A 132267-nucleotide genomic window follows, 5' to 3' on the forward strand; every position below is an offset into this window, starting at 1 on the left:
AGTCTGCATTCTGGGTTTTGTAACATGCACATGTGTTGATCAGGGGCTTTCTATCTAATGGGCCATTTTATTGTTTGGTAATACTATTTAATTTGTACCTTGAACCTTCTGTCTTGTTTGTTTTTATCACTAATATAATTGTGATTATGAGATTTTACTACTGTCCATAGTTATGCTACTTAAAGAAAATTCCTTCTTTCTCAGTATTTTGTAACTTTACATATGAAATAATTTCTGTAGAAAACATATGCTTTAAACTCTGTCCTTTTATTTTCTTTCTTTTTGTAAAGTAATGTAGTCTCTTCACATCAATGCTTCAGGAATATTATCCATTGACATGTCAAAAAAATTACTGAAAGAAATGCATTTGTTATTGTTTAGTACCTTAATTGTGGGCATGTTTTATGCAGAATTCGAATCTCTGTATACTAAAATTTAAATTATCTTATGAACTATAATATGGAGCTTTTAAATATGTATATATCGGCTCTTTCAACTGCTGTTGAGCATGCTGTATTCAATTAGTTTATTTATTCATTATATTATCATTTGTTTCCCTTTTAATGTTTCATGGATTTTGAGTTTTTATTCACTGTCTTATAAATAAACAGCTAATAAATGTATCTGCTATGTAGGGTGTCTCTTCATACTTTTGATTGTTGCTATTTCCAAGAATATTTTAAATTTTTGTCCAATTTCTGCTGTAAAATTCTGTCAAAACACTACTCCTGTATCAAGTGTTGCCCCATGTGTTACTCTGCAAGTTTCCCTGTTTCAGATCAAACATGAAGGTCTATGATTCCTTGTATGATAGGAGAGACTTGGACCCATGCTCATGTTTTTATATGTGGATAAATACTTTTCCCAATCCCACTGTTTGAAGAGGCTGTCTAGGATGCACCACATGTTCGTGGTATTTTGGTAACAGTGTCATGGTCATTGCTATTGGACTGATTCTAGATCTGTTCCTCTATTGAGTTGGGCTGGTCTGGAATCACACTGGAATGGCTCTAGCACTTCAATATTTTCCTGGGGTTGTTCTGTACCCAGGGAATTTGTGTGTCAATGTAAATTCTAGGTTGCTTTTTTCAGGTTTTGTGAAGTATGCTGTAGGGAAATAAATGTCATAGAATTTCCTTTGACAATAGAAATCACTTTCAGAAATACTATTACATTTCACAATATAATGTCCCTCTCATCTGTGCAAAACATCTTTTCATTATCTAGTTCACATCTCCCTCAGCTTCTTAAGCAATTTTTCATTTTACAGAACTTCTTCACTTCTTTCAATCAAGTTTTCAATGTAGAGACTTTTCATCTGCTTAGTAATTCACTCAAGAAGTTAATGTTTTGTTTTTATCTATCTAAAATCTATCAATGAATAGATATCTGTTTTAATTATATTTACTATTCAGAGTTTTTATTTATATTTACATATTTTATGTATATTAGTGTTTCCTTGCATGAATAACTATATATCATTGGTATCCTATAACTGCAGTTGTAAAAAAAAATGATATCCCTAGTATAGGTTCTGGGAATAGAAACTTGGTCTCTTAAAAACAAAAGAAATTGGGGGTGGGCAGTACAGGGATGGTGTCCAAAGACACGCCACACTTCACATCCCTTCTCCCAATTTTTCTCACCCTCCTTACATCCTTTTTGCTAAAAATAAAAAAGCATTGTAGCTGTTAAAAAAAAAGAAATTCATAACCATTGAGCCATCTTGCTATCCCCCTAGCAAGTTTAATTATAAATATTATAAAGCAATTCTAGTCATTTATTTTTTTAATGTAGATGGTACTAAATCTTGTCATTATAAAGAAATATGTTGTTGTTGTTGCTGCTGCTGCTGCTTCTGCTTGTTTGTTTTATAAGATAGAATTTTTTCTATGTATCTGTGGTTTCCTTGGAAGTCACTCTGTACACCATACTGGCCTCAAATTCAGAAATCCACCTGTCTCTGCCAAGAGTCCTGGGAATAAGGGACTGCACAACCATTACCTGGCTCATTTAATATTGTTCAGAGCTTTTTTTCTTTTACTATTGTTGTATGTTTGTGTGCACTCCTAATCATAAAAATACAACCTTCTCAGACTATGTTTTCAGGAAATGAACATTTGATTTTGAATAACCATGTGTTGTACTACTTTAGGGAGAAAACTTTCTCCAGTTCTCAGGATTCCTTAGTGTTTGACAAGGGTTGAAGCCGGTGAGCTTTCTTTCTCCCAGGTTAGCTACTCTTTGGGGTACTGGGGACGTTCCAGAAGCTGACCAACTCCCTCTCTAACCACCAATAGTGCCTCCAAATTATAAGCCTGTTCCTATCAACAGAAAGAACAAGTGGATTGATTTGAATGGCTGGACAAAAACACTTAGGTTCTATGCAGTTGACAATGATGGAACACTTGGGAAAATCTCTAAACCCGAGCCCTGAGTGGTAAAAATTATTACTGTAACTTGGCCCATGTGCATGTGGTTTTTGTACTTATAAACCCTGCTTCAGCCCCTACTTGGGACTGCCAGAAAAAACAAGACTCCTCAGTTCTTGTCTGGAGATATTGATTAATCAACAACTCTGCATATGTGATGTTAGTAATAAAATGTTTTGCAGTTTCAAAGGCCCACTTGTGTGTGTATTCTCTCCCCCTTCCTCTTGGAGCACAAGGGACCCGGTTTAAAATTTGGGGCCCCACCCAAATAGACAAGCTGGATGAAGCAAAGAAGTGCAGGCCGACAGGAGCCAGATGTAGATCTCTCCTGAGAGACACAGACAGAATACAGCAAATACAGAGGCGAATGCCAGCAGCAAACCACTGAACTGAGAATAGGACCCCCGTTGAAGGAATCAGAGAACGAACTGGAAGAGCTTGAAGGGGCTCGAGACCCCATATGAACAACAATGCCAAGCAACCAGAGCTTCCAGGGACTAAGCCCCTACCCAAAGACTATACATGGACTGACCCTGGACTCTGACCTCATAGGTAGCAATGAATATCCTAGTAAGAGCACCAGTGGAAGGGGAAGCCCTTGGTCCTGCTAAAACTGAACCCCCAGTGAATGTGATTGTTGGGGGGAGGGCGGCAATGGGGGGAGGATGGGGAGGGGAACACCCATAAAGAAGGGGAGGGAGAGAGATTAGGGGAATGTTTGCCCAGAAACCGGGAAAGGGAATAACATTCGAAATGTAAATAAGAAATACTCAAGTTAATAAAAAAAAATAAAAGAAAAATTTGGGGCCCCATGTAGCTGTGTCATTGATGAATGGAATCCAGACTGTCCCAGAGGCAAGTAAGGTTTTGGCACCAAAGGGTTAGGGCTCAATAAAGAGGCTGGAGTAGGCAACACTCCTTGAGTCTGGAGAAGAGGAGAGTCACCTCTCTTGTGCCAGGAGGTTCCTGACATGGAACCAGATGTCCTAAATTAAGTGGGATAGGAGTCTTGACTGTAGGACTGTGTCTTTTCATTGGCTGACCTCTCATCTTGTCCATCTGTGCACCTTGTTGTCTTCTGGTCCCCTGCAGCCTCTTCTCTTTCTCTGCATTCTCTTAATTGCCAGTCTTTCCCTGCTTGTTTCCTTTCCCTTCGAAGTGGGGGGTTCACAGTCCAACTGCCTGCCACAGACCCCACGCCTGCCCTTTAACAGCATTTCAAAAATTCCAAAGCCCACATATCCCAATACAGGTTCCACATGAATCCAGGGAAACTCCACTTTCTGCTTCTGGAATGGCCCACTGTCTGTATTCGATGGCCGCCAGAGGGCACTCTTAACATGTCACTTGGACCAAACCTGGATACCCAAACCACATCCCCCTACATCCTGGCCTGGGGAAGCCTCCTTGAGAAACATCTCCCCCGCCCCCCCCCCCACTCTATTGGTTGTCCTCCCCATACAGGTCTGTCCTTTTCTGACCGTTTCTATTTGTAGTTTCATTTCATTTGATTGCAATTCTGTTCGGAAAAATGAGCAAACTTCATCTGCCAGTCGTTTTCCCCATGATCCATTCAAGGATTTTTTTTTCCCTTGAATTCCTAAAATGGCTGAATCAGGACAACAAAAACTGATAAACTGGCACTGTGCTTGTAGCTTTGCTCCTGTCGCTTTGAACCTAACACTACTGGTATAACTGATCAAGCTGATAGCAAAGCCAGGAGAGCCAGGTCTGTATAAACTGCTCTTAACAGGACATGAGAAGTTCCTCAGCTCTCAGGTAGGTAAATCAATGACTAGTCCCACTTAAAAAAAAAAAAAAAACATTGGGCCAGTGAGAATTGGATTCAGCAGATAGCAAGGTGCTCCTACATTGAACTTACACCTGAAGAAGTAAAGAATGTTTTGTCTGTCTAAATATACAAATGCCGTGGCCACTACATGTTAGTTGTTAGTTGACTGTCTTAAATGTATTACTTTACTGGGTTACTTTTTGTGTCCTGGGTATAGATTATTGGCTTGTAAGTTACGGTGTATGGTTTAAAAAAAATCTTTAATAAAAAGTAAACTTAATACTTGTAACTCAGGCTTGGAACCACTCTGGGCAGCAACACATGGAAACCAATCAAGGAAGAAGATCTCCAAAAAGACTTTTAAATTGGGATTAAAATTTATATGTAATTATTGTCTTAAAATCCAGGTTGATAAAAGACAGGACTTAAAACAGCGCTTGTTCAGTGAAATATTAAACCTGCACCTTCAAGTATTCGTAGAGACACTAAAGTGTTCACACTCTTAAAGACTTGGTTTTGCATTCTAAAAATTATCGTTGTTGCACTCTGTCATTGTTCTTTTGGAAAGTACTTTATTTTTATATTACAAAAATACACAATGAGAGATTTTAAACTTGCTTAAAATAAGTTTTGAAGTTTTACAAAAAATTAAAAATTAGATGTCAAAAATAGCTTTAAGTTTACAAGGCTACTAGACATTTTAAAGTGTGTCACATATTTTATTATAAAGTCTTTACTAACAATAATCTTGTTGAATAGATAAATAAAAGACCAAAAATAAGGGCCACAACTAAACACCAGAGAGTGAAGAATTGCTATCTCATGCTGCAATAAGACAATGACTTTAGGCAGTCTGACAAAGAACTTGCAACGGTTTCTCAACCTGTGACTCAAAACCCTATTTACAAGGGCAGCCTAGGGTTGCCTGCAAATTGGAGTGATTAGAGTCAACACAACACACACACACACACACACACACACACACACACACACAAACTATATTGAAGGGTCACAACATTTTTAAAAACTTGAGAATCATTGGCTTGAAAATATCTGTACAGGCTAACAGAAAATGGTTTAGATATATATGTCTAACTTTCTTGTTTGCACTGGCATTGTTAGGCTATAACTACTTTTTTGGTAAAATGAGTCAAACAGAAAACCGTTATGGTCTATAATGATATACCATGGAAGGATCAAAAAAATTCCCAATCTCAATGTTTAGAAGTCTTAACTTGATATTGAAAGAGCTTCAGTTCAGAAATTGTCAATTATATTGTAAACTTTTAACGATGATTAAGAAATGAAAGTTACGGCTGCCACCGCGGAGAGCTCGTGGGCAGCACCCCACGAGCGAACCTGAGCCTCGGGACCACAGGTAAGACCAACTTTTCTGCTGCAAGCGACCTGCCTGGTGAACTCCAGACACAGGCCCACAGGAACAGCTGAAGACCTGTACAGAGGAAAAACTACACGCCCGAAAGCAGAACACTCTGTCCCCATATCTGGCTGAAAGAAAACAGGAAAACAGGTCTACACCACTCCTAACACACAGGCTTATAGGACAGTCTAGCCACTGTCAGAAATAGCAGAACAAAGTAACACTAGAGATAATCTGATGGCAAGAGGCAAGCACAGGAAACCAAGCAACAGAAACAAAGACTACATGGCATCATCGGAGCCCAATTCTCCCACCAAACCAAACACTGAATATCCAAACACACCAGAAAAGCAAGACCTAGATTTGAAATCATATTTGATCATGATGCTGGAGGACTTCAAGAAAGACGTGAAGAACTCCCTTAGAGAAACACAGGAAAACATTAATAAACAAGTAGAAGCCTACAGAGAGGAATCGAAAAAAACCTTAAAGATTTCCAGGAAAACATAAATAAACAAGTAGAAGCCCATAGAGAGGAGTCACAAAAATCCCTGAAAGAATTCCAGGAAAACACAATCAAACAGTTGAAGGAATTAAAAATGGAAATAGAAGCAATCAAGAAAGAACACATGGAAACAACCCTGGATATAGAAAACCAAAAGAAAAGACAAGGAGCTGTAGATACGAGCTTCACCAACAGAATACAAGAGATGGAAGAGAGAATCTCAGGAGCAGAAGATTCCATAGAAATCATTGACTCAACTGTCAAAGATAATGTAAAGCAGAAAAAGCTACTGGTCCAAAACATACAGGAAATCCAGGACTCAATGAGAAGATCAAACCTAAGGATAATAGGTATAGAAGAGAATGAAGACTCCGAGCTCAAAGGACCAGTAAATATCTTGAACAAAATCATAGAAGAAAACTTCCCTAACCTAAAAAAAGAGATACCCATAGGCATACAAGAAGCCTACAGAACTCCAAATAGATTGGACCAGAAAAGAAACTCCTTCCGTCACATAATAGTCAAAACACCAAACGCACAAAATAAAGAAAGAATATTAAAAGCAGTAAGGGAAAAAGGTCAGGTAACATATAAAGGCAGACCTATCAGAATCACACCAGACTTTTCGCCAGAAACTATAAAAGCCAGACGATCATGGACAGTTGTCATACAGACCCTAAGAGAACACAAATGCCAGCCCAGGTTACTGTATCCTGCAAAACTCTCAATTAACATAGATGGAGAAACCAAGATATTCCATGACAAAACCAAATTTACACAATATCTTTCTACAAATCCAGCACTACAAAGGATAATAAATGGTAAAGCCCAACATAAGGAGGCAAGCTATACCCTAGAAGAAGCAAGAAACCAATCGTCTTGGCAACAAAACAAAGAGAAGAAAAGCACACAAACATAACCTCATATCCAAATATGAATATAACAGGAAGCAAGAATCACTATTCCTTAATATCTCTCAACATCAATGGCCTCAACTCCCCAATAAAAAGACATAGATTAACAAACTGGATGCGCAACGAGGACCCCTGCATTCTGCTGCCTACAAGAAACACACCTCAGAGACAAAGACAGACACTACCTCAGAGTGAAAGGCTGGAAAACAACTTTCCAAGCAAATGGTCAGAAGAAGCAAGCTGGAGTAGTCATTCTAATATCAAATAAAATCAATTTTCAACTAAAAGTCATCAAAAAAGATAAGGAAGGACACTTCATATTCATCAAAGGAAAAATCCACCAAGAAGAACTCTCAATCCTAAATATCTATGCCCCAAATACAAGGGCACCTACATACGTAAAAGAAACCTTACTAAAGCTCAAAACACACACTGCACCTCACACAATAATAGTAGGAGATTTCAACACCCCACTCTCATCAATAGACAGATCATGAAAACAGAAATTAAACAGAGATGTACACAGACGAAGAGAAGTCATGAGCCAAATGGACTTAACAGATGTTTATAGAACATTCTATCCTAAAGCAAAAGGATATACCTTTTTCTCAGCTCCTCATGGTACTTTCTCCAACATTGACCATATAATTGGTCAAAAAACGGGCCTCAACAGGTACAGAAAGATAGAAAAAATCCCATGCGTGCTATGGACCACCACAGCCTAAAACTGGTCTTCAATAACAATAAGGGAAGAATGCCCACATATACGTGGAAAATGAACAATGCTCTACTCAATGATAACCTGGTCAAGGAAGAAATAAAGAAAGAAATTAAAGACTTTTTAGAATTTGATGAAAATGAAGGTACAATATACCCAAACTTATGGGACACAATGAAAGCTGTGCTAGGAGGAAGACTCATAGCGCTGAGTGCCTGCAGAAAGAAACAGGAAAGGGCATATGTCAGCAGCTTGACAGCACACCTAAAAGCTCTAGAGCAAAAAGAAGCAAATACACCCAGGAGGAGTAGAAGGCAGGAAATAATCAAACTCAGAGCTGAAATCAACCAAGTAGAAACAAAAAGGACCATAGAAAGAATCAACAGAACCAAAAGTTGGTTCTTTGAGAAAATCAACAATATAGATAAGCCCTTAGCCAGACTAACGAGAGGACACAGAGAGTGTGTCCAAATTAACAAAATCAGAAATGAAAAGGGAGACATAACTACAGATTCAGAGGAAATTCAAAAAATCATCAGATCTTACTATAAAAGCCTATATTCAACTAAACTTGAAAATCTACAGGAAATGGACAATTTCCTAGACAGATACCAGGTACCAAAGTTAAATCAGGAACAGATAAACCAGTTAAACAACCCCATAACTCCTAAGGAAATAGAAGCAGTCATTAAAGGTCTCCCAACCAAAAAGAGCCCAGGTCCAGATGGGTTTAGTGCAGAATTCGATCAGACCTTCATAGAAGACCTCATACCAATATTATCCAAACTATTCCACAACATTGAAACAGATGGATCACTCCCGAATTCCTTCTATGAAGCCACAATTACTCTTATACCTAAACTACACAAAGACCCAAAAAAGAAAGAGAACTTCAGACCAATTGCCCTTATGAATATCGACGCAAAAATACTCAATAAAATTCTGGCAAACCGAATCCAAAAGCACATCAAAACAATCATCCACCATAATCAAGTAGGCTTCATCCCAGGCATGCAGGGATGGTTTAATATATAGAAAACCATCATCGTGATCCATTATATAAACAAACTGAAAGAACAAAACCACATGATCATTTCATTAGATGCTGAGAAAGCATTTGACAAAATTCAACACCCCTTTATGATAAAAGTCCTGGAAAGAATAGGAATTCAAGGCCCATACCTAAACATAGTAAAAGCCATATACAGCAAACCAGTTGCTAACATTAAACTAAATGGAGAGAAACTTAAAGCAATCCCACTAAAATCAGGGACTAGACAAGGCTGCCCACTCTCTCCCTACTTATTCAATATAGTTCTTGAAGTTCTAGCCAGAGCAATCAGACAACAAAAGGAGGTCAAGGGGATACAGATCGGAAAAGAAGAAGTCAAAATATCACTATTTGCAGATGATATGATAGTTTATTTAAGTGATCCCAAAAGTTCCACCAGAGAACTACTAAAGCTGATAAACAACTTCAGCAAAGTGGCTGGGTATAAAATTAACTCAAATAAATCAGTAGCCTTCCTCTACACAAAAGAGAAACAAGCCGAGAAAGAAATTAGGGAAACGACACCCTTCATAATAGACCCAAATAATATAAAGTACCTCGGTATGACTTTAACCAAGCAAGTAAAAGATCTGTACAATAAGAACTTCAAGACACTGAAGAAAGAAATTGAAGAAGACCTCAGAAGATGGAAAGATCTCCCATGCTCATAGATTGGCAGGATTAATATAGTAAAATTGGCCATTTTATCAAAAGCGATCTACAGATTCAATGCAATCCCCATCAACATACCAATCCAATTCTTCAAAGAGTTAGACAGAACAATTTGCAAATTCATCTGGAATAACAAAAAACCCAGGATAGCTAAAGCTATCCTCAACAATAAAAGGACTTCAGGGGGAATCACTATCCCTGAACTCAAGCAGTATTACAGAGCAATAGTGATAAAAACTGCATGGTATTGGTACAGAGACAGACAGATAGACCAATGGAATAGAATTGAAGACCCAGAAATGAACCCACACACCTATGGTCACTTGATTTTTGACAAAGGAGCCAAAACCATCCAATGGAAAAAAGATAGCATTTTCAGCAAATGGTGCTGGTTCAACTGGAGGGCAACATGTAGAAGAATGCAGATCGATCCATGCTTATCACCCTGTACAAAGCTTAAGTCCAAGTGGATCAAGGACCTCCACATCAAACCAGACACACTCAAACTAATAGAAGAAAAACTAGGGAAGCATCTGGAACACATGGGCACTGGAAAAAATTTCCTGAACAAAACACCAATGGCTTGTGCTCTAAGATCAAGAGTCAACAAATGGGATCTCATAAAACTGCAAAGCTTCTGTAAGGCAAAGGACACTGTGGTTAGGACAAAACGGCAACCAACAGATTGGGAAAAGATCTTTACCAATCCTACAACAGGTAGAGGCCTTATATCCAAAATATACAAAGAACTCAAGAAGTTAGACCGCAGGGAGACAAATAACCCTATTAAAAAATGGGGTTCAGAGCTAAACAAAGTATTCACAGCTGAGGAATGCCAAATGGCTGAGAAACACCTAAAGAAATGTTCAACATCTTTAGTCATAAGGGAAATGCAAATCAAAACAACCCTGAGATTTCACCTCACACCAGTGAGAATGGCTAAGATCAAAAACTCAGGTGACAGCAGATGCTGGCGAGGATGCGGAGAAAGAGGAACACTCCTCCATTGTTGGTGGGATTGCAGACTGGTACAACCATTCTGGAAATCAGTCTGGAGGTTCCTCAGAAATTGGGACATTGGACTGCCTGAGGATCCAGCTATACCTCTCTTGGGCATATACCCAAAAGATGCCCCAACATATAAAAAAGACACGTGCTCCACTATCTTCATCGCAGCCTTATTTATAATAGCCAGAAGCTGGAAAGAACCCAGATGCCCTTCAACAGAGGAATGGATACAGAAAATGTGGTACATCTACACAATGGAATATTACTCAGCTATCAAAAACAACGGCTTTATGAAATTCGTAGGCAAATGGTTGGAACTGGAAAATATCATCCTGAGTGAGCTAACCCAATCACAGAAAGACATAAATGGTATGCACTCACTGATAAGTGGCTATTAGCCCAAATGCTTGAATTACCCTAGATGCCTAGAACAAATGAAACTCAAGATGGATGATCAAAATGTGAATGCTTCACTCCTTCTTTAAAAGGGGAACAAGAACACCCTTGGCAGGGAAGAGAGAGGCAAAGATTAAAACAGAGACTGAAGGAACACCCATTCAGAGCCTGCCCCTCATGTGGCCCATACATATACAGCCACCCAATTAGACAAGATGGATGAAGCAAAGAAGTGCAGACCGACAGGAGCCGGATGTAGATCGCTCCTGAGAGACACAGCCAGAATACAGCAAATACAGAGGCGAATGCCAGCAGCAAACCACTGAACTGAGAATAGGACCCCCGTTGAAGGAATCAGAGAAAGAACTGGAAGAGCTTGAAGGGGCTCGAGACCCCATAGGTACAACAATGCCAAGCAACCAGAGCTTCCAGGGACTAAGCCAATACCTAAAGACTATACATGGACTGACCCTGGACTCTGACCTCATAGGTAGCAATGAATATCCTAGTAAGAGCACCAGTGGAAGGGGAAGCCCTGGGTCCTGCTAAGACTGAACCCCTAGTGAACTAGAGTGTTGGGGGGAGGGCGGCAATGGGGGGAGGGTTGGGAGGGGAACACCCATAAGGAAGGGGAGGGGGGAGGGGTATGTTTGCCCGGAAACCGGGAAAGGGAATAACACTCGAAATGTATGTAAGAAATACTCAAGTTAATAAAAAAAAAAGATATTTAAACTTACTATGGCAGAAAGAGACTCTCAAATCCTGATAATGACCCCCAAGGTTTCCAAGAAAACAATGAACACAGCAACAAAGGACTCCTGGATTGTAGTAACACTAATCACTGGACAAGTCTATCCCAAGGCCTTGTTCACTGGTAGGGCCTAGACTGAACTGTGGACAAGCAGGCCACTGGAGAGTTGATTGCCCTACTTTGCCCAAAGAAGATGAGGTCACTCCCTCCCATGCTTCTCCTCCATAGGAATGTAGACCTCTGCTCCCATCAACATGAAGATCTCAGAGCCTGGGCTGACGGCCTAGGTAATGGACTATGGACTACACTCTGTCATTTTATTGACATATAGGTCAGTTAGATTATAATTTGTCCTTCTCGGATCTCTGATCACATGGATGGTGCTCTTACATAGGGTTTCCATTGCTGCAACGAGACATTTAATAGGTGGTTGTATGCTCCAATTATACATCCATCCAATAATGAACTAACAATTTAGCAAAATAAGAAGTTTTTTGGGTTTTTTTATTTATTAATCATTCTATTTGTTTACATTTCAAATGTTACCTCCCTTTCTGGTTCCCCCTCCATGAACACCCTACCCCATCCACATCCCCTTTGCCTCTAAGCAAGTGTACCCAACCCACTCACTCCTGCCCCAACCCTCTAGCATCCCCCTTCTGCATCAAGCTTCCATAGGACCAAGCAGCTCCCCTCTCACTGACGCCAGAGGAGGCAGTCCTCTGCTACATATATGTGGCGAGCAATAGACCTGCCCATGTATACTCCTTGGTTAGTGGTTTAGTCCTTGGGAGATCTGAGGGGTCCAGTTAATTGATATTGCTGTTCTTCCTAAGGGGATGCAATCCCCTACAGGTCCTCTGGTCCTTCCTCTAACTCTTCCATTAGGGTCCCTGGGCTCAGTACAATGGTTGTCTGTGAGTATCATCTGTCTTAGTCAAGTGCTGGCAGAGCCTCCCAGAGGACAGCTATATCAGGCTTCTGTCTGCAAGCACATCTTGGCATCAGCGATAGTGTGAGGGTGTGTTGTCTGTGGACAGAATGGATGACACAGTGGGGTGGTCTCTGGATGGCCTTTGCTTCAGCCTCTGCTCCATTTTAGAGTGGTGGCCACATCCCTCCACAGGAGACCATATCTATCTACTGGAGGTTGTCTTTTCAGGTTCTAGCCCAATGCTGTTGGATATTTGGGCCAATGTCATCCCCACTGGGTCCTGAGATCCTTTCTCATCCCTGATGTCTGGGACTCTCTAATGGTTCCTCAAGTTCCCCCAACACCCACTGCTATGTATTTCTATTTATTCTCCTGGCCCTCTGGACTTCTCTCCTGTCTCTTCCCAAACCTGGTCCTGCCCCTCTCCTTTTTTCTTCACCTCTTCTCTCCCACCCAGGTCCTTCCCTCCCGATTTTCATTTTGTTGCCCCTTCTAAGTGGGTTTGAAGCATCCACATTTTGGCCTCCCTTCTTCTTAAGCTCCATATCGTCTGTGAGTTGTACCATGGGCATTTTGAGCTTTGGGACTAATACATCCTCCTACCAGTGATTATATACCATATATGTCCTTTTGAGTCTGGGTTACCTCATTCAGGATGATATTTTCTAGTTCCATTCATTTGCCTAAAAACTTCATGAAGTTGTCATTTTAATATCTGAGTAATATTCCATTATGTAAATGTACCACATTTTCTTTATCCATTTTGCCATTGAGGGACATCTGGGTTGTTTCCAGCTTTTGGCAATTATAAATAGGACTGCTATGAACATAGTGAAGCACGTATCCTTATTATATATTAGAACAGCTTTGAGGTATAAGCCTAGAAGTGTATAGCTAGGTCTTCAGGTAGAACTATTTCCAATTTTCTGAGGAACCACCAGATTGATTTCCAAAGAGGTTTTACCAGATTGCAGTCCCACCAGCAAAACAGGAATGTTCCTCTTTCTCCACATCCTCATCAGTATTTGCAGTTGCCTTGGTTTTTTATCTTAGCCATTCTTCTGTGGGTCGTTTGATTTATATTTCCTTGATGACTAAGGTCGTTGAACATTTCTTTAGGTGCTTCTCAGCCATTCAAGATTCCTCAGATAAAAATTCTTTGTTTAGCTCTGTACCCCATTTTTGCTGGGGAATTTTGTAGTAACTGCCTCTATTTCCTCAAATTTGCCTGATTTCATTTAACTTTTGTAGGTGCTATCTGTCTAGAAAAATATCTATTTCATCTAGACTTTTTAGTTTTGTTGAGGATAGGCTTTTGTAATAGGTTCTGAAGATTTTTTTTAATTTCCTCAGTTTCTGTTATTATGTTTTCCTTTTCATTTCTGATTTTGTTAATCTGGATACTGTCTCTGCTCCCTTTAGTTAGTTTGGCTAAGAGTTTGTCTATCTTGTTGATTTTCTCAAAGAACCAGCTATTAGTTTTGTTGCTTCTTTGTATTGTCGTTTTTGTTTCTATTTGGTTGATTTGAACCCTGAGTTTCACTGTTTCCTGCCATCTACTCCTCTTGGGTGTATTTGCTTCCTTTTGTTCTAGAGCTTTCAGATGTGCTATTAAGTTGCTAATGTAGGATCTCTCCAATCTCTTTATGACTGTACTCAGTGCTATGAATTTTTCTCTTAGCACTGCTTTCATTATGTCCCATAAGTTTAGGTATGTTGTGTCTTCATTTTCATTGAATTCTAGAAAGTCTTTAATTTCTTTCTTTATTTCTTCCCTTACCAAGTTATCACTGAGTAGAAAGCTATTTAGTTTCCATGAATATGTGAATTGTCTGTTGTTTTTGTTGTTATTGAAGACCAGCCTAGTCCCTAGGAGCACTGGGTGGTCTGGCCAGCTGATGTTGTTCTTTCTATAGGGTTACAATCCCCCTCAGCCACTCCAGTCCTTCTGCCAGTTCCCCCACCACAGTCCTTGAGCTCAGTCTTATGGTTGACTCCAAGCATCCACATCTGCATTGATCAGTTGCTGGCTGAACCTCCCAAGGATCAGCCACACCAGGTTCCTGTCAGCAAGTGCCTCTTGGCAACAGCAATAGTGTTGGGTTTGGTGTCTAGAGGCAGGGTGGATCTGGAGGTGGGGAGTGTACAGGGAAGGATCTATGGCTCCAAACACATAGGTACCAGAGGATGGCCTTGTCTGACATCAATGCAAGGGGAGGCAATTGGTCCTGTGGAGGTTCAATGTCCCAGCATAGGAGGATGCTGGAAGGCTGGAGTAAAAGAGAGTGGATGGTTGGGGGAGCACCCTCATATAGGCAAAGGGGAGGGAGTAGAGGGAGGGTGTGGGATGGGGGACTTGTGGAGTGATACCGGGGAAGTGGGATATTATTTAAGATGTAAAGGAATGAAATGGTTAAAGGAGGAGAAGGAGGGAGAGGAGGAGGAGAAGGAGGAGGAGGGGGAGGAGGAGGAGGAGTCTTAGTCCATGGTGATCTGATAGAGAATCACCCCAACGTTTCACTAAATGAACATACTTTACCATGGCTGTTCTCAATAGCAAGTACTATGTATCTGATAAATTATTTTTTTAAAAAATGGTTAAAAGCCCATTAAAGATCTAAAACTATAAAAACCTTAAATCCTAAGGATGTCAAATATGATTTAAGATATATAGAGGTGAGGAATGTTTCATATTTCTTTCCCTTTATGTGCTTTTATTTCCTTGTGATTTTGGAGGTTATAGATTTGATGGAGCACTGAATGCTTATTACTCAGCGAAAAGCTCAGGGTTTTAAGTTGTCTTTGGTTGTCTTCCAAATATAACTAAAAGATGCTTTTCATCAGGCTAAAACATCCCTGTCCAATCTATATACCTTCTTCTCTGAACAAAGCAAAAACATTTTTTCTCTGACTCCTTAACATAAAGCCATAGTTTTTGCTCCTGAGTCCTTGTATGCTGGCAACTCCACTTACCTGGTTTGAATACCAAAATTTTTGTTGTTTCATGAGCCAACTGATTATAATTTCTCCTCTTCTTTGTGGCACACAATAGACATTTCATGCCACTTTACTGTGAGATTGGTTTGCTGTCTTGAGCATGGATGATTACTTCTCAGTTCTCCTGTATTTAACTTATTCTTCACATGAAATGTATTATTTCTCATGTTCTCATTCATAATTTCTCAGATTTTTCCTATGTGTATTTTGCCCTAAGTTATTATGTACTGTGCTGGTTCAGTGAAGTGAGTTGTGTTAATAGGTGACTATCCACATATGCACTTATGTCTCCATCAATTTTGAAGGGAGTCGTTTTCTTGGTGTAGCTCTATTGCTGATGGTGCTTTTCTGTCCAAGCTTTGAATGTCATTCCATGCTCTCCTAGCCTTGGTATCATTAACCAAACACCTGGGTAGAATTATGTTGCTTTCAGGGGCCTTTTTATGTGTTAGATGTTGTATTAACAACATTCACTATATTTTGCTTTCACTTTTTGACACCTTTATATGAAAGGTCAGGAAGTCAGCTATTCATCCTTACTGAAAGACAAACTCAAAGAAGACAAACAGCAGAAAATTCCTGATTCTCCAGGAAATATGTCCCAGGTCAGTAGTCATGTCCACTATTTTTCTGGAAATGTTATCTTTTAAGACAATAAAAGCATTTAATTTTCTACTTCTGAAAATTTTTTTCACTTGATTATATAAAAGAAAAAGTTCAAACAACAAAAAAATTCACATACTAAAATTAACCAGCCTAGAGACTATAAAACTCAGTGCACTTTCTGCAGTTACAACAGTAATTGAGAACAGAAGCTCTAAAGCCTCAGATGTGTTTTCACTGTTGAATGTATCTTTATGAATTGATCCAAAACTGTCTTAGAGTTTTACTGCTGTGAACCGACACCATGACCAAGGCAACTCATAAAAAACAACATTTAATTGGAGCTGCTTTCAGAAGTTTAGTACATTATCATCAAGGTAGGAGCATGCCAGCATCAGGGCAGGCATAGTGAAAGTAGACTGAGATTTCTACATCTTCATCTGAAGGCTGCTAGGAGAATACTGGCTCCCAGACAGCTAGGATGAGGGTCTTAAAGCCCATACCCACAGTGACACACCTATTCCAACAGGGCCACACCTTCTAATAGTGCCACTCCCTGGGGCAAGCATATACAACCAACACCCCCCATAAAAACTTATTACAGATTAGAACTAAAAAATAAATTAACAATTATGAAAATATCCTTTTTATAAATGGTGTTCAGTACCTGCATTCAAAACTAATTCAACCCCTGATTTTTAACCTTTTTTACTCTCTTTTCTCCATTTTCTACTGTGTCCACATGTACTTTATTTAATTTACATATATTATTGGCTAGATTCTGCATATGAGTAGGAAGTATGGTTTCTTCTTTCTGACAATCTATGATCTCACTATTACACATTCTAAATTCATCCATTTTTCAGCAATTTTATGACATTTTTCTCCTCAGCTGAATAGTATTACATTATATATGTACACACTTTTCATTATACACTTATGTGTTAATAGACAATTATGTTGGTTCCCATACTTTGCACTGGCAAATAAAGAAGCAAAATACATGGGGTAAGAATATGTCTAAAGTATGGTGTAGTATTCCCTGAAAATATGGCCAGGAGTGAAGGAGCTGGGTCACATGTTAGTTCTACCTTCAATTTTGTAATAATTTCCAAACTGATTTCTAAAATGGCTGTAATCATTTGCAACACACAGACACACAAACATATACACACACAAACTAAGAATAAGACTTCTTCTTTTATCTCCACATCCTCTCTAACATTTGTGGTCAGACCAGATGATGACAGCCCTTCTCCCTGGGCTGAGGCACTATTTCAAAGCAGTTTGAATTTTCATCTCTGATCATGACTACTTTGTGCTATACAAAGAGGCCATTTATCTTTCTGTGCTTCAAAAGTGTTTGTTCGGGTTCTTTATCCACTTGCTAATGGGCAGGTTTAACTCCTTGGTATTTAATGTCTGCAATTCTTGGTAAATTGTAGATATTGGCCCCTATTCCGAGTGTTACTATTACAAATTTTCACCCATTGTGTGGGTGCCTATGTGCCCTGCTGATTATTGTCTTTGATGGACAGAAACTTTATATTAATGTCATTCCATCTGTTCATATGCAGGGTTGTTTCATATGCTGTTGGTGTTCTTTCTACTCAGTAAGTTCTTACTCATTCATATCCTGAAGGGTGTTCACTACATTGTTTAAATTTTTATGTATTTGATTGTTAATAAAGTTTTTGATCTATATTAGTATTATGTACAAGTACAGAATTTAAAACCACATTTGCTCATGATTAATTTTCCTTCTGAGTCATGTGAATTGTGATCCTGAGTGATTGACCTAAATGAAGCATCCCTATAAGATAAATAACTGTGTCCAGACATTTAATGTATGTCCTGTTTCATGGACATGTTTGTGAGACTGTTGAGTTATCCTGTTTTCACAGGGTTAGAACATTTATTATGGAGTGAAACTATGTTAGAAATCAACTTTTTGAGTAATTCTCTTTGCTCATCTAGATTCCCATTTTCCTTAAGTCTCCTTGTATCAAGAAAAGCACTGTCCCTGGAATCACATGGCAAAACTGTACCTCTTTCTGTTTCAGGGTCAGTTGACATTCTGGGATGTGGCTGTGGACTTCTCTCAGAAGGAGTGGGAATGTATGGACTCTGTGCAGAGGGCTTTGTACATTGATGTGATGATGGATAATTGCAGAAACCTGGTCTCTGTGGGTAAGAACATTTGGTTATAGAATTGTTAACCTGTTCCTTGTATATGCTGACTGAATGTGTTGTAAACTGTTAAGCAGTTTTGGAAACAACAGGAGACTAAGGAAAGTTTGGTAGTATAAAAGGTCTTTTTCATGGTATTTAGCTTTTCTCCTTTCTATTTTTCATTTACAGGTGTCATGCACCCTTCATTTAGGTTCCAAGATGCACTCAGGAACTCAGTAGCTCATAATAATGCCACACATATCATTTTATTTCAGTTTTTCTTTTACTGAAATGAGTTCTTTTCTCATAGAATGTATCCTGACTATATTTCCCCTCTCTCTACTCTTCTCAGTTCCTATTTAATGATTCTAGTCTCAAGAGAGCCAGAGCCTTGTATACCTGTCTTAATACTTGCTTTCTATCCATTCCTTCTAAAGGCCTAATGTGGTTTGGTTTCTTCTTTTGTTTCATTTGTTTTTTGGGAAAAAAATGTTACACCTTATCATCCTTTGAGGTAACCTTTCATCTTCCGTCTTCTGAAGAGTAATCTTTATTTTCACTACTAAGTAGAAATGCTGTGAACATGATATTAGATTCGACCCTTCATCATCTTTATATGAGAAAAATATTTGAACGTACAGACATGTATTCTTTTTTTTTTGAGTTACTATCTTATTCATGACTTTTATTCATCTTTAGAGAAGTTTCCATAGTATGGTAAGTACACATTAAAATATAATATGTTCTCTCTCTCAATTTCATTTTTTTTATTAACTTGAGTATTTCTTATATACATTTCAAGTGTTATTCCCTTTCCCAGTTTCCGGGCAAACATCCCCCTCCCCCCTCCCCTTCCTTATGGGTGTCCCCCTCCCAACCCTCCCCCCATTGCCGCCCTCCCCCCATAGTCTAGTTCACTGGGGGTTCAGTCTTAGCAGGACCCAGGGCTTCCCCTTCCACTGGTGCTCTTACTAGGATATTCATTGCTACCTATGGGGTCAGAGTCCAGGGTCAGTCCATGTATAGTATTTAGGTAGTGGCTTAGTCCCTGGAAGCTCTGGTTGCTTGACATTGTTGTACTTTTGGGGTCTCGAGCCCCTTCAAGCTCTTCCAGTTCTTTCTCTGATTCCTTCAACGGGGGACCTATTCTCAGTTCAGTGGTTTGCTGCTGGCATTCGCCTCTGTATTTGCTGTATTCTGGCTGTGTACAGACATGTATTCTATATATAATCAGTTAGTGAGCTCCATCCCAAACCTAGTTACTAATTCCTCAATTATATGCTTCGTTTTCCTTGAAGGATGAACAATAGTTTTGTGAGAATCCACTTGATCATAGAAAAAGAAAACGGTAGGCTGGTGCCAGTATTATTCTGAATATTTGCTGTTTGACTTATCTTAAGAGAGGTCATAGGGTGACAGTCATTTATCAAATGGGACAAGCCCAATAATCTGAATCGTATTCATTTTCAGAGAACTATTGTACACATGATGCTGTCCATAAACATGTAAAGACTGAAAAAGAATCTTGTCAATGTAATGTTGCTGTTGAAATGCTTCATGAGCCCTCTAACAGTGCATGTTACAAAACAAGTAAAACCACAGAAAACTCTAATAACTACAGATGCTATAGTGACAAGGATGTCTCTACTAACTCATCTAAACCAGATGAATATATAAACATGCATACTAGAGAACCTTGCAAATCTGAAGACTGTGAGAAGTCTTTAAATTTGTTGTCCAACATTACTCAAGAACAGAGACTCTACACATCAAAGAAAGAACACAGACAAGAAGAATATGGTGACATTTTTGGTTCAACGTGTAGTCTTTTGAAACAAACAATCAACATTGTAGAGAAACCAAGACAGTGTGTGGAATGTGAGAAATGCTTCAGTCTGCCTCACACCTTGCTGTACACCAGAAAATTCATACTGGAAAGAAAAACTACAAATGCAATATTTGTGACAAGTCCTTTACCCAGTGCATACATCTTAAAATACATCAAAGGCGTCATACTGGGGAGAAACCTTACAAATGTAAGGATTGCGACAAATCCTTTACTGTGAAGTCAACTCTCACAAAACATCAGCGAATTCATACTGGACAGAAACCCTATAAGTGTAATATTTGTGACAAATCCTTTACCCAGTGCTCAAGTCTTAAAACACATCAAAGACTTCATACTGGTGAGAAACCTTACAAATGCTAAGAATGTGGAAAGACATTTCCCCAGCTATCAGCCCTTAAAAGTTATCAGAAAATGCATACTGACAAAATACATTCTGGAGAAAAACTTTACAAATGCAATGAATGTGACAGAACATGTAGACACTATCCATCATTTAGAAGGCATCAAAAAATTCATTCTCTAGAGAAGTTACACAAATGCAAAGAATGTGGTAAGTCCTTTCTTGAATTATCACTTCTTAAAACACATTCCAGAATCCATACTGGTGAGAAGCCTTACAAATGTGAAGTATGTAACAAATTCTTTACAACAAACTCAACTCTTAGAACACATCAAAAAATTCATACTGGAGAGAAACTGTATAGAATGTGGCAAAGCCTTTACTCAGGATTCACATCATAGAAGACACCACAGAGTTCATACTGGAGAGAAACCTTATGAATGCAAGGAATGTAATAAATCTTTTTCTAAGTGCTCAACTCTTAAAGAACATCAGAAAATTCATTCTGGAGAGAAAAGTTACAAATGCAAAGACTGTGACAAATCCTTTACCCAGTATTCAAATTAGAGAAAACATCAGAGAGTTCATACTGAAGTAAGACATCACTTCTGTAAGGAATGTGGCAAATCCTTTACTAGGAGCTCATATCTTAGAATACATCAGAAAATTCATACTGGAGAGAAACCTTACAAATGCAAAGACTGTGGCAAATCCTTTATTCAGCTTTCAAATCTTAGAACACATTACAGAGTTGATAGTAAAGAGAGATCTTGCATATATAAGGAATGTGGTGAATCTTTTACTAAGTACACAATTCTTCAAGCACATCAAAAAATTCATAATGGAGAGAAAAATACTGTAATAAATAATGTATCATAGCATTTTTCTGGTATTGTCTGCTTACCAATCACATTATACATAATGTAAAACTAAAGATAAGGAATTTGTGAAAGCCTTAAAAGATGGTTTAAATGTTTGAAGAGTATTATAGAGTTTGTATTAAGATAAATTTCTTTGAATGTAACTATGGGAAAAGCTTGATTTATTGTTTTAGTGTGTATTGGTACTTTGACTGTGTGTGAGTGTGTGTGTGTGTGTGTGTGTGTGTGTGTGTGTGTGTGTGTGCGCGCGCACACACACTATATGTATGCCTACACCGTGTGGAAGCCAGAAGAGGGTATCAGATTCTCCGAAGCTGTAGTTATAGAGAGTTGTGAGTGGCTGTGTGATGGGAATTGAACCACTGTTCACTGGAAGAGCAGCCAGTGCTCTTAACCACTAACCCATTTCTCCAGCCCCTGGCCAAAGCTCTAATAAAAACATCTTGTTCAATATTCTAAGATTCATAATGATGCCAGACATTATGGTACTCACCTTTAATCCCAGCACTCAGGACATGGAGACAGAAAGATTTCTATGAGTTCAAGGCCAGCCTGATCTACAAACTGAGTTCCTCAACAGGCAGGACTATGTAAACCCAGTCTCAAAAAAATCATAATAAGGACAAAATATATTGTCGAGGAATCTTTTGTGCAATGTGTGGAAACTTCATCTATCAATAAAAGACTATTGGTATATGGCAGGAAATAGGGAAGTGGACGTTCTGGTATAGAGAACAGATTTCTGGGATTGAGTGTAAGGCAAAGGAAAACTTTACTCTAAATGCTGATTGAGATGTTTGAATGCACCTGAGGAAAGGTACTAACCATATGGTACCACATAGAAGAAATGGGTTATTAAGTTATAAAGTTGCAGAACAAATCCATGTTTATGGCCTAGGTAAATAATTCATAATATATAATATTCATAAATAATTCAATCTCATAGGTGGTATTTCTATGAACATTGATGTGGGTGGAAATCTCATGGTTACAGATGGCATCCACTGTCAGGAATAAAATCCCAACTTAGAAAGAATCAGGCTTAGAGCCTGAAACATTCTGGGTACAAGGCATGAACAAGCATTCCCTAGAAAGAGCACATTCCTAGGTAGTAGATACAAGGATCTCAAGCCAAATGCATTTCACAGGCGCATCTCCTTTAAAATGAATGGTCACCTTGCAGTAAAGCTAGCAGAGTTTAGTAAACAGAGACTGCTCCTTACCCTCTCATGGACCAGAGCCTAAAGACACAACAGCTTTAACTTTTTCCATGCACAGCAGGGTTCAAGAACAAACTCAAAAGGCCCACTAGAGAGACCTAGATGGCTGAATTGGGGTCCAACTGGGAAAAGCCTATGACTACACAGAGAAAGGAACCAACAAGAGGTGGGATGCAGTTAAGAACCAACAGTCTCCACAACCTGCTAGCTGAGCTAAAGAGGGAAGCCAGCTACATATCCTGTTTGTAAAATGGAGAAAACTGCAATGACACAATGGGTCTGGATCCCGTATGATTTTGTTTCACTTATCAGCATACAAGTGATTGTTCTTCAGTAATGATTACAATTTCATATATCCTTTTAAAAAGAAGTTTAAAACAGACTTAGATAAGAAGAGGACTGAAATATGGAATGCTAGATTGGAGACCATAAGACAGATGTTAAACAGTTGTTTAAGTCAGAGTAAAGAACCTTAAAAGAACTGAAACTGGAACAGACAAGAGTAACATAGGTTATGGTTACAGATGAGAAAAATTCACAAAGGCTTGAGAAATCACAATGGCAACCCATAGAGATACAGTGTATTAAGAGCACAGAATGTGTTTGGTGTTACTCTACAGCAATCTCATACAATAGATTATGTGTTTCATTTTATAGAATATGGAGGATTAAGATATGTTCAGTTGTATACTATTGATAAATCTTCAGAATCTCAATGGGTTTCTGACTTGAGGTCTGAAAAGGCTGATTCTGAGACTGGACATGTATTAGAGATGGTAGGTAGCTATGTGTAACCTTTCTTGAACACACAAAACAATAATATGGATGCTAGGATTCAAATTTTACTTACTCATATGTCAGTTGATGGATATCTATGGTGATTCCATTTCCTCAGTGCTGTGAATAAAGCATCAGTGAACATGGTGGGCAAGTGCTCAGTGAAAAAATGGGAAGATTTTGAAGTTAATAGCATGCCCAGGAGCACTTACTGTATATCAGCTTTCTCTGAGAAATCTCAGATGAATCATCTCAAAACACAGGATATTAAAAAGAGTGATAAGGGATGAAATGAGGCAGTGGTTCTCAGCCTTCCTCATGATGAGGCATGTTAATAAATTTCCTGTAGTTCTGGCAATGCCTAAACATAAAATTGTATTGTGGTTACTCCATAAATGTAGTTTCACTGGTGTTATGAATCATAATATAATATTTGATATGCAGAGTATCAGATATACTACCCCAAAAAGATCATGACACGGGATTGAGTGCCACTGCTATAATGGAGGTGACACATTCAGTCCTGCAGAGAATCTCCCAAAGTTCATAAATAGGCAACTTAATAGTTTCAGGAAGTCCCTGAAACTGGCAAAGTTTACTAGTGCCCTCCTCCATCAAGCATATATAATTGATAAGGCCTACTGACACTATCAGACAAGATTAGCTGTACAGACGATATCAGACCAACTGTGAAGCAAACACTACTTGAGCTGCCTTGAGCAGACACAAGATAAGTCAAGTCAAGACAAGACAAGCTACATGGAGGAGGTATTAAGTCGATTGAAAGACACATCTCTAACCTCAGGTGAGCTACCTGCAAGTTGTGGAGTTTAGCCATCACCCTCAAATAGTTATTCAGCAATTACTCAATCTTTGCACTTCTATCAATAAGCCCTCAATCACTCTATTAAACTAAAACAATAAAACTCACTGGTCCACTGAGCTTTAGAAATGATTCAGTGGTTGAAAGCACTGTCTGTTGTTTCAAATACTCACTTTGAAATCCCAGCAGCCTTGCAGGGGTATTCAATCTGTAACCTCAACTCCAAGACATACATTTCTCTCTTCTGGTCACTGCACACACCCAGATACATATGGTGCAAAGACATACATGCACAGAAAACATCCAGATAAAAGAAAAATAGAAATCTCTTTGGATCACCAAGTTAGAACAAAGTTGCTTCACAACTTTGGTTTCCTTTGGTTCCTTATCAGTGACAAGTGGATATTTGTTACCTTTTCCACAAGAATAGCATAACACACAGTGCTGAAATTGGGTCACATAGTAGTTTTCATTTTTTCATATATTCCTGATTTTAGAACATCTATGGTGATTTCAAAATTTGGTTCTCTAGTTCCTACTTCCTCAGCAGTGTATGACCTCCTTTCCCCTCAGTAAGGTCAACGTGTTATCATTTCTACTCGTGATGGTGACCATTCTAACTATGGTAAGATGGAAGTTTACTAAAGTGCTGGTTTTCTTTTCCCAAAAATCTATAGAACCCTTTGTTTTGTTTTAGTTTGGATTTGTTGGCAGTGCTTGTTTATTTCCTTTACTTTTGTTTTGCTTTGGTGGGTTTTCTGTTTTGTTTTACTATATAATTTTAGGGTTATAATATAATTACATTTCTCTATTTCTGTTCCTCCTGTCAAATTCTCTCATCTACCTATACCTGCTCACTTTCAATTCCTGGCCATCTATCTCATTATATGTTATTACATATATGTATGTATATGCATATAATATATATTTTCCTATGTATAACTTACTCAGCCCATATCATGTTATTTATATTTTGTCATTATGGCTGGTCACTTGTTATTGGATAAACAATAAGGATACTCGTTGCTTGAAGAGATTCCTGCTCCCAGTATTCCTATGTTGTCTGTAGTTCCATGTGTAGGGTTGGGCCATTGTGGGTGTCTCCCCATCCACTTGGGTATGTCCATTGTTGTTCTTGCTAAGTTCTCATTTTGATATTCATGTCGGTTAGATTGTATGATTATATATTCTGGCATTACTAGGAAAAACAGTCTCACAACAAACACCCTGATATTTCTATCCCCTCTTCAAAAATGTTCCTGGAGCCTTAGGTGCAGGAGTATTTTGTAGATTTATCCACTAAGCATGACCTCCATGACACTGCATTTTGATGACTTGTGAATTGTTGTAGTGATCTCTGTCTATGGTAAACAGAAGTTTCATGATAAGGAGTGAGGACTATGCTTATTTGTGGACACAAGAAAACCATGTTTAGATTCAGTGAGGCATTATGCCGGTTTAATAATGTGGTTGTAGGTTTTACTCCAAGATTCATGACTTCACCAGCAGTGAGTAGGTAATGATGTTTCCAGGACAAACCTTATGTTTTCTTGTTCTTAAGAGTGTCTTAAGACTAATTAGAAAGCTGTTGGTTGCCACCAAGGTGTGGTTGCCACTAATGCACCCTTAAGAGTTACCCTGCCATGGTGCCATGGAGATCTTTGATGTGATTCATAGGCATCATACCTGTGTAAAACTGTGGGTGGCTCCCTTAGTTGGAAACATGCATTGTGCTTCTGGCATCATAAAAGGAAGAATTTGCTTTAATTTGAAACAGACTCTCTCTGTATATTGCCACCTGTCTGATCTCACTATGTAGACCAGGCTGACTTTGACCTTGACCTTGAGTTTCCCTTGCTTCTGTCTCCTGTGTGCTGTTTCTGAAAGTTTCCATGGCCTTGCTCAGCTATACATAACTTTTTCTTTTCATGTTTTGGAAAGTACCCAAGGTTACTGTACAACCTAATTGGTAGACATGAGTTATGAAGTGGATCTTATTTCTACTATTCCACTCATTTGACTCCAATTGTCATATATCCATTTCCATGTGCATAGAACATATCCAATTTAAACAACACTAATTAAATAATATAAAAAGAACTACAAGTGGCAATGAGACTGAAACAGTAATAAAAATCCACTGCCACCACCACCACAAAACACCAAGGCTACTTGAAATACTTCTTGACACAAAACAGCCTTCTGACTTCTTGATTGTATTACCTTATATCAAACCAGATAATGATACAACCAAAAAGAAATGACAGACTGTTGTACTCATTTAAAGTTTGTACTTTTTAGCTATTTCACATGTGTACACACACAAACAGAATACATGCATGTTCTCTCTCTCTCTCTCTATCTCTGTGTGTGTGTGGGGGGGTCCACTTTCACCTCCTATTTCTTTGCTATTTTGGTCCATAATAGCAACAATTCTCTGTAGTGTTCATATCTATTCTTATTGCTTGGGACCCACTGAGATTAACCAGAGTCATTTGTGAGACTGTGGGTTTGGAGTTATGTGATGTGCTCGGCACAGGATAACAATTAAAGGGAGCAAGTCTAATCCTAGAATCTATCCAAGGCTATGAATATATTTTTTATTCACCTAAAGTGATTGGTCTCTCCGAGGCTTACTACTTCCATCTACTAACCTAGACCTAGACCTGGATGCCTCTAGCCTCCATACAGTCCAATCTAGGCCTAGAATATTTTCAGCTTCTGAGTCTTGCTGCTGAATAATCTCACCCATTCTCGTTTTTTTCTGATCTCTTGCTGGCTGGTTCTACTCAGCTGTTCTGACTCAAGCCCTTCTCCAAGGCGACTGATTCAATCTAGCTTCTCTCTCTTGGCCTCTACTGATGGCCTCTGCCTGACTTTATCCTAATTTGGGGAATATGTTCTGATCATCTGGCTCCTTCTCATTCTCTGTCTTGTTCTGTCTTCACCTGCATGTAGCTTATTCTCTCTTCAACCTGTCTCTGTAAAACTCTCCCAGTAAAACCTGCCTCCTTCCTCTCTCTCACTGCCCCTTACATATCTTCTCTTTCCTCCCTCTTCTCATGAGAGTTAGACATATCCTACTCTGTCAGATCTTTCTCTGATCACTCAGTTTGTCTACCCATCAATTAGACATCACTTTCAGACATGGGTGCTTCCTTCTACAAACTAACTTTACCTTCATTGTTTGGGATTAAAGGGGTGTACTAAGGTTGTGTCTGTATCCTGGCCAGAGGGATTAAAGCTGTGTGTTAAGAGCTGAGCTACAGTATAGCACAATCCCAGATTCACAGTGTGATCAAATATCCTGCAATACTTGGCCAACATCTGAGGGGTAAAGTGTGGCCTTTCCCATTCTTAGACTGACTGACGTCTTGTGTGAAGCTAGTGCTTGTAAGTACAGTTTCTATTGCTTATTGATTACAGTAGTTTGTGGAGTCAAGAGCATGTCTTAGCCCTTCCTCCTTTTCTCTTCTTATATCCTAACCACCTCTTCTTCCTCAGTATTCCCGAAGCTAAAATAGGATAGTATAACTCACATTTTTAGGACTAATACAATATACCTACTTATTTTCTGCATCTGGAACAACAAAAAAATTCTGTTTTACCTCACAGCATGTTTAGCTTGAGTCACAGAAGACAACCCTGGTATTGAGTTAGTAAATAGACAAGGCCACCATCTAGTGGTGAAAACAGTATGGCGCAGGATGAATTCAGCTCTGAACTGGTAGCAAAGGGCAGCGCACTCAATTCCCCCTATTGATTTTCAAAATCTAAGATATCGAAATTTCTCTCCCTGAGGCAAAATTGCAGTATTTGGTTTGGGCTACTCAATTTTTTTTTTGTATTGAGGATGAGATTCTGGCGTCTGAATTTAGTCTATTACTGTTTGGGGTAAATGCAGCCCACAAGCTGGTAATCAAATCGAGTGTTATGCTGCTGCGTATGTTTTATCGGAATGGTTCAGAGCTCACTATGGGGAGCAGCTTCCTACTAAATTCGCGTCTGATCTATGCTGGCCGCAAGCTTGTGGAGAGTCTGCAGACAGCGCGGAGGGTAGCCTAATTTCTAGAGCTGTGTAAAAGGAACCAAAAGCTCCAGTGGGAGGGACTGACTTCCGCGTGGTGGGGCCACTCACCCGGAAACAAAACGTCTATTAGGTAGTTGTTGCGGAAGTCTGTAGAGTGGGCGTGGTTAAAGGTCTGACGAGCGAACAAACTGGTACTCCGAGTGAGAATAGGCAAATTGGACTGAAAGTCTGAAGTACTGATGGCCTATTCCCGGAAGGAGCTGTAAGTCTGCACCGTGTGAAATCCTGTGGTGCAAACCTGGATATAGAAGACAGAAGTTAGGGTCTAGCGGGACCTGAAAACTAACCTCATCAGATTCTGCGCGAGGCATCCTGAGAGAGTCAGCAGACAGCCGCTTAGCGGGAGAATCGCATTTGCTGGCCCTGGAACCTCCCAGGTCAGAGGAGCTGGGGGACTGGAAAACAAGGGTCATGATTGAAGGCGATACTTGTCGGACCCGTAGAATGACAGAGAAAAACTGAGTCGAGTCTACATAAGCTGGAAAGAGTGAGTCAGATGGCCACCTAAAGGCTGGCGGGTTACCTTGTCCTGATTCTCTCTTGATCCCCGAAAACTCTCCTCAGACACAGTTTCCTGGCTGCCGGCCTGTGAGACTCAGCAGCACAGCATAGGGAACTTGAGCCTGGGGGCCCTGGATCCTACAAAGCTGCTTCGCCAGGGGAAAGGACCAGGGTGCAATCAGTTTTCTCTGCTGTTTATGAAGAAGCAGACATTGAAACTCTGCTGTGGATGTCTTACTGATGAATTTTAGATGACTTAAACTAGACTAGTCCCAATTATATTTTTTTTTCATCAATCTTGTGGGTGCCAAAATGTTCTTCTTAAAATGCTAGGAAGATTGTGACCTCTAAGGGGATAGGAACTCCACAAGAAGACCAACAAAATCATCTAACTTGGAAGCTTGGTGCTCTCAGAGACTGAACCACCAACCAAAGAACTTAGACTGTCTGGATCTAAGTCTCCCTGGTCATATGTGCACATATGAAGCTTTGTCTTAATCTGGGTCCCGACCAACTGGAGCAGGGCCTATGTCAAAAGCTGTTGCCTACATGTGGAATATGTTCAGTGCTGGGGGACCGGGGGATACCCAGAGGGGCCCCACTCACTCAGAGTAGAAAGGGGGGAATGGGAAAAGGATTGTGGGAGTGGGTGGGTGACCCAGAGGAGGGCAGTTAGTAATGTGTAAAGTGAGTAAGGAAAAAAACTATTATATTTGTTAAGGTGAAAAGGACAAAACTGTTGAAATTTACATTTTTTTCACATTAACTCCCCTGTAATACCCGGGGACTTACTTGGTAATTGAGCATCCCAGGAGAGCTTTTAGATAGTAGTCATGAAAGGAGTGGCTGCAAATGTAAGGGAGTCCAAAAGTGTGCACTAGCACAACTGTCCACACTCTTTTATTTTGTGGTCATTTGACAGTGTGAACTTGTTCCAGAAGAAGGGGCAATGCCTGGACCCTGCTCAGAAGGTTTTGTACAGAGACTGCATGTCACAGAATTAAAGCGGTCAGATTTCAGTGAGTGAGGATACTTTGTTTGCTATCTCCCTCTGTCCACCTCAGGGTCCTGGGAAAACAACTGTTATCTATGTTCCTGTGTAACTGCGTCTTGTATCTCACAGAATGAAGTGAAATCCTCGGAGGAATGACAAAAATTTTCATAAAATATTCAAACGTCTTGTGAATCTCTTTGAGAGGTATAAGGCTTCTAGTATGTTTGATCCATGATAAATTCAGAACCTCACTACTGTATAGTGCTGTCATCCCAATCATTCAGTTTGGTTTGTCCCCGTCAGTTTTTTACTAACCTGTGATTGGGTATGGGCTTCCAGTTAAGGCTAAATGAAAATGAATTCAAAGTATCTTCAGTATTGGAGGATCACTTTTGAATCCTCTCTATCTCCTGAGCACTACTGTGTTAGCCATCCAGATGCTTTCTGATGAATCTCATGCACATGTGCAGGGCTCACTGATCACCCAGACCTGCTCACCTGTGGAGCAAAACAGAAACCTGGAAGGTGGAGAGGGAGGAGACAGTAGCTAAGGATCCAGGTATGTTGGAGGATTGGTGAAGGGATGGCAAGGGGATCAAGTGAATGTGAAAGTGGGACATGAAATCAGTTTTGCCACATTCTGTTTCACTAGAAATAATTCTGGAGACATCCACTGAGAAAAATCTCCTTAGGATTGTCCTAAGTTAGAGATGAGAAGATTTTCTACAGCAGAATTGATATAAGGCGGCAATAAAATTTTCTTTTATTCATGGGAGTGATGCTGTCCTTATTCTATGCACATCACTGATCATGTCTGCATTCCAGTATTAAACCAGCATTAAGTGGTTTTTACTTCAGTGACTTTAATGTACTAATACTCCAAGGTATACTTATTGTTTTCAGAATTTGGAGCTTTTGATATTGTAGCACATTCTCTACCTTTTAGTGTTAATTTCTCCATTCCTGAAAATAATACCAACACACTTTTGATAAGATCAGGAACTGTATTTGCAGTCAGGTAAAGTCTGTCCATCCTGTCTTCCCAGGGACACCTCCTATTGCCTGTTGTCATGACAATCCCAAGTGGTTTCCATTGCTGTGACTGTAATATACTGTGAGATCACCGCTAGGTGTGATCCTCTTGGTATTTTCCAGCTCTGTGCTGTTCCTTGATACTTTCAGGATGTCTTTCTGTAAAATATCCAAATAAGATTTTATTGCTGTCCATAGGGCATTTAAAGGAAATTCCTTTCACAGTATCTTGTATCTTTAGATATGAAATCAATTTCTGGAAAAAATATATTTTAAAATAATCTTTTTCTCTTTTTTTAGAACTGTATTCTATTTATATCATTTGCTTTGGCAGTATTATTTACATTTCAAAAAATACTAAAGGAAGTGAATTTGTTAGGGTCTTAAGTGTGGACACTTTCTAGGCAGAATTGGAATCTCTGTATAGTAGCCTCTGCCCTAAAGCTTATTGATATGTGCATATTGGCCATTTCTACTTCTGTTGAGCATAGTGTGTTCATTCAGTTGCTTATTTATTGATTATATTATAATTTGGTTCCTTTGTAAGTTTTTCATAGAGTGTGTTTTTATCCATTATACTATAAATATATAGCTAAGAGCTATATTTACTGTATAGCGTGTCACTTCATACTGTTAATTATTGCTATTTCCGTGCATTTTTGAATTATACACAGTACTGTTTGTCAGTTGCCTCTCGTATCAAGCGTTGCCCACTTTGTGTTACACTACAGGATTCACTATTTCAGATCACACATGACAGTCTATGATTCTTTGTATGGTACGAGAGACCAGAACCCAGGTCCGTGTTTTTATATGCAGCATGTTTGTGCTATTTTGGTGACATTGTCATGGTCATTGCTTTGGGCAGATTCTAGATCTGCTTCTCTGTTGCACCAAGCTGATCAGGAATCACAACAAGATACCTTGATGAGTGTAACATTTTCCTGTGGTTTCTGTGTACCAAGAGATTATGTGCATCAAGATGAATTCTAAATTTCTCTTTACTATTTCTGTGAAATACATAGTGGGGATCTAAATTTCATGGAGTTTCAACTGACAAGACCAAGTTTTCATTATAGAGACCTTTCATCTGCCTGCTAAATTCGTTCAAGGAGTTTATGTTTTGTTATCTATCTAGTCATTCTTTCTAATTTTCCTATCTTTCTCTTTCCTAATTTTGTTTTACTCTTCGGTTTTTATTGATATCTACATATTTTATGTGTACAAGACTTTCTCATACATGAATAACTAGAATTTGCATCCTAAAATTGTAGTTGTGGAGAATTGGGATCCACAGTGTGGGTTCCAGGAAAGGAACCTGGGTCCCTGCAAAAACAATAGGAACTCACAGCCCTTGAGCCTTCTCTCACTGCCTATTAAGTAGCAATAGTACAAAATGGCATAAAAACCATTCTGATAATTTTTATGTAGACAATGTTAAATCTTCACTTAACACAGGTATTCATAATTTCTTAATAATCTTTTCTCTTATTATTACTGTATGTTTGTGTGAATTCCTAAAGATAAAAGTACAAACTACTCATTCTTTACATTTTTAGGGATGAACGCTTGGTTTTAGATAACTATTTGGTGTACTAATAATCTCTGGGGGAAGACTATTTCTCCAGCTCTCAGATTCCTTAGTGTTTGATTAGAGTTGAGACCTGGTGAGCTTTTTCCTGTCCTCATTCTCATGTCTCTTGGTGTTATCCTTGTTCACATACTATGTAGTCAGCCATGTTTGTAAGATTTCATGCCTGGAGCTTTTTTGACATTTCTAAGAGACAGTCTGACAGCAAACCTCCTGTTCCTTCGGCTCTTACAATATCCCTGCCCCTTTTTCTCACTGTACCTTAGATGCAGGAATTGTGTTGCTTATGTGTCAATTCAGAGTGAGTATCACAGCTCTTCAATTTTGACTGATTGTGGTTCTGTGTAATGATTTCTATGTGTTATAGAAAAATATTCCTTGATGAGGAGTAAGGGCTACATTTATCTGTGGAAATAGGGAGAAATATTTACAGTACAGTTAGGATTATGCTGACTTAGTAAAGTAGTAGCTGTAAGTTTTCCTCCAAGATCTTTGACTTTACTAACTCTAGGGTTCTCCAGTACCAGGTATTATTTCCCTCTTGTTGAAATAAGTTCAGTTAGAAGCTATCAGTTGCCACCAAGGTATGTGTACCGCTCTTACGCCTTTAGGGTTATCCTACAGGGATGAGCATTGTTGTGGTTCGGAGGTGTCATAACTGGGTAGGACTGTTGGTTGGCTCCCTCCTGTAGAAACTTGCATATTGCCTTCTGGTAAAATGAAAGCTAGTGCCCAGAGGGGATGCTGTAATGTCACATCCTTCTTAAGGCCTGGGTTTTGTGTCCAAAGTGCACAGCTTCTTCAATAATAGGGACTCACCATCTAGTTACAGAAGGCAACCATGGGCAACTGCAATAGCCTGTGATGTTTTGGGAGTCTTCTTTCCTGGGTTACTATATTTACTTCAGGTTGTGAACCCACATCTGAAGATTCAGAGTAGGAACTTCCTAGGAGAGAGAACATGCAATGTCTGTCTTTCTAGGTCTGGGTTACTCTACTCACTATGATCTGTTCTAGGTCCATTCATTACCTGCAAGTTTCATGACTTCAATTTTCTTTATAGCTGAATAATATTTTATACTACATATATGCATTTTTACCTGTCAGTTGATGGACATTGATGTTGTTTCCATTTTGTACCTATTATGAATATAGTAGCAATGGACATGAGTGAGCACATATCTGTGGAGTAAGATGTTGAGCCCTTTGAGCATATGCCGAAGAGTGGAACTTCTGGAGCATGTGCTGGATTTATTTAACTGGAGATCATGTTTATTCAATTGAGGATTCTCCATTTTGATTCCCAGAATGGCTACACTTTCTGTTAACATGGTTTTTATTCCATTTGTTTTTTTTTTTTTAATGTCTCTGGTTGGATTGTTGATAGTATCTTTTCTTTCCTGGGAACAGGTAGAGGAACTGTTCTTAAGTACTGCCATTTTTACTTCAGATTCAATTTTACATATAGAGCGAAACAAAATTCAAGATCCCAGGACCTGGGAAGCTGGAGACCTACTGGAAGCAGACTAACTCCCTCTCTAAGAAGGAATGGTTCCCCAAATTTTCATGGCTGTTCCTAACAACAGAAAGAAGGTAAATTTGATTAGGAAAAAAACACATTCTATGTCAGCTGACAGTGATGGAACAATTGGGAAAGTCTCTAATCCAGAGTCCTAATTGATAAAAATTATACCTGTAACTTGGCCCACGTGCATGTGGTTTTTATCTTTGTAAACCCTGCTTCAGCCCCTGCTTAGGACTGCCAGAAGAAACAAGGCTCCAAAGTCATTGTCTGGTGGTCTTGACAGATCAGTAATTCCACTTATGTGGTGTGAATAATAAAAGATTTTGTTTCACCAGCCAACTGATATATATTCCTCTCTTTACTAAGAGACATGGAAGACAGTGTAACATTTGGGGCCCCACCTAGCTGCCTCACCTAGGAATGGGATCCAGACCATCCCATTAGCTGAGTCAGGGAATCCTCCAGAGGCCAATAAGGTTTTGGCACCAAAGGGTTAGAGCTCAATAAAGAGGCTGAAGTAGGTACCACTCCTTGAGTCTGGAGAAGAGGAGAGTCACCTCTCTTGTTCCAGGAGGTTACTGGCATGGAACCAGGTGTCCTAAATTAAGTGGGATAGGAGTCTTGACTGTAGGACTGTGTATTTTCATTGGCTGACCTCTCATCTTGTCCATCTGTGCACCTTGTTGTCTTCTGGTCCCCTGCAGCCTCTTCTCTTTCTCTGCATTCTCTTAATTGCCAGTCTTTCCCTGCTTGTTTCCTTTCCCTTCGAAGTGGGGGGTTCACAGTCCAACTGCCTGCCACAGACCCCACGCCTGCCCTTTAACAGCATTTCAAAAATTCCAAAGCCCATTCATATCCCAATACAGGTTCCACATGAATCCAGGGAAACTCCACACTTTCTGCTTCTGAAATGGCCCACCTTCTGTATTCGATGGCCGCCAGAGGGCACTCTTAACATGTCACTTGGACCAAACCTGGATACCCAAACCACATCCCCCTACCTCCTGGCCTGGGGAAGCCTCCTTGAGAAACATTCCCCCCACCCCACCCCACCCACCCCCGCTCTATTGGTTTTCCTCCCTATGCAGGTCTGTCCTTGTCTGCCCTTTTGTGTCTGTAGTTTCATTTAATTTGATTGTAATTCTATGTTTCATATTCAGGGAAACGAGCAAACTTCACCTGCCAGCCCTGTTCACCTGCTAGCCATTTTCCCCAAGCCTTAGTCTTAACCCATTTCAAGGATTTTTTTTTTTTTAAAGAGACACAAGAACTGATAAACTGGCACTGCTCTTGTAGCTTTGCTGCTGTAGCTTTGAGCCTAGCACTGCTAGTATAGCTGATCAAGTTACTGAATATGGCTACAAATCTGTAATAAAAAATCAACTTAAACTCATAACTCAGGCTTGGAATCACTCTGGGCAGTAACACATGGATTGAGCCAATCGAGGAAGATCTCTAAAGATACTTTTAAATTGAGATTTAAAAATTGTATGTAATTCTTGTCTTAAAAGCCAGGTTGACAAAAGATAAGACTTAAAACAGTGCTTGTTTAGTGAGATATTAAACCTGCACCTTCATGCATTCATAGAGACACTGAATCGTTCACACTGTTAAAAACTTAGTTTCGCTTTCAAAAAATTATTCTGTTCTGTGTCATTACACTTTTTAAAAGCACTTTATTTTTATATTACAAAAACACACAGTGAGAGGTTTTAAACTTGCTTAAAGAAAGTTTTGGAGTTTAAAGGAAATTAAAAAACTAGAGGGCTTAAAAAAGAGCTTTTTAAACAGGTTAAGTGTATAAGGCTGCAGCACATTTTAGAGTTTGTCAGATATTTTATTATAAAGTCTTTATTAACAATGATCTTGTTGAATAGATAAATAAAAGACCAAAAATAAGGGCCACAACTAAACACCAGAGAGTGAAGAATTGCTATCTCATGCTGCAATAAGACAATGCCCTTAGGCAGTCTGACAAAGAACGTGCAACGGTTTCTCAACCTATGACTCAAAACCCTATTTACAAGGGCAGCCTAGGGTTGCCTGCAAATTGGAGTGATTAGAGTCACCACACACACACACACACACACACACACACACACACACACACACATACACACAACTATTGAAGGGTTACAACATTTTAAAAACTTGAGAATCATTGGCTTGAAAATATCTATTCAGGCAAACAGAAACTGGTTTAAATATATATGTCTAAGCTTCTTGTTTAGAAGCTGGCATTGTTAGGCTGTAGATATTTTTTGGTAAACTGAGTCATTAGAAAACTGTTATGATCTATAATGATATACTATGAAAGGATCAAAAAAGTTCCCAATCTCAATGTTTAAAAGACTTAACTTGATATTAAAAGAGCTTCAATTCAGAAATTGTCAATTATATTGTAAAATGGCACTGTCATATTTACTGACTGTACTGCATGTCAATTCTTAGCTTGTTAATGCAGACTCCAAATTGCTTTTGTCAGGAGTGGGTGGGGTGAGATAAAAGACACATCTGTAATAATAGTATGGTATTCTTTTGCCATGCTGAGGATTATTTTTGTATTTTTAGTACCTATTCCTGGAATGGTTACTGGAATGCAAAGATAAGTCTCTAAAACGGCCTGAATGTTTTGTATAACGCTAATGTTACAGCAAAAATTTTAGTAGAAATCAACCAAGAAATAAGTGAACTGAAACCACAGTTTTAGATATAGATAACTTGTTGCTCAAATCTAATCTTAGTTGTCAACCATTTCCTGGCATGTGTTACTTTAATGTGTCAGATCTTTCTCATCTATTTATGTGAAATTAAAGATTTGTAAATACAGAAAGATAAGATCTCTCAAGTGACCCTTGAATGGCCACCATGGCTACTATCATTTCCACCTTTCTTGGCCCTCAGTTAGCTGTCCTTATAATGTCTTATACTTGCCTGTATTAATTAGACTAGCCATAGAGAAATGCATTCAACCAGGGCATCTATTATACCCACTATTTTTTTCTTCAAAAACTTAGGAATGGGAGATGTAGAGGACCAAAAAGGTTCACAGATAAGCACTAGAGAAACCAGTAAGATTAGGAACACAACTTAACCTCTTCAATGGAATGAGGTGTATTACTGCTCTTCCTGGAATGCCTGAAATTATGTAGGTTTACAACCTGGTGATCCTTTGCTGTCTGCTGAGACAGGCTCTGCCCACATTTACCAGAATACAGGTTTTGTTTTGTTTTGTTTTGTTTTGTTTTTAACTTATCCCAGACCATTTCCCCTAAACCTTGAGCATTGCTTTTAGACCATAATCCCATTCTTATGAATGATGTGACTAGTGCTTTACAAAAGCCTAAGTGATTACTATTTTAGGGCCATTCCAATCCATGGGCATTATATTTACCTTAGTCAATCATCCTAGACCCTAAATGTTGGGCACTATCAATGGTTTGATAATATCCATTCTTGTGAAAGAATCTCATAAATGCATTTGAAAATGCTGTGTACTTCGGAGTGAGCTAATCATTAGCTGAATTCTTTTTTCCAAAATTGTGCTCTGTTGAAGTAGGGGTAAAGTAAAATGTCCTGGGCCAGACTTAGATGTCTTGGTCTAGCACTGATTACAATAAAATCCGGCTGAGCTGAGTTTCATTCTTACCTCCCCCGATCATGTTATCTCTTCCTACTGTAATTCCTGCATGCAGGAGAAAACCACAGCTTTTCACACAAGAACATACTTTACAATGACTGTTCTCAATAATAACTACTATGTATCTGGTAAATGATTTTTTAAAAAATGGTTGAAAGTCCATGAAAGGTCTCAAATATAAAACTTAACTAAATTCTAAGGATGTCAAATGTTGAGGATATATAGAGATGAGGATTGTTCCATACTTCTTTCCCCTTCTGTGCTGCTATTGCCCACAGATTTTGAAAATTATAGTAAATTATAGTAAAGCTCAGAATTTTGAGGGGTGTTTTTGGTTATCTCCTAAATAAAACTCAAAGATACTTTTCATCAGTCTAAGACATCCCTGTCCAATCTACATGCCTTCTTTGCTGAACAAAATTTTTAAAAAGTTAGAGCTAGAGCAATGGCTGAGTGGTTAAGAGCACTTCCAGAGGTCCTGAGTTCAATTCCCAGCAACCACATGGTGGCTCTCAGCCATCTGTAATGGGATCTGATGCTCCTTTCAGGTATGTGTGAAGACAGCTATAGTGTACTCACAAACATAACATAATTAATATCTTTAAAAAGTTAATAACTTTTTCACATGAAACCATAGTTTTTGCCTCTGAGTTTTTGTATGGTGGCCCTGATTGATCAGGGACTCCACCCACTTGCTATGAATAATAATAAATTTTCTGTTTTGCAAGCCCACTTACTATATTCTCTACTCTTTATTATAACACACAACAGACATGCTGCAACACTTTACAGTGAGAGTGGTTTGCTGTCTTGTTCATGGATGATTACTTCTCACTTCTCCTGTATTTTACTTATTCTTCACATGCAATGCATTATCTGTCATATTTTCAGGGATAATTTCTCTGATTTTCCTATGTATATTTTTGCTCTAAGTTATTATGTACTGTGCTGCTTCAGTGAAGTGAGTTATGGTAACTGGTAACTATCTGCATATGCCCTTATGTCTCCATCAATTTTAAAGGGAGTGGTTTTCTTGGTGTAGCCATATTATTGATGGTACTTTTCTGTCCAAGCTTTGAATGCCATTCCATGCCCGCCTAGCTTTGGTGTCATTAACCAGACACCTGGTAGAGTTCTGTTTCTTTCAGGGGCCTTCTTAGGTGATCTGACATTGTACATTAACACCATTCATCATGGTTTGCTTTTCCTTTTTGACTCCTGTATATGAAAGGGCAGCAAGCCAGCTATTTATCCTTATTGAAAGATAAAGAAGAGAAACAACGGGAAATGCCTGATTCTCCAGGAAATATGTCCCAGGTCAGTAGTCATATCCATTATTTTTCTGGAAAGGTTATGATTTAAGACAATGAGAGCCTTCAATTTTATGTTTCTGAAAATTTTTTTAACTTGTTTACATAAAAAAAATCTTCAGACAAACACAAAAATTCACATACTGAAATTAACCACCCCAGAGACTATACAACGTAATACACTTTTCTGCAATTGCAAGAGTCATTGGGAACAGATATTCTGGAGCCTCAGATGTGATTTTATGTTTTCACTATCAAATATATCTTTATGAACTGATCCACCATCAAAATGCAAAACAAGACAAAACAAAACTGTGAAAGATTTAGAACTAGAAGCAACTACCTATATATGCTTTTCATAAATGGTTACACTGAGATAATCAACCCCTGATATTCAACCTTCTTACTCTTTCCTCCATATTCTGCTGTGCCCACATACTTTATTCCATGTACGTATATTATTGGCTAGATTCTGCATATGAGAGGAAAAAACAAGCTATCTTCTTTCTGACAGTCTCACTTAATAATCCTCTCTAAGTCCTTCCATTTTTCTGCAAATTTTTATTACAGTTTTCTCTTCAGCTGAATAGTATTATGTTTTATATGCATACAATTTACTTTATACATTCATCTGTTAATAGATGTTTAGATTGATCCCAGTACTTTGGTGAATAAAACAGTAGTAAATATGGGGTATGAATATCTCCAGAGTGGGGTATGGAGTCTTAAGGGTATATGTCCAGTAATGAAAGAGCTATGTCATATGTTAGTTCTATCTTTAGTTTTAAAACAATTTCCAAATTTATTTCTATAATGGATGTGTTAATTTGCAGTACACACAGACAGACACACACAGAGTGAATAAGGCTTTGTTCTGTCTATATCCTCTCTAACATTTGGTGTCAGACTGGATGATGACAGCCCTGGGATAAGGCACTATTTCAAAGTAGTTTGAATTGACCATTTTTGTAATATGTATTGACCATTTATCTTTCTGTGTTTCAAAAGTGTCTGTTCAGGTCCTTTAACTATTTGCTAATTGGCAGTTTTATTTCCTTGATATTTAATGTCTGTAATTCTTGGTAAATTGTAACTATAAGCCCCAATCCAGAATGCCTCTGGTACAGATTCTCTCCCATTCTGTGGGTGTCTGTGTGCCCTGCTGATTGTTTCCTTTGATGGGCAGAAATTTTTTTCATGTCATCCCATCTGTTGATGCTAGGGGTTGGTTCATATGCTGTTGGTGTTCTTTCTATTCTGTAAGTTCTTGCTCATCCATAACCTGAAGGTTATTCACTACATTCTCTAAGTTAATATGTTTCTGATTTTTTAATAAAGTTTTGGTCTACATTAGCATTAACTGCAAGTACAGCATTTAAAACCACATTTCCTCATCACAAATTTCCCTTCTGAGACATGAACACTGTGATCCTATGGGACATAAAGGAAGAATGGATAACTGTGTCCAGACCTTAAATTTATGTCCTGTTTTATAGACTTACTTGTGAGACTATTGTATCATTCTGTTTTCACAGTTAGAATATTTATTAATGAATATAACTATGTTAGCAATCACCTTTTTGAATTATTGTCTTTACACATCTATATTCCTAATTTCCTTAAGTCTCCTTGTATCAAGAAAAGCACTGTCCCTGGGATCACATGGCAAAACTGTACCTCTTTCTGTTTCAGGGTCAGTTGACATTCTGGGATGTGGCTGTGGACTTCTCCCAGGAGGAGTGGGAATGCCTGGACTCTGCCCAGAGGGCTTTGTACATGGATGTGATGTTGGAGAATTATACCAACCTCATCTCTGTGGGTGAGATTATTTTGGTTATATAATTGCCAACTCTTTCTTTTATATGTGCTGAATTAAGTTATTGTAAACTCTGTGAAGCAATCTTGGGAACAAGAGGAGACTAAGGAAAAGGAGACTAAGTAGTCGAAAAGGACTTTTTCATAGTTTTTGGCTTTTTTTTCTTTCCACTTTTCATTTACAGGTGTCATGCACCCTTCACTTAGGTTCCAAGATGCACTCACAAACTCAATAGCTTATAATATTTCCACACTTATCACTTTATTTCATTTTTTCCTTATATTGAAATGAGTTCTTTTCACATACAATGTATCCTGCCTATAGTTTACCCTCTCTCTACTCTTCCCAGTTCCTACTTGAACAATTCCAGTCTTAAGAAATTTAGAGCCTTGTGTACCTGACAACATACTTGCTTTCCACCCATTCCTTCTAAAGACCTAATGTGGTTTCTCTTTTTGTATTTTTTCATTGATTTGTTTTTCTAAAAAATAAAACACTTTTTCATGCTTTTAAGTAAAATTTTTTAAGTAAAATTTAATATTAGAAGGAATTATGTCTTGTAAACAGTGCTCTTATTTCATTAACAAAATGCTGTGAACATGTAATTCGATTAAACTTTTCATCACCCTTATCTGAGAAAATGTTTAACGTGTGTTCTAAATAATCAGTTAGTAAACTCCATCCAAAAGCTAATTACTATTTCCCCATTTATATGCTTCATTTTCCTTAAAGGCTGTCACTGGTTTGGGGTGAGAGAAAAGGGTAGCCTACTGTGAATTTTATTCTGAATAATTGTTTATTGAGTTATCTTAAGAGAGATAAATCATAGGCAGATAGTTACTTATCAAATGTTTAATCATGGAACAAGCCCAATTAATCTGACTTGTACCCATTTTCAGAGAACTGCATAAATGATAGTCTCCAGGAAAACCTAAAGGCTAAAAAAGAGTCTTGTCAGTGTAATGAGCTTGGCAAAGTGCTTCATGAACCCTCCCACTGTGCATGTTATAAAACAAGTAAAACCACAGAAAACTCTAATAACTACAGATACAGTAATGACAGAGATGCCTCTGTTGATTCATCAAACCCAGATAGACTTAAAAGCATGCACAATGGAGGAGTGTCTTGCAAATCTGAAGACTGTAAGAAATCTTTAAATATGTGGCCCATCATTACTCAAGAACAGAGACTCTACACATCAAAGAAAGAGCACAGACAAGAAGAATATGGTGACATTTTTGGTTCAACGTGTAGTCTTTTAAAACAAGCAGTCTACATTGTAGAGAAACCAAAACAATGTGTGGAATGTGGGAAACACTTCAGTGCTGCCTCAAGCCTCACTGTACACAAGAGAATTCACACTGGAAAGAAAAACTACAAATGCAATATTTGTGACAAGTCCTTTACCCAGTGCATACATCTTAAAATACATCAAAGGCGTCATACTGGGGAGAAACCTTACAAATGTAAGGATTGCGACAAATCCTTTACTGTGAAGTCAACTCTCACAAAACATCAGCGAATTCATACTGGACAGAAACCCTATAAGTGCAATATTTGTGACAAATCCTTTACCCAGTGCTCAAGTCTTAAAACACATCAAAGACTTCATACTGGTGAGAAACCTTACAAATGCAAAGAATGTGGAAAGACATTTCCCCAGCTATCAGCCTTTAAAAGTCATCAGAAAATGCATACTGACAAAAGACATTCTGGAGAAAAGCTTTACAAATGCCATTAATGTGACAACCTGTAGACACTGTCCATCATTTAGAAGGCATCAGAAAATTCATTCTTTAGAAAAGTTAAACAAATGCAAAGAATGTGGTAAGTCCTTTTCTTGAATTATCACATCTTAAAACACATTCCAGAATCCATACTGCTGAGAAGCCTTACAAATGTGAAGTATGTAACCAATACTTTACAAGAGACTCGACTCTTTGGACATATCAAAAAATTCATACTGGAGAGAAACCTTACAGATGTATAGAATGTGACAAAGCCTTTACCCAGGATTCACATCTTAGAAGACATCATAGAGTTCAAACTGGAGAGAAATCTTTTGTATGCAAGGAATATAATAAATCATTTTCTAAGTGCTCACCTCTTAGAAAACATCAGACAATTCATTCTGGAGAAAAAAGTTACAAATGCAAAGACTATGACAAATCCTTTACCCAGTATTCAAATTTGAGAAAACATCGGAGAGTTCAAACTGAAGTAAGGCATCACTTCTGTAAGGAATGTGGCAAATTCTTTACTAGGAGCTCATATCTTAGAATATATCAGAAAATTCATACTGGAGAGAAACCTTACAAATGCAAAGACTGTGGCAAATTTTTATCCAGCTTTCAAATCTTAGAACACATTGCAGAGTTCATACTAAAGAGAGATCTTGCATATGTAAGGAATGTGGTTAACCTTTTACTAATTACTCAACTCATTGAGTCCAACAGAAAATTACTACTGGAGAGAATAATACTGTTTTAAATAATATGACATAACATTTATTTTGTATTCTTTGCTTACAAATCACAATAGTATACATAATGTAAACCTAAGGAATTTGTGAAAGCGTTTCAAAAAGTTTTAAATGTTAGAAGAATATAATAGAGTTTATATTAAATAAAATTCTGCAAATGTAACTGTATGAAAAAGTTGTATTTTTTTTATTGACTGTGTATATGTCCATACACTATATGCATACCTACTGCCTGTTGAAGCCAGAAGAGCATGTCAAATTCCCTGAAGCTGACATCATACACATTTGTGAGCTGCTATGTATGTGTTGGGAATTTATAGGAGGAACAACAGTGGCTATGCTGGTAATCCTCCAAGGTGGGGTGAGCAATGTCAGGGCAATGGCACCCTGGCTCCCACTAGGCAGTCAAAATCTGAAAAGAGTGAAAATGTAGGAGGAATTTCAGTGGCCACCTCTATGTAAATGCTAGGGACCACACAGCCACAAAGGCATCTCCTGAAGGAGGACCTAATTGAAGACTGCCTGAGAGACCAAGGATTGCTGATGCAGGAACTACTGTTTAAAAGAGATGCTTTCTTGGGACCAATGGGCTGCAGATAGAGAGTATTAAAGAAGCTTGCCGCAGAGTTCCAAAGAGCTTGCTGCAGTGTTTCTTACCTGCTCCAGGAGCCTAGTCATTGACTCTAAGCTACCACACTTCCAACTCCCAAGGGCAGGTAGGGTTGGACGGTAAGTAGTCCAGGGCACAGGCAGCAGGAATTGAACCACTGCTCTCAGGAAGAGCAGCCAGTGCTCTTAACCACTAATTCATTTCTCTAGCCCCTGGCAAAAGCTAGAATAAAAAACATCTTGTTCAAAATCCAAAAGTTAATAAAGATGCTATGCATGGAGGTAATCACCTTTAATCCCAGTACTCGGACAGAAAGACAGAAAGATTTCTGTGAGTTCAAGACCACCTGATCTGCAAACTGAGTTCCTCAACAGGCAAGACTACATAAACCTTGTCTCAAAAAAAGTCATAATAAGGACAAAATATATTGTACAGGGAAACTTTTGTGCAATGTGTAGAAACTTCATCTATCAGTTAAAAGGCTGTTGGTCTATGAGATTAGATAGCAAATAGGGAGGTTGAAGTTCTGGTACAGAGAACAGATTTCTGGGATAAAGTAGGCAAAAGAAAAATTTGCCCCAAAAATCGATGAAGAAGATAGCATGAACCTGAGGAGACGTAATTAACCACATGGCAGCATATAAAATAGGATAAATGGGTTACTAAGTTATGATTTAGTTGTGGAACAAACCCAAGTTTTTGGCCTAGGCAATTATTCATAAATATTCAATCTCAGACTCAGTATTTCAGTGAACATTGGCATAGGTGGAAAGCTCATGGTTATAGATAGTATCCACTGTCAGGCATAGAATCCTAACTTAGAAAGAACCAGGCTTAGAGCCCAAAACTTACCAGCATGAACAAGCATTCCCTGGAAACAACATGTTCCTAGATAGATGTAGGTATCTGAAGCCAAATACATTTCACAGACACTTCTCCTTTAAGAGAGATGGTCACTTTGCATTAATGCCAACTGAGTTTATCAGAGGCTACTCCCCACTCACTCATGGACCAGAGCCTGAGGGCACAGTAGCTTCAACCTTTTTTCAAGCACAGCAAGATTTGAGAGCAAGGTCAAAAAGCCTGCTAGAATATCTAGATGGTCTAATTTGAGTCCTTGTGGGAAAAGCCTATGGCCCAGAAAAAGGAACCAAACTTTGGTGAGGAGAGCCAGGAGCTAGCAGCCTGTACAACCTGCTAGCTGAGCAGAAGTGATGCCAGCCATATTTTCTGTGTTTAAAATGGTGTAAAAATGCAATAACACAATACATCTGGATCCCATATGATTTTATTTCACTTATCAGCATAAAATTGTTCTTCAGTAATGATTATAACTTTATGTATCCTTTTAAAGAGAGATGTAAAACAGACTTAGATTAGGAGAGTACTGAAAGTTGGAACTCTAAATTGGAAACCATAGGACAGATTTTAGATGGTTCTTTAAGTCAGGGTAAAGAACCTTCAAAAGTACTCAAAGTGGAACATACACGAGCAACAAAAGAGATGGTTTCAGATGAGAAAGATCCACAAAGGCTTGAGAAATTAAATCAATGGAAACCATAGAGATTCAACATATTGAGTTAAGAGTACAGATTGTTTGATGCTGTCTTAAAGCAATGTCATACAATAGATAATGTTCCATTTTATAGACTGTGGGGGATTAAGATATGTACAAGTGTTGATATCTCACACTAGTAATACATCTTCAGAATTCTAATGGGCTTCTGCCTTGAGTTCTGAAAAGGCTGAGTCTGAGATTTTACATTTTTTAGAGTTGATTGCTATCATGGAAATGCCTTTACATATTGAAAGTGTTGAATCTCAGACATTACAGTTATACTCATTGCAATGCAACATTTTTTTTTCCAAAACATTATGGCATAAAACCTGTTACAGTGTTAGCTTAAAATCCAATAGGTCAAGCAATTATGGAGCGATCTAACAGGACTTTAAAGGAAATGATGATAGAACAGAAGGAGTATAAGATCTCCTAGCATTAGATAGAACAGAGTTGTATTGACTTTGAGGGTTTTGGTTTTTTAAATATCAATGAGACAGATAACACAGCTGCTGAAATATGCTGGAATTTGGAAGGGAATGATAAATTTCATCAGTCTACATATGTGATAGCTTCAGAATGAAGGTCAGGAAATACATTGAATAGGAAAAGAATGCTGTTGATTGCCCTTCGTTCAGTGGGAGAAAAAAAAATGTTGTTGATTCCATCTAAATAGATTAAAATTGGATTTAACACGAGGAAAGACCCTACCCCTGAACATCATTGCTATAGATAGTAAAATAAAGAAAAAGAACAGGCTTTCAGATGGCTTACATAGAAATTTATATTACATTTTGGTTATACAATCTAAACTAACATAAAAACAGATGCTTTGCCTACTCAGAGAAGAGAGAATCATCTTTAACTTAGTTTTGCACATTGCACATGTATTAATGTAGAAGTGTATATTACTTGTGAAAGTTTATATGTTTGCAGAATAAAAGAACCAGACTCCAAAGAGGACAAGACAAGTAACCCAGGTGGTCCAAATTCAGACTGCCTTAATAGCTGTTTCATCAAAACCTGCTTCCAGGACAGCATCAGAGAAAGCTGATGACCCCAACTGATTGAACATCCCAGCCTGTTGCACTCAGGACTTCAGAAAAGCCCTGAATTTTATCAGCATGCAGAGACTAGACAACAAATGATAAGTTAGATTTCTTAAGACTGACCAATATCCCAATTTTTAGGAGACCCACAAAAAGAAAATAATACCACAAATAAGCAAGAATCACTTTTAAGAGAGCAACACCCCATTTCCAAAAAGCAGACTGGCTATTTTTTTGTCAATCAATAGATGACAGTTGTTGGTTGTCATTTGAGGAGGGTGGTGACAAGTTTATATCATCTTTTATCAAGGAAGAAACATAATGACAGAGGTTGGATTCAAGGATTTCTTTTTCTCTTTTTCTTTCCTCTACTCTTTCATCTCTAATGTTAAATGGACTGGAGGAGTACAGATAACAAAAGGGAGGGGTATAGGAATAATAGGAATAAAGGGTAGATTATTGAATCTAATCTTAAACTATAGAGCTGATGCTAGCCAAAATTCTAACATTGGTATATACCTTTGTATATTGATACAAAATTAAGGTTATATATGGTTACATTGTTATAGATTTTGTATATTGGTACAAAATTAAGGTTATATTTGCTTACAACATACTACATGTCAACTCCTTTCAAGGTATTGTACCTAAGTAATTCTTAAAAATGCAATGTTAAGGGGCTGGGGATTTAGCTCAGTGGTAGAGCGCTTACCTAGGAAGCGCAAGGCCCTGGGTTCGGTCCCCAGCTCCAAAAAAAAGAACCAAAAAAAAAAAAAAATGCAATGTTAAGTTCTAGTCCTTTGAAAGCCACTATTACAAACTGTTTAGAATAATGAAGAAATGTAAGTTAATAATTAATCAAATTTATGCTCATATTAGATACTAGTTTGATTAATTAAAAAATGTTTTCAAGGTTGCTCAAATAGTAAATAGCTAGAAGCAAGCAATGTTTGCCTATTTAGATATATTCTAGATAGGTAGATGGTCTTCAAGAATCTTAGAGATCAACAGAATATAGAATTTAAAGATGTTTTATTATTAAAAGGCCTTTTTAAAACTATCAGACAGGTATGCTCATCACAATACCCCAAGCTTTTTCAAGGAAGATGATGAGCATCAACGAACCTCCATAAGTAGTTTCCTTCATATATAGCAAGGTAGCCACTGGGCAAGGAACTTCCCTTGCTTCAATTGCTGACAGTGTGCTGACAGTTTGTCCAAACAGGACAAACAAGACACAGAGAAGTCAATTGCTGAGCTTTGCCAAGTCAGGGTAAACAGTCCTTCACATTTCTTCCTTCACAAAAAAGCCTGTCAGATATTGTGGGCCAGAAGGCTGAAGATAGATGCTCCAACTTTATATAAGAATCTTGGGGGACTGTCCAGGCAACCAATGTTCTCTGTCATTTCTATAGTTTTGGAAGCTGCTGGCTCTGCACTTCCTCCTACATACTAAGGTAATATTTATTTTGTCTCAAGTCTCTGATTCATTCAAAGACTAGATAGTTATAGTCTCACATATAAGTTTAAGTTGTTTAGGATTTAGGAAAATCTTTTTAAGTCTAAGAAGATGATTTAGCTTAGTAATACAAGTTATAATAGAGATATATTTAGGTATAAAACTCTATATTCACCAAGATAGGATATATAGTATAAACTTTCCAAGGTTGCCAAATGCATATATACTGGACATTTTGAATGTAATCTTGTAATTTTCATAATCATTATTATATACAGTTTATTATTACAAAAGAAAGGGCCTTTTACTGAACTAAAAGGAGGAAATATAAAGGGAATCTTTTGTGTAATTGTGGAAACTTCACCTATTGATAAGAGGTTATGGGGCTATGAGCCTAGGCAGACAATAGGAAGGTGAAAGTCCCAGTATGCAGAGAGGATTTCTGGGATAGGGTCAAAGGCACAGGAGAGGTTCTCCCTGGAACTCTGTGGAGAGGTAGCAAGCAATGTGGAAATCATAGAATAATAAAACAAATGGGTAATTGACTTATGAGCCAGTTGCAGGATAAGCCCAAGCTTGTGGCCTAAGCATTTATTTATATATTATTCAGTCTCAAAGTCTTTATAATGAGAACTTGCTTGTGTATGGAAAGCCACAGTCAAAATGTTCAAAATGTAGTACCAAAAAAAAAAAAAAAAAAACTTTAGTTTTGCCTTTTAGTTGTGCTATCCATAACCAAATTCATGGTTCTGAGAAACCACATAAAGATACACCATATATAATTCTCATGTCTTGGTGGTAAATGGAAATTTCAACCCTCAAATGTATTCAATGAGAAATATCCGTTACCTAAAGCTGTTATTGTACACATGAAAGAAAATTCATCACAGAAGAAAACAAGTACACAAAAATGTTCCTATACGTTATCATCCTTTATTCACCTTCAAAATCTTCATACCATTAATTAATTTAATTAATTAATTAAACATAAATCCCCAAAGTTGCACATGCCATTAGTATCCGTTAGTTCAAGGTCAGCCTGGTCTACAGAGCAAATACCAAGAAAACCAGTACATACTCTCACAGACAAACAAAAGAAAATGAAGAAAAAATCCCTGAAGGCATGTAGGAATTCATTTTTAATTTCTGCAGACAGATGGGTAGGTATTTACTCCAAACTCTGAAATAATACGTATACCCTTAACTGCTGGTAGACCTTCATTGAGAGAAAGGAGATTCCTGTGACCCTCCCCTGGTCATGACAGACTGTTGTTTGTCCCAATCTGATTCAGTTTCTTGTTCTCAGTATTTTTGAATACCTCTCTCAATTCCAGATTACCCACTACAAACTGAAAGAGGAGACCCTTTCACCAAGGTTGAGAATAGTACAAATATTTAGATGTCAGTTTTAGAAAAATGATCACTAACAAAATATCAATATTTTCTATGTTGAACCTGTAATTCCCTGGGCAGAGATATTTTTGTGATGTTTATAAACATCATCAAGCATGAATTCCTTTCTATGGAGCTGGTGTCAGCCCTATCAAGAGACTGGTGTGTTATGCACATAACCTCAAGTCATGCCTGTATTGCTCCAGTGCATGCATCTTGCCTAGTAGGTTGGTATTGTGGGATGCAGGGTACAGAGGTAAGTAAGAAAATTGAAATTTTTTCTTTGCTAGGAACCCACGCAGGACCTTGTCATGCTATGAAAGCTACCCATCAGGGAGAGTTTCCTGATATGTACTAAGACTGTTCTCTATCTTGCAACCAAAGGTTTTGGTGACTTCAGCAGCACCATATACTCTTGGTAGCCAAGAAGAGCATTGGCAATGACTAGCTTTCTTCCAGATTCCTCTGAGGCCTCCAATAATTCCTAGGCAGCCAATTGATACCTGGTAAAGAATTTCATTTAATAGCCCATGTGTCTGGGAGCAGCATTATTTACCCATGTGAAACACTTCTGTTCAAAGTGTTCAAAATTATAGTCCCTATTAACTTGTAAGAGAGTGGGATTTCAAGTGTCTTCTTCACATAGCCTTATATGTGGTAAACCCAACCATTTTTCTTCTTTTCTTCCTGCACCATCTACAGTTAAACATTTAGCACACAGTATCAATGCCCCATCCTTTTAAATCTCATGTGTGCTACTCTTTCCCAGATGATATTTTTTTTAACTTGGATTGCAAAATAATAGGTTTCCATGTAGCTTCTTCATGGACATCTTGTATGAGTTGACGTTTCAGCAACCCCCTCTCTTTTCCACAACTGTACTGTATATTTGAACCATTATGTTCCCAGTATTCTTACTCCCTACTTTCATATCACCTATATTCTATCCACCCTATCTTCTTCCAACTGCTTCTAATGGTACATTTCTGGTTTCCTGCCTTCTACATGTAATCTACATGTTCTTACTTGAACATATAAAACTGTAATTTGGATGCTAGGATAGGAAACCTATTTACTCATGTATCAGCTAATAGGCATCTACAGTGATTCCATTTCCTCAATGCTGTCAATAAAGGAGCAATGAACATAATGGGTATGTGCTCAGTGACAAGTTGGGAAGACTTTGAAGTTAATAGCGTGCCCAGGTATCCGCTTCCTCTGAGACACCTTGTAGAAATCTCCTTAAAACATAGGATATTAAAAAGAATAGCAAAGGAAGGGATGACATAATGCAGTGATTCTCAATATTCCTCATGATGAGACACCTGAATAAATTTCCTGTACTTCTAGTAACCACAAAACATAGAATTATTTCATTGTTGCTTCATAAAAGCAGTTTAGCTGGTATTATGAATCATAATGTAAATATCTGATATGCAAGGTATCTGATCTGCTACCCTAAAGGAATCATGATAAAAGGGTTGTGTGCCACTACTATAATGGAGAAGATACAATAAATCCTGCAGAGAATCTCCCCAAACTCAGATATAGACAATTTAATAGCTTCAGAAAGTCCCAGAAACTGGCAAGCTTCACTAGTGTAAGAACTTCAGCAGTAAGGGCTGCTGACACTATTAGACAAGATTACCTGCACAGAAGATGTTCAGATCAGTCATGAAGCACACTCCAGTCAAGGTACCTGGACTACACAAGACAAAACAAGCTTTCTAGAGGAGATTGTGAGTGGCTTGAAAGAAATACTTTGAACCTCAAATGAGCTGCCTGTATACTGTGTAGTGCAGGTTCATTAGGCACAGGGTCATATAACTCATTGAATTTTTGTGCCTCTATCACTGAGTCCTCAATCACTGTTGTAAATCGCTGCATTAAAATTCACTAGTCTGAGTCAGCTGATGGGTAGAGCCTCTCAAAGGACAGCATTCCCCTGTTGACAAGCATAACAGAGTGTCATTAATAGTGTTAGGGATTGGTGCTTACCCATGGGATGGGTCTCCAGTTGGGCAGGATATTGGTTGGCCATTCCCTCATTTCTACTCCATTTCCATCCCTGTATTTCTTGTAAAGAGGATAAATTTGGGTCAAACTTGAGTTATGAGTTTTTTGTAGTGTCTCTATAGTAAACAGAAGTTTCATGATAAGGAGTCAGGACTATGCTTATTTGTGGACACAAGAAACAGTGTTTAGATTTCAGTGAGGCATTGTGCAGGTTTAATAATGTGGTTGTAGATTCTCCAAGATACATGACTTCACGTGCATTGCGTAGGGAGTGACTTTCCAGGACCAACCATGAATTTTTCTGTCCTTAAGGGTGTCTTAAGATCAATTAGAGAGCTGTTGGTTACCACTGAAGTGTGGTTGCCACTAATGCGCCCATAATTACAGAGTTACCCTGACATGGTGCCATGGGGATCTTTGATGTGTTTCATAGGCATTATTCTGTGTAAAACTGTTGGGTGACTCCCTTGGTTGGAAGCTTGCATTGTGCCTCTGGTATCATAAAAGGAAGAATTTGCTTAAATTTATATTGCCACCTGTCTGATCTCACTATGTAGAACAGGTTGACCTTGACCTTGACCTTGAGTTTCCCCTGCTTCTGTCTCCTGAGTGCTGTTTCTGAAAGCTTACATGGCCTTGCTCAGCTACACATAACTTTTTCTTATTATGTTTTGGCAATTACCCAAGATAACTGTACAACCTAATTGATAGACATGAGTTATGAACTGGATCTTATTTCTACTATTCCACTCATTTGGGACTCCAATTGTTATATATTCATTTCCATGTGCATAGAACATATCCAATTTAAACAACACTACTTACATAATGTAAATAGAGTAGCAATGAGACTGAAAGAGTAATAAAAATCTACCGCCACCACCACATCATAAGGCAATCCCAGGAACAGAAGTCTAGCAAACCTTCAAAGAAGTTCTAACACCAAGGCTACAAAAAACAGGAAGAATTCTTGACTGTGTTACCTTATATTAAACCAGATAATGATAAAACCAAAAAGAAATTACAGACTGTCGTGTTCATGTAAAATTTGTACTCAATAGCTATTTCACATATGTACACACACACAAACACAGAGTACATGCCTGTTCTGTGTATGTATGTTTATGTGTGAAATATTGCCCACTTTCACCTCCTATTTCTTTGCTATTTTGGTCCATAATAGCAACAATTCTCTGTAGTGTTCATATCTATTCTTATTGCTTGGGACCCACTGAGATTAACCAGAGTCATTTGTGAGACTGTGGGTTTGGAGTTATGTGATGTGCTCGGCACAGGATAACAATTAAAGGGAGCAAGTCTAATCCTAGAATCTATCCAAGGCTATGAATATATTTTTTATTCACCTAAAGTGATTGGTCTCTCCGAGGCTTACTACTTCCATCTACTAACCTAGACCTAGACCTGGATGCATCTAGCCTCCATACAGTCCAATCTAGGCCTAGAATATTTTCAGCTTCTGAGTCTTGCTGCTGAATAATCTCACCCATTCTCTGTTTTTTCTGATCTCTTGCTGGCTGGTTCTACTCAGCTGTTCTGACTCAAGCCCTTCTCCAAGGCGACTGATTCAATCTAGCTTCTCTCTCTTGGCCTCTACTGATTGCCTCTGCCTGGCTTCATACTAATTTGGGGAATATGTTCTGATCTTCTGGCTCCTTCTCATTCTCTGCCTTTTTCTGTCTTCACCTGCATGTAGCTTATTCTCTCTTCAACCTGTCTCTGTAAAACTCTCCCAGTAAAAACTGACTCCTTCCTTTCTCACTGCCCCTTACATATCTTCCCATTTCTCCCTCTTCCCGTGAAAGTTGGGTATATCCTATTCTGTCACATCTTTCTCTGATTACTCAGTTTGTCTACCCATCAATTAGACATCACTTTCAGACATGGGTGCTTTCTTCTACAAACTAGCTTTACCTTCTTTGTTTGGGATTAAATCAGTGTACTAAGGTTGTGTCTCCATTCCAGCCAGAGGGATTAAAGCTGTGTGTTAAGAGCAGAGCCACACTATAGCACAATCCCAGATTCACAATGTGATTAAATATCCTGCAATACTTGGCCAGCCTCTGAGGAGGTAAAGTGTGGCCTTTCCCTTTTCTAGACTGACTGTTGTCTTGTGAGAAGCTAGTGTGTGTAAGTACCGTTGCTATTGGTTACCGATTACAATCGTTGTATGGAGTCTAAAGAATGGTGTATTTTAGCCCTTCCTTCTCTTTACCTTATTTCATAATCACCTCTTCTTCTTCAGTGTTCCCAAAGCTATAGGCTAGGTGGTTTAACTGATTTTTTTTTTTAAGACATATATAGACCTTATTTTCTGCATCTGGGACACAAAAATCTCTGGATCCAATAGAAATCTGTTTCACCTCACAGCACCTTTAGCTTGAGTCACAGAACACAACCCTAGTATTGAGTTAGTAAACGGACAAGACCACCATCTAGTGGTGAAAGCAGTATATCGTGGGATGAATTCAGCTCTGGGCTAGTAGCAAAGGCTTGACCACTGACTTCCCTCAGTCTAAATCTAAGATTCGGAAATGACTTCACCTAAGGCAAAATTGCAGTAAGGAAAGACAACCAGAGCTGGGGTTGGAGGGACTGGCTTCCGCGGTGTGGGGCCACTCACCCGGAAACAGAAGTAGGATGGCCATTAGGTGGTTGTTGCGGAAGTGTGTGGGGTGGGCGTGGTTAGTGGGCGTGGTTAGAGGTGTGAAGTGGAAAGATTCTGTTTTAACTGAGTACTCGAGTGATGCCAGGCAAATTGAGCTAAAAAGACTAAGTCCGAATGGCGAGTACCCAATTCCGGAAGGAGCTGCAGGTCTGCATCCTGCGAGATCGCGTGGTGCAGATCTGGGTATAAAAGACACAAGTTGGGGTCCTGTGGGGACCCAAAAACTACCCTATGCCGCAGGTGCCGCATCGGACATCCTGGGAGAGTCAGCAGTCAGTGGCCCAGCCCGGGAACCGCAGTCAAAGGCCCTGAAACCTCCCAGGTCAGAGGAGTTGCGGGGCTGGGAAACGAGGGTCGGGGTGGTAGTTGTCCGAGGGGCGGGGATACTCGCCTGAACCAGTTAAAGGCAGAAAAGAGAAAAGCTGAGTGAACTCTACAAAAGTAATTAAGGAAAAGAAAGCTCTACCCTTGAAAAGGTTTATGAGCACCACGTGACCAGAACGGGGTGGGGGGTGTGGTGGGCGGGTTTAGAAGAGCTTCTCTAAAGATCCAAGCCCTGGTGACAAAAAAATCCATTATTCCCATCCTTACAAGAGTGAGCCACCTGGCCCCTAACTGCGCAGGGACCGGTTACCGTGGTCTGATTCTCTCCAGAAACTGAAAAATCTCCTCAGATGCAGTTTCCTGGCTGCTGGCCTAGGAGTCTGCAGTGCACCACAGCCCAGAGAACCTGGATCCTCCCAAATGTTATTAAAATAACCTTTTAGAATATTTGAATTTATCTATTGATATTTAAATGCAGTTCACTTTGTTTAGGTGAAAAAGACAAAGTTCTTATAATTTACATTCATCCACCCTAACTCTCTTGTTACACCACACCAGGGGACTTGGTGACTCAGCATCCCCACCCCCCACACTCCCAACCCCAGAGAGCTTTTAGATACTAGTTGTAACAGCAGTGGCTGTAAATGTAATGGGATCTAAAAGTGTGCACCAAAACAACTGTTAAAACTGCAGTGTTTTTGTTTGTTTGTTTTTTCTTTTACGTTGTCACTTGACTATGGTGTGACTGTGAATTTCTCCCAAGAAGCGGTGCAATGCCTGCACCCTCCTCAGAAGATTGTGTACAAAGAGTGGGTATTGCAGAATTGAAGCAGTCTGGATTTTGTGTGTGAGAGAGAATATTTTGCTTGCTCTCTACCTTATTCCCCTTCAGGGTCCTGGGAAAACAAGTGTACATCTGTGTGATCCCTTCATGACAAAGTCTTGCTAGGTTCACAGTACATTCAGAACCTCACTAGTGTAGTGCTGTCAGCACAGTCACTCAGTTCCGTTACTTCTGTTCAGTTTTAACTGAGCTGTGAATGGATGTGGGTTTCCGCCATGCCAAGTGGCAATGAATTCTAAATATTTTCAGTATTGGGGGTTCACTGTAAAATCCTCTTTTTTTTTAAAGATTTATTCATTCATTTATTCATTTATTTTATGTATGTTGCTCTCTTCACCACCACCACACCAGAAGAGGGCAGGCATCAGATCTCATTACAGATGGCTGTGAGCCACCATGTGGTTGCTGGGATTTGAACTCAGGACCTCTGGAAGAGCAGACAGTGCTCTTAACCACTGAGCTATCTCTCCAGCCCCCTAAAATCCTCTCTTTATCTACTGAGCACAGTTCTGTGGTAGAAATCCAGGGGCATTCAGAAGAATCTCGTTCTCATGTACACAGCTCACTGATCACTCACATCTGCTCACCTGTGGAGCAGGACAAGCGCCCTAGAATACAGAGAGACAGGAGACAGTAGCTAAGAATCCTGGTATGTTGGAGGATGGGTGAAGGAATGGCAAGGGGTTCAGGTAAAAGTGGGACATGAAATCAGTTTTGCCACAGTCTGTTTCAGTAGAAATAATCCTGGAGACTTCCTCTGAGAAAAATCTCAGGGTTATCCTACTGTAGAGATGAGAAGACTTTCTACAGAAGAACTGATACTCGGAGGCAATAAAATTTTACCTGACTGTGCATGTGAGTGATGCCATCCTTATTCTATGCGCATCACTGATCAGGTCTACACACCATTATTAAATAGTTTTCATTTCAGTGATTTTAATGTATTATAAAATGATGAAAATAACTCTAGGTGTATTTATATTGTTTTGAGATTGAGGGGCTTTTGGTATTCTAGCACATTCTCTACATTTTGGTGTTAACTTCCCGATTCCTGAAAATAATACAAACACAGGTTTGATAAGAATCAGGAGCTACATTTGCAGACAGGTAAACACTATCCTATCTTCCCAGGGACATCTCCTATTGCCTGTTGTCACAACAATTCCAAGTGGTTTCCATTGCTGTGACTGTAATATACTGTGAGATCAGCTCTAGGTGTGATCCTCCTTGTATTTTCCTGCTCTGTGCTGTTCCTTGGTACTTTCAGGATGACTTTCTGTAAAATATCCAAATAAGATTTTACTGCTTTCCATAGTCAGGGCGTTTAAAGGAAATTCCTTATTTTACAGTATCTTGAATCTTTGGATATGAAATCAGTTTATAGAAGAAAATTTATATTTTAAAGTCATTTTCTTTTCTTTTTTAAGAGCTGTATTCTGTTTACATTATTTGCTTCAAGAATATTATCCATTTACATTTTAAATATACTAAAATAAATGAATTTGTTATTGTTTAGGGTCTTAAGTGTGGACACTTTCTAGGCGGAATTGGAATGTCCATACAGTATCCTATGCCCTACAATGAAGAAGTTTTTAATATGTACATATTGGCCATTTTAACTGCTGTTAAGCATTGTGTGTTCAACTCAGTTGCTTATTTATTGATTATCTTATAATTTTCTTCCTTGGTAATTTTTGATAGATCCTGTGTTTTTATCAATTATGTTATAAATATATAGCTAAGAAGTACACCTGTTCTCTTAATACTTTTAATTATTGCTGGTCCCATGGATTTTTGGATTTTCAAAACTGACAATATCAATGACTTTCAGAAATACTACATATTTCATAACACTGTGTTCCTTTTTAATTTTTGTAAAACACTTATGTGCTCTAGTTCACATTTTCCTCAGTTCCTTCAGCAATTTTTCATTTTACAGACCTTCACTTCCTTCAATCACATTGTCCTTGTAGAGACTTTTCATCTACCTAGTAAATTCACTCGAGGATTATGTCTTGTTTCTTTCTATCTATCTTTTCTATTAATCTTTTTCTTTCTTTCCTAATTTTTATTTAATATTCAGGGTTTTTATTTATGTTTACATATTATATATATATGAGTGTTTTCTTGCATGAATAACTATATATCCTTTACATCCTAGAATTGTAGTTGGGATCCACAGTGTGGGTTTTAGGAATGTATCTTGGGTCTCTGCAAGAACAACAGGTGCTCTTAACCATTAAGCCATCTCTGACTCACTGTCTATTAAGTTATTTATTTGAGTAGCAATAGTACAAAATAGTATAAAACCATTCTGCTCATTTTTATGTAGATGATGGAAAAATCTTCTCTTTACATAGGCATGTATTATTTCTTTTTTTTTTTTTTTCGGAGCTGGGGACTGAACCCAGGGCCTTGCGCTTCCTAGGTAAGCGCTCTACCACTGAGCTAAATCCCCAGCCCCCTAAAGATTGTCCTTGTATTGTTGAAGTGTTGACTTCTGTGCGCACATATCTGGTTGCAATCCTTATTCTTTTTTTTTCCCCCGGAGCTGGGGACCGAACCCAGGGCCTTGCGCTTCCTAGGCAAGCGCTCTACCACTGAGCTAAATCCCCAACAAGTAGTGCACGAAGTCCTTCGAGCCGGAAACGAACCAGGTATTATTTCTTAACTTTTTCTTTCATTATTGTTGTATGTTAGTGTGAATTCTGAAACAAAGGTACAACCTACTTAGTCTGTATATATTCAGTGATGAATACTTGGTATAAACATGTAGTGTACTATTCTATGGGGAAGGCTTTTTCTCTACCTCTCAGAATTCCTTAGTATTCAAATTCAGGCCTTAGTATTAGGCTTAAAGATTAGTGAGCTTTCTCCCTTCCACAATAGCTTGTCTCTTAGCATCGTCCTTGTTCAGTTCTGTTTTAGACAGCTATGTTTGTAAGATTTCATGCATGTAGCTTCTTTGACATTTCCAGGAGACACAATGTCACAATGTCCTCTGGTTTTTACAATATCCCTGCCTCTCTTTCTCAGTGAGCCCTGAACCGTAGTGCAGGTGTTGGGTTGTTTATGTATCAGTTGGGACTGACCATACTCACAGCTCTGCATTTTGACTAATGTGTGTTTTGTGTAATAATCTTCATGATTACAAAATGAACTTTATTTGATGAGGAGTGACGGCTATGTTTATCTGTTGGAATGAGGAGAAATATTTAGAATATAGTGAGGGTTATGCTGATTGAGTAAACTAGTGGTTGTAGGTTCTTTTCCAAGATCCTTTACTTCACTAACTATTGGATGACGTCATACAGGTGAAGGCAGGTACAAGATAGAACAAGGCCTGTCATCAGACGAGAAGGAAGGATGGGCGGAAGAAAAGTTTTGGAAAGAGGAGGAGACTAGAGCGAGGGAGGAGAGAAGTGACAGGGAGAACATGGAGGCAGATGTTAAGATTCCTCTCTGCACCTTTACAGGTTGTTATGAATATTCTTAAGGAATGGATGTGTACAGGACTTTCTGTGTCTAGGTGGGCAATTATATATTATCAATTGGACCAGAGGTTATTGTCTTGCGTTTTCTTTCATGTGGTGAAATAAGTTCAAAAAAGTATGTGGTGGCTGGAGACACTGGGCTGCCATGGAATTGGGATGTATATTTCTGGCATGGTGACAACCTGCCTTGAGAACTAGATGGGTAGTGAAACTGTTGCCAGGCTCTGAGAGAAGCCATCCGTAGTGTGATATGGGATAGAGCAAAGCGGGTAAGACACTTTGCTGACTGAGATGAAGATATCTACCAGATATCTTGAGGCATTACGGTGCAGGACCTAGTGCAGGGGAAAAAGACAGCCTTTTATTTTTTATAATTTTATAGCAACAGCTAACCCTAGGGAAACTGGCTAGTTTTCCAGAACCAAGTATGATTTCCCTCTTGATGAGAGGATCCTAAGTCCAAGTAGAAAGCTGTTGGTTGCCACCAAAGTATGTATGCCATACTTGTGCCTGTAGGATTATCCTTCAGCTGGGAAGGACTAGTCTCCAGGAGGCTTTAAGGTCAGATCCATCTCATGTCCTTCGAAATCTCTGTCCAAAGTACACAGCTTCTTCAATAATAGCGACTCACCTAGCTCACAACCATGGGTAGCAGCCATAGCCTATAATGTTTTGGGAGTCTCCTGGACAGCTGTGACCAACAACTTCAAAGCAGGACTCTCACCCCTGGTGTGGGCCATTTTGTTAGAATATTGTGGCACTTGTAAGGAGCATCATCAGCCCAGATTCAAAGTTTTTATTTACACTTTAAATGTGTATGCATACACAGAGGTATATGTATCATTGGCTTTTTTGCTGTCTGGAGAAAGATGATTCCTTATGACTATTTGAAACATCTTTCCTGTCTCTTCTTCCTAATTAAATCCCTTCCATGGTTTTCATTTCCTTACTGAAATCTCTTCTTTGCTGTTGTTCTTCTATTACTCCCACACATCCCTCAGTGTTCTTTATTTCCTTCCTCCCTGGGTTACCACATTTACTTTAGGTGTACTAAGTGAACTAGGAATTTCATTTGAGAGCAAACATGGCAATCTGTCTTTCTGTGACTGGGTTATGTCACTCCTATGATCTGTTCCAGGTGTATCCATTTACATGTAAAGTTCATGGTTTCAATTTTCTTTACACTGAAATAATATTGCATGGTGTATATGTACCACATTTTCACTATACATTTATCAGTTGAAGTGAGTTTTGATTGTTTGCCTTTTGAAGCTATTTGATTTTGTCTGCAGTGAGCTTGGGTGAACACATATCTGTGTAGTAGATTCCCCTGTGTACATTTTGCCTCTAATTTATTATGTACTTTACCACTTTAGTGAATTGAGTTGTGTCAGTTTATGACTATCTTCAAATGCACTTATGTTTCCATCAATTTTTTTATTCATTTGTTTTACATTCAGATTGCCCCTCATCCCTTCTCTCCTCCCAGTCCCTTACATGTCCCTTCCCTCATTACCCCTCCCCTTTTCAGAGAAGAGTGGGACCCCCCTTGAGTACCAAGCCACCCTGGGACATACAGTAGGCCTAAGGCATCCTTTCCCACTGAGACTCAACTATACCGTCCAGTTAGGAGAAGAGAATTCAGTGGCAGGCAACAGAGTCAGAGTCAGCCTCCACTCCAATTGTTAGGGGACCCACATGAAAACCAAGCTGCACACATGCAACAAATGTGTAGAGGACCTACTTTCAACCCTGCATGTTCTTTGGTTGGTACTTCAGACTCTGTGAGACTCCATGGGCCTAGGTTAGTTGGTTGACTCTTCTGGCTCTCTCAATCCTATCCCCTACTCTTCCACAAGACTCCGTGCGCACAGCCTGATATTTGACTGTTGGTCTCTGTAGCTGTTTCCATACCCAACTGGATGAAGCCTCTTAGGAGGCAGTTATGCTAGGCTCCTGTCTGCAACCATATCAGAGTATCTTTAATAGTGTCAGAAATTGGCTCTCTTACATGGGATGGGGTACCAGTTATGCCAGTCATTGGTTGGCCATTCTCTCAATCTCAGCTTTCTCTTTATCCCTGCATATCTTGTTAGCAGGACAACTTTTGGGTTGAAGGCTTTGTGGATGGTTTGATGTCTCCCTTCCCCCACTTGGCTATAGGAGGTGGCCACTTCAGTCTCCATTTAACCCAATGGTTGGAGTCTGAGCTAAGACCAATCCCATGGACTTCCTGGAACCTCCTTGGCCCCAAGTTTCTAGCTTCTCCCAGAAATGTCCCCCATGGTTTGCTGTTCTCACTCATAGCCCTCTCCCATACACATCTCCCTATTACTGATCCCATCCCCATTCCCCTCTTTTCCCCCTCTTCTACCCTGGTCCCTCCCTTCATCCACCTCTGATGACTATTTTGTTTTCCCTTCTAAATGAAGTTCATGCATCCTCCCTTCGACCCTCCTTCTTACTTAGTTTCTTTGGGTGTATGAGTTGTAATATTGTTATTGTATATTTTATGGCTAATATTTATTTGTGAGTACATACCATGCATGTCTTTCAGAGTTTGAATTATATCTCACTCAGGATGATATTTTCTAGATCCATCCATTTGCCTGCAAATTTCATGAATTTTTATTTGTAATAACTGAATAGTATCCCATTGTGTAGATGTACCACATTTTCCTTATACATTCTTCAGTTGTGGTACATCTAGGTGGTTCCAGTTCTGGCTATTAAAAATAAAACTTCTATGAACATAGTTGAGCAAGTTTCCTTGTGGTATAGTGGGGCACCATAAGGGGATATACTCAGTACTTGTATGCCTGGGTCTTGGGGTAGAATTATTTCCAATTTTTTGAGAAAACACCAAATTGATTTCCAAAGTGGCTGTACCAGTTTGCACCCCTTGAGTGTTTTTTATATGTGTATATGGATTTTTCCTAGATGAATAAAAGTGTGATTCCTTATAACTATTTCAAACAATCTTTACTGTTATTCTGTGTTTATATCTGTCACTTCTCCAAATTAAATCCTTTCTGTGTCTTTCTATTTCCTTCTTCAAACCTCTTTTGCTCTGTTTTTCCCTTTTTATTACTCTCTCCCCACATGCCACAGTGGTCTCTTTTTCTTTCCTGAGTTACTGTATTTACTCCAGGCTGTCAACTCACATCTGAAGATTTGGAGCTAGGACCTTCCTGTGAAGAATGTAATGTCTTTCTGGGTCTGGGTTACTGTACTCAATATGTTCTTTTCTAGGTTCATTCATTTACTTGCAAATCTCATTATTTCAGTTTTCTTTACAGCTGAATAATATTACAAAATATATATATTTAATTTTCCTTATCTATTTATCAGATGAAGGATGTTCAGGTTATTTCTCTTTTTGTAGCTATTTTAAATATAGCAGCAATGAACACGGATGGGTGTAGCAGGATGTTGAAGCCTTTCAGAATATATCTATGCTACCTGGTTCCACCTCTCCTCTCCAATTGTCCAGAAGCCATTGCCTGGCCATACACTGGTACACCACTGCTAGGCCACCAGCTAGGAGAGGGCAGGGCAACGTCGGTATGGGTGGGATCTGCAGTTTGCCCCTTCCCTCTTGGGCATTAGATGCTGTGGCCAGCCTGACCAGGAGCAGGTGAAACAGAGCCAGGAAGAGCATTATCAAGGTCCAGTTAGGAGTCAGTGGGGTCTGGGAAGGAGGCCTTCTTTCAGAGTCTTAGGGACACAGTTCCTTTAGGTGAAGGCCTTCTCCAAAGTCTTTAATGAAGAAACTCTTGGACATGAGCTTAAATTGTTCTTCTTTCTTTATTGGAGATGAGTTTGAACACATTCACTTTATTCGGTGTGAACTAAGGGTTATATAGCTTTTGGGTTCGAATATTCAGGATGGAAAAAAGTCATTTGCTAAAAGCTAAATTTCTGAGATGCCTCATTAACATGGAGAACTAGTCCAAATGCTGTAATAGTGGTTGACTAGTTGTAACCACCTGGTTGGGGAGGGGGCACTCTGAGTTATATGCTTTGTGGCAGTCATAGGAACAGGGAGGGCATTAGCCCCACTCCAACCAGTCTCAGGATGAGATTCTAATCTCAATTTTTTAGATTTTTGGGGATTGGGCATACTCCACCTCCACTATTCCCTATCAGTTCCTCAGGAAGCATGGTCCATATGCCCCACATGTGCCAAAGAGTAGAACTTCTATTTGTTTAACATAAGGGTTTACTTATTGAGGGATCTCCATTTTGATTTTCAAAGTGGCTAGATTTTTTTTGTTCATACTGTCTTTATTCCACATGATTGTGGGTTTTTGTTGTTTCTGGCTAGATTAATGGTAGCATTCTTCTCTACTGTGAGAATTAGTAGTTTACTGTCTTGAACAAGGATGACTATTTCCTACTTCTCCTGAATCTATCTATTCTTCACATGAAATGTATTCTTTGTCATGTTCTCATGCACAATTCCTCTGATTCTCCTGTGTGTATTTTGCCTCCAGTTTTATTATGTACTGTGATTCTTTAGTGAAGTTAATTGTTTTAATTCATGACTATCTTCAAATGCACTCGTGGCCCCATCAACTCTAAGAGAGGTTTTTGTTTGTTTGTTTGTTTGTTTCCGCGTGCAGCCATATTATTGATGGTGCTTTTCTGTCCAAGCTTTAAATGTCATTCCATGCTATCCTGGCTTTGGGATCATTAACTGGACAGGATACCTGGTAGAATTCTGTTGCTTTAATGGGCCTTTTCGTGTATCTGACATTGTTCTTTAACAGCATTCATTATGTTTTGCTTTTTCTTTTGACTCCTTTACATGAAAGGGCAGCAAACCAGCTATCCATCCTTACTGAAGCAAATACAAATAAAAGAAACAGCAAGAAAAGGCTGATTTTCCTGGAAATATGTCTCAGGTCAGTGGTCATATCCATTATTTTTATGGAAAATGTTACATTTGAATCCATTGAAATCCTTTCATTTTCTGCTTCTGAAATTATCCCTGCATTATATAAAAATAGTTACAAACAAATACTGTAACAAAATATTCACCTATAGAGACTATACACCTGAGTGCATTTTTATGCAGTTAGAGTAGTCATTGGGCACAGAAGCTCTGGAGCCTCAGATGTGATTTTATGTTTTCACTGTCAAGCATACCTTTAGGAGCTGATCCACCACCAAAAACAAACAAACAAACAAACAAACAAACAAAAAGTGACAGAATTAGAACTAGGAAAACAATTAACTTTATATACTTTTTCATAACTGGTGGCCATTAACTGTATTCAGTCCTACTTTGTCCCCTTATATTTAACCTTTCATTTTCTCTGTTATCCATGTTCTTCTGGACCTATGTATACATTGTTTCCACAAATAAATATTATTGTCGATATTCTGTACATGAGGGAAAACTTGGTTTGTTTCTTTCTGACAATCTATGATCTCAACATTGTCGTTCTAAGTCCAACATTTTCCTACAAATTTTTATATCTACCCCTTAAAAATATTTCATTTTATATGTATCATGTTTATCTGTTGATAGACCATTAAGATGAGGCCAAGACTTTGCTGTGATGAAAAAAGGAGCAGTAAACATGTAATATAAATATCTCGAGTGAGGTATGGAGTTCTCTGGTATATTCCCCGGAGTGAAAGAGCTGGATCTAATGTTCATTGTATGTTTAATGTTCAATCATCTCCAAACTGATTTCCACAGTGGCTGTATTAATTTGCAACACAGACAGACAGACAGACAGACAGACAGACACACACACACACACACACACACACACACACACACACACACAGTGAATAAGACTTCATTCTGTCGACATCCTCTCAAACACTTGTTGTCAGACTGGATGATGACAGCCTTTCTCCCTGGGCTGAGGCACTATTTCAAAGTAGTTTGAATTTTCATCTCTGATAGCATTTTAGGGATCATGACCACTTTCTGCAATATTTGATTCTGTCTTCCTCAAGTATCTGTTCAGGACATTTGCCATTTGTTGATTGGTAGTTTTATTTCCTTAAAATTGTAATTTCTCTGATTCTTGGTAAATTAAAGATATGAACCCCTATCCAGAGTATTGCTGGTATAGATTCTCACCCATTATCTGGGTGTCTTTGTTCCCTGCTAATTGTGTCTTTGATGAACAGAAACTTTATTCATGTTGTCCCATCTGATGATACTTGGGGATAGTTTTTTTGTGTTCTTTCTAGTTAATAAATTCTCACCCATCAAAGTATCCTGAGAACTCTTCCCTACATTCTCTAAAATTCTGTGTTTCTGATCTTCAGATTTTTTGATGCATTTTGCATTATCTAAAAGTACAGCTTTTAAAACCACATTTCCTCATTACAGAGTTCCTACTGAGACATGCACACTGTGATTCTGTGGGACATAAACACAGCATCCATAACTGCTTTAACCATGTCTATGGTGATTTGAATATGCTTGGCTCAGGGAGTGGCACTATTTGGAGATGTGGCCTTGTTGAAGGAAGTGGGTCACTGAGGGCATGAACTTTAAGACCCTCCTCCTAGCTGCCTGGGAGCCAGTCTTCTCCTAGCAGCCTTCAGATAAAGGTGTAGAACTCTCAGTTCTACCTGCACCATGCCTGCTTGAACACTGCCATGCTCCCTCCTTGATGATAATAGACTGAACCTCTGAACCTGTAAGCCAGACCCAATTAAATGTTGTCCTTATAAGAGTTGCCTTGGTCATGGTGTCTGTTCATAGCAGTAAAACCCAAACTAAAACAGTGTCCATACCTTAAATGTGCATCATGCTTCAAGGATAGACTTTGTGAGACTACTGGACTACTGCACTATCCTTTTTAATAGAGTGAGAATCTCTGTGAAACAGAATGTGACCACATTAGAAATCATCTTTTTGAGTAATTAAGTCTTGGTTTATCCAGGAAAGCATTGTGCCTGGTATCACTTGGTTGAACTGTACTTTTCTATTTAAGGGTATGTTGGCATTCAGAGATGTGGCTGTGGAATTTTCCCAAGAGGAGTGGGGATGCCTGGACTCTGCTCAGAGGGCTTTGTACATTGATGTGATGTTGGAGAATTACAACAACCTGGTCTCTGTGGGTAAGAACATTTTGCTTGTAGAATTCCTGCCTCATCGTCTATATTTGTGGACTTAATGGGTTGTAAGCTCTGTTAAACTGTCTTGAAAACAATCGGAGACTAAAGACAGTTTGGTAGTAGAAAATAACTGTTTTATAGTTTTGGGCTTTTTTCTTTCCATCTTTCATTTACAGGTATTACACACCCTTTGTTTTGGTTCCAAGATGAATTCGGCAACAAGTAGCATATAATATTTCTACCCATATCTTTATCTTTTTTCTTTTTCATTAATTTATGTAATCACCTCACATTCTAATCACAGCACCTCCTTCCTTGAAATACGCCCCCCTCTCCATCCACCAACCGTCCTCTTCTCCTCTGAGATAGGGGAGGACACACACACACACACACACACACACACACACACACACACACACACACACAGAGTACCAACCCACCCAGGCACTTTTAAGTCACTACAGGAGTAGGCATATCCTCTTCCACTAAGGCCAGACATGGCAGCCCACTTAGAGGAACAGGATCCACAGGCAGACAATAGACTTAGGGTAAGTCCCTACTCCAGTTGTTGGGGGAACCATATGAAGACCAAGTTGCACATTTGCAACATGTTTGCAGGGGAGGGGATAGGTCCAGTCCTTGTATACTCTTTGGTTGGTAGTTCAGTCTCTGGGAGCCCCTAAGGGTCCAGGTTAGTTGACTCTATTAGTCTTAACTGTGGAGACCCTATACCATTCAGATTCCTCAATCTTTTCCCCAACACTTCGACAAGGCTTCCCGTGTTCAGTGTAATGTTTAATTATGTGTCCGCTGCTGGGAGGAGCCTATCAAAGGACAGTAATGCTAGGGTCTTGTCTGTGAATCCAGGATGACAGATATAAACATAGCTTGAGCCTCCAAGGTAGTTGATGGAGGAAGGGAGGCCTGCAATGATCCTCGAAGTATAGCTCAGCACATGCTCCTCAGAATTGTCAGATGTTACTATGGCCTTTATTTTTGTCTGTCTTGTACAGGGCATCTCTTTATCCAGGCCAGCAGTGACAAATATAGCTATCAACAGTGTCTTTACATGTTCTATCACTGTGAAAAGGCTTTGAACAACAAAGAGGCATCAAAGTCTCACAATGTGGCCCTGTGAATCCACTCCCAAAGCAATGATAGTAGTAGTTTGTTTCCTCTATTCACACACAGATCTCCATGGACACAAGGCTGACTGGCATGATCATCAAAGTTAAATTCACAGAGGTCTCCAAGGAATCCAGGTTTATAGTCACAGAACTGAGCTCCAAGAACATCCTGATATGAGGGAACATGTAGACAAGGTGGGGATCCACAGTCATCAATTCCCAACTCACAGTTCACATTAGAATACTCTTGAGGACAGACACACACATATCATTCCATCTCGTTGAGTCACTTTCCTCATTTATGCAGGGATCAGCAACACATTAATCCACTTCAATGTCACAGTGCCTGCCTTAGTACACAGGCACACTGAAACAGAAGTAGCCATTGATTTGATCCTGTCACACAGCTCCATTATCGTAGGAGCTGGAAACACACTCACAGAACCTGCTAGCGTATCCAGCAGGACAGATACAGACACAGTGCTCAGGATCTTTATGACAGGTGCCTCCATGTTGAGAAGTGTTCCCTCCCCAGGGATTAGTGGCAGTTTCACAGGTTAGACCTCTGTAACAAGGGGGGCATTTGCACAGGAAGCCTCTTTCTCCTGGAGTATTCATACAAGTGGTAATTCCTCAGCAGGGACTGGAGAAGCAAAGGTCTTTAGTTCTTCAGTCTTTGTCCAAATAATTGGCTAGATCTAAGCAGCAATTGTTGTCTTGTAGAAAACCCTTGTACATATAAATTATTTTTGACAAGAACTTAAGAGATACCTGCTATTGTTGTTCTTGCAAAATGAATTCTGGAACCTCAAATTATTACAAAACTGGGTAAATCCTCTCCTACTGAGGCCTTTCAAGACAGACCAGTTAGGGGAACAAGATCAACAGACCAGCAATAGAGTCAAGGTAGGGTAAGCCCCTGCTCCAGTTGTTGGGGGACACACATAAAGACCAAGCTGCACACATATTAATATTGCGTACTAGGGACCTAGGTCCAGTCCTTGTATGCACTTTGATTGGTGGTTCAGTCTCAGGGAGCCCCCAAGGGTCCAGATTACTTGACTCTGTTGGTCTTCCTGAGGAGTTCCTATCCCTTCCAGGTTCCTCAATCCTTCCCCCCAACTCTTCCACAAAACTTCTCAAGTTTGATCAATGATTGCTAATGCGTCTGAAGCTCTCAGAGTACAGTTATACTAGTCTGTTGTCTGCCAGCATAACAAAGTATCATTAATAGTGTCAGGGATTGGTTCATGGCCATGGGATGGATCTCAAGTTGGGCCAGTCCTTGGTTGGCCATTATATCAGTTTCAGCAATGTCTTTGTCCCTGCATTTTTTGTAGGCAGGACACATATTTGGTTGAAGATTTTGTTGGTGGATTATTACATCATTTCCTCCACTGGGAGTCCTGCCTGGTTACAGGAGGTGGCCACTCCAGGCTCCATATTACCCACTACTAGAAGTCTCAGCTAGAGTTCTACTCTCATACACTCGCCAGAGCCTCCCCCATTCCAGGTATCTGGCACATCCTTGAGATGTTCCCCTCAGCCCCCATCACAACCTATTTGGGTTCACTCTGAGCCCTTTTTACCTATATATGATCACCACCACTCCATTCCCCATCTGCTTTCCCACCCAGTTTCCTTTCTCCATCCACTTCCAATGAAAGTTTTATTTCCCCTTCTGAATGAAATTCAAGCATCTTCCCTTGAGCTCTCCTTATTAGCTGTCTTCTTTGGATCTGAGGTTATCCAGTATTTTATGGCTAATATCTACTTATCAGTGAGTACATACAATGCATGTCGTTTAGGGTCTGAGGTCTACTTCACTCAGTATGATATTTTCTAGTTCTATCCATTTGCCTGCAAATTTCAAGATGTCCTTGTTTTTAATAGCTCAATAGTATCCCGTTTTATAAATGAACCACATTTTCTGTATCCATTCTTTAGGTAAGAAGCATATGGGTTGTTTCCACTTTCTGGCTACTACATATAAAGCTGCTATGAACATAGTGAAACAAGTGTCCACGTAGGATGGTGAAGCATCTTTTGGGTATATGCTCAGGAACAGTATAGCTGGTTCTTGAGGTAGACCTATTCAGTTTCTGAAAAACCCTCAAATTCATTTCCAGAGTAGTTATTCAAATTTGCACTCCCACCAGCTATGGAGGAGTTTTCCCCTTGCTCCACATCTTCTCTAGCATGTGTTGTCACTTGAGTTTTTGATCGTAGCCATTTTGATGGGTGTGAGATGGCACCTCAGAGTTGTTTTGCTTTGCATTTCCCTGATCACTGAGGGCTCTGAACATTTCTTTAAGTGCTTCTTGGACATTCAAGATTCCACTGTGGAGAATTCTGTTTAGCTCTGTACTCGATTGTTTATTTGGGTTATTTGGGTTGTTGGTTTCTAATTTCTTGAGTTCTTTATAAATTTTGCATATTAACCCTTGGTCAGATGTAGGGTGAGTGAAGATCTATAGGATGCCAATTTGTCCAATTAACAGTGTCCTTTGCCTTACAGAAACTTTGCAGTTCTATGAGGTCCCATTTATCAATTGTTGGTCTTAAAGCGTGAGCCATTAGTTTTCTGTTCAGGAAATTGTCTCATGTAGAAATGCTTTCAAGACTATTCCCCATTTTCTCTTAGTGTATCCAGCTATATATTGAGGTCTTTGATCCACTGGGACTATTCCCCATTTTCTCTTAGTGTATCCAGCTGTATATTGAGGTCTTTGATCCACTGGACTTGTTTTGTGCAGGGTAATATAAAAGGATCCATGTGCTTGTAGGCAACTCACCTATGCTGGCTGTGCCTCAGGCAGACCTAACCCATTTTTTTTCTCTTATTGAAATGGATTGTTTTTTCATACAGTGTATCCTCACTATAGCTACCCAACCCTCTACAGTTTCTTTTGAAACTGTTTCTTCCTGTATCAAATAATCTAGATTCTTGGATATCTGGGAGAATGCTTGTTTTAAAGATCTCATACTTATTTTACGGGGAAAAAAACCCTTCATGCTTTTAAGTAACCTTTAATCTTAGAAGGAATTGTGTCTTCCAACCAGTAGTATTTTTTAAATTAATAAGTGCAAGTGCTGTGAACATGGAATGGAATTAAATTCATCATCCCTTTTTGAAAAAAATTTAAATATACAAACATGGATTTTACATACTTAGTGAGCGCCATCCCAAAGCTAATTACTGATACCTAAATTATGTGGGCCATCTTCCTAGAAGGCTTTCACTGTTTTTGTAAGAATCCATTTAATTTTAGTGAAATAAAAGAATAGAATATTGGGTGTTTTATTCTGAATGACTGCTGTTTGACTTACCTTAAAAGAAATTGTTGCCAGATAGTTATTCATCAAATATGTAATTTTGTAATAATCCCTATTAATCTGAATTATACTCATTTTCCAGAGAACTATTGCATACATGATACTGTTCATCAACATGTGAATACAGAAAAAGAGTCTTGTCAGTATAATGAGCTTGGCAAAATTCTTCATGAACACTTCAAATGTGCACTTTATAAAACTAGTATAACTAGAGAAGCCTCTAAAAACCACAGATGCTGTAAGGTCAGGGATGCCTCCGTTGACTCATCAAACCCAGATCAACATAAAAGCACATACAATGGAGAAGAAATTTCTAAATCTAAAGACTGTGAGAAATCTTTAAATTTGTGTTCCAACATTAGACAAGATCAGAGACTCTACACTACAAAGAAAGAGTACAGACAAAAAAAATATGATGACCATTTCAGTTCTACATACAGTTTCATGCAACAAACTAATAACTACATTGGAGAGAAACCATACCAGTGTGGGAAATGTGGAAAATGCTTCAGTACCTCCTCAAATCTCACTGTACACCAGAGAATTCATACCGGAGAGAAACCGTACAAGTGCAACCTTTGTGACAAATCTTTTTCCCAGAGCACAACTCTTAAAACACATCAAAGACTTCATACTGGGGAAAAACCTTACAAATGCAGAGAATGTGGAATGTCATTTCCTTACTTGTCATCCCTTAAAGTTCATCAGAATTTGCATCCTGGAGCGAAGCCATACAAATGTAAGGAATGTGACAAATCCTTTACTATAAAGTCAACTCTTATAAAACATCAGAGAAATCATACTGGAGAGAAACCTTACACATGCAATGTTTGTGACAGATCCTTTAGACAATGTGCAAATCTTAAAACACACCAAAGACTTCATACAGGAGAGAAACCTTACAAGTGCAAAGAATGTGGAAAGTCATTTACTCAGTCATCATCCCTTAAAAAACATCAGAACTTGCATACAGGAAAAAAACCTTACAAATGTGAGGAATGTGACAGATCCTTTACTGAGAAGTCAACTCTTACAACCCATAAAAGAATTCATACTGGAAAGAAACCCTACAAGTGCAACAGTTGTGGCAAATCCTTTAACAGTTGTACAAATCTTAAAACACATCAAACACTTCATACTGGGGAGAAACCTTACAAGTGCAAAGAATGTGGAAAGTCATTTCCTTACATGTCATCCCTTAAAATCCATCAGAATTTGCATCCTGGAGAGAAGCCTTATACATGTAAGGAATGTGACAAATCCTTTACTTTGAAGTCAAGTCTTAGAACACATCAGATAATTCATACTGGAGAGAAACCCTACAAGTGTAATGTTTGTGACAAATCCTTTAACCAATGTACAAATCTTAAAACCCATCAAAGACTTCATACTGGGGAGAAGCCTTATAAATGCAAAGAATGTGGAAAGTCATTTCATTACTGGTCATCCCTTAAAAGCCATCAGAGTTTGCATACTGGAGAGAAGCCTTACAAATGTAAGGAATGTGACAAATCCTTTACTGAGAAGTCAACTCTTATAAAACATCAAAGAATACACACAGGAAAGAAGCTCTACAAGTGCAACATTTGTAATAAATCCTTCACCTGGTGTGCATCTCTTAAAACACATAAAAAGTTTCATAGTGGGGAGAAACCTTACAAATGCAGAAAATGTGGAAAGTCTTTTCCTCAATTATCAACCCTTAAAAGACATCAGAAAATTCATGAAGACAAGGGACATACTGGGGAGAAGCTTTACAAATGTAATGACTGTGACAGATCCTATATCTACCATTCGTCATTTAGAAGGCATCAGAAAATTCATTCTCCATAGAAATTATACAAATGCATGGAATGTGGTAAGTCCTATATTAAACTGTCACAACTTAAAATACATTATAAAGTCCAGACTGGAAAGAAACCATACAAATGCATGGACTTTGACAAATCATTAATCATTCACATTTTAAAAGACATCAGAGTATTCATTCTGAAAAGAGAGGACTTTACAGATGCAAGGCATGTGATAAATCTTTTTATAATCTCTTGGAGAACATCATAAAATTCAAACTGGGAAGAAAAATACCAATTGAAATAATGTGACAGAGCATTTATCTTATATTCTCTGCTTACAAATCATATTATACATAATGTAAACATAATGATGTTTGTGAAATCCTTAAAATAGTTTATATCATAAAAGAGTATCATAGAGTTTATATTTAAATAAAATTCTGCAAATGTGTCTGAAGAGTTGTGTTTTTTAATGTGTATAGGTATTCTGACTATATGTATTTTTGTACACAAGAATGCCTACTACCTATGGAAGCCAGAAGTGGGCTGCAGATTCTCTGAAGCTGAGGTGTTAGGCAATTGTGAGCTGCTGTTTGTATGCTGGAAATTGAACCCCTATTCCCTGGAAGAGGAACCAGTCAGTGATCTTGACCACTAAGCCATTTCTCCAGCCCTTGGGAAAAGATAATAAAAAAAACATTTATCCTCAGTATCCAAAAATTCACCTATAATAATAATGCCAACTCACCTTTAGTCCTAGCACTCATCATGCATGTAATTTTAAAAACATGTTCCCTCCTTCCCAGGATCAAATGCAACCATCCCCCAACCCAGAAAAGCCAAGAGCTGCTGTCCTGAGTTCCACTGGCTTCCTCTTGCTTCTCTTTGTTCCTCCTAGATAGCTTTGCCAAGCCACCAGCTATAGTACTGCCTTTGCCCAAGGATGAAAAAACACTTCAAACATCTTTATTATTTTATAACTTGTCAGGGAACACAGTTACTGGGCAAAGAATCTCCTGCCCTAATCTTATCAGCTAACAGATGGCTCCCACCAACCTTCTCGGCCCACCCTAGGTGCCTCGTGGCCTTACATGACTCCTGCTTTCTTCTTCCAATACATGACTACAAAAACTCTTTCCCTTTTTCTTGCCTCTTGCCTTCCTCCTGGGACCTGGAAGTCCCACCTTTACCCTTCACCCGCAATTGGTTCCCACCTACTTTACTGACACAATCAAGAACCAATTAGGAAACAGTACCTCTCCCTACACAAGACACCAAGGCAGGGCTATGTCTGAGTTTGATGCCAGTCTCCTCTATATAATGACTTCCAGGACAGGTAAGACTACATAAATCCTGTCACAGAAAAAAAAAATCATAATAAGGACAAAATGTAATAACATAAAAGATCCAGAAAGGCCTTAGTTCTGCCTGTAATTTTGCTGTACATCACAAAACCCAAAATCTGTCCTTCTCAGAATCAATATTGAATTAAAGAAGAAGAAGACAAGAAAAGGATAGAACTGCTCTTGTGGATGGTAGAAGAGAAAGTATTGATTACAGTTATATGAGTGCATGGCCAGTGGCAGACACATCTAGAGGAATTCAGAGTGCTCATGACCCTAAACCAAATGTGGAGAGTGGGAAGGGAAGGGAAAGAGGGAAACTTAAGTACAACAGCCAGGAAGCCAAAGGTACAAAAGGAAACTAAATGCCTGGATTATATAGAAAGAGTCTCTGGGGGAAGGGTAGCCCAACTCCTGGTTTAGAGAGTTCAGGGTAGAGGGTGTGGTATGCTATCCCTACCCTGTAACAGGTAGGCACTGAAGAATTGCTGGGAGAACCTGGAGGTCAGGTCTGCTTTGATATGTGAAATGGCCACCACGGCTGCTTGTCTCAGGCTTGAAATGTAATGTCCTCGCCTTTGAAATAAATAATAATAAATAAAAGGTGACATGATGGCTTGTGATTTCTTCCTTCTGAGACTGGGACATAATTTGAGGTTAAAAGTTTGGAATCTTGGCCAAGTCATGCTGTTTGACTGATTGTCCAGGCTCTGGGGCTCAGGATATGAAAGCATCAGTTTGGGCAGTTTGCTGTTTTGACTTGAATGGAACTAGGCTAAACAAGATATATTTTAGGGACAGAGGGTAACATTGAGGTGTTTATGGGGTATACTGATTATAAAGTAAAGCCTTTCTGTTTGACTTTTAAGTGTACAGTAAAGCCTTGGTGTCTGGCATTGAATGTGCACTGTTTCACCAAAGCCTTTACTATGTTTGAGGTAATAACTAGCTGAGATTTGTTTTGAAACCGACTGATATGCTCACTTTGTAAGTACAAGAAACCTTGCAGCTGCACAAACCTTGGTCCTATGACACTCCTGGCAAACATGGAGTTCTTACATTTGATTTTGGCTAGCTCTAACCAAAAGGGACCGAGATTTGTGTAGGTTGTCAGCGTTCTTGGGCAGCAAGGGCAAAATCGCTTTAGTAGTTGCAGTCCCAGTTAATGTTGTGTAATGACTGAATAAAATAACTGTAGTGAGCTTGCTGGGTGTCAGTCTTTTCCAAGAAGGCTGAAGCTTTCTGTTCCTTTGTAAAATGCAAGCTTAGCATCTTGGTGAGTTTCTATACCTGCTGTGGCACCAACGATCAATATCAATAATAAGACCGTTCATAGGTGTACATTTCAATCTTTTAGGCCCATGCTCCTGGTAGATGGGGAGGGATATCCCAAGGCCCCACCCTCAGGAATGGGCAGGTGGGGAAACAGGTCGATAATGGACAGTACTTATCTGTTGTTCATTTGACTTGTGTGAATTGATCCAAGCCAATTACCTGAAGCTTACAAGAATTATTTTAAGTTTACTAAAAGAAGTAAATTTTAAATATATTAGAATTACCACAGTTTGTAATCTGTAGTGAAATCCACAGAGTAGGAGAAAAGAAAAAACAGTAGATGCATACTTTTGAGTCATAGTAAAAGCTATCATAAAATGATTTTAGTTAAAAGCATTTAACATTCTTTCTTCTATCTAGAAGAATGGGTGTGTACAGATGTCCTTACCACAGCGAGAAGCACATTTAAAATCTATATTTAGAAGACAACCAAAGGAAATTTAAAATCTTGAGCCTGAGACTATGATAACAACAAGATCTTACAAGAGGTAGATTGATAGCTTATCAGAACTTACTGGTTAATACTAAAACTTTGTACTTTTGAAGTCTTCATACAACAGTAGCGTAGCAAGGGAAAGAAATCCGAAGCATTCTTCATTCTTTTTTATATACCTTAAATCATTTGTTTCCCCAATTATTTACTATGAGACATAGATGATGGACTATTGACAGCTGTCATTATAAGGCAAATTCCTTTTTATAGAGCAGTAAAAAGTTACTTTGAAACGTATTTTGTGAAATTTTGCCTCTTACTAGATTCTGGTAAGCTGTTTTTCTTTATCAGCTGGAGGCCTAGGAAAGTGTGACTTGAAACCTCATTTTAATTTGAAGAGAACTGAGAAGGCATCTGAAGCCTTGGGTGCTGCTGTTAAATAAATGACACTATCCCTAGCCTGGTCATCAAGGCCAGAGACCAGAGAAGGATAAATTTCACCAGAGTAAGACAAAGAGCTTTCAAGTCTATGAAAAGTGACAGTAACTTACCAACCACCTGGAGAGTCACCCTAGATTCCTCCAGGGTCAAAGGCCAGCTCCAACCAATATCTTCAGAGATCCAAGGTAGGGATATGGGATCTGCAACAATGTGAAGCAGACATACACACATGTACTTGGTGGACGAAGCAAACTCCGACCACTGTATGTACGTACACATTTGGTAGATGGAGCTATGTATTAAATCATATCAGGTAGCTAAGGGCAAAACAGAGTACAAGAAATTAATCATTACCTGAGCACCAGTCCATTTTCTTCTTCTTCTTTTTTTTTTCTTTTTTCCGGAGCTGGGGACTGAACCCAGGGCCTTGCGCTTGCTAGGCAAGCGCTCTACCACTGAGCTAAATCCCCAACCCCTGTCCATTTTCAACAAACAAGTCATGAAAGTACTACGTAGACTGACATTGTTCCTATTCCCTGACCTTAAAAAGTCTACATCTCAAATCTTTCCAAAAGTGGTGATTGAAACATCAAGCTGCTCTAGCAACAATGCTTGAAAAAGATCAACCACTGTTACTGTAAATGCCCAGTGAGGAGCTGAAAGCCCCCTTAGAGTTTCATACAATCTTAGATTGAGAAGGATGTGACAGAAACAAGCAGAGCAAAACTCCACAACAGCATGAAGTCCTCAGGGCATGTAGCCACTGTGCTCTGACTCTCTGAGGTACAAATATTGTGGTTTTGCTAACCTGTGGGCTGCATTCCATGGTTTTGAAACTGTTTTGCTGTTCCTCTTGCATGGCCCCCAACACTCCATGGTCAGTAGAGGGATAATAAGTCTTCGACTGCCACAGCTAGAAGAGCTGTCAGACGTTCTGTTTAGTAGGAACTTACAAGGAGTGCTGTATCTTGTCAAGGCAAAGCAGCACAATCAATTTCCCATTTTCTTCCTTGTCCACTCTTTGGAGAGTGTGCTGCCAGCAGCAAAGGTATTTTTCCCAATGGCAAAGTTTGCCACACTTAAAATAAGCTCCAGGTGATGTTGTTCTGTGCCCATTATCTTCTTTGGAGGAAATTAGGGATGCTGCTAGGAACTGACTTTTCTCTATATTATGAAAAGTTTTTTTAATAAAATATTTTAAATGACATATTCAGCAGATCTCTGAAGCATTTGAGGACCATTTATTGAATTTATCTAAATAGAAAAACTTTGCTTATTTCCAGTTGCTTACTTTAGCCTTAACTTTGAGAACACATACAGGAGGCTAAATAAAGTTTATTCTTGTAATAAATTATATCAGTACTTGGCATGACTACAAGTATACTTCTGAACACATTAAACAATTTGATCATTTATATGGTGACTGACCATTCCCTTGCATATCTTAATTATCCTTAACAACTACTTAGTAGGTTATATAAGGTTAGAATTTTGCAGGTTTATTCCTATTTAGTTTGCTCATTGAAAATAACAATTTTGAATTGAAGCTTTTTTAGTACCAAAACAAAAGTTTTAATCATAGATAAGATCCATAGGGAGACTGGAATCTTTACTGATCCTGAAAAAAGACACAGAAAAGAAATCAAACACTCATTGCGTGAAAATGGAAAAAGGTTATTTCAAACTGCCAATGCTGTAAACTGAGGAGGAGCTTATAACCAGGGACTGAGGGAGTCTAGAGGCTAGCATTGACCTTGACAATAGGCACCATAGTCATATGTTGATGAAAGGGTCTCACATTCCTCTTCCCAGAAATAAGGAAAATGTCTCACTTTCTTAGGAGGCAAAAACTTTACTCAAGGTCCTAGGCAAATGCCACACCTTGGGATAAGAATTTTCTTGGGATACTAGATACACCCTTAGAGGATATTGATTGCAGTTTTGTATGATTTAGTTCTTCCAAATATCTAAAGCTTAAATTGAACAAAGAAAGAGACGCTAGAAAAATATCACTATGAGCCTGAATAGAACTTAGGAATTTATAAATATTATCAAATATAACTTATTTAATCAAACAAATATTTATCAAATATACCATACTTACCAAACCTGTTACCTTTCTAAATTTTCTAGCAACTTGGTATTAAACAGTTAGCAAAGACATAAGTAGTTAAACATACATCATAAATCACCTTATTAAAATCTGAACAGGTGTTTATAAACTAAAAAGCTTATCCCCATGTAGAGTATGCTGAAAATCACCGTTGAATCACATATATTGTATGTTATAAATTATAACCATACAAAAGTCCATACTAACCCACAATATTTGAGATTTGTTGTTACTTTCTTAGTCTGGTTGAGGTCTGGCCCACCCACCCCCAGCATAATTGTAGCCATTTTGTTCTATGCCTGCCAGCTATTTCATATTGTTGTAATATGCCTGTCAGTCATTGATGCAGGAAAAATAACTTGACTCAGAGCAAGGTTATGCTGAGCACATACCCTGTTATGTTCTTTATTTTCTAAGGTTTGTTAATTTTAAGAAAGTTCACAAAGTTTTGCATAGAACCCATCAAATTAAAGGGTAATATGAATAGTTATATCTAAAATGGCTTGAGTCAGAGCTGAGCACCAGACAGCACTTCCCGTGTCTTCCTATGAGCTCATTGTGAATTTTGTGGTGTTTTCCTTTCTAAGTCTCCCCTGGGAAATATTTGTTGTCATAGCCTCAGCCCCCACTGAACTAGGCCCCTGATCTGATCAGTATTAGGATGTGCATTCCATAAACCATTTCTGTCTTACTGAAATTGGTGTTTGTGTGGTTCATGGATAGACCCATAGACCCCTCCCCACAACAAGTCTAATAGGAGATACCATGATAAACTAAGGGCTCAGTGGTCTAAGAAGTTTTATAATTGTTGCTTTATAGTCACCTTAAGATGATGAAGTCAAATGGCATGTACTCTTTAACCTTAGTAAAGATGGCTACCAGTCATGTTGCTGCTTAGATCTTGAAGGTAATCAGCCAAGATGGAGAACAACATGGTTGCAGTTTAAGATATCTGTTTCCTTAAAGAATAGTTGAATCTAAGTTACATATACAGTATATTCTGGATAAGAGTTGAATCACATAAATAGGATATTGTCACAGGTTAAAATTTATATAAATAGAATTTAATTATAAGCTTTTTGCTATAAATTTAGAGCCAAATTTTGTTAGACGTTTTCCAGATTTTATAACCACACCCAGTGAGTTTACAAATCAATACAGAGATAAAGACTGTTCACACAATAGTCTTAAATATTAATTAAGAGTCAGATTAGTTAAAAAGTTTGGTACAGAGCAGATGAGTTCCTTGAGGAGGGAGCCACTCCTGGGTTTTGGCACCAGATGAATGGAAATTTTTTTTAATTTTTTTTATTTAAAAAAGTAAAGTACAAAACCTAGGTATAGTGGAGAAGAGAGTTTATTATTGAATTGTGAGAGAGCATAGCCAGAGGCAGACACATCTGGGGGTGTCCAGAATTCTCATACGCCTTAACCATAGCAGCCAGGAGGTCAAAGGTACAAAAAGATACAAAATGGGTGGGTAACCAAAATGTTTGGATTACATTGGGAAGAGCCTCTGAGGAAGGGGCAGGCTAGCCCCTGGGCTAGAGAGTTCAGGGTGGAGGGCAGGGTATGGCAGAAATGGCCTGTAACAGATAGAAACAGAAGGATTACTGCAAGAACCTGGACACCAGGTCCACTCTGTTACATAAAACAGGCACCACAGCCATTTGAACCAGGGTTGAAACTTAACACATAAAAAAGGTATAATTCCCCTGTCTTGCTGTTCATTGGAAATCCCCCCCCCAATGTATTTAATTTAACAAATCCTTTACCTCATGCTAAAATCATAGATATAAAAGAAAATTCATCATAAAAGAAAAAGCCCACAAAAAATGCTATAATATGTAAAAGTAACTTTTTTTCTCCTGGTAATAATAGTGGACTATGAGGCTTAACCTAGGCCTAGACCTGGAAGCTTCTAGCCTTCCCACAATCTAATCTAGACTTAGAATGTTTTCAGCCTTTGAGACTTGCTGCTAAATAAACTTACCCATTCTTAGTTATTTCTGATCTCTTGCTGTGTCCAGAGCCATCTAACAAAGGCTAAAGACATGCAAGTGAACTTTCTGGAGATGGCCCATCTGATTTCATGATCTGTGATAGATGAACTCTAAATTGCAAGGCATATAGAGATCTCATCTCAGAATTGATTCTTGTTATTGTTATGTTTTTCCTCTCATTATTAAATAATATAATGATCCCTGGGCATTAACCCACACTATTGGGCAGATTCACTGCAGATCAATGACTCTCTTGTGGTAATGCTATGTAGATGAGTTAATGATTTCATAATTCCTAATAATGATTCTATAGAATTTCGAAATTTATACAAGTAATTTTGAGCTCTCTATATTTAAAAAGCTGCAATTAGAGTTCTGTAGTCCTTCCTGTGTCACACAAGCTAATTGCAAAAAACAGGCTTGGGGGGTTGGGGATTTAGCTCAGTGGTAGAGTGCTTGCCTAGGAAGCGCAAGGTCCTGGGTTCGGTCCCCAGCTCCGAAAAAAAGAACCCAAAAAAAAAAAAAAAAAAAAAAAAAAAAAAAAAAAAAAAAAAAAAAAAAAAAAACAGGCTTCGAACAAACTTACAATCAGGGAAAACATTCCTTCTAGAATAGGTGTATAGGTGTGAAATTATTATCTGATAACTAAAGGTCATAAACTGGAAATGGACAATTTATTGTAGGACAGAAGTTAAAATATTGACTGGATTTGTGAGGTCCGAATTGAACCTCTTCCAGGACCTCTTCAATAAGACTCATGGAGGCGGTGATAAATATAAAAGCAAGAGGAGTTTAATCATTCCAACATGTTGGGGCCATCTCACTTCAAGGGGAGATGACCCTGAGCAGACACTAACAGGGAGTTATATACCTTGTAAACAATTGGGGCAGAATTCAAACAATTGGGGCAGAATTTGCACAATGGTAACTAGGCAGGGTACTATGTACATTTGGTAGAGTGAAACAACTTTCAGATTGGACTCATTGTACGGTTCAAGACTATCCCAGGCAGGGGTTGGGGATTGGGGGTGTTTGTTGGAAGCCACAGGTAGCTCTGTGTGACAATTTGCCTTGCAGCTGTTTTAAGAACTAAACCAACTTCTTTTCTTCCTGGAAGGGAGAGGTCCTTGTGCTCGAAGGTTTGTGGTGAGAATTTTCCCACTGGCCCCAGATTGGCCCCAACTCTGGCTCTTTCAAATTTTATACAAAACTATACAACGTAGATGATTTCCCTCCTGACAAAACTGTGCTAACTTATGACATAAGAATTATTGTTTTACACTTTTAATGAATGTGTGGAGCTAGTGACAGATAATGAATGTTTAATTAAATACTATTCTTAATGGAAACTCATGTAAACATCCCTGAAACTTCTTAGTACTTATACTTTCTCAGAAGAATAGATCACATGGTTTTCCAAGTATCTTTACATGCTAAAAGTTCATCACAAATAAAATAAGTACTAAGAAAGTAAAGTGTGTCTAGGAATCTCTCCACAAACCACAGGAACACAGATATCAGTAAAACAGCGAATAACCTAATTGTGGTCCTACTATGACAAGAATTAGGGTGTGTGTTCAATAAATCATCCCTATCTGACTGAGATCAGTGTGTGGTTTGTAGAGTGACTACTAAACCACAAAATTTGATCTGTTGGCCAGGAAGCTCCCTACCCTCAACCACTCCTCAGTTACTAACAGTGAATGCCCCCAAGCCAGCTGGGCCCTCCATAAGAAGGTAAGTTGTTTTGTTTTTGTTTTTGTTCTTGTTCTTGTTTTCTGTACCTGCACAATTCTTTTTCTTTGTTTTAGTCTTGCTTTTGGTACCTTTTGGAGAGATTCAAGAGTATAATAACTAGATGCAGTGTTTCCTTGAGTCTGAGGGAAGGGAATGCTCCAACTCCTCTTGGCTAAAGGGTTGGAGTACAGTTCACCCCTTTAGACTTGGACTTGGTTGAAACTCTACTCCAAGAGCCCATGCAGTGCTATATTGAAGCTCAGTTTTGTCTGTTTTCTATCTCTTACTTTTGTTTTGTTTGTTTGTTTGTTTGTTTGTTTGGTTGGTTGGTTGGTTGGTTGGTTGGAGTTTTTGTATATTTTTCTCTCCTGTGTCTTTAACTTGTTCTCTATGAGATGTCTAGGTTCCTTTGGTGGGATATCTGGGTTCCTTCACATTCTTCCTCAACTCTATTGTTTGTCCCAGGTGCATCAGTATATCCATATCTGTCAGTGTATGTCTTTAGTTTCATTTCGTTGCTTGATTGTTGCACTGTGTTTCATAATCAGAGGAAAAATATTTAAAACTTCATCTGCTGGCTGTTTACTCCTTAACTTAATTTTAACTCATTTCAAGGATTTGTAGAAGGAAAAAAGCACCCTGGATTGGGACAGCAAAAACTTATGAAATGCCCTTGGAGCCCTGCACATGCAGCTAGACTCAGCACTGCTGAAGAAGCCCTGTTAGGGACTGCTTGTCTGAACAAGCTGCTGTGTAGGGGGCCAGCAATTTCTCAACAGGAGGTGAGATGCTCTGCCCTTGAAACTACAGCTGGAAAAGGTAAGAAAAAATTTGTCTGTTCTAAATATAATATAAATGTCTATATGGCTTCTCTGTGTTTCAAATGTCCTGTAATATCTGTAACAAAAGTTTGCTTAAAACTTATACCGCAGTGTTGGAGCCATTCTGGGCAACAACACATGGCATAAGCCAACCCAGGGAAACAGGTTTTTAAAGTACTAGTAAATTGGTATAATATTTTTACACAATTCCTGTTCTAAAAATCAGACTTATAAAAGATAAGATTTAAAACAATGTTTCTTAAATGAGATATTAAAACTGTACCTTTATCTGTTCATGTATACAAGAATATCTCTTGCTAGCAGCCAAACTTTGTAACAATAAAACAATGCACTTGATATTGATTTTTAGAAACAAAGAACTGTTTAAAATGTTTAAAAAATGATTTTATCCTGTAAAAGTTATAGTTACACTGTTAGAAATTGGTTTTGTCCTCTAAAATGATGGTTGTGCTTTTTAACTTCACTCTCAAAAATATACTTTTATTTTGATATTGCAAAAATAACTGTTAAAAATAATTTAACTATATGAATCTATGGGAAATCTTAAATTTTATTAAATATTTTATGATGATTATAATAAAAGAGGAAATACTACTGAAAATAATTATAATAATGATAGAAACTATGAGTTTAGAAATTATGATGGACAACAGCAATCAAATATCAAATTATGGACTCAAGAAGGCCAATTTTGAAGGAAGTTGGAGCAATTCCTGTGGTAGTAGCTATGGATCTGATGCCCCCATTCATGCCAGTCTCCAATTTCCACTCATTCTCCTGGCCTCTGACCATCTATCCTGTCTCTTCCAATACCTGATCCTGGACACCCCGATTCCCTTCCCCATCCTATCTTTCACCAAGTTCCCTCATCCATCTGCCTCCTATTTTACTCCCCCTTCTAAGTGAGACTCAAGCATTCCTGTTTGGAGCTTCCATCTTGTTTAACTTCCTCAAATCTGTGGGTTGTAATTTATGGCTAATATCCATGTATAACTGAGTGCATACCCATACATGTCTTTTGGGGACTGGGTTTCCATGCTCAGGGTGATATTCACCAGTTCTATCCATTTGCTGCAAAATTCATGATGTTTTTGTTTTTAGTGGCTAAATAGTATTTCATTGTGTAGATGTATATTTTCTTATCCATTCTTCAGTTGAGAGACATCTAGGTTGTTTCCAGTTTCTGGCTATTATGAATAAAGCACCTACAAACATAGTTGAACAAGTATCTTTGTGGGATGGTGGAGCATTTTTTGGGTATATGATGAGAAGTGGTATCGCTGAGTCTTCAAGTATTCCAGAGTGGTCGTACAAGTTTGTATACCACCAGCAATGTCAAAGTGGTCTTCTTGTTTCACATCCTTGCCAGCATGTGTTGTCAATAAGTTTTTAATGTTAGCCATTCCGAAGTGTGTAAAATGAAATCTCAGAGTAGTTTTTGCGTTTGCCTAATCACTAAGGATATTGAACATTTCTTTTAAGTGCTTCTTGGGCATTCAAAATTAAATCTTTAGCTCTCTATTTGGGTTGTTGGTGTATAACTTCCTGAGTTCTTTATATATTTTGGATATTAGTTTTCTATCAGATGTAGGGTTGGTGAATATTTTTCCCAATCTCTAGGCTGTTATTTTGTCCAACTGTCAATGTTCTTTGCCTTACAGAAGCTTTTCAGTTTCATGACATCCCAGTTTTGAATTGTTGATCTTAGAGCCTGAGCCATTGCTATTGTGTACAGAAAGTTGTCTCATGCACCAATGAATGGTGGTTTGAAAATACTTGACCCACAGAGTGGCACTAACTATCCTCAAAATTAAAGCACTTCTGGGGGGAATCACTATCCCTGAACTCAAGCAGTATTACAGAGCAATAGTGATAAAAACTGCATGGTATTGGTACAGAGACAGACAGATAGACCAATGGAATAGAGTTGAAGACCCAAAAATGAACCCACACACCTATGGTCACTTGATTTTTGACAAAGGAGCCAAAACCATCAAATGGAAAAAAGATAGCATTTTCAGCAAATGGTGCTGGTTCAACTGGAGGTCAGCATGTAGAAGAATGCAGATCAATCCCTGCTTATCATCCTGTACAAAGCTTAAGTCCAAGTGGATCAAGGACCTCCACCTCAAAGCAGATACACTCAAACTAATAGAAGAAAAAGTGGGGAAGCATCTCGAACACATGGGCACTGGAGAAAATTTCCTGAACAAAACACCAATGGCTTATGCTCTAAGATCAAGAATCGACAAATGGGATCTCATGAAACTGCAAAGCTTCTGTAAGGCAAAGGACACTGTGGTTAGGACAAAACGGCAACCAACAGATTAGGAAAAGATGTTTACCAACCCTACAACAGGTAGAGGGCTTATATTCAAAATATAAAAAGAACTCAAGAAGTTAGACCGCAGGGAGACAAATAACCCTATTAAAAATGGGGTTCAGAGCTAAACAAACAATTCACAGCTGAGGAATGCCGAATGGCTGAGAAACACCTAAAGAAATGTTCAACATCTTTAGTCATAAGGGAAATGCAAATCAAAACAACGCTGAGATTTCACCTCACACCAGTGAGAATGGCTAAGATCAAAAACTCAGGTGACAGCAGATGCTGGCGAGGATGCGGAGAAAGAGGAACACTCCTCCACTGTTGGTGGGATTGCAGACTGGTAAAACCATTCTGGAAATCAGTCTGGAGGTTCCTCAGAAAATTGGACATTGAACTGCCTGAGGATCCAGCTATACCTCTCTTGGGCATTTACCCAAAAGATGCCCCAACATATAAAAAAGACACTTGCTCCACTATGTTCATAGCAGCCTTATTTATAATAGCCAGAAGCTGGAAAGAACCCAGATGCCCTTCAACAGAGGAATGGATACAGAAAATGTGGTACATCTACACAATGGAATATTACTCAGCTATCAAAAACAACGACTTTATGAAATTCGTAGGCAAATGGTTGGAACTGGAAAATATCATCCTGAGTGAGCTAACCCAATCACAGAAAGACATACACGGTATGCACTCATTGATAAGTGGCTATTAGCCCAAATGCTTGAATTACCCTAGATGCCTAGAATAAATGAAACTCAAGACGGATGATCAAAATGTGAATGCTTCACTCCTTCTTTAAAAGGGGAACAAGAACACCCTTGGCAGGGAAGAGAGAGGCAAAGATTAAAACAGAGACTGAAGGAACATCCATTCAGAGCCTGCCCCACATGTGGCCCATACATATACAGCCACCCAATTAGACAAGATGGATGAAGCAAAGAAGTGCAGACCGACAGGAACTGGATGTAGATCGCTCCTGAGAGACACAGCCAGAATACAGTAAATACATAGGCAAATGCCAGCAGCAAACCACTGAACTGAGTATGGGACCCCGGTTGAAGGAATCAGAGAAAGGACTGGAAGAGCTTGAAGGGGCTCAAGACCCCATTTGAACAACAATGCCAACCAACCAGAGCTTCCAGGGACTAAGCCACTACCAAAAGACTATACATGGACTGACCCTGGACTCTAACCTCATAGGTAGCCATGAATAGCCTAGTAAGAGCACCAGTGTAAGGGGAAGCCCTTGGTCCTGCCACGACTGAACCCCCAGTGAACGTGATTGTTGGGGGGCAGGTGGTAATGGGGGGAAGATGGGGAGGGGAACACCCATATAGAGGGGGGGAGGGGTTGGGAGAATGTTGGTCCAGAAACTGGGAAAGGGAATGACAATCGAAATGAAAATAAGAAATACTCAAGTTAATAAAGATATTAAAAAAAAAAAGAGTGAGAGATGTGGCTTTGTTGGAGGAGGTATGGCCTTGTTGGAGATGTGTCACTGTGAAGGTAGGTTTTGAGACCCTCTTCTTAACTGCCTGAGAACAATTGTCTCCTTTCTGCCTTTAGATCAAGATGTAGAACTTTCAGATCCTCCTGTGCTGTGCCTGCGTAGATGTTGGCATGCTCCCTCCTTGATGACAATGGACTGAATCTCTGAATCTGTAAACCAGCCCCAATTAAATGTTGTCCTTTATAAGAGTTACTTAGGTCATCTCTTCTTAGCAATGAAACCCTAATTAAAATACCCCCTTTCTCTTCTATTAGATTTAGTATATTTCCTTTTATGTTGAGGTTCTTGATTCACCTGGACTAAGTTTTGTGCAGGATGATAGATATCGCTCTACTTGCATTCTACATGCAGACATCCAGTCATAACAGCAACATTTGTTGAAGATGCCTACATTCGTCCATCATATGGTTTTTGCGTTCTTTGTCAAAAATCAATTATCCATAGGTATGTGGGCGTATTTCTGAATCTTCAATTTTTTTCTATTGATCAACCTCTCTGTTTCTATACCAATACCATGAAGTTTTTATTACTATTGTTGTGTTGGATTGCTTGAAATTATGGATGGTGATACCTCCTGAAGTTCTTTTATTGTACAGGACAGTTTTGGCTATCCTGGGTTTTTCATTTTTCCATATGATGTTGATAATTGTTCCTTCAAAGTGTGTAAAGAATTGTTGGAATTTTTATGGGAATTGCATTGAATCTGTAGTTTCTTTTGGTAAGATGCCCATTTTATGTTAATTCTATGAGTCTATAGGCATGGGAGATCTTTCCATCTTCTGATGTCTTCTTCAATTTCTTTCTTAATGGACTTGAAGTTCTTGTCATAAAGGTCTTCCAGTTGCTTGGTTAGAATTATACCAAATTATTATTATTATTATTATTATTATTATTATTATTATTATTATTAGCTACTGTTAAGGGTGTTGTTTCCCTGATTACTTCTTTAAATGTTTATTTATTTATGTGAATACACTGTAACTGTCATCAGACACACTAGAAGAGGGCATCAAATCCCATTACAGATGGTTGTGAGCCACCATGTGGTTGCTGGGAATTGAACTCAGGACCTTTGGAAGAGCAATCAGTGCTTTTAGCTGCTAAGTCTTTTCTCCAGCCCTTCCATGATTTCTTTTTCCATCTGTTTATTGTGTACATACAGAAGAGCTACTGATTTTTATTTATTGGTTATTTCATTTATCTATACTTGAAATGTACCCTTTCCTGGTTTCATCCCAGAAACCTCCCATCCTATCTCCCTTCACCCCTGCCTCTGAGTTAATTTTGTATCAATTCATTTTTCTGAGGTTGCTTATTAGTTGTAGGAATCCTCTGGTAGAATATTTGTGATCAGTTATGTATACTATCATATCATCTGCAAATACCTATACTTTGACTTCATTTCCAATTTGTATTTCCTTGATCTTCTTTAGTTGTATTATTGATCTACCTAGAACTTCAAGTACTATATTTGAAGGGATACAGAAAGAGTGGACAGCCTTGTCTTGTCCCTAATTTACTGGAATTGATTTAAGTTCCTCTCCATTTAATCTGATGTTGTTAATTGGCTTGCTATATTTTTCCATATCCCTGATCTCTCCAAGACTTAACATGAAGGGGTGTTGGCTTCTGTCAAAGGTTTTTTCAGCATCTAATGAGATGATCGTGTGGGTTTTTTTCCTTTCAGGTTGTTTAGATGGCAGATTATGTTGATGTATTTTCATATATTGAACTTTCCGTGCTTCCCTGGGATAAAGCCTACTTGATCCCGGTGGATGATGTTTTTGATGATTTCTTAGATTTGGTGTCATTCCATAAGTTTAGGTATATTTTGTATTCACTTTTATTGACTTTTAGAAAGGTTTTCATTTCTTTCTTTATTTCTTTTTTGATTCAGTGATCATGGAGTAAGCAGTTGTTCAGATTCCATGAGTTTTTCAACTGTTTCTGTTGTTGGAGTCCATATTTCACCCATGGTGGTCTAATAAGATACAGATGATAATTTCAATTTTCTTTATTGTTAATACTTGCTTTGTGACCAAGTGTATAGTCAACTTTAGAGAATTTTTCATGGGATACTAAAAAGATGATATATTCTTTATGTTTGGGTGAAATGTTCTGTAGATATGTGTTAGGTCCATTTTATTCGTAACATCTGCCAGTTTCTCTATTTAGTTTCTGCCTCAATGACATGTCAATTAATGAGAGTGGTATTTTAAGTCTCCCACGATTAATGGTAGGGAAGGATGTGCAATTTAAGCTTTAATAATGTTTCCTTTACGAATGTGGTTGCCCTTGCCTTTGGGACATAGATGGTCAGAACTGAGGCGTCATTTTGATAATTTTTTTCCTTTGATGAGTATGAAATATCCTTTCCTATTTCTATTTTATTAGATATTATAATGAGTATTCCAGCCTGCTTCCTGTGTCCATTTGCTTGGAAAATCTTTTCCCAGCCCTTTACTCTAGGAAATGTCTGTCTTTGATGTTGAGATATGTTTCTTGTACGAAGCAGAATAATGGATCCTGTTTTGCATCTATCCCATTAGTCTGTGTCTTTTCATTGGGAAATTGAGTCCATTGGTACTGGTACTGATAGATATTAATGATTGTTAATTCCTGCTATTTTATGATCTCTCTCTCTCTCTCTTTCTCTCTCTCTCTCTCTCTCTCTCTGTGTGTGTGTGTGTGTGTGTGTTTGTCTGTGTGTGTTGTTGTTGTTGTTGTAAAAATATAAAAAATTTTTAAAAAGTATTGGTTTCTTTTACCTCACTAGGTCTGCACCACAGTGCCCCAAGATACCTGCTAGATATCTTGGTGGAAACACATCCCAACTTCGCTACAGCAGCCCAGTGTCTCCAGCCACCACACACTTTCCTATACTCAAACCATCACATAAAAGAACACACAACCCAATAATCTTAGATCCAATTGATAAGATATAATTGCCCACTTAAACATACAAAGCCCTGTACCATCCATCCCTTAAGAACATTGATAACAACCTGTAAATACACAAAGTGAGATCTTTACATCAGCCTCCATTGTCCTGCCACAGCTTCTTGGCCTTTCCTCCTCCTCTCTTCCTCTCTCTTCGTTCCAGTCTCCTCCTCTTCCTTCAAACTTTTCTCCCGCCCATCCTTCCTTCTCATCCAATGACAGGACTCCTATCTTGAAACCTGCCTCACCTGTGACATCATCCCGTGTGTGTGTGTGTGTGTGTGTGTGTGTGTGTGTGTGTGTGTGTGTCTCCCTTTTTCCTTTGGTTTTGTTATTTGAAGTTATTTGCCTGTGTTTCTTATATTTAACCTCCTTGAGTTGTCATTTTCTTTCTAGTACCTTCTGTAGGGCTGGATTTCTGGACAGATGTTGGTTAAATTATATTTTTATCAAAAAATACCTTGTTTTCTCCATGTATGGTGATTGAATATTTTCTTGGGTATAGTAGTCTAGGTTTGCATCTGGGGTTTCTTAGAGGCATCAAAATATGTGCCTGGTGCTCATAGAAGAATGAGAGGGGGAAGGGGTATGGGAGAGGGGGAAAAGGGGATTACATTTGAAATGTAAATATATAAAATATCCAAGAAAAATAAAATTACTTTAAAAAATTATCTGCCCAGGCCCTTTGGCTTTTCAATCTCTGTTGAGAGTAGGGTGTAATTCTTTTTTTTTTTTTTCTGGAGCTGGGGACCAAACCCAGGGCCTTGTACTTGCTAGGCAAGCGCTCTACCACTGAGCTAAATCCCCAACCCCAAAACTAGGGTGTAATTCTAACAGGTCTGCCTTTATATGACTTGGCCTTTTCCCCCTTGTAGCTTTTAAAATTTTTCCTTTGTCCTATACCTTTAATGTTTTGATTATAATATGTGGGAGGGTTTTCATTTTTGGTTCAATTAATTTGGTGTTTCATAAGCTTTTATTTCTATACGCTAAAAATTTTTTTCTATGATTTTGTTGAAAATATGTGCTGGATCTTTGAGCTGGAAATCTTCTATTCCTGTTATTCTTAGGTTTCATCTTACCATAGTGTTGCAGCTCCTATGGCGAGAAACATTTTTTTTCTACTGTCTTTCTTTCATTATTTTTTTTAATTTTTTATTATATATTTCTTTACTTACATTTCAAAGGTTATTCCCCTTCATAGTTTCTGTCTTAAGCCCCCATTCCCTCCCCTCCCTTCCCCCATACAAGTATTCCCCCTATACATCCCCTTTGTTGCCATCCCCCATATTCCCCTGCATTGGGGGTCCAACCTTGGTAAGACCAAGGGCTTTCCCTTCCACCGGTGCCCCAACAAAGCTATTCTCTGCTACATATGCAGTTGGAGCCCTGGGTCAGTCCATGTATAGTCTTTCGGTAGTGGTTTGATCCCTGGAAGCTCTCTTGGTTGGCATCATTGTTTTTTTGTTTTTTTTTTTTTTTTGGCATCATTGTTTTTATGGGGTTGCAAGCTACTTCAACTCTTTCAATACTTCCTCTAATTCCCCCTAAGGGGGTCCTATTCTCAGTTTGGTGACTTGCTGCTAGCACTGACCTCTGTATTGGATGTGCTCTGGATGTGTCTCTCAGGAGAGATCTATATCCAGTCCCTTTCCATGTGCATTTTTTAGCCTCATCAATCTTATCTAGTTTTGGTGGCTGTATATATGTGAGCCACATGTGTGTCAGGCTCTGAATGGCCATTCCTTGAGTCACTGCTCTAAACTTTGCTTCCATATCCCCTACTATGAACATTTCCCCTTTTTAAGAAGGGGTGGGAGCATCTGCATTTTGGTCATCCTTCTTCTTGAACTTCCTGTGGTCTGTAGATTGCATCTTGGGTAATTTGAGCTTTTTGGCTAATATCCACTTGTCAATGAGTGTATACCAAGTGTGTTTTTCTGTGATTGAGTAACCTAACTCAGGATGATATTTTCTAGTTCATTCCATTTGCCTATGAATTTCATGAAGTCATTGTTTTTGATAGATGAGTAGTACTCCATTGTGTAGATGTATCACATTTTTTGAATCCATTCCTCTGTGGAAGGGCATCTGGGTTCTTTCCAGCTTCTGGCTATTATAAATAAGGCTGCTATGAACATAGTGGAGCATGTGTCTTTGTTGTATGTTGGAGCATAGTTTGGGTATATGCCCAAGAGAGGTATATCTGGGTCCTCAAGTAGTGTAATGTCCAATGTTCTGAGGAACCTCTAGACTGATTTCCAGAGTGGTTGTACCAGTTTGCAATCTTACCAACAATGGAGGAGTGTTCCTCTTTTTCCACATCCTTGTCAGCATCTGCTGTCACCTGAGTTTTTGATCTTAGCCATTCTGACTGGTGTGAGGTGGAATCTCATGGTTGTTTTGATTTGCATTTTGCTAATGACTAAGGATATTGAACATTTATTTTTTTTTTAATTAACTTGATTATTTCTTATATACATTTCAAGTGTTATTCCCTTTCCCGGTTTCCGGACAAACATCACCCTCCCCCCTCCCCTTCCTTATGGGTGTTCCCCTCCCAAACCTCCCCCCATTGCCACCCTCCCCGCATAGTCTAGTTCACTGGGGGTTCAGTCTTAGCAGGACCCAGGGCTTCCCCTTCCACTGGTGCTCTTACTAGGATATTCATTGCTACCTATGGGGACAGAGTCCAGGGTCAGTCCATGTATAGTCTTTAGGTAGTGGCTTAGTCCCTGGAAGCTCTGGTTGCTTGACATTGTTGTACTTTTGGGGTCTCGAGCACCTTCAAGCTCTTCCAGTTCTTTCTCTGATTCCTTCAACGGGGGACCTATTCTCAGTTCAGTGGTTTGCTGCTGGCATTCGCCTCTGTATTTGCTGTATTCTGGCTGTGTCTCTCAGGAGCGATCTACATCCGGCTCCTGTCGGTCTGCACTTCTTTGCTTCATCCATCTTGTCTAATTGGGTGGCTGTATATGTATGGGCCACCTGTGGGGCAGGCTCTGAATGGGTGTTCCTTCAGTCTCTGTTTTAATCTTTGCCTCTCCCTTCCCTGCCAAGGGTATTCTTTTTCCTTATTTAAAGAAGGAGTGAAGCATTCACATTTTGATCATCCGTCTTGAGTTTCCTTTGTTCTAGGGATCTAGGGTAATTCAAGCATTTGGGCTAATAGCCACTTATCAATGAGTGCATACCATGTATGTCTTTCTGTGAGTGGGTTAGCTCACTCAGGATGATATTTTCCAGTTCCAACCATTTGCCTACGAATTTCATAAACTCGTTGTTTTTGATAGCTGAGTAATATTCCATTCTGTAGATGTACCACATTTTCTGTATCCATTCCTCTGTTGAAGGGCATCTGGGTTCTTTCGAGTTTCTGGCTATTATAAATAAGGCTGCGATGAACATAGTGGAGCACGTGTCTCTTTTATATGTTGAGGCATCTTTTGGGTATATGCCCAAGAGAGGTATAGCTGGATCCTCAGGCAGTTCAATGTCCAATTTTCTGAGGAACCTCCAGACTGATTTCCAGAATGGTTTTACCAGTCTGCAATCCCACCAACAATGGAGGAGTGTTCCTCTTTCTCCACATCCTCGCCAGCATCTGCTGTCACCTGAGTTTTTGATCTTAGCCATTCTCACTGGTGTGAGGTGAAATCTCAGGGTTGTTTTGATTTGCATTTCCCTTATGACTAAAGATGTTGAACATTTCTTTAGGTGTTTCTCAGCCATTCGGCATTCCTCAGCTGTGAATTCTTTGTTTAGCTCTGAACCCCATTTTTTAATAGGGTTATTTGTTTCCCTGCGGTCTAACTTCTTGAGTTCTTTGTATATTTTGGATATAAGGCCTCTATCTGTTATAGGATTGGTAAAGATCTTTTCCCAATCTGTTGGTTGCCGTTTTGTCCTAACCACAGTGTCCTTTGCCTTACAGAAGCTTTGCAGTTTTATGAGATCCCATTTGTCGATTCTTGATCTTAGAGCATAAGCCATTGGTGTTTTGTTCAGGAAATTTTTTCCAGTGCCCATGTGTTCCAGATGCTTCCCTAGTTTTTCTTCTATTAGTTTGAGTGTGTCTGGTTTGATGTGGAGGTCCTTGATCCACTTGGACTTAAGCTTTGTACAGGGTGATAAGCATGGATCGATCTGCATTCTTCTACATGTTGCCCTCCAGTTGAACCAGCACCATTTGCTGAAAATGCTATCTTTTTTCCATTGGATGGTTTTGGCTCCTTTGTCAAAAATCAAGTGACCATAGGTGTGTGGGTTCATTTCTGGGTCTTCAATTCTATTCCATTGGTCTATCTGTCTGTCTCTGTACCAATACCATGCAGTTTTTATCACTATTGCTCTGTAATACTGCTTGAGTTCAGGGATAGTGATTCCCCCTGAAGTCCTCTTATTGTTGAGGATAGCTTTAGCTATCCTGGGTTTTTTGTTATTCCAGATGAATTTGCAAATTGTTCTGTCTAACTCTTTGAAGAATTGGATTGGTATTTTGATGGGGATTGCATTGAATCTGTAGATTGCTTTTGGTAAAATGGCCATTTTTACTATATTAATCCTGCCAATCCATGAGCATGGGAGATCTTTTTAGGTGCTTTTTGGCCATTCAATAATCCTCAGCTGATAATGTTTTGTTTAGCTCTGTGCTCCATTTTTTAATAGGGTGATTTGGCTTTGTGGAGTCTAACTTCCTGAGTTCTTTGTATATTTTGGATAATAACCCTCTATCAAATGTAGGATTGGTAAAGATCTTTACCCAATCAGTTGGTTGCTGTTTTGTCCTAATGATGGTGTTTTTTGCTTTACGAAAGCTTTGAAGGTTTATGAGGTCCCATTTGTCGATTCTTGATCTTAGAGAATAAGCCATTGGTGTTTTGTTCAGGAAATTTTCCCCAGTGTCCATGTGTTCGAGATGCTTCCCCATATTTTCTTCTAATAATCTGAGTATATCAGGTTTGATGAGGAGGTCCTTGATCAACTTGGACTTAAGCTTTGTACATGGTGATAAGAATGGATCGATTTGTATTCTTCAACATGCTGACCTCCAGTTGAACCAGCATCATTTGTTGAAAATGCTCTTTCTTCCATTGGATGGTTTTAGCTCCTTGTCAAAGATCAAGTGGCTACAGGTGTATGGGTTCATTTCTGGGTCTTGAATTCTGTTCCACTGATCTACCTACCTGTCTCTGTACCAATACCATACAGTTTTTTTTTTATGACTATTGCTTTATACTACTGCTTGAAGTAAGGGATGGTGATTCCCCCAGAAGATCTTTTATTGTTGAGTATAGTTTTCACTATCTGGAGTTTTTGTTATTCCAGATTAATTTGCAAATTCCTCTTTCTATCTCTATAAAGAATTGAGTAGGAATTTTGATGGGGATTGCATGGAATCTGTAGATCGCTTTTGGCAAAATAGCCATCTTTACTATATTAATCCTGCCAATCCATGAGCATAGAAGACCTTTCCATCTTCCTCAATTTCTTTCTTCAGAGATTTGAAATTCTTGTCATACAGATCTTTCACTTGCTTGGTTAAAGTCACACCAAGATATTTTATGTTATTTGGGACTATTGTGAAGGGTGTCATTTCTTTAATTTCTTTCTCTACCTGTTTATTCTTTGAGTAGAGGAAGGCTACTGATTTGTTTGTGTTAATTTTATACCCAGCCACTTTGCTGAAGTTGTTTATCAGCTTTAGTAGTTCTCTGGTAGAACTGTTGTGGTCGCTTAAGTACAGTATCATATCATCTGCAAATAGTGATATTTTGATTTCTTCCTTTCCAATTTTTATCCCTTTGACCTCCTTTCGTTGTCTGCTTGCTCTGGCTAAGACTTCGAGTACTATATTGAATAAGTAGGGAGAGAGTAGGCAGCATTGTCTAGTCCCTGATTTTAGTGGGATTGCTTCAAGTTTCTCTCCATTTAGTTTGATGTTAGCTACTGGTTTGTTGTATATTGCTTTTACTATGTTTAGATATGGGCCTTGAATTCCTGATATTTCCAGGACTTTTATCATGAAGGGGTGTTGAGTTTTGTCAAATGCTTTCTCAGCATCTAATGAAATGGCCATGTGGTCCTTATCTTTGAGTTTGTTTATATAGTGGATTACATTGATGGATTTTTGTATATTAAACCATCCCTGCATCCCTGGGATAAAGCCTGCTTGATGATGATGGATGATCGTTTTGATGTGTTCTTGGATTCAGTTTGCAAGAATTTTATTGAGTATTTTTGTATCAATATTCATAAAGGAAATTGGTCTGAAGTTCTCTTTTTTTGTTGTGTCTTTGTGTTGTTTTGGTATAAAAGTAATTGTGGCTTCATAGAACGAATTTGGTAGTGCTCTGTCTGTCTCAATTTTGTGGAATAGTTTGGATAGTATTGGTATGAGGTCTTCTATGAAGGTCTGATAGAATTCTGCACTGAACCCATCTGGACCTGGGCTCTTTTTGGTTCGGAGACTCTTAATAACTGCTTCTATTTCTTTAGGAGTTATGGGGTTGTTTAGATGATTTATTTGTTTCTGATTTAACTTTGGTACCTCGTATCTGTCTAGAAAATTGTCCATTTCCTACAGATTTTCAAGTTTTGTTGAATATAGGTTTTTGTAGTAGTATCTGATGATTTTTTTTTTAATTTCTTCAGATTCTGTTGTTATGTCTCCCTTTTCATTTCTGATTTTGTTAATTTGGATACACTCTCTGTGACCTCTGGTTAGTCTGGTTAAGGGTTTATTTATCTTGTTGATTTTCTCCTTTTTTTTTTCTTTTTTCTTTTTTTCTGGAGCTGGGGACCGAACCCAGGGCCTTGTGCTTGCTCGGCAAGCGCTCTACTACTGAGCTAAATCCCCAACCCCTCTTGTTGATTTTCTCAAAGAACCAGCTCCTGCTTTTGATTCTTCGTGTAGTACTTTTCGTTTCTTCTTGGTTTGAAAGACCTCCGGAGAGGACCTTTCCCTCAGGAGGAGACCCAAGCGCCCGAATGACCAAGCCCAGACCACTCGGATGCAATCAGCAAGAGGGTTTATTGGAAAACACAGGTACCTTCGGGCACACAGTCTCTTCGGAGGACTTGCACGCCCAGTAGCTCCAGCATGGGGCTTTTATAGGGTTTGGGGAAGCAGAAGCGGGCGTACAGAAGCAGATGCATAGTTACGGGGATTGGTGGATTCAAACGAGGCACATAGACATGTTCACATATGATTGGCTATTTCACATGATGAGGTAATAAGGTATAGCTACACACATTGGCAGGTTTGAATCATATTCAAATGAGGTTGCAACATGGTAAGAGAGTACATGCAGGCTGGGGCGTCCTGAATGTCGGGGGCTGGGGGCTTATCTCTTCCTGCCAGGTGGCCTGTGAGTCAGATCCAGTACTCCTGGTCTGTTCTGCATTCCTTTCCTTTTATGGTCTGTTAGTTTTAAAGGTGACTCGGCCCTAGGTATCTGGGCGTGCCTGGGCTCCTTCAAGCCTGTTACAGCTCTGAGTTAAGACTCATGGGGGGGGGGTGTCTTTCAGGGTGATTTCAGCTCTGGGTTTGGTTATTTCCTGCCTTCTACTCCTCTTGGGTTTATTTATTTCTTTTTGTTCTAGAGCTTTAAGGTGTGCTGTCAAATTGCTGACATATGCTCTCTCCTGTTTCTTTTTGCAGGCACTCAGAGCTATGAGTTTTCCTCTTTGTACCACTTTCATTGTATCCCATAAGTTTTGGAATGTTGTATCTTGATTTTCATTAATTCTAAGAAGTCTTTCATTTCTTTATTTCTTCCTTGACCAAGTTGTCATTGAGTAGCATTGTTCAACTTCCATGTATATGTGGCCTTTCTGTGATTATTGTTGTTATTGAAGACCAGTCTTAGTGCATGGTGATCTGATATGATGCATGGGATTATTTCTATCTTCCTGTGTCTGTTGAGGCCTGTTTTGTGACCGATTATATGGTCAATTTTGGAGAAGGTTCCATGAGGTGCTGAGAAGAAGGTATATCCTTTTGTTTTAGGATGGAATGTTCTGTAAATATCTGTTAAATACAATTGGTTCATAACTTCTGTTAGTTTCTCTACATCTGTTTAATTTCTGTTTCCATGATTTGTCCAGTGATGAGAGTGGGCTGTTGAAATCTCCTACTATTATCGTGTGAGGTGCAATGTGTGCTTTGAGATTTAGTAAGGTTTCTTTTATGAATGTAGATGCCCTTGCATTTGGAGCATAGATATTTAGGATTGAGAGTTCATCTTGGTGGATTTTTCCTTTGATGAATATGAAGTGTCCTTCCTTATCTTTTTTAATGACTCTTGTTTGAAAGTCAGTTTTAATTGATATTAGATGGCAACTCCAGCTTGTTTCTTCAGGCCATTTACTTGGAAAATTGTTTTCCAGCCATTATTCTGATGTAATGTCTGTCTTTGTCTCTGAGGTGTGTTTCCTGCAGGCAGCAAAATGCTGGGTCCTCTTTACATATCCAGTCTGTTAGTCTATGTCTTTTTACTGGGGAATTGAGTCCATTGATGTTGAGAGATATTAAGGAATAGTGATTGTCACTTCCTGTTATTTTCATTGTTAGAGGTAGAATTGTTGTGGTTTGCCTTGGAGTTCTCTCTATTTTGATGCTAATTCTGCTCCCCCAAGGATGGCTGCCTAGTCACATACTCAGGACACAGGTGATCTGATCAGAAACTCCCATTTAATTTGTAAAATAAAGGCAAGAGCCAGAGATTTGGGCAGGGGGAGAGGAGCTGGGAGAGAGGAAGAAGGGAGAAGAGAGGAGTGCTCAGAGAAGGAGAAGCAGGAGGCATGGCAAATAAAAGGTGCAAGTGATGAGGGATTTGGGAGCGAGGAATAGGACAGTGTAGGGTGGATCTGCCCAATCTAGACCCTAGATTGTTTTCATATTAATTGAGGTGCGTTTTCTTTGTACAGGCCGATTTGGGCTTGAGAGGTTACTGCAACATAGAATTATGTTTGTTTGTCTCTCTTTTGGTTTTATTGCAAGGAAATTATATTCTCGCTTTCTATACGATGTAGTTTCTCTCCATGTGTTGGAGTTTTCCATTTATTATTGTTTGTAGGACTGGATTTGTAGAAAGATATTGCTTAAATTTGGTTTTGTCATGAAATATCTTGGTTTCTCCATCTATGTTAATTGAAAGTTTTGCTGGATACAGTAAATTGGGCTTGCATTTGTGTTCTCTTACGGTCTGTATTACATCTATCCAGGATCTTCTGGCTTTCATAATGAGAAGTCTGGTGTAATTCTTATTGGTCTGCCTGTATATGTCACTTGACCTTTTTCACTTACTACTTTTAAGATTCTTTCTTTGTTTTTTGCATTTGGTGTTTTAACTATTATGTGATGGGAGGAATTTCTCTTCTGGTCAAATCTATTTGGAGTTCTGTAACCTTCTTGTATGTTTATGGGCAGCATCTCTTTCTTTAGGTTAGGGAAGTTTTCTTCTACAATTTTGTTGAATATATTTACTGGGCCTTTAAGTTGGGAGTTTTCGTTTTCTTCTATACCTATTATCCTCAGGTTTGATCTTCTCATTATTTCCTGGATTTCCTGTATGTTTTGGGTTAGGAGCTTTTTGTGTTTTACATTATCTTTGACAGTTGTATCAATGTTTTCCATGGTATCTTCTGCCCTTGAGATTCTCTCTTCTATCTCTTGTATTCTGTTGGTGATGCTTGTATCTACAGCTCCTTGTCTCTTCCTTTGGTTTTCTATATCCAGGGTTATCTCCCTTTGTGCTTTCTTTATTGTTTCTAGTTCCATTTTCAGTTCCTCCACCTGTTTGGTTGTGCTTTCCTGTAATTCTTTCAGTGATTTTTGTGTTTCCTCTCTAAGGGCTTCTACTTGTTTACTTGTGCTTTCCTACATTTCTCTAAGGGAGTTCTTTATGTCTTTCTTAAGTCCTCCATCATTATCAAAAAATGTGATTTCAAATCTAAATCTTGCTTTTCTGATGTGTTTGGATATCCAGTGATTTTTTTGGTGGTAGTTCTGGACTCTGATGATGCCAAAGTAGTCTTGGTTTCTGTTGATTAGGTTCCTGTGCTTGTCTCTAGCCATTGGGTTGTCTCTGGTGTTTGATTGTCTTGCTGTTTCTGGCCGTGACTTGGTCCTGCTGTATGCCTCTGTGTCAGCACTCCTGTATATCTGTTTTCCTGTTTTCTTTCAGCTTTTCCTGAGAATGGGTTCTCTGCTCTCAAATGTGGCCACATTCTGTCTTCTAGCTCTAGGCACGGGCAGGAATCAAAGGGTCCTGCCACTGATTGCTTGTGTAGGTCCTTGCACCCCTCGGGCACAGTTGGCACTATGTTCCCTCTTGGGTCTGGACTGTGGGCAGAAAGTATTCTCTTCTGACTTCTCAGGAGTATCCACACTTCTGAGGTTTCAGCTCTCTCCCCCACAGGATTTGGGTGCAGGGAGCTGTTTGGCTAGATCAGTTCGGTCCTGGGCACAGAGGCACTGTGCAGTTTCTCCTTGGGCCAGGGATGTGGTCTGAGGTGTGCAGAGGTGGCAGTCTGTCCTCCAACCTCAGGATATGTTAAGGGAAACATTTAATTATGCACTTGAGTACAGTTTCAGAAATTTAGTCCATTATCATCATAACAGGGAATAATTGTGGTACACGGAGAGACATTTCAGTAATAATTGAGACCTCCATCTTCATCTGTATGCATAGAGTGAAACTCTGAGCTTTGCATGGGCTTTTGAAACCTCAAAGCCTACCCTGTACTTCCTCCAACAAGGCCACGCCTCCTTATCCTTTCAAATAGTGCCACACCCTGATAACCAAGCTTTCAAGCTTCTTGGGGCCATCCTTATTCAAACCACCAGAGTACCACATTTTTAAGATGCACTTATCAGTTAGTGGACCTTTAAGATGTTTCTGTGCAGTAGCTATTGTGAATAGAGCAGTTGTGAACAAGGAAGAGCATGGGTTTCTGTAGTAGGAAATAGAATTATTTGAGTATTTGCCAGGAGTAGAAGAGTTGGGTCATATGGTAGATCCATTTTTAATTTTCTGAGGAACTACCACACTGATTTACACAGTAGCTGTACCAATTTTTACTCCCATCAATAGTAGATGAAGGTTCCCAATTCCTCAAAAACATTCAGCAGCATTTTGTTTTCTTAATCAGTCTGACTAAAGTACAATGAAATTTCAAAATAGTTCAAAATTTGAATTTCTGTGATGGGTAAGGATGATGAACGCTGTTGAAAATATTTCTTAGCCATTTGTTTTCTCCTTCTAAAGACTCTGTGTTTAGTTCCATAGCCTGCTTTTAAATTGCATTATTTTGTTTGTTTGTGGGGTTTTTGTTTGTTTCTGTTTTTTTTGTAGGTTAACTGTAAGATCTTGGTTGTGTAGTTAATTGCTTGGGAGAATTATTTAATGAGAGCATGCAGATACTACAGATGCATTGGTCTGTATCTTCACTGACCCTCCTCTCCTATATTCCATGTTGTCATATTTTGTATTTGCCTATATCCCATTCAGAGTAGTCTGACTGTTACATTGAATTCTTGGAGCTTTTGGGTTACATCTTTTTTCTGATTGCATCTAAATGTTATCTCTGAAGATTGCCCACAAGTCTACACTGGATATGGGAATACCAGACAACAATATACTCACACTCATAGCATAGTTAAGAACTTAAAGCCTTGAACATGTTACAAATCCTTTTCTGTGAACTCACATCTGAGAAAACATCAGAACATTGATACTGGAGAGAACCCTTACAGATGTAAGAAATGTGACAAATTTTTTACTAAGTGTTCAACTCTTTGAGAACATCAGAAAATGCATACTGGAAAGAAAACTTTCAAATACAAAGGCTGTGACATATCCTTTATCTGCCTTTCAAATCTTGAAATACATAAGAAAATTCATACTGGAGAGACAGATATCACTGTAAATAATGTGGCACAGAATTTATCTGGTATTCTCTCTGCTTAAAAATCACAACAGTATATGTAATAGAAACGCAAAATAAGATACCTATGGAAGCCTTTAATGAAAGGATTAACTAACAGAAAAGCATCACAGAGTATATATTAAAATAAAGTTCTACAAATGTAACTGCTGGAAATCTACTGTTTTAATGTGTATGGGTTCTTAGCCTGCAAGTATGTCTGTGAGTGTCTATAAACTACATGTATGCTCACTGCAGGTGGAGGCTAGAAAGGGACAAAACATCTCCTGCAGCTAGAGTTACAGACAGTTGTGAGATCATATGTTTGGTTTGGGAATTTTACAGAAGTTCTCTGGGAGAGCAACCAGTGCTCTTAACCACTAAGTTATCCCCAGCATCTAGGGAAAGCTGTAATAAAAACATTTATCTTTTTCATCATCCAAAACCTCATAATAATGCTATGTGTGATGTGCCTGCCTTTAGTCCTAGCACTCAAGAGACAGAGACAGGTGGATTGATGGGAAATCAAGGCAGCAGTCTATATATCAAGTTCCAGAACAGCCAAACCTACACAGAGAAATGTGAAAAAAAAAAACAAATAAAAAGAAAAGGAAGAAGGAAAGAAGAAAGGCAGAGGGAGAAGGAGGGGAGATCTAATAAAATCTCATCTTACTGGGCAGTGGTGCTGCAGGCCTTTACTCCCAGAATCTCTGTAATTTCAAAACCAGCCTGGAATACAGAACAAATTCCTAGATTGCAAGGGCTACAGTTTTAGGTAGGGTTTTTCTATTGTGAAAAGATACCATGACCAAGTCAACTGTTTTAAGGACAACATTTAATTGGGGCTGGCTTACAGGTTCAGAGATTCAGTCTATTATCATCAAGGTAGGAATATGGCAGCATTCAGGCAGGCATGATGCAGAAACAGCTGAGAGTTCTACATCTTCATCTAAAGGCTGCTAGCAGAATACTGTTTTCCAGAAAGCTAGGATGAGGGGCTTAAAGCCCACACCCACAGTGACACACCTACTCCACCAGGGTCACACCTACTCCAACAGGGCCATACCTTCTAATAGTTCCACTCCCTGAGCAAGCATATACAAACCGTCACATTCCACTCCCTGGCCCCATAGACTTGTTGAAACATATGACTATGGGGGCCATACATAAACATAGCATAATGCAAAATATATTTAGTCCAACTTCCAGAGTTCCCATAATCTATAGCAGTCTCAACAATGTTAAAAGTTCAAAGGTCAAGGTCTCTTCTGGGATTCATCTAATCATTTAACTGTAATCCCTAAATCAAGACAAGAGACCAGCTGGACAAACTCCAAACTGCATTTTCATGTCTGGTGTCAAAGAGATCTTCGGATCTCCAACTCCTTTTTCATCTTTATTGACTGCAACAAATTTCTTTCTGCTGGGCTAGTTACAATCCCTGTTAGCAGCTTCCCTCAGCAGATAGCCCATGACTCTGGCATCTCAGATATCTTGGGGTCTCCAAGTCAACTTCACTGTTATAGCTTCTTGTCCTAATGAACAGCTGTAGTACCAGGTACAACCTTGACTATCTCTGGAACACAGCTTCTTTGTGCTCTCAGAAAGCACTTCCCAGAAGATATCCCCTCAGTACTGCTGGTCTCGTCTTAATAACCATGAGTTTCTTAGCTCTAGCTAACCAGTATCAATTGTCCCAGTAGTCCCCTTCTACTCCTCACTATATATCAAGAGACACATGGCTGAAACTGCCAAGTTCTGCTCCCTCAGGAGCTCATACATGCCCCCCCTTATGTTCTATTACATTATCATTAGCTTCCTCTTTTCCAACTCCTTCACTGCCTAAGATTGGCTGTCCTGGATCTTGCTCTGTAGATTGACTTTGATCAGGTATGTAGATCTGCATACCTGTCTCCTGGAATTAAAGTTGTGTACCACCATGGCTGGATTTAAGCTTTTCTTCAACTAAAACTACTCTATCTCAGGCTGATCTTAAACTCAGATCTCCTTGGCTTTATCTCCTTGAACTAAAGGTGTGTACACCATACCAGGATCTAAAATTAGCTGGGTAGGATCTGGTCCTGTTGGAGGAGGTGTGGCCTTGTTGGAGTGGGTGTGTCACTGTGGGTATGGGCCAGACTTTCTTTTTTTTTTTGGGGGGGGGGGCCAAACTTTCTAATAGTGCCACTCCCTGAGCGGAGCATATACAAACCATCACAGCTACAAAGAGAAACAGAATCTCTAAAACAGAAACACAAACAATGAACAAGCAGGCAAGAAAGAAAGACAAAAAGAGATAGAGGGGGGAAGGAAGAAGGGAAGAAGGGAGAGAGGAAGGAAGGAAGGAAGGAAGGAAGGAAGGAAGGAGGGAGGGAGAAAAAAAACCCAAAGTTTTGTGGATATTCATTTTGAAATACTGAGAAAAATATGAAAGTATATACTCCAAACTCTAAAATAAATACAGCTGCTATAAAGTGCCAGTAGACCATCATAGAGGGAAAGGAGATTCTGAGAGCCTCCCTCAGCCTGATGAAATGGTAATTACCCCAGTTTTACGTGTCTTGTTTTTAGTACTTTCTCAACAGATATGGTCTCTGCATTACCTACTACCAACTGTAAGAGGAAGCTTCCTTCACTAAAGATAAAAGGACAAATTAATAATTACAAACTCAAATATTTAGACGGCAGATGAACAACATGATCATTAACAAAACATCATTGGGTTCTGCCCTTAGACTTACACATTCTAACCTATGTTTTTAGATCATGTTTAGAATACCAGGCATAAATTCCCTGCTATGGAGCAGGCCTCAAATCCAACAAGAGAGAGGTTAGTTATACCCATAATGAATTATGGCAGTATTAAGTATACACATACTGGCTTGCAAGTAGGTACTGTAGTATGCAGGGTCCAGACCACTGACAACTTTTCTCTGCCAGCAGCCGTCAGAGGGGCTTGCAATGTTCCAAAACCAGGGAGAATTTTGTAGTAAGTTCAAGATTGTTCTATCTTGCAACCCAAATCTTAAGTGTCTTCGGCAACACTATGTACTTATGCTAACCAAGAAAGACAACCTCCTTTCTTTTTTTTTTTTTTTTTTTTTTTTTTTTATTAACTTGAGTATTTCTTATATACATTTCGAGTGTTATTCCCTTTCCCGGTATCCGGGCAAACATCCCCCTCCCCCTCCCCTTCCTTATGGGTGTTCCCCTCCCAACCCTCCCCCCATTGCCGCCCTCCCCCCATAGACTAGTTCACTGGGGGTTCAGTCTTAGCAGGACCCAGGGCTTCCCCTTCCACTGGTGCTCTTACTAGGATATTCATTGCTACCTATGGGGTCAGAGTCCAGGGTCAGTCCATGTATAGTCTTTAGGTAGTGGCTTAGTCTCTGGAAGCTCTGGTTGCTTGGCATTGTTGTACTTTTGGGGTCTCGAGCCCCTTCAAGCTCTTCCAGTTCTTTCTCTGATTCCTTCAACAGGGGACCTATTCTCAGTTCAGTGGTTTGCTGCTGGCATTCGCCTCTATATTTGCTGTATTCTGGCTGTGTCTCTCAGGAGCGATCTACATCCGGCTCCTGTCGGTCTGCACTTCTTTGCTTCATCCATCTTGTCTAATTGGGTGGCTGTATATGTATGGGCCACATGTGGGGCAGGCTCTGAATGGGTGTTCCTTCAGTCTCTGTTTTAATCTTTGCCTCTCCCTTCCCTGCCAAGGGTATTCTTTTTCCTCATTTAAAGAAGGAGTGAAGCATTCACATTTTGATCATCCGTCTTGAGTTTCGTTTGTTCTAGGGATCTAGGGTAATTCAAGCATTTGGGCTAATAGCCACTTATCAATGAGTGCATACCATGTATGTCTTTCTGTGATTGGGTTAGCTCACTCAGGATGATATTTTCCAGTTCCAACCATTTGCCTACGAATTTCATGAAGTCGTTGTTTTTGATAGCTGAGTAATATTCCATTGTGTAGATGTACCACATTTTCTGTATCCATTCCTCTGTTGAAGGGCATCTGGGTTCTTTCGAGTTTCTGGCTATTATAAATAAGGCTGCGATGAACATAGTGGAGCACGTGTCTCTTTTATATGTTGAGGCATCTTTTGGGTATATGCCCAAGAGAGGTATAGCTGGATCCTCAGGCAGTTCAATGTCCAATTTTCTGAGGACAACCTCCTTTCTTAGGAGTGCTTCTGGAAGTCCCTGACTAGTAAGTCCTAGACAGATGACCAGTACCTGATACAGAGAGTTTCACTGCATGACTGTGGTATCTGGGAGCTGCTTTATTTACCCATGTGGGATACCTGTATTCATGGGTTTTAAAATTATATTTCATACTAACTTGTAACATAGTTAAGATTTCAAAGGCTTCTTCATATGTCCTTCCATTCAGTTAACCCACCTACTAGTCCTTTCTTCTTGACCTCATTACTGGTTAAACATTTAGCACACATTATCCAATGCCTTATTCTTTTATGGCACATGTGTTCTACTGTTCTCTTAATGTATTGTTTAGTTTGGTCTCAAAATGAAACCCTGTAGCTCATTCATGGACATCTCACTCAAGTTTATCTTTCAGCAGCCCACTCTCCTTACCATCACTTTACTGCATATTTGAACCACTCTGTTTCCAGTATTACCACTCACTAATTCATATCACCTTTATTCTATTATCCACTCTCTTCTCCTACATCTCTCCACTAATGGCCCAGTTCTAGCTTCTTAGCTTCTATATGTAGTTTTACATGCAAAACTGAATGTTTGAAGCTAGAACACATGTTTTCATGTACCCATGTGTCAGCTGATGGATATCTATGTTGTTACCATTTCCTAGATACTGTCAACAAAGTAGCAATGAACTGTTGTGCCAAGAAAAACTTGTAAATCCCAAAACCAAGGAGCCAATTCCAATGTATTGAATTAAGGTCTCTTTATTTAAGTTCAAACTTCGGATCCCCATCAACCCTGACACAGCAAGAAGGTGGAGCCCTGAGCCTAGCTTTAGGCAAGTATTTATAAAGGCAAGGAGGATGTATCTAGCTTGATATATGTCTGATGGGGAAGCAGGGGCATAATTGTCTAGTGTTGAGAGCCAAAACATAAACTTAACTTTTGTGGGTTTTTGACTGATGGTTCTTAAGAAACGAAGTGCCAGGGGCAGGCTTGTAACCTGGGGTTGTAGATATGTTGGGGAATAAACTGAAATCTGGTGTTAGATGCAAGTATTGTTGAAGCGTAACATGGAAACTGATGTTAGAAGAAGGTCTTGTTGGGGAGTAACCTGGAAACTGGTACCAGCCTGTTAGTTAACTTGAGTTTAACCTTAGGCCAGGTTTTCTAAGATGGGAGTCTACACCCAAAAATATCTGGTCTCTCAGAACATGATGGACAAGTGATAAGTGATAAGATGGAAAGACCTTGGAGGTTATGCCCAGGAGTGGATATATTAGTTGTATATTAGCATCCTCTATGACTAAACCTTCCAACTTAGAGGAAACCCCTTAACACAAGGGATATTAAAAGAGAGGTAAAGCCATTTAATGAGGGGACTTGAAACAGTACATCCTACAAAGAAGCTCCTGAAGCTCAGAAATAGATGACTTAATAGTTTCAGGAAGTCCAAGAAACCAGCAAGATTCACTAGTAACCTCCTGCCTCAAGCATATATGATTAGTAAGGACTGCTGATACTGTCAGACAAGATGAGCTTCTCAGAACATACTCTGAAGAGCCAAGAAGCAAACAACACAGGACAAGCTGACTGGAGAAGGTAGTCAGTGACTTGAAAGACACACTTCCCACCTTAGGCGAGCTGCCTGCAAGCTGTGCCATGATCCCCAGGTTTCCAGCTTCACTGGATAACACCTTCACAGGGTGATGCAGCTGTCAATCAGTTCTTTGTGCTTCTATCAGTAACCACTCACCCACACTCTTGTAAGTCACCCCAGTAAAACTCAGTGCTCCACTGGGATTTAGAGATGACTTAGTGGTTAAGAACTCACTGTCTGCTCTTTCAAAGACTCACTTGGAATTCCTAGTACCCTCATATGGGCACTCAATCTGTAACCTCGACTCCAGGACATTCAATGCTGTCTGAGGAACACACATAGTGCAGAGACATTCCTGCAGAGAAAGCATCCCTAAAGAAGAAACCAAATAGTAATCTTACTGGTTCACCAAGTTGGACTTTATTGATTCCCAACTTTGGTTTTCCTTGGTTCTTTATCTGAGATAAGTAGATAATCGTCATTGTTTCCACAGGAATAGTGTCACATATCAGTTTTCCTTCATTTATTCATTGATTTTAGAATATCTAGACTAATTGGAAAAGTTTATTCTCTAGTTCTCTATCCCAGAGCCATGTTTGGCCTCTGTAATGGATATTTCTGGTTGTCACCTTGATTACATCTGGAATGAACTACAATTCAGAAATGGAGGGCACACCTGTGATCCAGATCTCGAAGCTGGAAAACAGGTTTCTGACCTGGATCTTGACATGGAGATTTTGAGGCATAGTAGCCATGAAAATCTTAGGCCCAGGCAAGGTAGTACATGCCTTTCATTCCTGGAGAATGAGGCAGGCAGATCTCTGACTTCTAGTCCTGGGACAAAAGCAAGTCCCACATTTAGGCACGGTAGTACACACCTTTAATCTGGGCCACACCTTCTGCTGGAGGTCTACATAAGGACATTGGATTCACTCTTCTTTAACCACTCGCCAGCACATCTGTTGAAACCTACGTCCACAGAGGACCAGTTAAAACAACTAGCTTCATGGGACTGAGAAACTACTAAAATCTTGGACTTACCATTCACAGCTGCCCATTGTTGGGTTAGTTGGATTACAGACTGTAAGTTATTACAAGAAATTCCTTTAATATATATAGAGACACTTCATAAGTTCTGTGACTCTAGAGAATCCTAAATAAGACAGAAGTTGGTATGAAGGGCCAGATGGCAGAATCGAATTTCCAGAGACAAGGTGATCATAGTTATTATAATGGGCTGTGTAGACAAAACAACATTCATAATGACCTACCCCATAACCCATAACGATCACAACTCTGCATTTTGATTACTGTAGTTTCTTGTAGTGGTCTCTGTAGTAGAGAGGTTTCTTGATAAGGTGTGAAGACTAAGCTTATCTGTGGGCAGAAGAGAAAATGTTTAGATTATTCTTAGGGATTGTGCTGGTTTAGTAAAGTGTTTTCTCTCAAAGCACTTTTATCTTGAGTCACAGAAGACAAACTCCTCTCTGAGTTAGGAAAACGGCAAGGCCACCATCTAGTGGTGAAAGCCACGCAGCTCTGACTTCTTGAGACACCTATTTCTTTTCAAAATCCAAGTTCTTTAAATGTCTCTCACCAAGTCAGATGTTCAGGATTTGGTTTTGAATTGTCATTTTTGTGTGTTGGGGATGGGACTCTGGCTTTCTGAATTTAGCCTGTTATTGTTTGCAATAAGTATGTAGTTCACAGGCTGGTAGTCAAGCCGAGGTGTTAGGCTGTCTATCTTTTATCTGAAGGGTTCAGAACTCAGTGTGGGGGTGAGATATCGGGGTGTAACGTCCTACCAGATCCAGTTCTGGTCTAGGCTGACAGCAAACTTAACAGGGAGTCTGTGCAGAGCGGTCCAGAGAAGGTTGACAGCTGAAGCCTTGTGGAAGGCAGGCTGAGACTGAGAGGGAGGGACCGGTCTCCGGGGGGGTGGGGCCACTCGCCGGAAACAGCGGATGGGGACAGTAGATGGGTGTGGAGGAAGTGTGTTGAGTGGAGCGAGGTTAGAGGAGTGACGTGATAGCTGGGACTGTTCATTAGTGAGCCTAGGTAAGTTGACTGAGGAGCCAAAACCAAAAGTGGCAAGGACCTCTTCCTGGAGGAATTCACTGGCTTGCACCGTGGGGAATTGCGTAATGCAGACTTGGGGTCAGAGGACACAACAGGGATTTCGAGGGGAAGCGAAAACTACTGAGAGCTTCAGGTGCCTCGCGGGGCATCCTGGGAGAGTCAGGCGTGGGCAGCCCAACGGATGGAACCGGATGGAACCGTAGCCCAGTGGGGGAGGACAGTAACCTCCCAGGTTAGAGGAGCTGAAGGGCTGGGAGGGAAACAAGCAGGAACTGGACAAGGGTGAGGTGTTTCCTCTGCTACTCACAAAGATGACAGCTCTCAAATTCTGCAGTACATGTCTTACCCTTGTCCATAAATTTAGAATATAGTAGGTGGATTAATACTGATTTTTTTTCATTGATTCTCTTGTCAAAATTTTCTTATAAAAGTACTCTAGTAGAGTATTTGAATTTATCTGTTGATATTTGCAAACGTGTTTGGTTTGGTTTTGTTGTTGTTTTGTTGTTATTTTGCTATAACAGAAAGGACAACGCTCCTGAAATTTACATTAGTCCACGCTAACTTCTTTGTTATACCTGGGACTTGGCACCCATGTGAGGTTTTAGACATCAGTAATGAATGGAACTGTAAGGGTTTTTTGAGAGCAAGGGAATCTTTGCAGTCAGGAGCAAAAGGAAATCAACAAAGTCACACCACACAACAAACCTCATTGAAGAGATGGATTGGGGATAAACATAGAATGGTGGCTACTCTGAAAGGGAAGAGAGATGGTACGCTAGGCGGAGGGGTAGGTGTTTATAGTGTCTTTGGAGCATGTGCATTGAAGTACTGGAAATGAACAGTGGGTCCTGAAGTATTGCTTGGTCATTAAACATTGTAGTTAATTCTCTAAGGGCCATAACTGCCATTTCCAGCCCCTTGGGTGAAAGTGGCCAAGCCACTGCCCTAGAGGAAAAAAAATGCCCAAGATCAAGCTACAAAATCTCTCCAATTCCACACACCCCCAAGGAACCCTATGTAAATTAGCCTCCTGCCCAGTTCTTTGCTGATTCTCTCTAGAGCAGAGGCAGTCACTCTGATGTGGTTTTTGCTTTCAAGAAATCTCAGTCAATCTCTCTCTCTCTTCATTTACAAAGCTATGTTTATTTGGAGTCACAAGCACTGACTGAGTCACTGTGACTCAAGTCAAGAAATCTCTTGTGTGAGTTTTGTTTTTGCAGTGTGACTGAGATATCCTTGGGTCCAGACTGCCAGGATACATTTGTTTTCATAGGTGTAGTAATATTTGCATCTAGGAAACCTTCCCCCTCAGAGCTGCAAAGCTTCCATTAGGTAAGCCTTTCCCCTCAGAGCTGTAACACTTGCACCAGTCTTAGAGTTCTAGGGCAGGACAGGGGCAAGGTAATTTTCCACTGGCATGTTAACCTATACGAGTGCTTGAATATTGAATTGAATCTGAAAGTATGTTTTTGTGAGTTACAGATACACTTGTAAACGTTAACATCTGAAAGTAAACTTTTTAATCCACCCTTAATTTTCCAACTGAGACAAATGCACGCTGAGATGTAAATAGAGCATTCTGATATAAATAAGCCAGGGTTGGTGGCACACACTTTTAATCCCAACACTTGGGAGTTGAAGGCCAAATTGCTCTGTGTGATGGTTCAGGAGAGCCAGAACTACATGGTGAGGCTCTGTTTAAAAACAAAAACAAAACCCAATAGATAAGAAAGTACAAAAAAATTAAATAAAATAACAGGAACAGATACGTGTCTCCAAAGTCTTAATATTGCACCTTAGAGCCTGGAAAAGTCCAGTATGCACTTTGAGGGTATCAGATCACAGTATTTTCACTGTTAGAAAAGGCATTATAAGCCAGTTGGTGCTGGCACATGCCTTAAGTTAATCCTTTCTTGGGGGAAGAGGGGTAAGGGTATTATTTTGTAGCAAAATACCACAAAGCATCTTTTGATTAACTACTATGACTCATCTACAGCAGAAAAAGTCTACAAGTCTTTTTGTCTCTTTGGGCCCCAAAAAGCACACTGTCCATGGACACATACATGACCAAACTGTTATTTTCTGTTTCTTGTTTTTGTTGTATTTGAGACTTAAACTCAACTATGTTTCTCTGGTTTAGAACTAACCAGGTAGACCAGGCTGGACTGGAACTCCAAACTATGTCTCTTGAGTGCTAAGATTAAAGGTTTGTACCATCACAACTCTTCGAACTGTTTTATTTCACAGTCTGTGGACAGTCTGTGTTGTGACTGGGGACTTCTCTCAGGAGAATGACCAATGTTTGGACCCCACTGAGAGGACTTTCTACAGAAACTGGATGTTGCAAAATTGCATCACGCTAGGTTTTGTGGGTAAAAATAGTTTGCTGCCTTCTTTGGTCCAAAAATATATATGGAAATTACGATAAATATATAGAGTGCTGTTTGGGATTATGCCAGTTTAGTAAATTACTGGTTGTAGCTTCTCCAAGATCTAAGCCCTTGGGGAAACTGTCTGGGTTTCCAGTACTAGGTGTAATTTCCCACTTCTTGAGGTCTTTGGTTCAATTAGAAGCTGTTGGTTTCCACCAAGGTATGCATGCCACTCTTGCAGCCTTGGGTTATCATGCAGTACAGATCATTGTTGTGGTTCAGAGGTGTCAGTGCTAGGTAGGACTGTTGGCTGGCTCCTTCCTTTGGAAGCTTGCACATTGCCTTCTAGTGCTGTGAATGCTAGTCCCTAGGGAGGATGCTTATGTCAGATCTATCTTGAGACCTCTGGGTTCTGTATCTGAATCTCTTGGTATCTTTAACCATAGGGCCTCACTATCTACTTCTGGGAAAGAACCAAGGGCAACCAACATAAATAGCCTATAATGTTTTGGAAATCTCTTGAATAGCTCTGTCCAACAATTTAAAAAGAGCCATCTCATGCCAGTATCTATGACTCTTATAGGGACCATTATCAACCCAAATGAGAAGCTTTTGAATATATACTAAATGTATGTGTATATATAGACATGTATTGTAGGCATTCATAGTTGGATTATATGATTCCTTCTTACTTTTAAGACATCCTTATTTTATCATATTTTTTGTGTTTATATTGGTTTCATAGATTCCTGCTCCTGTTCTTCCATTTTCCCCTTAAGATCACTTTTCCCTGTTATCGCCTGTCTATTTCTCCCCCACATCCCACCGTGGTCTGCTTTTACTTTTCTGGTTACTGCAGTTACTTACTCCAGGTTGAGAACTCACTGAAGGGTTGGAGCTAGGAACTTCCTATGAAAGAGAACATGTCTGTCTTTCTAGGTCTGGCTTAGCTCACTCAGTATAATCATTTCTAGATCCATCCATTTATCTGAGAATCTGAATTCAATTTTCATAACAGCTGTATAATATTCCATAGTGTATATGTACCACATTTTCACTATCTATCCATTTGTCAGTTGAAGGATGTTTACATTGTTTCAGTTTGTAGCTATTTGAATATAGGGGCAATGAACATGAGTGAGCATGTATCTGTGGAATAGGATGTATAGTTCTTTGAGCATATGTCAAGGAGTAGAACAGCTGGGTCATGTGCTAAATTTGTTTAACTTGAATCCTTGTTTATTTAATTGAGGATCCTCCATAATGATTTCCAGAGGGGTTAGATTTTTTTTCTTTTTCTTTTCTTTTCTTTTTTTTTTTTTTTTTTGCTCATGGGTTTTTTATGCCTTATGATTTTGTTTAAGTCTTCCTAGGTGGATTATTGGTAGAATTCTTCTTCCTTTTCTGAGACAATTAGTACTTTCCTTTCTTTTCTATGAGTGGCTATTTTCATTTACTCTGTGAATAACTCCTCTGATTCTTCTGTATATACTTTACCTGTAACTTCCTATGTCCTGTACTACTACGTTCTATGTACTGTGAAATTAATTGGCTTAATTTGTTACTATCTTCAAATATACTTATGTCTCCACTAGTTTTGAGAGTATTTTCTGTATGCACTATATGGTTGATAATGGTTTTCTCTCTACACTTTAAATGTCTTTCCATGCTTTTCTGGCTTTGGGATCACTGACCAGACACCAGGTAGAATTCTGTTGCTTGGATCTCTTCATGTAGTATGACATTGTTCTTTAATAACATTCAGTATTAATTTTACTTTTCCTGTTTGATTCCGTGATATTAAAGGTTCACAAGCTGACTATTCACTGTTCTTCAAAGAGAAGATCAAAGAAGAGAAACAGCAAGAAATGGCTGATTCTTCAGTCAACACGTCCCAGGTCAGTGCTCATGTCCAGTCTTTTTCAAAAAGTGTTATAGTTTGCGACATTACAAGCCTTTAATTTTCTGCTTTTGGTAATTTTTTTAACTTTATCATAAAACACATTTATTGGAAACAAACAAAATTACATACTGAAATAAATTAACCCAATGACTATACAACTCAATGTACTTTTAGGCAGTTATAGTAGTCATTGGGAAAGAAGCTCTGGAGTCTTAGATGTGAATTTGTTCTCAGTATCAAGTATTTCTTAATGACCTCATCCACCACAAAAACGTGACAGAATTAGAACTAGAATTAGAATTAGCTTTAGATTCTTTTTCATAACCGGTGGTCATTACCTGCATTCAGTTGTTTCTCAATGCCTGATATTTAACCTTTTTGTGTTTTCTTTTCTTCATGTTCTGATATGCTCCCTTGTACATTGCTTCCATATAGCTGTTATTGACTAGATTCTGCCTATGACCTTACTTAATATTACACATTCTAAGGCAAACCATTTTCCTGCTAATTTTTACTATTTTTTCTCTTTAGCAGAATAGTATTTCACTTTATATGTATCCATTTTCATTATCTATCTGTGGACTAACAATTAGATTTATTCCAATTCTTTCCTATGGTGAATAACTCAGCAGTATGCACGGAGTGTAAATATCTCTAGAGTGGGGAGTGGACTTTGCTGGATATATCCATAGGATTGAAATAGCTGGGTCATAATAGGATTCCATCTCTACGTATTTGAATAATCTCCAAGCTGATTTTTCCACAATGGCTGAATTAATTTTCAAACATCACCACACACACACACACAACATCCTCTCTAACATTTGTTGTCAGGTTGATTGATGACAACCAGTCTGCCTGGAGTGAGGCACTATTCCAAAGTTGTTTTACTTTGCATTTCCTGATAGTATTTTAGGAATTTTATGCCCGCTTTTCAGTATGTACTGACCATTTGTGTTTTTCTCTGCTCAAAGTGTCTGTTCAGTTCATTTGCCCATTTGTTGATTGGCAGTTGTAATTCCTTGGTATTTAATTTCTGTAATTCTTAGTGAATTCTAGATAGGAGTCCCTTTTCAGGGTGTTTCAGATTCTCTCCCATTCTTTGGGTGTCTGTGTGCCCTGCCAATTATTCCCTTTGATGCACAGAAACTGTATATTCTTGGAGCTCATTCCGGTGCTGTCGGTGTTCTTTCAATAAGTTCTTGCCCATCCCAGTATCCTGATGGATATTCCCTATGTTTTACAGGTTTCTGGTTTTAAATAAGGTTTTTGACCCCTTCTGAATGATTTTTTTTTTTTTGTACAAGGTGACAGATAAGAATCTTTTAAGGTTTGCCAGCACAATTTGATGAATAGGCCATATTTTTGTCGTCTTCAGACACACCAGAAGAGGGCATCAGATCTCATTACAGATGGTTGTGAGCCACCATATGGTTTCTGGGATTTGAACTCAGGACTTCTGGAAGAGCAGTCAGTGCTCTTAACCACTGAGCCATCTCTCCAGCCCTAGGCCATATTTTTGTAATCTACCTTTTTGCCTCCTTTGTCAAATATTAAGTATAGCTTTCTTGTTTTCTTGGTGAGTCTTTTGTCCTGTTCTGTTTTTTTCCTATTTTATGCCCATGCCAGGCTGTCTTTATGACTATAGCTATGCACTATATATTCCATAATTCCACATCTCCTATGGCTTTTTTCTCATTTCTGCCCTTCCCCTGCCCCCTTTTTGAAGACAAATATTCCACACGGACTCATGTCTTGTAATTTTGAAAATATTTTCACTGTGACATATGAGGAAAAAAATATGTTGGTGCCCAATTGCTGTAGTCCATGTATTAGATTCTTATATTTTGAGGCATATATGATCTGTTGGATCTGTCACATTTCCTTTGATCATAGTTTTGGAAATGCATATTCAAACACAGGAAGTAGTTGCCACCACTTTTCAGAAATATGTGGAATTTGAAGAGACTTATTACAGTTTGGTTCTTAATCCTAAATTTTAATTGGCTCTGAATACTAAATGTTTAAGCACACAGTAGAGTGCTGAACATGGCAGTTATATGTGGCTGGATCTTGCGATGAAATGAATGTTCTTGAATGTAGATCCAGACTGTGGTCCTCTGGTATTTCTCTTCAGTGTTTAATATCAGGACAGAGATGATGTATCCCGTGTTTGTTGATACCTTGTATCTTTTGTCTCAGAGGCATTGCTGCTCACATCACTCACTTGCTCAGTACTCTCAGTAGAAACTTCCCAAACTAGAGAGATGAATATTTTTTATTTCTCTTTTTCATTTTCTCTACCTGGATACAATTATGCAGCCCTTTCTGGGTGTGACTCCTTAGGGAGCATTATGTGCAATGCATCAGTAAAAATGTCTTGATGGCATTGAATGGTGTTCATAAACCATCACATTTGATGCACAGGGAACATTCCTCATGATTGCGTTGCTCTAGTCAGTTCCTGTAAGATTGACAGCTCTCTTCCCCTACCCTGAAGCTGAAGTGATTTGAAGTGGAAATTTCAGAACTGGGCTCTTTTGTCATTGCACTTTGCATTTTCAGAGAAATAAGGGAAGAATCATAAACACTGCTAACCTAAAATCTGTTAGACAATATAGCATAGGTTAAAAGAAAAACACATTGAGGGCTGCAAAATTCAGGAGATCAGCTTTTCTTCTTAGCAATGAAACTGATTATAATTCTCACACATTTATTATATTCATTTACTCACAGGAAATCTTATGTCACTTCTAAATGCATCCAAATTTTTAACACCTATGTGTACATGCTTAGTTGTAACTTAAATATTATTTAATGTGTTTTTGGACTTTCCTCAAATTTTATAACTCTTTGTGGCTGGACTTATTTTGGAACTTACAAAAAATTTTTTCAAAGATCCTGTATGCATGTTCTTATGAAAACTTTAGATTATATCATGTGGCTGGTGTGAATATTTTTATCTGCTTGATAGTGTCTCAGATATTTTAAAAATGAATTCCATAGACTACTTGATTTTTCTATGTTAATGTTAAAATAGCCAGTATGTAGTATTGATATACTTCTCTTTACAGTGGAAAAAAGTCAAAACTGTTCCACAATGAAGTCAATCATATAATCTTCCTTCCATATCTACCACCTAACTCGGTAATGTTGTGTATTGGGCCTAGAGTTTAAACATCCCAAGCAAGCATTGTAGAATAGAATCATGCAAGGCCCCAGTACAGACTGAATTGATTAGTGTCAGTTTTCTAGGATGAACTTGATCATGAAATTTCCTTCTCAGATATGTACACTGTGATGCTGAGACATAAACACAGTACCATAACAGATAGATAAATGTGTCCAGATCTGAAATGTATGTCTTGTTTCATGGATATGCTTGTGAGACTATTGTAATCCTGTTTTCACAGAGTTAGGACATGAGAACATGTATTATGGAGTGTAACTATGTTAGAAGTCATCTGATTGAGTAACTGTCTTTCGTCATCTACATCCAAAATTTACTTGTTTCCATCTATTCAAGAAACCACTGTCCCATAAAGCACATATTCAAATTATATTTTTTTGTTTCAGTGTCTGTTGACATTCCGGGATGTGGCTGTGGACTTCTCCCAAGAGGAGTGGGAATGTCTGGCCTCTCCTCAGAGGGCTTTGTACATTGATGTGATGTTGGAGAATTACAGCAACCTGGTCTCTGTTGGTGAGAATATTTTCCTTAAAGAATTTCCAAATGATACTTTGTATGTCATTATAGGCCCATAAACTCTGTTAAGCTGTCTTGGAAACAACATAAGACTAGGGAATATTTGGTAGTAGGAAAGAACTTTATCATGGTATTTGTTTTTTCTTTCCAGTTTTCATTTTTGTAGGCTCATGCCCCATTCAGTTTGGTTTGAGCATGTATTCAGAAACCTAGTAATGTATAATATTTGTACAATATCTTTGTTTTTCATTTTTTCCTTTTATCGGAAACAGATTCTTATACAATATACCCTGATTAGAGTTTTCCCTCCCTCTAACTACTCACTGTTTCTCCTATGCTGCTCCTCCCTCAATATCCACTCACTTTCTGTTTCTCATTAGAAAAGAACATGATTTTAAGAGCTAACAACCAAGACTAACAAAATAACATATAATAATGTAAAGCAAAATCCATCATATTAAAATAAGACAAAGTAACCCAAGGGAAGTAACAGAGTCCTAAGAACAGGCGAGAGAATCAGAAGTCATATAATACTAAGCTGAAAACTATAGGCTATATGCTGAGGACCGGGTACATGCCTGTGTAAGCCCTATGCTTTCTATTTCGGTCTCTGTGAGTTCATTCACACTTACCTAGTTCATTCAAAGGGTCTTATCCTGGTGTACTCCATCTCACCAGGCTCTTACACTTTCTGTCTCTTCTTCCTGGTTCCTTGAGCTCTGAGGGGAGGGATTCTATGGAGCCCTCCATGTAGACTTTCTCCTCCTGATGCTGACTTTGGGCCTCTGCATCTGTTCCCATCTTCAGCTGGAGGAAGCTTTCTCCCATGATGACTGAATAAGGTACTGATCAGTGAGTACAGCAGAATAGAATTAGGAGTCATTTTGTTCATACTTCTATTTCTCATTTTACACAAGTAGTGCTTGTTTTATCCAGCCTAATCCTAGGCTGTCTAGGCACTCTGGTCGTTGGTTACACAAGCAGTCTGGGCATGACTTACATCTTATGGAGTGAGCCTTAAGTCAAATCAAATATTGGTTGGCTACTCCCACAATTTCTGTGCCACCATTGCTGTGCATATCTTGTAGGCAGGACAGATTGTAGGTCACAAATTTTGTAGCTGGATGCATATCTTAAAGCTCAATATCATTATTGCATTTCGCATACATTTAATTGCGAGAAAAACTCAAGATATGCAAACAGAAATTTCTCCCTAAATACACTGAAGTGATTGGACATAGCATTTGGAAAATCATTCCTAGATTTCTCTATTTTGTCTTCCCTTCTTACACTGACTACAGTAGTGTGTTAGATGTCTGTGTTCTTTCTAAGAATTCTTGCATGGGTCATGGGCTACCTCACAGAACACATAGATTATTATATTCAAGGTAGATCTGGTCACTTGTCTGGGGCAAATGAAAGTATCCTAAAATGTGGAGAAGATATGGTAGCCATAATAAGGGTGGGCAAAAAAATAAGCGTGACAATGGTGATGGCTTAAAGTGAAAGAAAAAGAAAGAACTGAAATTTTTTTTTTATATTCAGTTCCAAATTGAAAGGATTCCTGATCACGTAACTTAAAGTGTATCCTGCCTTAGTGCACCTGAATTGTGGTGACTTAATACTAGTAAAAATATGCAATTTTATTTAACTATGCTGACATCAGATTAGAATAATTTTACAAATTAAAAGTCTAATGTGAGTCCATGAAGTAGAATTATTCTGTAATTGCCTTCCTTATATGTAGGCATTCATTCACATTACATCCTTCATTTTCTTCTCAGTGGCAGATACACAGATACCCTTCTGGAAAATGATCACAGGAGTCAGTGTAGAAAGTTGACTTAAGAACAACTATATAAGGAAAGTTAAGAAACAGAGCAGTGGATGTGCCAGGATGGGGTAGATACCCAATAGTGGGCCTCTACTCTCTCAGAGCTGAACAGCTGAACAGAGGTTGGATGGGAGGGATGGACTGTGGGAGGAAGAGATGGGGGTAGACACAGCAATTAGGATGTAAAGCAAGTAAATAAACAAATAAACACCAATCAAATTGACAGCTAAAGGACAGAAAAAGAGAGAGAGAGAGAGAGAGAGAGAGAGAGAGACAGACAGACAGACAGACAGACAGCAGTGTGTGGAGCTCAAACAATGCAGGAAAGAAATATGCAATAGCTGCCATTGCAACCTTCACTCAAATCATCTAGAGCCTCTAATATATGGCAGAAGTGCATCAATTACTTTTGAGGAATCAATCTCTCTCCCCCCTCCCACCCGTCTCCTTTCCCCCACCCCTCCCCACACTCACACTCTCACTCTTTCTCTCTTCTCTCTCTCTCTCTCTCTCTCTCTCTCTCTCTCTCTCTCTCTCAGAAAAAAAAAAGCCCTTGATGCTTGTTGTAACATTACAACAAACTGGGTTTCCTGAACAGGAATCTTTATTTGTTGTACATTAGTTTACACACATGATGTAAACCTGAATTGCATTAAACTCTTCATCACTTTCTGAGAAAAAATATTTAAAAACAGACACATATATTCTAAATATAATCTGTCACTGAGCCCCATCCCAAAGCTACATACTGATTTCTCAATTATTTGTTTCATCTGCCTTGAAGACGGTCACCATTTTTCTAAGAATCTATACAATTAGAGTAAAAGAAAAGTGTCAACTTCCATGAGCTCTGTGCTAAGTATTTCTAACAGAGAATGTAGAAAAACAGTCATTTCTCAAATGTTTAAGTTTAGAACAAGCCCTATTAATCTGAATTGTACTCATTTTCAGAGAACTACTGCATATGTGATACTGTCTGTCAACCTGTGAAGACTGAAAGGGAGTCCTGTCAGTGTAATGAGCTTGGTAAAATGCTTCATGATCCCTCTCATGGTGGACTTTACAAAAGAAGTGACACCACAGAAACCTCTAATAACTACAGATGCTGTAAGGACAGGGATGTCTCTGTTGACTCATCAAACCCAGATCAACATAAAAGCACGCACACTGGGGAAGAACCTTGCACATCTGAAGACTGTGAGAAGTCTTTCGATTTGTGTTCCAACATTACTCAAGATCAGACATTCTACACTGAAGAGAAAGAGCACAGACAGGAAAAACATGATGACCATTTCAGCTCTACATACAGTCTCATGCAACAGTCAATCTACATTGGAGCAAATGCAGGCCAGTGTGTAAAATATGGGAAATGTTTCAGTATTGCTTCAAGCCTCAGTATACAGCAGAGAATTGATACTGGAAACAAACCCTACAAGTGCAATATTTGTGACAAATCTTTTACTCAGTGCTCAAGTCTTAAAACACATCGTAAAACACATCAAAGACTTCGTGCTGGGACAAAACCTTACAAATGCAGTGACTGTGAAAAGTCTTTCTCTTATTTATCTGCACTTAAAAGTCATCAGAAAAGGCATACTGGAGAGAAGAGGTACAAGTGTAAGGAATGTGACAAATCCTATGCCTACCGTACTGGTTTGAAGAGACATCAGAAAATCCATACTGCAAAGGAACGTTATAGTTGTCAACACTGTGGCAAGGTCTTTCATCAGCTCTCACACTTCAAAAGCCATTTCACAGTCCATTCTGCAGAGAAGCCTTACAAATGCAATGAGTGCCACAGATCCTTTCCCCATTATGTATTCTTCAGAAGGCATAAGAAAAATCATTCTCTACAGAAATCTCACAAATGCAAAGAATGTGGTAAGTCCTTTTTTATATTGTCACATCTTAAAACTCATTACAGAATCCATACTGGTGAGAAGCCTTACAAATGTACAGAATGTGACAAATCCTTTACCCAGTACTCACATCTTCGAAGACATCAGAGAATTTATACTGGAAAGAAACTTTACAGATGTGAGGTATGTGACAAATGGTTTACTATGTCCTCAAGTCTCAGCAGACATCAGAAAATTCACACTGAAGCAAAAACTTATAAATGCAAGGACTGTGACATATTCTTTACCCACTACTCAAGTCTTAGAAGACATCAGAGGGTTCATACTGGAGAAAAACATACATGTAAACAGTGTGGCAAATCTTTTACTAGGGGCTCAACTCTTAGAGCACATCAGAGAATTCATACTGGAGAGAAACCTTACAAATGTAGTAAATGTGACAAATCCTTTATCCAGGCCTCACAACTTAGAACACATCAGAGAGTTCATACTGGAGAGAGACCTTATGTATGTAAGGAATGTGGCAAATCACTTACTACATGTGCAATTCTTAGAGCACATCAGAAAATTCATACTGGAGAGAAACCTTACAAATGTATGGAATGTGGCAAATCCTATATTCAGTACTCACATCTTAAAAGACATCAGAAAGTTCATACTGGAGAGAAACATACAATTGTAAATAATGTGACATAGCATTCATCTATTATTCTCTCTCTGTTCAAATCCTAACATTATACATAATAGAAATGTAAGCATGAGAAACATGGGAAAGGCTTTAAAGTCTTAGAATGTTTCACAAAGTTTGTCAAAATAAAAATTTCCAAATGTAATTATGTGAAAACCTTTTTGGTTTTTGTTTTGGTGTGTGTGTGTACTCGCGCACCTACATATATACCTGGCACCTGTGGAGGTCAAATCCCCTGAAGCTGGAGTTAAAGACAGTTGTGTGTTGGAAATTGAACCCCAATACACTGTAATGCTACTTTTAATCTCTAGATTGTGCTTTTATCACTCTAGTCACTGGGAAAAGCTGTAATAAAAACATTTGTCTTGTTCAAAATCCAAAGGTTCATAATTCCAGTCAAGGTTGTACACTGAGTCGACAGAGGCAAAAATTATCTCTGTTAATTAGAGGCCATCCTGGTATACATAGTTCCAGAAGAGACAGAACTACATATAACTATGAGCTTTTATACCCAGCCTCTTTGTTCCTGAAATAATGGCTCCTAGACTTAATATTTATAAATACATGCATAGGCCATAAGCTTCGGCTTGTTCCTTGACTAGTTCTGAAATTACATTACCTGTTTCTTATATTCCTTGTGTGCTGCATGACTGTTTACCTCTCATCTTCATATATCTGTCTCATTATGGGCCAGGGTGAATCTTTCACACCTGTGACTACCTCTCAGAGTTCCAAGCTCACTATCTGAGGCCCCTGTAGACCTTTTATTTTTCAAAACCTACTTTAGTAAGGGTTCTTAAACACTTTAACCTCCAGCCCACCACCCACCACAGGTAGTGGAAAGAAAAGGTTACTAGGGCAAAAATAAGAGGATTTTGGCCTGTTTAGAAATAGTTCTTTGAGGTGATCCTAATCTTTATTGTAATGAAAGCAGCAGTTCAGTTCACACAAATCAGCAACAGTAACTCCATTTACTTGCAAACACCATTCAGGAATCAGCAACAGCAGTTCAATGCAGAAGAAACCACAAGGCTGCCCCAAGACCACAGAAGTGGCAAGAAGCCACCAGAACACCACCAGAAGTTCTTTGGTACATTTCTCTCTACAAAGTCTCAACAAACAATGATCAGTGAAAAAGGCAAGGCAAACAAATGTCCCAGTGTCATCCACTGTCTGTTGGGTTATACCTTTCCAAACAACAAGCATCAGCTCTAGCAAAATATCACATGCCCTTTTTCCAGGCAGCTTCCTGAAAAACATGTGTCTATTCTCAGCAAACCACATGTCTGCCTCAGCAAAACATCCTCTCATAAGACACTTTCCAGAAAAATATCACATGACACAACTGAGTCTCCAAAGAAACCAGAAATTTCCACCTCAGCTTCCATCTTTTATTTCCTGCCTATTGCTAATAAGCCATCAGGTTTTTATTGTGGTTCTGCATCCATACAGTACACAGATTCTACATATAACCTGCCTTGAAATAAAAAAAAACAAAATATAATAACACTTAATATATGAAAATGACCTCTAATTGTGCTGAACATCACAAAGTTTACACTTCTGAGAAACTATATAAAAGTATAGCATATAAAATCTCCATGTCTTATTCTTCATTGGAAATTACAACTCAAATTTAGTTTGACAAATCTTTTACCTAGTATTGAAATTATTGACATCAAAGCAAATTCATTATGAAGAAAACACAATGTCTCATCTTTCACCTTCAAAATCATCAACAAACAAAAGAAAAACATTGAACTGAGACCCACATCTGAGAAGAAACATGTTATTTGACTATTGGGGGACTAGGTGGAATTACTGTATTTTCTGTTTGTCTATGTTTACATCCTGATTTCTCACTTTAATTTTTTTTTTACAATTGGGTTATATCATGTTCTATAGATATGTATCATATTTTCATTTACACATGTGTCAATGGTTGGATATCTGAATTGATTCCAGGCCTAAATAGTGAATAAAGCAACAAGAACATGAGGAGGGGCAAGTGCTAATTGGTAAGATGGAATGTGTTTTTTAACACAAAAATACCAGCCACTCGATTTTACCAAATGAAGACCAGAGCCTGTCATAAAAGCTTGCGAGCTCAGAGGCAGAGAAAACACTCAGCTGACCTCCCTACTCTTATGACCAATGTCCCATAGGAAAAAGCTCTTTTCCTTTTCCATGTTCTCTTAAATACCTTCCAACTCAATATTCCTCCTTTCTACTTCACTATGTTCACTTCCTGGCAACCGCTTGTTTGTTCTACACCTTGCCCTAAGATTGACTTTATTTAGCTCTTGAAAGGTAAGTTCTAGGACTGAGCCATACAACAAGTATTTGTTTCCAATAAACAGAAAGCTGTTGTATTGAAAGTGTGTGAGCCACAGTACAAGGCAAGGTTTCCCTACTTCACAATCTTAGGGTTCACAAAGTGATCAAATACCCTGCAACAATGGAAAGTCCTTGGGTTTCATGCTCAGGAGTGATTACAGGGTATCAGATTTCTTTGAGGTTTAACACTTTCATTTTGAAGGAAGCTTCTTAAAACATAGGGTGTAAAAAGACAGGGAAATGAACTAGGTGCCTTATAGCAGCAAGGTGGAGAGGGAAGAAAATGGTCCATCCTATAACTAACCTCCCAACGCTCAGCAATAGACAATTTAATAGCTTTAGGATGTCCCAGAAACTGGAATATTCACTAGTGTCCTCCTGCCACACCATATATAGCTGGTAAGGACTTCTGAGACTATCAGACAAAGTGAATTGCATAGATCACCATGAAGCTTACAACAGTCAAGCTGCCTGAAGCACACAAGACAAGACAAGCTGCCCAGAGGAGTTAGTGAGTGACTTGAAAAACACTTCCGTTTAACTGGAGTTCTTTCAATACCTATTTTTTTAATGAAAATCAAGTGTTTATTCATTTACATTTACTTAAGAAATACAAAGTTAGTCTATAAATATTTATTTTTACTAAATCATAGTAAAATGAAAAGTTAAGGCAGTGGTATCCTGGCCAAAGATAGAAATCCCATTTCTTTTAGCATCATAGCACACAAACTCTGGGTGGTTATAAAAATTAGCATTTTTAACATATCATATATTAAGTCCTAATTATAGCTTTTATCTAAAATAACTTAATGGTAATAGAACGTAATTCCAAGGAAGAAAGAAAACAGTAAGTTTTCAGTATCAATGAGGGTGCAGTGGCTGCCACATGACTTTGGGACATTCTGGAGTTTAAAAGTGGAAGGCTGTGTGCTGGTCTGGTTCAATTCCATTCATTATCTTTCACCTAATGAATGGGCACACACAGGGCAAGTTAGTCATGTAAGGCCATGGATTCACACAGGAGGGCAAATTCCCAGTTACTAGTTATATTATGACAAGTTATAATAGGATACAATTACATTCGTTTGGAAATCAAATCTGGGGCAGGAGATGCTCAGAGTGCTTGCTGGTCTGCACTCCCAGCACTGTATTAACTGGGTGTTAATAATTAAAACAGACATTAGGAAAAGACAACCCATGATAACATGCTAAGCTGATAAAATGACACTAAAGCAATAATTTAATATACAAGTTTGCAAACAACTGTTCAGGGTGTCCCATACATGAACACGCATAGCCAGGGCCAGTAGCTCTGACACGTCCATGGCCTACTCTCTGTTCAGATTTCTTTTTTTTTTTTCTTTTCTTTTCTTTTTTTCGGAGCTGGGGACCGAACCCAGGGCCTTGCGCTTGCTAGGCAAACACTCTACCACTGAGCTAAATCCCCAACCCCCCACTGATTTCTTATGCTTTCATTGTCATCATCTGAGCTAAATGTCTTCCACAAAACTTGTTTGCTTTCCAAAGGGAAGCTTCCAGCTGTGGTGTGGGGTGCTTTGGTACACAGTGTCTCTATCACTGCCAAGTCAATGAGTTTGCTGAGACTGTCACCATTCTGTTGATTCAAGATGTCCTAGAAATCTTTTGGTCTCTGCTTTGCTTTTGCCACATGGGTCCTGAAAGAATGTTCTTTGTCAGCTGTGTGGGACCTTCCCCATGGCTTTTAAAGAGGTCATTAAGAATAGAGGTGTCACCAAGTTAGCTTTCCATAGGAGTGTTTTCTGACACTGGGTTTTCTACCCTTTTGTTTCTCAGCTTGAAAATTGGTCTGTTTCTTGAACTGCATGCTCCTGTGAGGTCCCACTGATGTCCAGGAAAATTTTCTAGCTCTGTCTCTAGGACTTCAGACTTGCTGTTAGGACAGAAGAGTGTCATGGTATCCTTGGATGTGCGGTTGTTTCCATCACTGTGAATCTCTTGAGTAAAGCTGACAGGTGATTTTTATAATCTCTGCACCACTAGAAAATGTGTCCTCTCTATGGGAACCATGATTCTGAAATCTGACTGATTTTCCTTCACATATTTTTGGGTTGTTAACTTGAGATATTTTGTTGGTGGAATCATTACATGATAGAGTACTATCATTTGAGGGACTTTCTTTTAAAAGAGATTCTTTTTCTTTAGATTTATTCAGTACCCTAGCTTCTTCCTTGTGGACAGATTTCATCAACTCTGAAGCAGAATCCACAAAGAATTCCTTTACCTCTGGGTGCTGAAGACTGTATTAATCTCTGAGCATTCTCTGTCGCTCTTCAGATGTGACATTAGTAACTTGTTCAGCAAACTCCTTTACAGACAGCTATTTTTTATGATGGTTCTTAAACACTATAACCTCCCTTCTAGCCCACCACCCACAACAAGTAATGAAAAGGAAACGATATGGATGAAGTGGTGCTGTTTAGAAATGCTTCTTTGTAGTGAATCCCATCTGCGTTGTTAGGAAATCACCAGTTCAGTTCACAGGTCAGCAGAGGCAGCTCAATCCCCTCGCAAACACTTCATGGGTGTGCCAATAGTCTAGTTCTTTTGAGTTGGGATAGCAAACATGAATCAGCAGTGGTAGCACAATCTAGCAGGAACAGCCAAGCCAGAGCCAAATCAGCATGTGTCAGCAGGAGAGACCAGAGCCTGTTAACAGGATCACTAGGAAAAGTTCTTGGCTGTGCCTCTCTCAGCAAAGGTCAGTAAAGACTCAAGACCAACACGTGTTGCACAGCTAGCTCTACAGGCAAGCCCAGCCAAGCCTCAATAATTGTCCGTTGAGACCTATTTATACGCCTTCCAAACATCATGTGTCCACCATGGTTCTTGCCTCACCACATGTCTTGCCTAGTCTTAGCAAGTTCCATATGAGTCTATCTTAGCTTACATCACTCTGCCAATTGGTCCAAGTCCATGAAAGTCACAAGAAGCTGCAGCATACCACTAGAAGGTTTTTGATGCATTTCTATGGAGTCCCGACAAATGCAGCTCAACTATACAATGTAAGGCGGACCAATACACGTGTGTTATTAGGGAAGAATTATTCATCATGTGAGAGGAAACATGTGCTGTTTGACAGTTAGGGACTAGTTAGCATCAGTCACCATATTATCCAGTTGCTTACACTTACATCCTGATTTTACACTTTCATTTTTATTTACAACTGAGTACTAGACCATACTCTACAGATGTGTGTCACACTTCCATTTACACATGTGTCAGTTGATGGGTGTCTGAGCTGATTCCATTGTTTAGACACTGAATAAAGCAGCAATGAGGATGGTGGGCAAGTGCTCATTGCTAAGATGGAAAAATCCTTGTATTTCATGCCCAGGAGTGAGTTCTCTGAGATTTAATCTTATCATGTTGAAGGAAACCCCTTTAAAATTAGAGAATCTCCCAAAGCTCAGAAATAGACACCTCAGTCCCCTCAAGAAGTCTGAAAAACTGGCAAGATTCACTAGTGACCTCCTACCTCAAGCATATATATATATAATCAGTAAAGACGGATGGTTGACATTGTCAGAGAAGATGAGCTGCATAGATGATGCTCAAACCAGCCACGAGCAGACACCAGTCAAGCTGCCTGAACCTGATAAGACAAGACAAGCTGCTTGGAGGAGGTGGTGAGTGGCTTGAAAGACACACTTCCTACCTCAGGTGAGCTGCCTCACAGGATGATTCAGCTGTCATTCAGTCCTTCATGCTTCTGTCGGTAACCCCTCACCCACACTCAAAGTCCCCCCCCCCCCAGTAAATCTCACTGATTCACTGAGCTTTAGATATGAATCAGTGATTAAGAGCACTGTTTGCAAGCTCCCAGGGACTAAACGACCAACCATCAAGAATGCATGGAGGGACCCATGGCTCCAGCCACATATATAGCAGAGGATTACCTTATCTGGCATCAATGAGAGGGAGAGGCCCTTGGTCCTGTGGAAACTCAATATCCCAATGTAGGGGAATGACAGGGCAGTGATGAGGTAGTGGGTAAGGGAGTTCCCTCATAGAAGTAGGGGAGAGGGGGGATGGGATAGAGGTTTTGGAGGGGAAATTGGAATTATTTCTATTCCTGATCACTGACATTGTAGCTAGAATAGCATAGAAGCTTAAGGAGTCCTGGTCTGCATTTTCCTGAGAAGTGTGTAACCCTTGTTTGTTTGGTTTGGCTTTAGTGTGGCTTTGTTGTGTGTTTGGGTTTTTTTTGCTTTGGTTTTCCATTTTAAATTTTGAGTTTATTCCATCATTAGAACATTTTTTCCCTCCCTTTCGTCCTGCTAAATCCTCCCAATACCATCCTGTTCCGTTTCAAATTCATGGCCTGCTTCTCATTAATTCTTTTTTTTTTTTGACCCAATGGGTAAGATATAATTGTGCACCTAAACATACAAAGCCCAGTACCATCCATTCCTTGAGAACATTTATAACAACCTGTAAATACACAGAGAGGAATCTTAACGTCAGCCTCCATCGTCCTGCCATGGCTTCTCTCTCCCTCCCTCCTCCTGTCTCTTCCTTTCTGTTCTAATCTCCTTCTCTTCCTTCAAACTTCTCTCCTGCCTATCCTTCCTTCTCCTCCAATGACAGGCCTCCTGCTATCCTGTACCTGCCCCTCACCTGTGCTTTACAAATTCAATGGGGAGAAGGTTCTGGTGAAGTCACCTGATTAGTGAGTAGGTGACTAGGCAGCTGTCCTTGGGGCAGTGGAATTAGCATCAAAACACAGATAACTTCAGGGCAAGCTGGAATGTTTAACTCATTAATTCTTACTGCATACATATATGTCTGTAGAATCATTTCATTGATGGTAAACATCAGAATGAATAGTTGTTCTCTAGCAGTACTTTGATCTTGAATGCTGCTTCTGGTAGCATAAAAGCTATTCCTCAGGAAAGAGTTTGTTTTATTTTGTGACAGGGTCTGTTTGTGTATTGACACCTATCTGGACTCTCTGTATAGATCAGGCTGGCCTTGAACTCAGGTTCTCCAAAGAGCTGGGATTGAAGGCTTGCATGACCTTGACAAACTAAATGTAACTTTTTGTTATTCTTTCTTTCTTCCTTCCTTCTCTCCCTCCCCTCCCCTCCTTCTCCTTCTTCCTTCCTTCTCTCCCTCCCTTCCCCTCCTTCTCCTTCTTCCCTCCCTCCCTCCTTTCTTTTGTTTGTTTGTTTGTTTGTAGAGACTAGGTTTCATTGTGTAATTTTAGCTGTTCTGAAACACACTCAGTAGACTAGGTTGGTCTTGAACTGAAAGAGATCTGCCAGACTCTGCCTCCACAGGGCTGGGATTAAAGTTATGCACCAGCATTGATCTTCCTGACTATTACCCAAGGTAAAGGCACAACCTACTTTTTAAAAATGAGTAACAATAGGATCCTATGTCTACTCTTAATAAAGACTTCTACTACACTAAATTGGAAAATCTAATCAAAATAGGTGAGATTCCAGGTGCATATAACATATCAAATGTAAACAGCATGAAACAAACAATATTAACAACGCTACACATAGCAATATGAAGTAATTATAAAATGCCTCCTTTTTAAAGAATTATTTTATTTACATTCCAGCTATTGCCACACCCCTTCACGGTCTCTCTTCCCACAGTTCCTCATCCTATTTCATCCCCCTTGCCTCCAAGAGGGTCCTCCCCACAACCAGCCTTCGCCCTTCCCTGGGGCCTCATTAAGTGCATCTACCACTGAGGCCAGCCCAGGCAGTACTCTGCTATATTTGGAGGCCTCAGACCAGCTCCTGCATGCTGCCTGGTTGGTGGCTAGTCTCTGGAGACTGCTGGTCTTCCTATGGGTTCACCCTCCCCAACTGCTTCTTCAGTCCTTCTTCTAATTCAACCATAGGGGCCCAACTTAAGTGAAATGGTTGGGTGTAAATATCTGTGTCTGTCTCAGTCAGCTGCTGGTAGAGCCTCTCTGAGGACATCCATGCTAGGCTCCTGTCTTCAGTCACTTCTCTATTTTTGTCCCTGCAGTTCTTCTAGACAGGAACAGTTCTGGGTTAGAAATTTTGACTGTGGATTAGTAACCCTGTCCTTCCACTTCTATCTATGGAGGTGGACTCTTGAGTTCCCTCTTCCCATTGTTGGGCATAAAATGCCATCCATAAAACAATCCCATCACAAGATGGACAGGACTTTATTTCATATAACTAATGTCAAAGCTACTTAACATTTACTACTTCCTGACACAAAAAAGCAAGACTTTCTGACTCTTAACTATTACCTGACATGAACCCAGAGTCTGTGCCAGGCTTGGTGGACCATCTCATTAATCCTAGCGTTCCAGAGGCAGGGTAGGCTGATCTTAGTGAATTCAAGAAACAACAATAACAACAGCCTGTCTCAAAAAACAACAATAACAACAAACAAACAATTAAACCAACCAAAATTTAACAAATACAAGCACCCCCACCGGATCCTGATACAATCAAAAAAATTATAGACTGATGTGGTAATTTGAAAACAATTTTGAGGGGCAGGGACATGGCTCGGAGGTTAAGAGCACTGTGTGCCCTTCCAGAAGTCCTGAGTTCAACATCCACATCATGGCTCACAACCATCTGTAATGGGCTCTGATGCCCTCTTCTGGTATACAGGTGTACATGCAGATAGAGCACTCACGCAAAAGAAGTCTTTTTTTAAAACGTTTTTTGAGCTGGGCGTGGTAACACACTTCGTTAATAACTGTGCTATGCAGAGAAAAACCTGTCCCAAATGAATGAGTGAATGAACGAATGAACTTCCCCAAGTTTTCTACTATTAGCTATTTCATACTGGCATATTGCATTTGCGTGTCCACATCAACTATTGACCAGTCTCACCTCCTAAACCTCTGTTCTTCTGCTCTACAATTCCAACAAATCTCTCTGTCGTGTTCATCTCTCTTCATATTGCCAGCCCACTAAGATTTATAAGAGACATTTGTGAGGATGTGGGTTTGGATCTATGTGTTGGAGCCTGATGTGCTCAGAAGAGAATAACAGTATTCTCCTACAGTCTATCTATAGCCAACATCAGGTAAAGTGAGCCATTCCCTTTCCTATACTGGCTGTGGTCTTGTATGGGGCCAGTGCAGACAAGGACAGCTGCTGTTGGTTACTGACTACAATAGTTGTATGGAATCTAGAGAATGGTTTTTCTTAGCCTTTCCCCTCTTACTTCCTAACCACTCTTCTTTTGGTGTTCCCACAGCTAGAGATAGGATGGAGTAACTGACTTTATTAGGACTAGAACTATTTACCTTATTTATTTTTTGCATCTGTGAGAGTTAAGGTCTCTGCATTCAACACTCAAGGAGAGGGGCGAGAGGGAAGGGGAGGGGAGGGGAAGAGAGGGAAGGGGGGAGGGGAGGGGAGGGGAGGGGAAGGAAACAAACAATTCTGTTTTTTCTCACCTTAAGTATGAGTCACAGACTAGCTTTCTGAGTTAGTAAAATGACAAGACCGCCATCTAGTGGTACAAGTAGTACAGCACAGAATGAATTCTGCCCTGGGCAGATAGCCAAAGGGTTGTTGACCACTGACTTCTTGAGACACCTACTTCTTTTCAAAATCCAAGTTCTTTACATGTCTCTTCCCAAGTCAAAACTCCAGGCTTTGCTTTTGGCTTCTCATGTTTGTGCTTTGGGGTTGGGACTCGGGCTTCTGAATTCAGTCTGTGTTGTTGTTTGGTATAAAGTATGCATTCCTGAGTCCAGTGGGGGTATTAGACGGCCTGTCTTTTATCTAAAGGGTTCTGTACTCACTACGGGGGTCAGATATCAGGGTGTAGAGTCGTACCAGATCCACTTCTGGTCTAGCAGCAAGCATGTGGGGAGGCTGGGCAAGCTGAGCTGTGTGGAAAGCAGTCTAAGACAAAGTGGGAGGGACCGGTCTCCGCAGGGCCGGGCCACTCGCCCGGAAACGGAGGGTGCAAGGATGTTTGTTGGACCTTACAGGGGTACAGTAGAAAGCGTTCCGAGTGGGAGGAGTTAGTGGGGTGACGTGAGCGGAAGCTGGAAAAGTAGGTGAGTGAAGCCAGGTAAATCGGGCTGAGAACCAAAGCCAAAAGTGTCAATGACCTGTTCTCGTCCAGAGCTCGCGGCCCTACACCGTGGGGAGTAGCATGGTGCAGGCCCGGGGGCGAGATTTGGAAGAAGCTAAAACTCCGGGCAACCGTGGTGCCGCGCGAGGCATCCTGGGAGAGTCAGCAGCTCAGCAGCTGAAACTATAGCCCCGCGTGCCTGAAACCTCCCAAGTCAGAGGAGCTGCGGGACTGGGAAACGGGCTGGAAGGGAGCAGGGTGTGATCAGTATTTCTGGTGTTCATAAGTAAGCTAGCTCTGAAATTTCGCTGTCATTTTCTTTCATTCTCGATGTATTTCAGCGCATACTGAAATAATCCTGATGTGTTTTTTCATTGATCATGTGATTTTCAAAATATAGGAATAGTAGAATATTTGAGTTTATCTATTGATATTTGTAAACCAGTGCTCTTTGTTGAGGTGTAAAGGACAAAGCTCTTTAAATTTACTTACACGTTAACTCCTCTGACATACCCGGGACATACTTGGTAACTTGACAGCCCAGAGAGATTTTAGCTACTAGTCATATAAGGAATGGCTGGAAATGTAATTGAATCTAAAAGTATATTTGTTGCGAGTTTCATAGATATAGTTTAAATGTAACTTTTAAAAGTAAACTGTTTTCTCGTTTATTTACGGTACATTGTCATGACTGTTTCCTCTC

At 39.2% G+C, this 132267-nt stretch overlaps 3 protein-coding genes, 1 long non-coding RNA gene and 2 pseudogenes across 20 annotated transcripts in view; 5 read left to right on the forward strand and 1 right to left on the reverse strand.

The window, feature by feature from the left end:
• The first annotated feature begins 19774 nt into the window (after positions 1 to 19774).
• Zfp54-ps2 (zinc finger protein 54, pseudogene 2) lies at positions 19775 to 21417 on the forward strand (annotated as a pseudogene).
• A 6968-nt stretch (positions 21418 to 28385) lies between these two features.
• Positions 28386 to 43372, forward strand: Zfp35-ps1 (zinc finger protein 35, pseudogene 1; annotated as a pseudogene). Its single transcript, XR_010059511.1, has 5 exons — positions 28386 to 30360; positions 33875 to 34017; positions 38826 to 38906; positions 40592 to 40718; positions 41615 to 43372. The product of XR_010059511.1 is annotated as a zinc finger protein 35, pseudogene 1 (transcript).
• LOC108349017 (uncharacterized) lies at positions 30786 to 108921 on the reverse strand. 7 transcript variants are annotated; one of them, XR_010059526.1, is made up of 6 exons: positions 108510 to 108647; positions 107976 to 108081; positions 75640 to 78601; positions 51264 to 63622; positions 33244 to 33371; positions 30786 to 30992 (listed from the first exon to the last, which is right to left on the reverse strand). It is a non-coding gene; the product is annotated as an uncharacterized LOC108349017 (long non-coding RNA). The 7 variants fall into 7 exon arrangements; XR_010059527.1 differs by lacking the exons at positions 33244 to 33371; positions 51264 to 63622 and having other exon boundaries at positions 75640 to 75729; positions 78466 to 78601; XR_010059523.1 differs by lacking the exon at positions 51264 to 63622 and having other exon boundaries at positions 30786 to 33371; positions 75640 to 75729; positions 78466 to 78601.
• On the forward strand, positions 54037 to 72434 carry Zfp677 (zinc finger protein 677). 4 transcript variants are annotated; one of them, XM_039100183.2, is made up of 4 exons: positions 54037 to 54289; positions 63447 to 63536; positions 65598 to 65724; positions 70267 to 72434. In XM_039100183.2, exons 2-4 carry the CDS (start codon positions 63528 to 63530, stop codon positions 72015 to 72017), a joined length of 1887 nt encoding a protein of 628 aa, XP_038956111.1. In that variant the 5' UTR covers positions 54037 to 54289; positions 63447 to 63527; the 3' UTR covers positions 72018 to 72434. The 4 variants fall into 4 exon arrangements, with proteins under 4 accessions (XP_038956111.1, XP_038956120.1, XP_063133099.1 ...); XM_039100192.2 differs by having other exon boundaries at positions 54149 to 54289; positions 63452 to 63536; XM_063277029.1 differs by lacking the exon at positions 54037 to 54289 and adding an exon at positions 57653 to 57792 and having other exon boundaries at positions 63452 to 63536.
• Zfp54 (zinc finger protein 54) lies at positions 108636 to 121304 on the forward strand. Of its 5 annotated transcripts, none has more exons than XM_063288594.1 (5): positions 108978 to 109065; positions 110927 to 110992; positions 112965 to 113056; positions 116638 to 116764; positions 119553 to 121293. In XM_063288594.1, the coding sequence occupies exons 3-5, from the start codon at positions 113027 to 113029 to the stop codon at positions 121154 to 121156; spliced, it is 1761 nt and encodes a 586-aa protein (XP_063144664.1). In that variant the 5' UTR covers positions 108978 to 109065; positions 110927 to 110992; positions 112965 to 113026; the 3' UTR covers positions 121157 to 121293. The 5 variants fall into 5 exon arrangements, with proteins under 5 accessions (XP_038966756.1, XP_038966761.1, XP_063144664.1 ...); XM_063288591.1 differs by having other exon boundaries at positions 109038 to 109153; XM_039110828.2 differs by lacking the exons at positions 108978 to 109065; positions 110927 to 110992 and adding an exon at positions 108636 to 108762.
• A 9703-nt stretch (positions 121305 to 131007) lies between these two features.
• Positions 131008 to 132267, forward strand: part of Zfp51 (zinc finger protein 51) — a 21840-nt gene continuing 20580 nt past the window's right edge. Inside the window, exon 1 of one of the 3 annotated variants that reach the window (XM_039100166.2) lies at positions 131008 to 131547. The gene's annotated coding sequence lies outside the window, so the exon portion shown is untranslated. The other 2 variants (XM_039100170.2, XM_039100168.2) reach the window with 2 other exon arrangements.

The sequence above is a fragment of the Rattus norvegicus genome, chromosome 1 (assembly GCF_036323735.1).
Source record: "Rattus norvegicus strain BN/NHsdMcwi chromosome 1, GRCr8, whole genome shotgun sequence".
Classification (NCBI taxonomy): domain Eukaryota; kingdom Metazoa; phylum Chordata; class Mammalia; order Rodentia; family Muridae; genus Rattus; species Rattus norvegicus.

Bases quoted from the DNA above. Each gene is read 5' to 3' on its own strand.
- Zfp54 (XM_039110828.2), top strand. From the start codon at position 113,027: ATGGCTGATTCTTCAGTCAACACGTCCCAG. The intron at 113,057-116,637 runs GTCAGTGCTCAT...TTTTTGTTTCAG, and splicing joins CTTCAGTCAACACGTCCCAG to TGTCTGTTGACATTCCGGGA. The intron at 116,765-119,552 runs GTGAGAATATTT...ACTCATTTTCAG, and splicing joins CAGCAACCTGGTCTCTGTTG to AGAACTACTGCATATGTGAT.
- Zfp677 (XM_039100183.2), top strand. The intron at 65,725-70,266 runs GTAAGAACATTT...CTCATTTTCCAG, and splicing joins CAACAACCTGGTCTCTGTGG to AGAACTATTGCATACATGAT.